A 144,179-nucleotide genomic window follows, 5' to 3' on the forward strand; every position below is an offset into this window, starting at 1 on the left:
GATTTTCTGACAGACTGGACGTGGGGTGTGAAAGAGGAGGCAGGGATGACTCCAAGATCTAGCCACTGATTGGTGGAGCACAGTTTTGTTTTGGTGCATTGGGCCAGGAGTGCCGTTCGGACATTGTTAAGTTTGAGGAGCCTATTGGCTATCCAAGTGGAGTGAGCAGCTGGATTTTGCCTGTATAAGTGATCTGGGGGATATAGTAAAGCTTCAGGAAGTGAGGTCGTGCTGAGGTACTTCCAGAACCGGCCACGTCCTCCTAAAAGCTAGAACATCCCTGAAGGGCAGCTCATCGCGCCGCAGCCCCTTCAGCCGACAAAGCCCTTCTTTTTCCTCCTTGGGGAATGGCGAGAAAAAGGAACAGAACTGACGCGCCGCGTCAGAGAGAACAGAACTCTCGCTCGCCGCAAGGAAAGACGCGATGCGTGTTGGGATGGGAACGCAGACGGGTCCCAGCGGGTGGGGCGGTCTCGGGGGCGGGTGGGCGGGGGCCTGAGGGTGGGCGGGGCCGCGGCGCGGGCGCACGTCACCGAGGGGGGCGTGGCCGGCCTCCTTCCCTCCCGCAGGTCCACGGGAGATCAGCTGGTCTGCGCTGCCATGACGTGGGCCGGGGCACGTCACCGCCGAATGGCAGCCTCCAGGAAGGCACCGCGAGTAAGGTGAGGGCACTCTGCCGCGGAGCCGGTGTCCGGGCAGCGCGCGCCACCCCCGGCCCCGAGCGCGCATGTTGCACTCGGGAGGGCAGGGACGAGCGGGTGAGGAGCGGCGGGCTGCCCACCGCAGTCGGGCGCCGGCCCGGGCTGACCGGAGCCCCGCGAGCGAGGCCACGGGGAGGGAGCCATGCAGCCGGGCAAGTTCCGGTTCGTTTCCGGCGGGGTCGCGGGCACCCCCGGGCAGCCCGAGCCGGGTCCCCGGACGAGTGTGTGTGCGGAGCTGCGGCCCTCGGCCTGAGGGGGCGGTGGCCATCGCCGCCCCCTCCCCGGCCCGGCCAGAGGCCCCGCTGTGGCAGGAAGTTGACCCCTCCTGGCCCCTCCCGGGGTTCGGGGAGGCGGGCGAGCCCCTGCCCCCGCCCCTCTACCCTGGGAATCTAATTCTCAAGTTACATGTATGACAGTATGACAGTATGACACCTGCAGTTCGTCTTCCTGATCTGTCACCGCCACTAGGAAAGGCAGCCGCGGCCCTTCCCACCCAGATGGGTTTCAGAGGCTGTGCACGGGAATACTTGGGCATAATCTCCAGGAAAATCCCACCAGTAACCTGCCCTGGGTTCTCCCTGGATTCAGGGAGGTGAGAAGGATAATCCCCTGGATTCACATTAAACAGCTTTCAGCCTGTGCTTCAGCCGCAACCAGGGTATATTTACCAGAGCAGCTAGCAAAACAGGAGACTGAGAGATAACGTTGAGAGGTCACAAAGGCCAGAAGCCAAACTCCCTGGCAATCCACACGGGGTCAGCTGTCCTCTGACCAGTTGCAACTTGAATGAAGAGGCTGGACAGCATGGCCAGACGCACTTGCTGAACACAGACCATGACTTGTGCTTGTGTTTGTGAGTGGACGGATCCCAAGCTGACCTTGACTTGGACTTGGCCTTGCCACAGCGTGTTGGGGATGAGTAGAGGACCTGCCCGCTCGGTGGAAGTGTGTCTGATGTGGGGCTAACCTGCATGGGGAAGGAGCTGCCTATGTGTTAAGTGCTGGAAGTGGGGTCAGGCAAGTGGATAATGAGTTCTCTTTCTAGAAACTTCTATGCCGAGAAGTAGCCTTTGAGGACCAAGTTGATCTTTGCTGGATTCATAGAATCACAACATTTTAAGGGTAGAAGGGTCTTTCAGCATCAGCTGAGAGAGCCTCCTTACCTCACACAAGAGGCAACTGAGAGGCTGAGAGAAGGGAGGCCATTTGCCCCAGGCACCTCCCCTAATGGCAGAATTTGAGTGCCATTCAGTGTAAACATGACTTAGTTTAGGTGATGGAAACTAAACTCAAATTGACTTATGTAAGGGGGTGAGCTGGCTTCTAGTGCAGCTGAGTCCACGAGACCACACTGGCATCAGACTTGGCTTCTCTCTTACACCTCTTGGCTCTGATTTCTTCAGTGTTGGCTTCATTCTCAGGCAGACTTTCTCCTTTGGCAGGGTATGACAGTTCTAGTCTGACAGCCCCCGCAGAAATAGGGCCCTTTTACCTAATGGTTGGAGCAGAAATTCCAGATCTGATCCTCACTGGACTGGTTTGATCCTTATGTCCATCCCTGAACCGATCATTGTGATTTGGAGGGATGGATTGAGCAGGTCTGGGTCCCAGTACTTGGTGGGTGAGTGGGTGAGACTCATTCCAACTCTGTGGACTGCAAGTGGAGAAGAGACATTCTCAGAAGGAAAACCTAGGTGCTCTGATCAAAAGAAGGAGGGTTGGATTCTGGGTAGGCAAAATAACATTGCCCACTTCTTCATCCTAGAGCTTGTTCCATTCTACCCTTGTCTCACCTCACAGGGCATGACTGAGCATTTTGGTCCTTGTGTTGCCCCATCCTGAATGATATACGTGTATGATTCTCATCATGGACTGGGGGAAGGGGGAGGGTAACAACACTGCTGGGATTTCTTTAAAAAGAGAGAGGGAGAAAAATGTGTCATAACCATCTTATAAAAAGATTGAATAGGAAGTTCTCTGCATGCTTCTTTCTTCTTACCCATCTCATGGCACATCATGACACTGAGAAGGTGTAGGCTGAAGAAGTCCTGGGCAGGAGAAGAGCACTGAGCTGGAAGTTGGGAGGCCTGGACTCCAGTTCTACCTGTGTCATCCTATAGCCCTGAGGCCTTGAGCAAATTGTTTGATCTCTGTTTCTCAGTTTCTTTCTAGAGGGGGGAGCTGAGCTGGATCATCCCTGAGGTATATTCTAGCTCTAACATTTAATGATAGCCCTGCTTTGACCGAGAGTCTGAGAATGTGTCTGTCCAAGTAAGAGAAGGGTAGATGGATCTTGGACTCTACAGAGACCAGGGTATGACAGGAGCATGACCATTTTAATGTTTAGCTGCTTTGTGGCTCCTTTGATCCTTACAGGCAGGTGGAGGTGGTGATGCTGACAGAGAGAGCTTAAACTCAAGTTCTCTGTGAGCATCAGCTGTCAGACCTGATTTCTGGTCTTGGCTTTGCAGTTCCTGATGTGTATGGCCTGTGGCAAGTTATCTTTGTTTCTTCTCTTGTGAAGTGAATGAATAGGGCTACTTCTGAATAACCTCCCTCCAGCTCTCTTGTCCTGTGTGTGAACCAGTCACTGGCACCAGTTAAATTTGAATAGATAGAGAAATTGACTTCCTTGGCTCACCATCTTGTAAATGTGCATATGAAGTCAAGGGAGATCAGGTGAGAATGTGACTTGTATCGCTGTCCAAGAAAAGGAGGTTTCTTACTTTGTAAAATATAACAGGTTTATTGAGATATAATTCATGTACCACACAATTCACCTATTAAAAAGTACAATTCAGTGGTTTTGAGAATATTCCCAGAGTTGTACAACCATTACCACGGTCAATTTTTAGAACATTTTAATCCTCCCCAGAAGAAACCCTGTACACATTGCAGTCACTCTTCATTTCCCCAACTCCACCGCAGTCCTAGGCAACCATTAATCTACTTTCTGTCTCTATGGATTTGCCCATTCTGGACACTGAATATGGAATCAAACAATATATGGTCTTCTTTGACTGGCTTTTTTCACTTAGGATAAAATGTTTTCCAGGTTTACTGTGATGTAGCATGTATCAGTAATTATTCCTTTTTATTGCCAAATAATATTCCATTGTGTGTTTAGACCACTTTTATTTATCCATCAATTGATGGACGTTTGGGTTGTTTCTACTTTTTGGCCATTATGAATAATGCTGCTATGAACATTTGTGTGTAAGCTTTTTTTTTTTTTTCATTTTTGGCATTTTAACATGGAGACAAAAGTGGTAACAATAGCAAAGCAAAAAATAATAATAAAAAAGACCAATATTTAACTTTCCCGTCACCCAAGTCTCACACTGAAGTTCTATTCCCGTGTCCCCCATCAGCACCACTGAACTTAAAGCACCCAAACCAGTCCAGACCCTCTCGAAACCAAGAGCCCCAGCCAGAGCTGTCACCTCTCTTGGGTCCAAGCGAGAGGAGGGTTCCGGGAAAGGCACCTCATAACTCACGCAGTGCAACGCCGGGGACGGGTTCGGGCACAGGGCACTTGGCGGGGAGCCAGGGTGGCAGTCACAGCCTCTGTGCTGACACGCAGGGAAGGGGACTTATTCCGTGATCCCAACTATTTGGTTACACAGCCAAGTAAACGTGACTAGAGAGTTGGGTTAGCGGAACAGGAACCCGGGCCTCAGAAACAGACCGGGCCGCTTCCAGCAGGATCCAGCGGGGGGAAGGGGGTCGGAATAAAGACAGAAGCACAAAGGCGATAAAGGCTGGTTGTGTGTAAGCTTTTACGTGGACTTAGTTTTCTTCGGTATGCACTTAGGAGTGGAATTGCTGGGTCATAGGCTAGTTCTGTATTTAATCTTTTCAGGAATGCTAGACAGTTTTCCAAAGCTATTATACCATTTTACATGCCCATGAGCAATGTCTGGGTGTTCCAATTTTTCCACATCCTTGCCCATACTTGTTACTGTCTGTTTTTTTGTTTGTTTGTTTGTTTTTAATTATAATCTTCCTAGTGGATGTGAAGTGGTATCTCATTGTGGTTTTGATATGCATTTCCCTAATGAATGATGATGTTGAAAATCTTTTCATGTGATTATTGGCCATTTGTATATCTTCTTAGGAGAAATATCTATTAAAACCTTTGACCATTTAAAAATTGTAATATTTATCTTTTTTATTTTTGAGTTGTAATAGTTCTTTATATACTCTGGATACTAGAATCTTATCATATATATGAGTTGCAAATATTTTCTCTCATTGTATGGGTTGTCTTTTCACTTTCTTTATGGTATCCTTTGAAGCACAAAAGTCTTTAATTTAGTGAAGTCCAGTCTGTTTATTTTTCTTTTGGGGCATGTGCTTTTGATGTCGTATCTAAGAAATCATTGGCTAATTCAAGGTCAGGCAGATTTATGCCTGTGTTTTCTTCTAAAAAAACATTTATGTCTGTGTGATCCATTTTGAATTAATTTTTGTATATAGTGTGAGGGTAGACGTTCAACTTGGTTCTTTTACATGTGAATATCCAGGTGTTCCATCATCATTTGTTGAAGAGACTATAGTTTTCTCCGTTGAATGGTACCCTTGTAAAAAATTGACAGTAAATGTGACGGTTTATTTCTGAATTCCATTTCATTGATCTGTAAGTCTGTCCTTTTGCCAGTACCACACTGTCTTGATTACTGTAGTTTTATTAGTTTTGAAATCAGGAAGGGTGAATCCTTCAACTTTGTTCTTTTTCATGATTGTTTTGGTTATTCTGGATTACTTGCATTTCCGTATGAATTTAGGATCTGCTTGTAAATTTCTACATAGAAGCTAGCCGGAATTTGATAGGAATTGCATTGAATCTGTAGATTATTTGGGGGAGTATTGCCATTTTAACAATATTGTCTTCCAACCCATGAACATGGAAAGTCTTTCCATTTATTTAGGTCTTCTTTAATTTCTTTCAAAATGCTTTGTAGTTTTCAGAGTATAGGTTTTTTACCTCTTTTGTTAAATTTATTCCTAGGTATTTATTGGTTTGATGCTGTCATAAATGAACTTTTCTTAATTTCATTTTTGCATTATCCATTGCAAGTATGTAGAAATACAATTGATTTTTGTATATTGATTTAGTATACTGCATTCTTCTTCTTCTTTTTTTTTTTGGCCATGTTACATGACATGCGGGATCTTAGTTCCCCAACCAGGGATCAAACCCGTGCCCCTGCAGTGGAAGCGTGGAGTCCTAACCACTGGACCACCAGGGAATGCCCTGTATCCTGCATTCTTGATGAGCTTGTTTGCTAGTTCTGATTTTTTGTGTGGATTCTTTAGGATTTTCTATATTGAAGATAATGCCATTTGCAGTAGAGATACTTTTACTTCTTTTTTGCTAATCTGGATGCCTTTTATTTTAGTTTCTTGCCTTATTGCCCTGGATAGGACCTCCAGCACAATCTTGACTAGAGGTAGCAAGAGTGGACATCTCTATTATGTTCCCGATCTTAGGGAGAAAGCATTCAGCCTTTTGACATTAAGGTTGATGTTAGCCATGGCTTTTGTAGTATTCTTGATCAGACTGAGGAACTTCTCCTTTTCTAGTTTGTTGAGTACTTTCATCATGAAGGGGTGTTGGATTTTGTCAAATGCTTTTTCTGTGTCTATTGAGATGATTATGTAGTTTTTGTTCTTTATTCTATTGACATTGTGTATTACATTAATTTTTCTATGTTGAACCAATCTTGCATACCTGGGATAAATTCCACTTGGTGATGGTGTATGATCCTTTTATATCTTACTGGATTCAGTTTGCTAGTATTTTGTTGAGAATATTTGCATTTATATTTATAAGAAATATTTAGGTACCTTACTTTTTAATGAAAGAATATACGGTTCCCCCAGTAAAGGACACCTCATTCTGTCCAAGGAAATTAAAGTAGCAGCCATCTAAGAGCAGGCCTGGAGGGACTGGTGAAAATGTCTGGCTGTGTGGTGGACTAAACGCATACAAATGTGGTAAAATTATAACAAAACGATTTTTAAGTTCATAGCTGAATAAAATCTAAAACCCTTTCTGTAGCCAACAACAGGCTCCTTGTTGCCTCTGATCTTGTCTCCTAACCGCTTACCTCCCTGTCCCCCAGCACACACATCAATACCACACTGGCCTCCTTGCTTTCCTTCAGGTATACCATGCCTTAGGGCCCTTGCCCTTGCTGTTCCCTTTTTCTGGAGTGTTCTTCCCCTAGACGTCCACATGGCTCCATCCCTCACTTTTTTTTAGTCTCTGCTAAAATGTCATCTGTTAGTAAAGAGGCCTTGCCTGGCAACCCCATCTAAAATAACCTTTCCTCTTACCTCTCTGACACTGTCTTCCCCTTGCCCTGCTTGACTTTTTTTCATAGAACACATACTCACTGCCTGATAGACCGTTTTCTTGTGTCTGTTGCCTCTCCTCCTATATCCTCCCCTTCTAAGAGCCTCCCGCTTTCCCCTGCCCCACCATGTAAACCTCTTGAGGTCAGAGATGTTGTCTGTTTTGTTCACTGTTGTGTCTAGAATAAGGCCTGGATTATAGAAGATTTTCAGTAAATATTTATTGACTGAATGGACTTGAAAGAAAGAGAAATCCTCAGGTGCCAGAAATGTAGGGGAGCTTAAAGCCTGCATGGCAGTTGGTAAGCTGAGCCTTGAGGGATTATACATGCTGTAGGCCTTCATAGTTGGGGTCCACGGCACCAGACTATCCTTGTATGAGGACAGGACACTTGTATGTAAATCTCCTTGCTAAGAAGTTAAAGTGAAAATGAATCTCAAGCAAACAACAGTGACAGCAGTGCTTGTACAATCCAGGATACGTCTCATTCTCATAGATAAAATAGTCTGTGAGTCTATAAGAAAAAGAATGACCCACGAAGAGGGAGCCAGCAGACCAAGCAAACTTGAGGATTACTATTCCAAGACCTTCTAATGGAGGGTCTGAAATGAGTTTTAAAATAAGGGCCCCAAATAATTAAAGCTAAGAGAAGGAATAGAAACCATAGTGAAGGAATATGACACCATGAAGAAAGGACAGGCAAATTTGAAAAAGAACCAAATAGAACTGTACATGTGAAATATATAGTCATTGCAAATAAAATATTTTTAGACTAGTTAAACAGGAGATTAGACATAGCTGAAGAGAATTCATGAATTAGAGATTGGGACTGAGAAGGTTTACCTGCCATGGTGTTGTATCTGCAAGTTTTATCTGAAACTTATTTATTTCATCACTGATACTGGGGTGAGAGTTTTTCTGACTCACGAAGGAAAACGGCTAAGTCAAGTTGATGTTCCTCTCTGACTAAGCCTTGCCACGTTTACTAAGGTCAAAGTCTGCAATATCCTGTTCTTTCTCTTCCTTAGGGCAAACTACCAGGATTTTCAGCTGAAAAATCTAAGAATAATTGAACCTGACGAGGCGACACACTCAGGACACCCAGGTGTAGAAACAGGTAATAATTTTGTCTGTTACTGAGATGGAACATCTCAAAAGGATTTTGGGTTCCCTCACCCCAACACCAAGTTGGGGGAGAAGAGAGGGTAAGGGATTAATAATTGATCATGAGTGGGGATGAAGGGATATATATCTGGAAATTAAAAACCGTTTTGTCTTTTGGTTTCCTGGGTTGTTATTGTTTTTATGTGTGTGTGTGTGTATAGCTATTTTTCAGTAGAAAGTTAGAGTTATGGTTTTTGCATTTCCTGTTCTTGGGATGGTGGTGATGGTGGTGGTAGTGGTAGAGACAGGTTGTTATTGAAAAAGTCCTATTCTGATTTTTCTAATTTCTAATATAATCCTTTATTGACCACCTTAGAGATTAGCTTTCAGTTTTCGTTATAAGACTATGAAATAAGAAAAGTTTATGGTGTATTATTGTGCTTTATAAATTGAATGGGCATTCAGGGAGATCTTTTTGGGAAAAATTTCTGGAACATATCCTCTTCCCAGGACTGGTTAGTTATATTATTGGGTTGCCAGAAACCTGAATTCTGAAAAGTGATGTATTTCTATATTTCTGTTCCATGTAAACTGGTGCTTTTCTGTGGGCTACCCAGGAGAACTATAGTGTTTCCTTCTAGTTGACTGAAAAAATCAATCCTGTGAAGCACGTTAGAAACCATAACGGATCTCTCTTTGGAAGGTCAATGCTGCAACTACATGCAATTTTAGGTCCTTTTTCTTTAAAAATTTGGATGTATCTAACACACTTTGGGCCGTGTTAGGAGGGAGGACAGGAAGGAATGGGAAAAAGAGGAAGTAGGAAAGGGAAAAGTGATAGAATAATTGAATTTAGAGTTTGAAGAGAACTTATCTTTCTTTTTATTACATATGAAGAAATAGAGGTTCAGGGAGCTTCAGTTGTCTGAGGTTGTAAATCCCAGCTGGAAACTGGAACCCACTTGTTTCGATTCCTTTGGTCTTAAAATGCTTTAAGAGAGCCTCTGTTATGTTCCCTAGATAATATGATCTAATAGAGCATGGGCTTGGTAATTGGATAGAGCTTGGGTCCTGGTCCTGATGACCCAGTTGATTTGGGCAAGGATTTAACTCCTGTTTATTTATCTGTAAAATGGGAATAGTGAAATCTCTTTTGGGGGGGATTATTGTGAGAATTAACCACTAATGTATGTAAAGCCCTTGGCCCTTGCTCAGCAGTGGGACAGAGAAACAAACCACCATCTCTAAAGCTATGGATGCTGGAAAAGCAGCTTGGCATCTGTGCAAATGTTAAGGTGCTGAAATTGGAGTAAGCCAGTCCCTTCTATTCTTATAACAAGGCATGTAGGAATCCCAGCTGGTGCTTCAGATTCAGATTCAAATAATATTTCTTGAGCTTCTACAATGTGTCAGATGCTGTGCATGGAGCTTTCACACATGCTGTCATGTTAAATTCTTCTAGCCACCCAGTGAGGTAAATAGGGTGTGCTCTTCATGTACTTCCAAGCAGTGAAAAGTCTTTTGTTTGTGATAAAGGCTGAAGGTTTAGGAGCTTATGTCTAAAAGCAGACCCACATATGCAAGAGACTTTCAAATGAGTCATTCTTTTTAAAGCATGATTTAAAAATACCTGGCAATGTATGGGCTAATTTTACATCATGGCCTAGGTTTGTTGTTCTTGGCTCCCCACTTCCCTGCACACCCTGATTAGCTCTTGGCTGCTTCTGACATTTCTGAAAAGTAATGGGATGTGGAATGAGCAGATGCTATTATACAGCATCTTCTAGGATCCTAGCTTTCTTTCACTGAAGATTCATTACTGTTATGCTGAGTCTGAAAAGATCATAAACACAAAGTTGTGATATTCATTCAGCCATCTTTGAGTGAGTGTATGCATATGTTAGGTGCTTGGCTAGATACATGGATTCAGAGATGATGTTGACATGGTCCCTGCCTTAAGGAGAAACAATATATACACCTAGTGCACCATTTATCACATTGCTTTCATAGTTAGTTAATTGTGTATCTACCTCTAGTAATTGCAAACACAACATTTACTATACGCCAGACACTGTTTCTAAGTGCTTTGTATATAGTAGCCCATTTAATCCTCATAAAAATTACCCTATGAGGATCACCAGCCATAATTTTCACCTCTGCCATCTTGACTCATTTCAACTGCTGCCACCTCAGTGGCTGGGTTTTATAATTATACCTGCTTTGTCTCCTCCTCAGCTCTAGCTGCTCACCCATTCAGTCACTTTTAAGGCCTGTTGGCCTGTGGCCACCTCTCCCTCAGTCACCTTTGCCCATTGTATCCTCCTCCTTGATAGGTGCCTCCACTGCCACAGCCCATTCGTTGCCTCAGCCAGTGCCCCTTATCACATCCTATCTGTTAGTTGTGGTATTGGGAGTTCTTTCATTGGGTCTGATATAGGTGACAGGTGGCTGCATCAGACTAAGGACACCGACCAAATATGAAGGGCATGAAGGATGAGGAAGGAAGGTGCAGGGGAGATGTTAATAGTGGTGAGGGGGGCAGGTGGCATTGTGGAGGGAAGTGTGAAGATGCCACTGTAGTGGAGTGAAACTGAGGATGCTGGTGATTCTGGGGAGGCCAGTCAAGAGGAGGAATGTAATGATGAGGCAAGAGATGGTGATGAAGGTCAGAATGTGGTGTTGAGGAGGCCGGTTGTGGTGACCAGGAAGCAGAGGATGTCTTTGACCGGCTCCATTTTGCCTTTGATGGTTTTCAGTTTGTAATTGAGGATTTTGTGCTTGCCATTGGTTCTGTTGACTTTATTGATGAAGTCAGTAACATAATATTGATCCATACTACAGTCAGTGCTACAAACACCAAGTCGGTGCCATCAGAATCTGTAAGTCAGGATGTGCCCAAATAGAAGCCAAATTCTATAAGGAAATTAATGATCTTGAAAGAAAATATACTGGCTGCTGTCATATAGTTGCTTTTTAAATTTTTTTAAAAATTCCAGATGCTCAGGCTGTACTCCAGACTAATTAAATAAGTTCCCTAGGTAGTTCTCATGTGCAGCCAAGGTTGGAATACTGCTCCAAAGGCTGTCTACGTTTTTGCTTGACTTTTAAAAATGTTAAGTTGCTCAGAAATATGGTTCGGAAACACAGATTTATTCTGAAGCTCCTGAAAGATGTCATAATAAAGTTTTCAGATGCTGGCAAGCTTATGAGGTCATAATAGGCTTCATTTTGAACCCAGTGGAGGTATTGACATATAAATTTAGGTGAGATTAGATACTTCTGATCCCTCTTTTTCAGGTACGTGAGAAATTATAGGCTCAGTAGGTCAGACAAAAGGAAAGGATGTCCCTCTGAAAAGTATTCAGAAGCATCTGTAATGCAGGGATCATGGACATGTTTGAATCATGAATAGGACCATTTCCATTGTCTCTCTCTTTGAGTACTTCTGTCTTTTGGAGACTTCTGAGTGGGAGCCCTGAGGCCAGCAGCTGAAGCTGCCCTTGCAGATTATGAATAAAATGGGGCACTTTTTCAGTGAGTCCCAAGAGTAGTAGTATGGTACCTCGTAGGGGAATCTATTGGAGATAACCATAAAGACTGAGGCTTTTATAGCCTAAGGTGCTGGTGATAATGGAGAAGCAGCAGATAAAAATGCTAAAGAAAAAAACAAAAAAAGGATCTATACCTAGCAGAGTACAAGCCACAGTGAGCCAGGGTGTAAATTCTTGAAGATAACCTGTAGTACAATAGCCTCAACATAAATTACTTACAGCATTGTGCTTTAGGATATTTTTGGTTAAGTCAGGTATTTTTTATTTGTTTAAAAAATGGGTTGGCAAAATCCAAAAGTCTGACAACACCAAATGGTGGCTAGGATGTGGACCAGCAGGAACTTGCATTCGTTAATGGTGGGAATGCAAAATGGTACAGCCACTTTAGAAGACATTTTGGTAGTTTCTTACAAAACCAAATATACTCTTACCATATGATCCAGCAATCATGTGCCTTGGTATTTATCCAAAGGAATTGAAAACTTATGTCTACAGAAAAACCTGCAACATGGATGTTTTATTTTTATTCATAATCACCAAAACTTGGGAGCAACCAAGGTGTCCTTCAGTTTGTGAATGAATAAACAAACTGTGGTACATCCAGACAATGGAATATTATTCAGCAATGAAAAGAGATGAACTATTAATCCATGAAGAGACGTGGAGGAATCTTAAATGCATATTGCTAAGTGAAAGAAGCCTATCTGAAAAGGCTATATACTGTATGATTACAACAATATGACTTTCTGGAAAAGGCAAAACTATGGAGACAGTAAAAAGATTAGTCATACCAATGGATTGGGGGGAGGGGAAAGAAGGATGAATAGACTGAGCAGAGAGGATTTTTAGGGCAATGAAAACTATTAAACTTAAATCATAATGATGGATATGTGTCATTATACATTTGTCAAAACCCATAGAGTATACAACACCAACAGTGAACCCTAATGTAAACTGTGGACTTTGGGGGATCATGATGTGTCAATGTAGATCATCAGTTATAACAAATGTACCACTCTGGTACTTAACTAGTCATTGAGTGGCGTGGAGCAGTCTGGTTTTGGTACAAACTCTCCTGTTGTTGCAGACAGCAGAATGGCTCCAAAGGTAACTTCGGAGCTGCTTCGGCAGCTGAGACAAGCCATGAGGAACCTGGAGTATGTGACAGAACCAATCCAGGCCTACATCATCCCGTCGGGAGATGCCCACCAGGTACTGAGTGGAGATGGGCTGGCGATGGAACTCGTCAGCCCCTCATTTCTTTTTATTCCTTTCCCTCAGCCCCAATGTGTTTGTAGGATTCAAGTTGTCAACCCACATCTAAGCATGTTCTCCAGGGCTAGGCACAGGGACCTGTGTCCAGTAGAGTCTCACTGAATGCTTATTGATTTGGCTCTGGCTTCCTTATTTCCACTGTATATAGCTAGCTTTCAATAAATTGTGGAAGAATTAGGAGATAAATGAAGGGGCAGAAGTCTGGACCTTTCTGTTGCTGATGCACTTTACCCCATCTCCTTTGCCACATCATGTCCCCAGCAGAATTGTCTGTCCTGCCTCCCTTCTCCCCATCCAGACTGTCCTGTCCCACTGGCATAGCCAGAAGGGCAGTCAGAAATTCATCTTGGTTCTCCACTCTAGCAGGTTTTAGGGATGATTCTGTATATTACCCCCATCATCCCCCCAGCCACCACCTTTGGTGGAAGCGTTTCAATAAGTGCCCTCTATATCTGAGAACACGAGTGATTTAATTATGGGAGAGTCGGGTTTAGAGAGGTGGAGACTGTATGTGATGGGGCTGAAAAGCAGAGGACGAAAGGATTCTAGGATTTACTTTTTTAGGTCATTGAGTCAGCAGGTGTTTGGATGCCTACACCATGGTCGTGGTACTGCAGGGTTACAGAGACGAATTTAAGTTTGAATTCCTGCCCTCCCCGTGTTTACGGTTTAGTAGAGACCTGAGACGGTATACAAAGTGCTATTCTTCCATAGAGTCATCGACACATATACTTCTTATAGCCTTTGTTTATGTGCACTGCCTTAGGTATGGTACATGACACAAAGATGAGAATGGTCCTGGTCTCAAGAAGTAGACAGTTTAGTAATGGAGTTAAGATATGCATACACATGTCTATATTGCAAGGTGGAATGCGGACGTGCCATCAAGAAAATCTGGGCAGAGGGCTGTGGATGTTTGAGGGTGAGAGGGGAGGGTGATGGAAGGCTTCATGCACAGGGGAGGCATGTGAACTGGACCTTGAAGGACGCATAGAGTTGGGTAAATAGAGAAGGGGGAAGGGATTCTAGATAGAAGGATTAGTAGGAGCAAAGGCAGAGAAGCAGGGAAGCTTAGAGTGCTTTTCAGAAACAAGGTGGTAAGTTCCTCTGGCAAAAGCCTAAGAAAGTAAAAAGCAATAGTCAGAAATACTGGTGTTCTAGAATTCTTTAGTTGCAGGCAATAGAAACCACCTTGAAGTACTTTGAGCAATAAAAATGCTGCTTTATAAGGATTTAGGGGCAGGGCCACCGCACTGGCACAACTCCAGGTTGTGAATGGTACTCTCTGGAGTTGTGCCTCAGGTAGTCTGTCCCGTGGAACCTGAGGGCAGGGTGCAGCTGGCCCTCTAGGAGGACTGGAATGGGAGGGGTTTCAGCTCTTGCTGCAGATAAGTTTCTTTCTGTCTCAGGCAACAAGGTAGATAGTGAATAGATGGCCATCTCACAGTTTCTGCATATATATCTCTTTATCTGTTACTTTCAAGATACCAGATTGAGCCAGAACCTTAATTCCAAATCCGGAGGCCTGGGTGAGAACTTGATTGGTGTAGTAGCTTGGTGTTTATCCTTGGTCACTGTGAGTGTGTAAGTACGTGTGTGTGTGTGTGTGTGTGTGCGCGTGTGCGCGCGCGCGCGCATGTGCATGCGTGCTCATATGTGAGATCACGTGTGGCACTGACATGACTGATGAGGGTCTGCCATGATGGAGGGGGTGGCAGATAAGGGTATTACTGTAAGCTGAAGCAAAGTTCCCGAAAGAGGTCCACTCTAGCTGACCTCCTTTCTGCCCCTCCTCCAACAGTGGCAAACCATATGGTCATGACAATATCAGGCCAGTGTTAACCTGGGGACAGCATCAAGATTGGACCCCTGCTTGGAGGCACAGGAGATTTCCTGGCCTCAGGAGCAAATGAAGGGCTGAAATGAATAACCAAAGGGACTGGATGATTTGAGGCAACAGCATGACATTCAGGATATTTTGATGTTTAGAACAGAGTTTCCCAAACCGTATTCTACAGCATTCCTGTTGTGTTTTGTAAGGTGTTCTGCAAAAAATGTAGTCAGGGGTCAAGAAAATAGTGAAATGAGCTGAACAGTTTCTTTTTTTTTTATTGTGGTAAAAAAACTTAACATTTAACCATTTTTCACACCACTGTACAATGCATCAGTGTTAACTGTGTGCACATAATTGTACAGCGGATCTCTAGAACTTTTTCGTCTTGCAAACCTGAAACTACAGCCACTGAACCCCTCTCCCTGTCCCCACCAACTGCCATCCTACTTTCTAAGAATTTGACCACCTTAGGTGCCTCATCTAAGTGGAATCATGCAGTATTGTCTTTTGGTAACTGAAAAAAACTTATTTCACTTAGTGTAATGTCCTCAAGGTTCATCCATGTTGTAGCTTATGACGGGATTTCTTTCTTTTTTAAGGCTAAATAATAATCCATTGTATGCATATACTACATTTTCTTTATTCAGTTGTTTATGAACATTCAGGTTGCTTCCACCTCTTGGCTCTTGTGAATAATGCTGCACTGAACATGGATCTGTAAATGTTTCTTTGAGATCTTGTTCAATTCTTTTGGATATATATCTGAAGTGGGATTGCTGGATCCTATAGTAATTCTATTTTTAATTTTTTCAGGAACCTCCACACTGTTTCCCATGGTGGCCATGCCATTTTACATTTACCCCAATAGTGCACAAGAATTCCAATTTCTTTACATCCTTGCCAATACTTGTTATTTCTTTTTTTTTATAGTGGTGTCCTAATGGATATGAGGTAATATCTTGTGGTTTTGACTTGTATTTCTCTGATGATTAGTGATGTTGAGCATCTTTTCATATGCTTGTTGGCCATTTGTGTATCTTCTTTGGAGAAGTGTCTATTCAAGTCCTTTGCCCATTTGAACAGTTTTCTAAACTGTAGGATTTCTCAAGGCCTTTAATATATGAGTGTGCACTGTACAACTCTAAGGAACAGATGAAGTATTCAGCACTTTTCAGATTTAAATGTCCATGGAATTCCCACAGTCATCTCAGGAGTGGGGTAGGGGACTCTGTTCCATGGAATTCCTTAGTCTGTTGATCTTCAGTAGCACTTTTTGTACCACAGTGGGTTTGAACTTGCTCCTTGAAGACGTGAGAGGAAGGGGAGGTGTAAAGAGGAGAGGCCCCTGAAGATGAGGGTTTGGCAAGTAGACGCAGTTGAAGGGGTGAAGGGGGAGGTGGGAGAACAATGTGTAAGTGAAGGAGAAGCAGCAGATCAGGCCGGAAAGGGGCTGTTGGCACGTGAGAAAGCCGAGGTGGCCGTGTACTGTAATGTTAAATTTAGTAGGCGGGGGAGGTAAGGAGAGACTGGTGGGGTTTAGGGTGGGGCTTTGGTGACAGAATTCTTCCATTCACCTCTGTTCTGTAGATGAACAAGATTCACCAAGGTCATAGGAACCAAAGTTTCATCTTGACTAAGGGCTGGATGAGTAGGTAGGGTAGCCAACATAGCTTGGGCCTGAGGAGGTGTAAGTAGCAGAGGAACTGGGCCTCCCACCATTTAAGAAGGGCAGACCTTGGCCTTGTCCTCAAGGAACTCCTTGTTTCTTCTCCTGCCTGGGTACCTCTGATGGGCTCTTCCTTGCCTCCTGTCAGGCCCAGGCTTCAGCCTTTGGACTTGGGCTTCCTGTCACATGGATTCTCTGCTGGATTCACCAGTGGTGTTTTTCATTCTCTGCCTTTCAACTGATTGGATGCAGCCCATGTGTATCGGTGAGGGCGATCTTTATTGGGTCTGCCAATTCAAATGTTAATCTTTTCCAGAAACAACCTCACAGACACACTGAGAAATAATGTTTTACCAGCTGGCTATCTGGGAATCCCTTAGCAAGTCAAGCTGACACATAACATTAACCCTCACAGCACTAGCACACTGCTGTCTGAAATTGGGTCTCTCCTTTGAAAGGGTCTCACAGGCTGTTGTGGAGCAGCAGCCAAACTCCTGCTAGTTCTGCTTTACTTGTGAACCTTCACCTCCAGGGGAGGCCTCATTGTGTGGAAAGATTGGACCTGTGAGTATTACTTGCGTTAACCTTTGAAGGCTTCCAGTTAAGGGTGTGCTGGAAGCTTTGTAGTGTTGGTATTTCAGTTTCAGTTTCCTTTTGCCTGGAGTTAGGATAAAATCTGTATGTTTACTGGTAGGGGATGTTCTTGTAGCCAAGCCAAGTTTATCTTGATGTTCTTGGTCCTGGGTGCTGTTCCTGAGCCAACTTTTTTTGGTATCATAATGCTGGTTTTTGGTCTGATACTCTGATAGATTTTTTAAAATTCTGTCTTTGACATTAGGTGTGACCTAATAGACCCAAAGCAATTTCTTATTCAGCTTTGGGAATGGCAGCGACACTGGCCAAACCCCAGTGATGTTCCAGGCTTTCCCTCAGTGTTTCATCTCCTGCTAATGGATCTGGAATATCAAAATTGGATGGGTCCTCCCTAAATGAGGAAGTTTAAGCTCTAATCCTGGAAAAATGTGTTTTCCAGCAACATCCTGAAAACACAAAAAGTTAAGCTTACTTGATATGAGCTGTCACTTTTATTGCAGAAGTCACTATTTGTTTAGGCTTCACAAACTTATATTCTTGTACTCTTGCTGTCCTCTTCTCTCTCACCTCCCTCCCCACTACCCCCCCCCCCATTTTTCTTTTATAATCTTTGGTTATCATTTCTATTGCTGTAGCTTAGCCATCTGCCTTGCAAGGCGGGAGAAGTTGTGTTTTGCTTGTCTGGTGCATATTTCCTGACTACCACATCAGGGCTAAGTATTGGGACAAATGTAAAAGGCAAGCAGTTAGCATATAGGTAAGCGTATGGGCTCTAGAAACTGTCTGGGTTCAGGTGGCAGATTTGCCACTTAACTAGCTGCTTGACCTCAAGTAAGTTACCTCAAACTCCTAAGTGTCAGGTAATCTCTCTGCGTCTCAGTTTCCCCACCAGCAAAAATGGGACAGTGACATATCTATTTCTTAGGGCTGTTGTTAGGATCAAATGAGTTAATAGATATAAATGCTTAAAGCATGTCTGTCACCTAATAAGTCTCATTATATTAGCTGCTATTTCTGTTGTTGTTATTATTACTATTATAGAAATGAATGAGGGAAAATATTCCCTTAAAGAGGTTAAAGAGTAGATAGCCCCAGTCACAAATCTAACACAAACTATGACTAGTAAATGTCATAGGAAAGAACTCAATCAGCACTGTCCAGTAGAAATATATGAGGCACATATGTAGTTTTAACTATTCTAATAGCCATAGTAAAAAAAAAGTAAAAAGAAGCAGTGAAATTATTTTTAATAATACATTTCATTTACCCCAGTATGTCCAAAATATTATCATTTCATCACATCATCAGTATAAAAAATCATTAGTGAGATAGTTTACATTTCTTTTTTTATACTGAGTCTTCAATTCCGGTATGTATATCATTACAAAACATCTCAACTTGAATGTGGAATGTTCATGGGAAATATTTGATCTGTATTTAGATTTCATAAAATTTACAGTTGAAAAAGTGGCCTTACATACCAAAGTTTTTCTAAACATACTTAAAAAGTTTTGTAATAAATGAGCCTTGAGCATCAGTTTTAAAATTTATATTTAAATTAGTTGAAATAAAATCAGACATTTAGTTTCTCAGTCACATTAGCCACATTTCAAGTGCTTGGTAGCTACATGTGTCTGGTGGCTACTCTAATGCTAAGCACAGATTTAAAGTGTGGACTGAACTCACAGGTGAGAGGGAATATTTTAAGCTGACAGGGTCAAGGAAGGCTTCATGATGGAAATGCGTTTAAATTGGAATGTGAACAGGTAGAATTTGGGTGCTTATAGGTAGAGAGGTACAAGAAATACCATGGGCAAATCCATGGATGTAGGAGAACATGAATAACGATAACCCTAAAGAAGAAAGAATAATAGGGTCTGGTCAAGGCCACTCAGGAGCCACCAGAGTCAGGAGTTTAGGTTTCTGTTAGACGGTAAGGACCCACTGAAGGTCTTTGAATAAGAGAGTGACACGATCAATCAACGGGAGCAGTGTTCAGTGTGGATTGGAGAAGGGAGACACTGGGAACTGAGAAGCCTGTTCCGAGGCCACTGCAGGATCCCAGAGTCGGGCTACAGAGGGCCTGGACGTGGGTGCTGGTCTTAGGAGCAGAGAAGAAGGGAAGGATTTGGAGGAGAAGCGGTAGATAGATGGAGCGAGGACCTTGCAGGCAGATGACTGAGGGAACTGGGAAGTTTGGAAGCTGAGAGGGTTTGTGGTGCCATCCACAGAAAGAAATGAGGAGCCCCACGTTCCTTGTTTCAGGCCCCATGGAGAGGAGGGCCCTCATTGGGATGACTGTTAGGTGGGACTCTGGGTCCTTGCCAGGGCTGTGAGGACAGGGAGGAAGTGCTGGCTCTGTGTGACCTGCCGCAGGAGCCTCCTCAGTAACAGAGAGGCTGCTGTTCTCTGGGGCTCTTGCTCCTGTTTCGTTTCAGGCTAGATTCAGCGTTGCTGGAATTTCTCCTACGGGTTGGGGAGGGAGGGTGTTAGAGAAATGAAGAGGAGTCTTGAATTCTGTCCTTTGTGTACTTTGCAAAGCACAGATACACACACCCACACACGGTTGCGTGTTGGAGACAGTACGCACCCCGAATACGTAATTGTGCAAGGACTTGGCACTCCAGGGCTCTGCTCCTCTCTGTCCTTTGCGACTCTAAGGGTTTTTTCTTTTAAACTCAGAACAATGGTTGTAGTATTAATGAGTTTGGGCCCGGGGGGACTTTTACAGCGAGGAAGTGTCCATTGTCTCTTGTAATCTGGGTATTTTCATGTACCTTCTAAGCCAAATGTTGGGATTTGCGGGCACTACTGGCCCCAAATCAGGAGAATCATTGGCTGGGGCCAGAACTGCACTGGCCCCACCTTTGAGAAATCCGAACTCTTCATCCTCCCCTTCTGTGAGGCCCCTCGTCTGCTTTTGGGCTCGGCTTAGTCCAAAGATCCCGTTCTTGGGGGCGGGGGGCCCTGCCACCTTGAGCTTTTGGCTGTGTTTATGGTTTCTCCTTCTGGAAGACATGACTCTGATTTTCCGAAACTCTTTTTGATTCTACTCCCATTCCTCCAGGAGCTGGCTTCCTGTTTTTATTTCTTAAATAGGCTCTCTCCTGGGGTGGAGGTAGTGATTTTTATCCCAGAGTGATTTTATTCACCGTATTAATTAGAGTAACGCTAGCTGTGGTAACACATCTCAAAGTTTCAGTGACTCTGTATTGTAGAGCCTTATTTCTTGTTCATGTAGCAGTCCAGAGTGGGTGTTCCTGGTTGGTGGGTGACTTTCTTCCACTAGGAAGAAGAGTGATTCAGGGATCCAGGCACTTTCCATCCTGTGATGCCACCATTCCAGCTGGCGGAAGGGAAGGAGTATGGAGAGGGTGCGTCCATCTTTAACTGCCCTGACTCAGATATCACTTCCCACCCACTTTCCGTTGGTGAGAACTAGTCATGTGATCCCTCCTAGATGCCAGGGGGCCTGGGAAATGAAGTCCTGGATGGGAAACCAATCGTTCTTCAGTGACTTTACAGTAAGGAAAGGGCATGAATCTTTGGGCAGCTATCCGTTTTTCCCACATACCTTGACTTGGTTTCATTTAAGAGACAAGAAAGCCAGTAAGTGGGGGAGCCAGGCTTGAAGATAGGTTTGATTCCTGCATGTAGGAGACATCTATTATGTGGTTGATGAAGATAGAGGTGAATGGGGGGCATACCTGTGTTCCTTGTTCCCTCAGAGTTTATAATCCACTTGTGCAGACCAGATGTGCATGATCTCTGTACAGAATAAAAGAGGTTGCTTGGCAATGTGGTAAAGGCATGGGCTTTTGAAAGTCAGACCTGAGATCAGATCTCGGCTCTGCCACTTAGAGCAGTGGTGTCTTGGTTGGGGGGTGGTGGTAAGTAAGTAATTTACTTCCCTGAGCTGCTGATTCTTCTTCTTCTTTTTTTTTTTTTAAATCTGTAAATGGGAAGGATGATACCTTCCAGAGCTGCTGTTGGGGTTAGAATTAGGGGAAATGAAGATAGTTATTGGCAAGTAGTCAATCTTAGCCAATATTATTTGTTATCATCACCCAAGGTGGGGAGCGTCGATAAATGCCATTGTGGATGGTTCGGTAAAATTGAGAGGTGTGGGAGATCTCTGAAAGCTGGATGGGTCAGAAAGCTGTGTGGAAGAGGGCATGTTTGAGCTGGATTTGGAGACATGGCTGAGGCTTTTTTTTTTTTTTCTGTAGTTTACTGATATGCTTTATTTGGCTGTGTGTTATTTAAATTGTTTGAATTAGATGCCAACATTTAAAAATTGAGTGATCTCTCACGAACGTACATATATTTAGCTTTTTCTGAAATATTGAAGGTTGGCAACACGTGGTTCACATTCCAGCATGACAGGAATCAGAGCTGAGTAGGAGCTGCTCTCTCTAGAAGAGACGGCCTCTTGTCCTGCTTTACTCATTTAGTTTACCTGCCTGTACCCTAGGGCTTTTGAGTTTGAAACCCCAGTTATAATCCCTTCTGGCCTTTTTCCTGTTGGATAAAGCATTAGTTTCCTGTTGCTGCTGTGACAAACTTAGTGGCTTACAACAGCACAAATTTATTATCTCACAGTTCTGGAGGGCTGGAGTCTGCAGTGGTCAGCAGGGCTAAAGTGACTTCTGGAGGCTCTGGGGAGAATCCATTTCCTTGTCTTTTCCGGTTTCTAGAGGGCACCTGCATTTCTTGGCTTGTAGCCCTTTCTCTGTCTTCAAAGAGGTGGCTAAGGTCTTAACTACGGAGAAAGGTTCATCTCTCTTCCTGCTTGTTCATTTATTCTGCAAGTATTGGTTGCGGGCCTAGTGTGTGTCACCTGTGCCCTGTACAGCGACAGTGACAAACAAGACAGACAAACACCCTGGTCTCATGGGACTTACATTCTGTGCGGCAGGACAATAACAGTGTAAAAGAGTCATTAAGAAGCGAAACATCTAGAAAAATGCGCTATACAGAGAGGTAGAAGAGGCTGAGTGGCTACTGTAGCTGGATAGTCTAGGCAAGCCTCTCTGGGGAGGTGACATCTGACCTGAAATACAGTGATGGGAAGGAGCCTGCCATGCCATGATCAGAGGGAGACTTTTATAGGCACAAGGAAAAGCATGTGCAAAGACCTTGAAGCAGGAATGAGATTGGCAAGCGCAAGGAGCAGAAAGCAGGTGGTGTGGCTGGAGCACCGTGAGTGGGAGGAGTGTGGGAGGAGAGCAGGGCCGGATCAAGCTCTGCCTTGGGGACTGGGCTGGGGTTTGGATTTTATCCTAAGTGTGATGGGAAGTCACTGGAGGATTTTAAGCAGGATGCTAGCATGATACATACACATTCTGAAAAGCTCGCTCTGAGCGTGTGTGAAGAGTGGGTTGTAGGGACAGTGGTCCAGGTAGAGATGAGGGAGGCTTGGACGGGGGCATACTAGAGATGGAGAGAAATGGACAGTTTTGGAGAAAAAAGTCAACGGCTGTGTTTCTTTGTGGCTTTTTCCTAGTATGCTAAGGCTTTGGCTTATTTTAGGCCTTTTGCTGTTCTCTAGGGAGAATGTTCCCGGGCTTTGCCAGCTTCATGGCTGGGGGAAGAGTGGGAGGCCCGGGCCCAGTGCTTGTCTGGCCTCTGCTTAGCCTGTTGGTGTGGAGGTGACAGTTTTGGTCAGTGATGTCTTTCTGGCATGTTGGCCACTTAGGTCATGTCTAGACGTTCTTGCTCCACCCTCATCTCGATCCCAAACCAAACACATGCACCTGCTGTTAATTCCATCTCCCTTTGGAGCAACTCTTCTCCTGCCTTTGCTGAGAGGCAGCTCCAGGTAACCCCTGGGGGGCCGTGAGCCTCCACCCAGGCTTCCCCAGGTAGGGGTGGGGCACTCCTCGAGAGCTGTGTCCCTGCGTGCCGGAGCCCAGCCAGGCTGAGCCCCTCACCCGCCTCCTCACTGTGCGTCGGGTGGGAGAGCACCCAGCCAGGGGGACCTCCGTGTTGGTCCAGAGCGCCCCCTCTGTATTTTCCCCGTTGTGTACTCTGATTTTTAGCGCAAGGTTTTTTTTGTTAACTGAGTTTCCCCAGCCTCTTAGCTGCTTTTTCACCACTCAGGAAGAAGAGATTAATAGCATCTCTTCTGGTGCATGTGCACAGCACCCCCGGGTTTCTGGCGAGTTGTTCTGAACACTCACTTACTGCTCCTCTCACAGCAGAGCTAGGAGAAGGGCAGGAACAGACTCCCCCATGTTGGCCTTTCTTTTTCAGTCTTGCACTCACGAATTCCTGGGTGAATAAACAAAGGAGGGCGCTACAGTTCATAAATGATGCTGGAGGCCACTTCTTTTTATGTCCTTAGTGCTATCTGGTCAAAGTTCCCTTGTGTTTTCGGGATCAAACATGTGCTTGCCATTGCATTCAGCAATCTGAAATGACCCGTTGTAGAAACGAGGAACTGAGAGAGGTGAGGAGACTCGTTGCAGACCACGTAGCTGGGCCTGCTAGAGGGCAGGTGCGGCCCCGAGCTCTCAGAGCTCCTTCATCCTGCCATCATGATTCTTTCTGCTGACCCTTCCAGCACCTCTGTGGGTCACGGTCTTGTGACTGGTCTGAGGCTGCGATTGTGGCTGCCTTGGTGAAAGGGGCAGCTCTCATCCACGCGGCAGGACTAGAACCTGGGAGCCGTTTTCCCCTACATCATGTTGACTGTCCCAAAATGCCTTGGGGTCCAGCCAGCAGCCCCTTCTCCTAAGCATTCTTAACCCTGCCAAGTCCTTTAGCTCAGGAAAAACCTGCTAACAGGAGAAGGAGCAGTGGCTCTGGTCTCAAGTAGATCAGATCCTGGCCCTGCTATTGACGTGTTAGTTACTTAAAGATTCTGTGTTTGAACCTCAGTTTTTTCATTTGCTATTGGTATTATCCTGGAGAGTTATTTTGAGGATGGGAGACAATGTGTTTTATGGGGGCAGCATGGCATAGGGCTTCAGAGTTGAGGCTCTGAAACTGCCCAGGTTCAAATCCTGCCTCTGCTACTTATTAGCTGTGTGACTTTGGACAAGTTACTTGACTCTCTGTGCCTCACTGGCTATTACCAGAAGTTACACAATGTGGCCTCGTACCCTTTCCCCAGGAATGGGAACCTCTTACTTTCTTAGCCCTAATCCCATTCCATTCAGAGGCAAGGGATTATCGGCTGGGAAGGACCTGGATTTGAACATGGTGTTTTATTTTGCTGAAGCCTCCTGGGTTAGAGGAAGCATTTCCCTTCGTTCCCTAACAGGAAGGGACAGGGTCTGCGTGGGAGAGATTGGTGACACTGCCTTGGATGGGGGACACAAACAGGAAGTTCAGAAATAAGCTGATATCTAAAGAGACTTAAGTTAGAGAATTATTGGCACATAAAACAGAAATTCGGGCTTTTGAGAAAAATAACAGATGCCTAAATGTCAGTGGCAAAGAAGGGAGAAGGCTATTGGTTTGTTTTTTGAGTAAGATCTCAGTGAGGAAAGAGCAGTTTTGATCTGTTTCTCTTGACTTGCTTTGTTCTCCAGATGAAAAAATTGAGGTTAAAGGGAACAGCCCTTTAGCCCTTAATTAATTAGGGTCTTCTTTAGTGTGCACTAATTAAAAAAAAAATGTTCAGCTTGCCTTTTCAGCTAGATTGGCAGTGTCTTGAAGGCAGGTGCCCAGCTTTTGCCAGCCTTTGCAGTCCTGCTGGGCTGAGCAGGAGTCGGCATGTGACTGATCAAGGTCCAATTCCTTGTCCTTTTTGTTTTCCAGAGTGAGTACATTGCTCCGTGTGACTGTCGGCGGGCCTTTGTCTCTGGATTTGATGGCTCTGCAGGTGAGTTTCTAAACTCTCTCTTTGTTCTTTTGACACTTTTGTTTGCCTCTCAAAAATAACTAGACCCAGTTTCAGCCTGTGATATAGAACCAAAAAGAAAATGCAAACCAGACCTCCCCACTGAGCCTCTGCAGAGGGGATGTGGTCCAATCACCCCCAGCTCCTAAGCTTACATTTTAGTCTCTTTTCTCTATGCCTTTGCTTTCCAAGTCTTAAAAAATGTTACTTAAAAAATATTTTTGAACTTTTTACTGACTGTAACATACATACAGAAAAGTGTATCAATTAACCTGAATACCCCTGTGTAACTAGCACTCCAAATAAGAAGTGGGACACTAATAGCATCCTTAAAACCCCCTCCTTAGCCTGTTGGTCCTGTGTAATTGTCTAAGCGCTTGACTTTTGGTTTCTCTGTTTTCAGTTTCAGCTTAAATAACAAAGATGAGTGTCGAGCTACATCGTTGCCCTGCCCTAACTTTCCCAAAGCTGTTGTGCCCTTGAGTTTTAGGATGGGTTCCCCCCTTCAGACTCCCATCCTTCAAGCTGCTAGGCTTGGCGCGAGCCCCTCTCCTCACAGTTAGCGCACTGCTTCCGTTGATGTAAAAGGCACTTTAGGATTGGTTTTGGCTGACACCTCTGCTGAAAGCCCTGAGTTCTGCTGGGCCTGTGGGAACTGAGGGCAGGTAGAGGTGGGAGGCATAAACTCCCGGCTGGTGACCAACTGCTGCATCACAGTGAACACTGACAGCATCCAGGTGGTCTCTCTTGGGAAAGGTGAAACACCTCCTTTAGGGTGTCTGCTGGAGCAGATGGCTGTGATCACTGAGCAGATCCACCACTATCTTGTTGTTAATTACGAGACCCTTGTGGCCGCAGGTCCACAGACCTCTTTCTACTGGCCTTGACTCATGCTGTACAAGTGGGGTCCTTTCTGTGCAGGGACCAGTACCCAGGCTGACTCAGGACTGTTTCTTTCACAGCTTGGCCCACAGCTGGTTTTCAGTGATATCATCTTCTCTTGCCTGGAGGTTCTCTTGGAGTTAAAGGCCCCGCTGCCCCACCAGAGGCCCCACCAGAGCGGTGGTGAGGCCACACGGGATCTGGTGCCCCTCACCGTGCTCACCTGCGTGCTGCCGTTTTGTGCAGCTTCTAGGTGGTGGTCAGAAACCTTTCTCATCTCTTTGCTCCCCTGCTGTAGGCACAGCCATCGTCACAGAAGAACATGCGGCCATGTGGACTGATGGGCGCTACTTCCTCCAGGCTGCCAAGCAGATGGACAGCAACTGGACGCTCATGAAGATGGGTGCGTAGCGGCACCGCCATCTCAACTTTAGTGGGCAGCTCTGGCAGGGGACCCTAGGGCTCCTCAGGGCTTCTGGATCTTACCCCTTTTATGGGGCCATGGACCCCTTTTATGGGGCCACAGGCCCCTTTTAGAATCCAAGGTGTCTTAGTCTGCTCAGGCTACCAAAACAAAATACCATAGACTGGGTGGCTTAAACAACAGAAATTTACTTTTTCATTTCTGGTGGCTGGAGGTCTGAAATCAGGGTGCTGTTGTGGTCAGGTTCTGGTGAGAGCTCTCTTCCTGGCGTGCAGACAGCCTCCTTCTCGCTGTATCCTTCCATGGCTCTCTCTCTCTGTTCCCCTGCTCAGAAGGCCACCAGTCCTCCTGGATTAGAATTCTACCTTATGACTGCATTTAACCTTAATTACCTCCTAAACCCCCTGTCTCCAAGTATAGTTACATTTGGGGGAGGGCTTCAATGTATGAAGTTTGAGGGGACACAGTCCAGTTCACGGCACAGGGAAAACCAAGAAAATGACATGCTGATATACACATACCATTACGCGTTCAATTTTGGAAGATCTTGGTTCAGGATACTCATTTCAGTGAGGAGAAACTGAGGGCCAGAGAGGACAGTTGCTTTGCTGCAGCTCACATAGCTTGCTGTGCATTTGATTCATGCACTGGGGCCTTTCCACTGCTCTTTGCTGCCTCGTGATTCAGAGTGAGATAAAGGTAAGGGGCCACTGGCAACTGAAGCTAGGAAGCTCTCCCTCTGAGCATCCTGACTTGCTTCTGGCAGCTCAGCCATAGGGCAAGAGCATGGGTCTGGAACTTTCTTGGGCAAGTTGCTTCACCTTCAGTGCTTCAGTTTCCTCATATGTAAGGTGGAATAGTAATAGTAAGTACCACATAAAATGGTGAGGATTAGAGAAATAGTATATGGGAAGCATAGAGCTCAGTGTTTATTGGATAATGATTGTATGTGTGTGTGTGTGTGTGTGTGTGTACTCTTGTTTTTTCATTTAATTTTGTGCTGTAGTTTTCCTTGTCACTATAATAGTCTTTTGAAACATGATTTTAGTCGTTGTACAAAGGTCTCTGCCTGCTGAATTTTGAACTTGGACAATAGAAGGAGGGAAAAGGGGCTACCAGGGCTGAGTGAGGAAGAGAAGATGAGGCCAAATCCCTGATATTTCTTGTTTGTAATTGGAAGTAATGAGGAAATCAGGTTGTTACCAGACTCATGGTTCACGGAACAGAGGGCTGTTGACACTAAGTTGAGTTGAGTTGACTCCAAGATCCAAGCAGTTAGCCTACTGAGGTAGTGTGTGTGTGTGTGTGTGTGTGTGTGTATGTGTGTTTCACACACTCTCCACATATATGTGTTGTTTGTCTTAGGGAGGGAGGAATTAGGAACGTTTTTATCCTGGCAGTGGATTTATTTTAAATTTCCGTTTCTCAAAAGTCTTTTTAAAAATACAGAAACATCAAAGCTACAGGTGGTTGTTGCCCCAGTTGTTCTCCCTCTTCTCTCTCTCTCTCTCTGTCACACACACACACACACACACACACACAGAGGCACTTGGGGCTGTAGGGCTATTATAAATGGATAGGCCACTAGACCTCTACACTTCTTGATTACATGCCTCTGTTGACGGTATATGTGCCCAGTCCATCTGTATTTCAAATACAAGCAAAGATTAATATTTTATTTTTTAAGAAAAATTACAAATGGAAGTCCTAATACTTTCTGCTTGTACCCCAGTGGATCATTCAGTGTGCCTCTGGGGTGTGGGCATCTCTCTTTGGGGCCTAAACTCCAGCTGTTAGATAAGTCAGCGCTTTGGGGTTCAGAGTGTCAGAGGAGCGAATACTGTCTGCCTGTCCTCTAGAACAGCCCCAGCAGATGAGTCCTTCTTCCTTCCAAGCCCCTCTCTAGTTTCTGCCCTAAGCCCACCTCCTCACTGTCTCTCCTGTGTAGGGAGATTCTGGTGGGTGTAGCTGGGGAGTGGTTCATCCCTGGGGTTTTTGCCAAACATCTGTCTGCTAGGAGATGATATGACTTCATCCTGTGAAAGTTATACATACTAGGGGCATTAAAGAAACTTGGTTAGTAAGTGGCTTGTTCAGCGGTTTGAAAAAAATAGGAAAGAATCAAATAGCAAAATAACAACTCAGTGCCAGCTTCTAGGCAGTTTTTTAGAACAGATTCATGAGCTCATTTCTTTTTTTTTTTTTTTTAAATATTTATTTATTTGTTTGCTTTTTTTGGCTGCATTGGATCTTAGTTGCAGCATGCGGGCTCTTCGTTGCGGCGTGCGGGCTTCTCTAGTTGTGGTGCTCGGGCTCCAAAGCGCGTGGGCTCTAGTTTGCGGCACACAGGCTCTCTAGTTGAGGCGTGCGGGCTTGGTGGTTGTGACGCCTGGGCTTAGTTGGCATCGAGGTGGTTGAGGCACGTGGGATCTTAGTTCCCCGACCAGGGATTGAACCCACGTCCCCTGCATTGGAAGGCTGATTCTTAACCACTGGACTACCAGGGAAGTCCTATGAGCTCATTTCTTTACAAACCTTTGAACTTCCCTTCTGTGGTTATGTGGTTATCAGTACTCGCTAGGGAGAATAGTAGAACAGTACTATTTCAGAATATGTGAACTTTTGCTCTTAATATTTTACCGAAATGTTAATTGTTTAGCAAAAATTTGATGAAAAAAGTATACATCCGAAACATACAAGATACTGGGTCGAATTAAAGAAAAACGGGAATATAAAAATAACTTTAGTTCCTTTTTTGAAGCTTATTTGGTGTCCTATGACTGTCTGCTCTTGGTAGTTAGGAAGCCCAGGGAGCCAGTTAAAGACACGATGTTGGGTTCCTGTGTGTCCCTCTTACAGTCTTTGGATACGTTTCTCTGCTGCCAGTCAGGCCTGGTTGTCTGGTGGGGGCCTTCACTCTGCAATGCTGCCCTCCAGATAAGGGGAGGGCACTATGGTGTGTGTTCCCTTTACCTGGTGTGCGATGTAAGGGAGGCTCCCAGCTCCAGCCTTCACCATATCACCACCCACCCTCTCATCATCAGTAGTGGTAAAGTGACCGAAGGCTGATACAAGATGATCTTCACGATGACACCATGTACCTGTATTGCAGCGATTCCTGGGATGCCTTTTACCAGGGGTCTAATGAAAATCCTGTTTCTTTTTTTCTTCTGTCTCACCCATTCCTTATATACCATCTTACTTTATGTTTTCCTTTTATAGCATCTTACACTTTTCATAGCCTTCCAGGATTAAGTTCAGATTTTCCAAGTGCCGTCAATTCTCTTTGAAGAAGGTGCTTAATAAAGACCCTGCTATCATGATGTTGGTGAATTGCCTTCTTCTGGATAGGACAATGAGCTCGGGTCCCCTGGGAATTGCTTCTCATCTGTTCTTCCCTCTGTAGGTCTGAAGGACACACCAACTCAGGAAGACTGGCTGGTGAGTGTACTTCCTGAAGGATCCAGGGTTGGTGTGGACCCATTGATCATTCCTACAGGTGAGTAAGCATAGGCCCTTTCATCTTGGGTGAGGAAGTGAGTTCTAGAGGCCTCTCCATCCTCCCTGTTTGCTTGTGGGTTGTGGAACATTTGGGGGCTCAGCATGATTTGATGTCACAACAAAGGTCAAGGTGAGGAGAAGAGTTAGCACAGGGCCACGGGATAGCCTTTCAGAAGGTTCCAGGCTCTCAAAGCCCTGCTGCCTGTAAAGGGTGTTCAGTTCATAGCTAGACCACGTGTGTTTCTCCTCAGATTACTGGAAGAAGATGGCCAAAGTTCTGAGAAGCGCTGGCCATCACCTCATTCCTGTCAAGGAGAACCTTGTGGACAAGATCTGGACAGACCGTCCTGAGCGTCCCTGCAAGCCCCTCATCACACTGGGCCTGGATTACACAGGTCAGAACCACGGCTGTGCCCAGAAGGCCCCCGACCATCGGCCCCTTCACCTAAACGAAAGTCCTCTGAATCCAGGTCGAGCTTGAGCTGATTGGAAGATTTTGCCCTGCCCTGGCACATGGGGCATTTGATGCAGCAGGAGTTCAGTTTGTTTCCACAGTTGCCACCTACTTGCCACCTACTTTGGCATAGTTTATTCTTGCAAAGCTCTTCTGGGCAGACCTGTGGGTGCTGCTGAGATGGCTTTTTTACCATTCAGTTGCTAACTGCCCCTCTAACGTGTCTAATATTGGAAACAGACTAGAGGTTTCTTTTCTTTTCTTTTTTTGATTTAGTCACCTTGAAAGTTTTATTTCTTTATTTAAATTTTTTTTCCTTCTCACATATTTATTAATCCACAATCAGTGTCAACAGCTGATTGGGTTGTATACACACCCCAGCCTTAGCAGATTGTCTTTTGTTTTGTTTTGTTTTTTAAATTAATTTTTATTGGACTGTAGTGAGCCTAGAGGTTTCTAGATTCCATTTCCTTTTCTTCTGTCAGCATTTGTAGGTTTACCTTCCCAGGCCCCCTCCTTCTGTCCGTCCTCTGCTTTAGTAACTTTCGGGTGTGGGTGGGTTTCTTTGGCTTGTGTGACAGTGGTGAGTGAGGGGCAAGCTCTGTGAACATTCTGTGGGCGATGAAAGTGCGATTTATGGGAGAGTGAGGAGTGCAGAGGGAAGGGCCTGGGAGGTGGGGCTGCCGGGGAGGGAGCCTTGCTGTAGAAACGGCAGAGGAGAGGTGGATGGGGGATGTCTGGAATGTAGGCACATTGCCCAGAGGGGTCCTGGGAAGAAAGCGTTACAGCCCAGACTCTCAGTCAAGTTTGAAACAGCATTCCCGAGCTGGTCTTCACAGCAGCGTTTAGTTGTGGGGACAGCCCCCAGCTTGCTTTCCTTGTGACACCCTCACCTGAGGGTATTACAGATTAGGGGGATGGGTCCAGTGAGCGGCCCAGGGTCAGCTAAACATTTTCCATCAGCGTGTTCTGAGTTTTGTTCAACTGAAGCAGAGGCTCTGACCTATTGCTTATAGAAGGGGGGAGAGCAGGTGTGGCTGGTAAAACTTCTGTTCAGCAGACACATGAGTGCCTGCTGTGTGCAGGACACTGCTAGGTGCTGGGCGAATAAGACAGATGCCTGCCGTGTTCACAGGTGGCTGCGCCCTGCGTTACATGTGCTGTTTCAGGCTGGGTGGTGGTGGTGGTGGTGCTGATGGGGTGAGCTCCTCTAGGACCCCAGTTTCATCCTGGGGAGAGCAGGGAGGCCGTGGCTGTGTCTGACAGTGCAAGTGTGATTTGGAAGTGGTTGTCACACTGAGTCAGACTGTAGAGAATTCCTCGGTCTTAGCACTGAAAGGCAAGTCTCGTATCTCCAGGAATGTAAAGTGGTTCCCCTGACCTCTAAGACTCGGTGAGTTCTCTCTGCTGGGTAGTGTGTTCTCAAAGCTCCCTGTACAGAAGTGTAACTAATTGCTGGTTTTTTGGGTTTCTTTTTTTAAATTAATTTATTTTATTTTTGGCTGTGTTGGGTCTTCGTTGCCGTGCGCAGGCTTTCTCTAGTTGCGGAGAGCGGGGGCTACTCTTCATTGCGGTGCGCAGGCTTCTCATTGCGGTGGCTTCTCTTGTTGTGGAGCACGGGCTCTAGGTGTGCGGGCTTCATTAGTTGTGGCTCACGGGCTCAGTAGTTGTGGCTCGCGGGCTTAGTTGCTCCAAGGCATGTGGCATCTTCCCAGACCAGGGATCGAACCCATGTCCCCTGCATTGGCAGGTGGATTCTTAACCACTGTGCCACCAGGGAAGTCCCACTAATTGCTGGTTTAATTGTCTGTCTTCCCCTCTAGATTATAAGCCCCATGAGCGCAAGGACTGCATGTAGCTCAAAGCTGTAACCACAGTGACCAGCATGGTACCTGCAGATATCTATGCCTGGGAAGTGTAGATGCTTCATAGACATTTGTTGGATGAACAAATGAATTACTTTTTCTTTGAGGCAGTCAGGGCTCTTGACAGTCAACTAGCTTAGAGTCACTTCTCATGTATGGGGCTTGAATCTGGGCCTTCTGTCTGCTCAGATAACATGCTCCCTGGGATATGGTGCTGGTTAAAAATGTTTGGAATGGGTTCTTTCACTTGGCTTCCGCAGGTCCCTGGGACCAGACCAGGGCTGGAGTCGCAAGTACGTTTGTTTCTTGCAGGCATCTCCTGGAAGGACAAGGTTGTAGATCTTCGGTTGAAAATGGCCGAGAGGAACGTCGTGTGGTTTGTGGTCACTGCCCTGGATGAGATTGCATGTGAGTGCTCTGGTTTCACTGTTGGGGTGTGTTACCCAGTCTCTGCATTGGTTCTCTGGGAATCTGTGTGTTCATGCAATTCAGCTTTCTGAGTGGCCAGGGAATAAGCAAAAGACTGTCACCAGTTGGGTATATGATATGCCGAGTAGGATGGAGAAGTAATTATAGGGAGTCGGGGAGGGGAATGTAGCTTGGTCTGGAGCTGTATTACAGCCAGGGGCTGATGTTAAATCTGTGATGATGTCCCCCCTCTGGCCAGTCTACTCAGGACTGTGACATCTCTGAGGAGGGACATTTCCAACAAACTTTTGGTGCCTGTCAACATTCGTGTGTCTCTATGGGTATAGAAGTAAGATCATAGGAGGTATTTTTTTCTTTATCCTTTTCATGTATATCCCCAAGTTCTTCACAATGAGGATGTTCTACAAATATTTCTACTTCAGAAAACTCAGGAACTGAAAGTTCTTCAACAAGCCTTTTGGTACAATAGCAGTTTTTTAATCTTTAGACCTTAAACTATCCCCATGGAATTGTTCAGTGCCTTCTAGAACCTGAAGGAATCTTCTTATTCTGTCTGCTGTTTTCTGACTGGACTTGACCCAGGGTACCTGAGACAAGGCACTGCCTTATCCTTTGATTTTTCTCACTGGAGAAAGAAAGTTTACTGCACAGTGTCCTAGCTCTAATCCCCAGTTCCAAACTTTGTCAAGAGTGTCAGTGATTTATATCCCTAATTAACTAAATAACTTTAACATCAGAGGAAATAACATATAAAGCTAATTTCCCTCCTTTATTATTAAAAAGACACACATTCCCATTGCAGAAAACCTGGAAAGTGCAGAGGAAGTAGAAGAAAAAAAAATCACCTATAATTTTCTTACACACAGAGAATCACAGTTAACATTCTGCACATATATAATTTTGTAGCTAGATTTTTTCCAATGTATCGGGATACTCTAAGCATACATAAGCATAATTTTAAGTGAATATTAAATATCTCATCATATGGTTGTATCATAATTTACTTAACCATTCCCCTGCGTATGCCCTTTGAGTAATTTCCAGCGTTCTCGTGATTTTGTTACATCAGAGTACTTGGTGCATCACAATCCATGTCTTAGTTTCTGATAATTTTCTTCCAACTTCTGGTTGGCTTTAGAGGTGGAGTTATGGATTAGAGGGTGTGTGCATGGCAGGGCTTTTGACCATTTTGCCGTGTACCTGCCGGGAAGGTTGCACAGGGGTGTATGAATACACCCCTCTCGCCACACCCTCGCCGCCCCAGGTGCCGTCATTTAAAAAGAGTGCTAGTTTGGTCTGATAGGAAAAACATGTTGCCTCATTGCTTTACTTTGCGAAGCCAGATTTTAAAATAGAGGCAGTGCTTTTTACGCCAGGGTCTTCTCTGCACTCTCATCCTCAGGGGAGCAAGCATGAGGCAGCTGGAAGTCCTCGGACCAGAGCTGTGCTCTCTGCTGGTCCCTCCAGTTTCTCCAACACGCAGTGACCTCACTAGACCCCCTGATACTGGCCAAGGCAGGTCCTCCACCCAGCCGTGGTTCCGGGTGGGCCGCAGGCTCGGGTTTCATTCGCGGGCTGGAGCCCTGCTGACTCACTGCTTTTGTTCCTCTGCCGGGAAGCCCCGCCTTCCTGGGGCTCTTGACCCTCACACAGGGGGCCTCATCTGGCCTCCCTCATGGGTGGGTCTCAGTTTTTCTACTCTAGGTCGTTCCCCTCAGAAGGGAGCGAGTGCTTGGCTCCCCTCCCCTGTATTTGGGAGTGCCAGAGCGTTTTTCTGTGGCACGTCAGGCCTGCTAGGCCTGGCAGGTCACCGCCGGGTGGACCATTTCAACTCTTGTCTGGAGGGCATTTGTTGGGTTTTCTGACTAATAACTCTTCCATCCCCTTCTCGGGATGGTGATGCGGTAGCATAAGAAACAGTTCTGGTGCCATCATTTGGCGGATATGAGCAACTGCAGCTCAGAGGTGGGACCAGGAAGTGAGGCTCCCAGCTTCTCGGAGAGACGCCGCCCAGTGCTTCCCTAGCGAGTGGAAGCTCTTCCCTTGCTCTACAGGCTGCCCCTTGAACTCTCACTCAGGCAGGTGACAGGACCTTTTCTTTTTCAGGGCTGTTCAATCTCCGAGGATCAGATGTGGAGCACAATCCAGTGTTTTTCTCCTACGCAGTCATAGGACTGGAGACCATCCTGTGAGTGCTGGCCCCGCGCCTGGAAGTCCTTCCCCACGGCTCCTCGGAGCCCCAGTCGCCCCCTTCTGGCCCGCGCCCGCCAGTCTCGGCCTGACGTGCGCTAGTACGCTGCTTTTCTCCTGCCTTTTCCCTTTGCTGCCTCTCTTCCTTCCCCTTCTTGTCTTCCTTAACAATAGATATTTATTTATATCCTGCCTCTCTTTTAATCCTGAAAATGATTTGAAATCTCTGAAAGTCTCTGTAGTATGAGGAGATAAAAAAAAATAGGTGGTCGAGGACATCAGAACAAAACTGGAGAGAGTGAGGTTAGTTCACAAAATCCCTGCTGCAAAGTCTTGTTCAGGCCATACATTTGATTCCAGGTTTCCCCGCAGCCAATGCCAAGGGGAATATGGGCTCTGTTATACAATCCTGGGTCCACGATGCAAATAGACCCAGTCATTTGGAAGGTCAGAAGTGACACAGAAAAACCCCCTGAGCTGTGCCTTGTCAGTTTCTCTTTTAAACTGCTGCTTGTGGCCAACCTGCCATTGCTCTTCTTATTTGGATGGCTTTCTGCATTCAGACAACGTATTTATTGAGTGCCTCTTAATGTGCTAGGGTCTCTGTTAGGTGTTGGGGTGAATGAGACAGACAGCGTCCTGGGTTAGAGTTGCAGAGATGAGAGGTTTCCTCAGGGCATTCGGGCACAGAGTGGGCACTAACTTGTCATTGGGGTGGGTACGGGTGTTACTGGAGGGGCCTGGCCTGGTCAGAGGAGGCTCTTGGGGAAGGTAATATTGAGTCCGAGATTAAGGGTACATGGGGGTTAGCTAGGTGAGTAGGGGGCGAAGAGGAAGAGGAACGGTGATCTAAGCAGGGGAAGCAGCGTCTTCAGAGGCTCTGGGCAGGAGAGAGCACAGTGTGCGTGGAGGACCCAGAGTGGTCCAGTGTGGTTGGAACCTGGAGTGGGAAGCCGGCAGGTGGGCAGGGCCCCCATAAGGAAGGCCTTGTGAGCCAGGTTCAGGAGCTTGGGCTCTTGTCCTGAGGATGCTGCAGAGCTACTGAATGAGTTTTTCACACGGAACTACGTGGTCAGGCTTGTAAATCATAAAGAATGTTATGATTGGAGTGAAATTACGGGGTGAATTATGATTGCTGCAAAAAATAGGGTGGATAGGGAAGACTGGAGGCAGGGAGACCAGTTAGGAGGCTGTGGCACGGATCCAAGTGAGAGACGGTAGTGGCCTGAACCTGGGCAGCGACTGGGCCAGGCTGCAGTGAAAGCTGGAGAGGTTTGAGGGGTGTTTAGGCTATAGGTTCGAAGATCTCAATGTAGGAGGGAAGGAGGAGCATCAAGGAGGACAGTGCCCAGGTCCTGGCTTGGGGAATGGGGTGGAAGGTGACAGCATATACAGGGCAGGGGACGCAGTTTGGGGAGCAGGATTTGGGAAAGGCACGGAGGAAAGAGAAACTGCTTGGCTTGGATGCCGGGAGGTAGAGCCTGTCGCTTGTGTGTGGGTCTGTGTTCTCGTCCTCTCACTCCTGTGCCTGCCTTTTCTGTCACCTCACCTCTGGCCCCTCTGCAGGCTCTTCATTGATGGCGACCGCACAGATGTCCCCAGTGTGAAGGAGCACCTGCTGCTTGACTTGGGCCTGGAAGCTGAATACAGAATCCAGGTGCTTCCCTACAAGTCCATCCTGAGCGAGCTCAAGACCCTGTGCGCCAGCCTCTCCCCGAGGGAGAAGGTGTGGGTCAGCGACAAGGCCAGCTATGCCGTGAGCGAGGCCATCCCCAAGGTTGGTAGCCCCAGAGACCCATCTAAACCTGCCACTCCAGCTGCCAGGCCCTTTCCAGTCCTGGCATCGTGCGGCTTGTCTTTGAAGCAGAGGTTGTTCAGGCAGATTTCCAGGACTGGCTGTTGGGTCAGAGGTGTCGTCTCCCTGGATGAGCCCTTTGGGCTGGAGTGTGAGGCTTTTAGAACCCATTGAGTTCTGTGTTTTCCAAAACATGACATGAGAGATGATTTTAGGTGGTACACATTCATACTTAGGTTTATTTAAATGTATCTGTTTTAAAAAGCATTTTAACAGTTACAGAGAATGAACTAGTGGTTATCAGTAGGGAGAGGGAAGAGGGGAGGGGCAAGATAGGGATATGGGATTAAGAGGTACAAACTACTATGCATAACATAAATAAGCTACAAGGATATATTGTATAGCACAGGGAATATAGCCAGTATTTTATAATAACTTTGAATGGAATTTAACCTTTAAAAATTATGAATCACTATGTTGTATACCTCACACTTATATAATACTGTATATCAACTATAAAAAAAGTGTTTTAGTGTGTACTATAAAAAAATATGATTAGCATATGAGACCATATATTATAAAAATTGTTTCTTAAGAGAGAGTTGAGTTCAGTAACCTATGTTGATTCAAAGATAGTCTAAAGAAAAGTCTTAGTAAATAAGGGTCCAGGGGGTAGCAGCTAGGGTAAGACCTGTGCAGGTGGTATGAGAGTATCTCACGTTTGGGAGACACTACTCTACACCTACCTCTCCCACCACATTTCATAGTTAAGGAGACCTGAGGCCCAGGGAGGCTTTGGGAGTTGGGGATTTATCAAAGGTCAAATGATACTGATAGCCCTGCCTTTGACTGAGCCCCTGCTGGGTGGTGCTAAGCAGCTGACACCTTCCCCCTCATTTTAACTGAGGCCTGGCGCAGGAGTTCAAGGCACCTTAGTTGTAGCCTTTTTGACTGTCCTGCCCTGGGCCTCTCTCCTCCACTAAGCAGTGGGCCATCCTGGGAGGAGCCCAGGCCTGGCCCTCTAGACCTGGCCTGCCATTGCACCCCTGTCACTGTCACACTGCATGACATAGTTACTCAGAGCTTTACCTCCTTGGGGATCATGCCTGCCTTTGTCTCATGACGGGTAGGCATCTCAGAGAGAGAGCAAGGAGAGTGGAGAGAGAGAACGCCCTTTGAGAAGCTCTGTGCTAGTGCAAGTGCAAGGTGGTGCAAAATCCCTCCCCCCTCCCTGTAACACAGGGCTGGATTCTAACTTGTTTTCAAATTGGGAAGGCTCTTCCCAGCCCTTTAAGGCCCTTTAAGATCAGGCCTTTAATAGTAGCTGATCCCTGAGCAGGAGGCAGGAAGGAGCAGGAGCCTCCCCTCCCCCCTCATCCGTCATGTGCGTCCCTAGACAGTGGGAAAAAGCCTCCTTTGTGCAGCCAGAAAGGGGTTGTTTCGGTCATGCTTTGATCTGTTAGTGAACTCTGACCATGACCTTGGCGGTTTGAAAAGCAGTATCTCTCTGATGGCTGGCAGCCAGCAGTCTCAGAAAGCTACGGGGTGGGGGATAGACGAGAAATAACTTGTTTTATGTTTTTACATCTTTTTGGATGAGTTCAAGCACCTTTTGCCATGCTCAGAGTCACCAACCAAAAAGGGCAGGTCTTCGGGCCCCAGGGGACAGCTGGGTGGGTCCTGAGTGGGAGCTCTTCCAATGATTTGTCTGAAGTGTGCTGTGCTGGGTGGAGAGGTGATAGCCTTGGTCTTGGGTGAGTGGAGCCAGACTCGATTTCCCATGTGACTGCCTTTCGCCCCAGGATCATCGCTGCTGTATGCCTTACACCCCCATCTGCATCGCCAAAGCTGTGAAGAATTCTGCTGAATCAGAAGGCATGAGGAGAGCTCACGTGAGTAAAGCAGCCTGTGCAGAAGAGGGGAGGCATGGTGGTCAGGAGGCCCAGCTCCCTCACCTGCTGTGTGGCCTTGAGCCTGGCACAAGGTGGGAACTACTCTGAGTTTTCCAGAGTTAATGAGAGAATGAAATAAAATACTGGATGGGCTAGATCTTTACATAATATAACATAAAACACAAAAGGAGATTGACGATGATAGTGTAGGTGATGGTGATGATGAAGGTGAAGCCTCTGAAGAGGCCTAGATTTGTGTTTCAAGGCCAGCAGTGGATCTAGAAAGATTTGGGGCCCAGAGACGGCTTTTGACAGTGGCCCGTCTTTCCTGCTCCAGTAGAACAGGAATGACCCTCTGAGGGTGCTCGTGTGTGCTCTGAGGTGGGCCCCTTCCTGACTGTGCCTCAACTACTCAACAGCAGGGGAGCCCTTTCCCCCGCAGTGGAAACTGCTGCACACTTGTTCACAGGAAATGCCTGCATGTAAAGCCCTGATTGCTGATGGTTTGTAGCCCTGTAAGTGCAGCCCTCTCAGTATCACATTAGGGCTGGGCTTTGAATCTGCCCATCTGATTTTCAGTAATAACTTTAAAAAATGTCTCTGTTATTTGCACAGATTAAAGATGCCGTTGCCCTCTGTGAACTCTTTAACTGGCTGGAGAAAGAGGTTGGTTCTTAGTCTTTGTTTAACACATGGATATAGATTATTCAGAAATTATCTACATGTGATTCGAACTGTGGCTCTGGTTGACCACGAGGTCTAAGATCTTGATCTAATTTTAGTACTCTCTTTTAATAGTTCTTTGTGGAAATTTGGTGTGTATTTAAAAATTCTTTAATTATAAATAGTAGTAACAAAGATGAAGAAAGAAATTCCTTAATAGAATGGATACTTTCTGGTTAAGGAATTGTCTTATAACTAAGTGGAGTTTCATTATAAGAAAAAATGACTCTTAACGATATTACAAGCAAGCTGACTGTGTTAAGAGAAAAAAGATCTTTGTGTATATTTTGAACTTTAAGCCATAAAACTTTTTATATTAAATTGACTCCTGGGCATTAGTTTCTTGCCCTTTTCACTCCTTGTAGTTGACAGGAAGGTGATTTCTTTGTGCTCTTATTAAACAATATCATATTCACTTTAAATATTATATAAACAACTCTTTTAAAGTAGCTTAAATTGGAAGAAGAAAATATCACCCTGATTCCCACTGGTGTAACAGTTTTTTCCTCTTTGGCAATTGTTCATCTGTGTACATTGTTTTTCCAATATAAATCATTTTTACATGTCTCTCACTGTACAGCTACGATTTTGTATTTTGTTTATTTTATTTATTTATCATAGTGTGAGCATTTTCCATGTGCTTTGAGGTCTTTAAAAAAATGATTCAAATAGAGACTGTGTTTAGTAGCTAGACTGATTTATTTACCCATTCCTCCTATTTTCAAATGTTTAGATTGTTTTAAATTTTTTTTGCACTTACCAAACACCTTGTAATAATATCTTTGCATTTATCTTTTTTATTTATTTAGGATCACTTTCTTAGGATGATATCCTAGGTGGGGATGCTTTTTAATTTTTAAATTTAGGTGTATTAAGTTTTGGGAGGTTTCAGGATATAACACTGAGGGAAATAGTTGAGTGAAAAATTAAATGTATAGAAACGCTTCTACTTTTAGATGGCTTTGGTAAGAGCCTTTGGAAATTCCCTCCTTGTAAAGATGAGACATATGCTCTGTCCTATAGATTGGACAGCTGGGACATGGGGATTGAGGAAAAAGTAAGATTTTAATGCACCCCCTATAATATGTAGGAGACGGATGAATTTATCACACCCCAATGGTTTATAAGCAACTTCCTTATAGGTGCCCAAAGGTGGCGTGACGGAGATCTCCGCTGCCGACAAAGCTGAGGAATTCCGCAGGTAAGGATCACTTTGGGGGCCCATGAACCTTGTGCTCGTTTCCTTGGTAAGTTAAATGAAGCTGGGAGGGCCCTGATTCTTGGCACAGTAAAAACCTTTAAACCACTCTGCTCTTGTGTGTCTTTCTGTTCCAGGCAGCAGGCTGACTTTGTGGACCTGAGCTTCCCAACAATTTCCAGTACGGGACCCAACGGCGCCATCATTCACTACGCGTAAGGCATGCGGAGGAGCACGCCGCCTGGCTTTGCTGCTGCTTCTGCGCAGGAGCCTGAGCAGGGGAGAGACATTATTTTACCAGAGGCCCTGGCGCCCACCTCCGTGTGTCTGTTGAGATTGTTCTTATATGGGAAATACGACCTTGGAGGTCTTATTTTCTCTTCTTTGCTCTAAATCCCCAAGCCTCTGCCTGTTGGGAGCCAACTCTTAGGCACAGACGTTTCACATTGACATTCTCGCGATGTCAAACGGGTTGTCCCTCTTTCCTTTGAGGCTGCAGTATCTGTATTCATAATCCCTGAATCTTTTTTTTTTTTTTTTAAATTTTTATTTATTTATGGCTGTGTTGGGTCTTCGTTTCTGTGCGAGGGCTTTCTCCAGTTGTGGCAAGCAGGGGCCACTCTTCATTGCGGTGCGCGGGCCTCTCACTATCGCGGCCTCTCTTGCTGCAGTGCACAGGCTCCAGACGCGCAGGCTCAGTAATTGTGGCTCACGGGCCCAGTTGCTCCGCGGCATGTGGGATCTTCCCAGACCACGGCTCGAACCCGTGTGCCCTGCATTGGCAGGCAGACTCTCAACCACTGTGCCACCAGGGAAGCCCCAATCCCTGAATCTTAGTAGTTAGAGTGTTTAGTGTTTTTCTTTTCTGACAGTGGCAGCCCTCTTGATGCACTAGTCCAAACATCCTGTGAGCGCCATCACCTCCATACCAAAAAGCTTATCGCTAGGCTGTGGAGCGCCCTGCTGCGGTTGAAGAGATAATCTGTAACCTCTCTCCTCCCCAGCCTATGGGGGTTTGTGCCACATGACCTACAAGAGCCCACGGGCCCACAGAGCCACTCATCCCTGCACTGTGAGACAAAGGGGACACTGGTGAATGTAGGACTGCTAGACCTGCCTGTAGAGGTGGTGGGAAATGGGGCTCCAGCTTCAGCTTCGCCTGGCTTACGTGGTTCTGCCTCGTGTGGGCATCTTGAGTCCTTCGCTCCCCACCTGTGATGTGCATAGTGAAGGAACACTTGGCTGTCTCACTATGCTGCAGTGCTGTACGTGGGCACAGATTCCTGCCCCCCGCCTTTTTAATCGCCTTTAGAGTTTTTAGTCTTGGGACAAATTTTGAAGCTGTTGTGTGGGAGACAGTCACAGATATGTGACTGTACAGTTCTCTCACATTAATGCCTCTGTTCCAACATTAAAATAGCAAAAGGACTTCAGTTTTGTCTTAGATTTAATGCAGGTGATGAATTTCCTGGCTGGATACTACTCTAGAATTTTGCATATAATTAACACAATAAATAATTTCAGACCAAGGGGGGAGAATTTTGCTTCCCCTTTGGTGCCTCTTCATTGTGGCTGTTGGAAGCCTGTTGACAGAGAGGGTGCTGAAACTGGGCCCATGTCTGGTTGTCTTTTCTCCCAGTTGGGCTCGAGTGCCCACTTTCACCCTTATTGCCTGGAAGTGAAGGAGAGCCTCTCTGAGAACCTCTCTCGGCTGCAGGGCGGAGACTTGGAATGCTCGCGTCCCTTTTAGCTTTTCCCAGTGCAGCATATTGTCTGGAAAAAGGCATGGAGAAATCAGATCAGAAATCAGATTTTTTCCCCAGCAAAAATCCCGTTCGGTTTTCTCCCAGACTGAGACATTGACCTTCTGCCTGTCTGGTAGTCTAGGAAGCAAGTGGAGAGGCACCTGGTGGGATTAGGACTGAGGGAGGGAAGTGGAGGTTGAGGCAGCGGCCTGGACCACCCCCCCCGCCCCCCCGCCCCCCCCCCCCCCCCAAAAAAAGACAAATGACTGCAGCTGCTCTCTTCCCACTTCCCAGCTTGGTCTTATTGCTTCTATTGATTATTATTTTTGTAGCTTTTACAATTATCTGATGAACACTTGTTTTCTTCCAGTCACAAATGGAGGAAGATACAAAGAAATATGTTATTTCCTTCTCCCGACCTCTTTATCTGCTGGGGAGATAGGTTGACTGGGTCTTTGAATAGTAGAAGGTTAATATTAGTTGAAATAATTAACCTATTGGGTAACTTTAGTTTGGTATAATTTAAGGCTTACATAAATTGTTCGCACAGTACAAAGAACTCTTGTATTCCCTCCTCCCAGATTCAGGAAGCATTTACATTTGTGGAATAATTAATTTTTAATTAACTTTCTTAGGCCAGTCCCTGAGACGAATAGGACCTTGTCTCTGGATGAGGTGTACCTCATTGACTCGGGTGCTCAATACAAGTAAGTGAATCGGGGCTGCGTAGAGCTTGACTCCACTGAGTCAAGGCAGTTGAGTAGGTGGACAGGCCAGGCTCCAGCCGAGAGTGCTCAGCTGGTCATCTCGTTCTGCGCCAGCCGCTGATGGAATTGTTTCCACGTCTTGTCCTTTTTTTCACCCCTTGTTGAAACAGCCCAGTTGTGATCCTGTTCCCACAAAAGACTGTTTGATAGAAATGTTTAGTCCTTGGCTGGAAGCTGTTAAACACTAAATAAATAACTGAAAGTAAGCTTTCAGAACCATTGGGAAGTCTGCTCCAGCCCATAAACCACCTGGCAGCTCCCCAGACTTTTAGTGGCCCCAGGGCCTTGTGAAGTGAGGGCTTAATTTTTTTTAAAATCTTTTTTCTTTTATTTATTTATTTATTTATTTATATATTTATTCATTTATTTTTGGCTGTGCTGGGTCTTCGTTTCTGTGCGAGGGCTTTCTCCAGTTGTGGCAAGCGGGGTGCCACTCTTCATCGCGGTGCGCGGGCCTCTCACTATCGCGGCCTCTCTTGTCGCGGAGCACAGGCTCCAGACGCGCAGGCTCAGTAATTGTGGCTCACGGGCTAGTTGCTCCGCAGCATGTGGGATCTTCCTGGACCAGGGCTCGAACCCGTGTCCCCTTCATTGGCAGGCAGATTCTCAACCACTGCGCCACCAGGGAAGCCCGAGGGCTTAATTTTGAATGAATGAATGGGAAACGAGGGTTGTCCCTGAATTTCTGAATTTCCTTCTTCATGCCTTGCTGCTTTCGCAGTCATCATCTAGAATAGTTTCTCAGAGAAACCAAGACTTGGTTGGGTCTTGATGTGGAACCCACGAGGAGGAGCAGGAATAGGTGTTGTCTGCATTGAGAGAGCACGAGCAAGGCCTTTTACTGCTCCTTTCTCCACTGAAGTTGGGACTTTGGCTGGTGGAGATGGAAGCCACAACCTAGCCTTGGGACGTGTGGGTTGGAGTTAATAAAAGCCTAGAGGTAAGGGTATTTGGATTTCTTGGGTAATGGTGTAACTTTGGTTCACTTCTAAATTTTAGCAGGATTCTAGAAGCTACTCTATGTCAAGGGGTGGATTAGGGTGTTCTAAAAGATGCATTTGGGTATTTTTAGGGTCCAGTAAACCGCTTGCTATCCTGACAGGAGGAATTAGAGTTTGACCTTCTTTTGCTAGAAACAGGTTCCTATTTACTTTGTCCACCTCCCTTTCATTCATAACCCCAGGGATGGTGTCTTCCGTGAAACAGTCCTCACACTGTAGACCAAGAGTGTGTCTGTCAGGGCCTGACTGAGTTCACTCCCACTACACTGGGCCATCCTTGCATTCACACTTTGTCTCATTTTATTTTTTTTTAACAATTTCATTGAAATATAATTCAGCTTACTCATTTGAAGTGTACAATTAATGGTTTTTAGTTTATTCACGGAGTTGTCAACTGTCACCACAATCAATTTTAGAATATTTTCATCACCTCAAAAAAGAAGCACCATTCCTGTTAGCAGTCATCTCCCACTTTCCCCTACCCAGGGAACCACTAGTGTACTTTCTGTCTGTATGGATTTGCCTATTCTGGACATTTCATATAAATGGAATTATATGGCCGCAGTGGCTGACTTTTGTCACTTAGCGTAATGTCTTCAAGGTTCATCCAGGTTAGAGTGTGTATCAGTATTTCATTCCTTTTTACTGCTGAATAATATTTCATTGTATGTGTATACTACATTTTGTTTACTCATCAGTTGATGGACATTTAGGTTGTTTCTACGTTTTGGGTGTTATGAGTAATGCTGCTGTGAACAATCGTGTACAAGTTTTTGTGTGGACATATGTTTTCGGTTCTCTTGGGGGTTTACCTAGGAGTGGAATTGCTGGGTCCTAGGGTAACTCCATGTTTAACCTTTTAAGGAACTGCAAACTGTTTACCAAAGTGGCTCTACTATTTTATATGTCCACCAGCAGTGCATGAGGGTTCTAATTTCTCCACATCCTCATCTGTCTCACATTTGAGCAAAAGCTTATTCTGAGTGAAAACTAATTTGTCCTTCCTTTTGGAAAGGGATGGAACCACAGATGTCACTCGTACCATGCATTTTGGAACCCCTACGGCCTATGAGAAGGTAAGAGAAAACTCGAGAGGCCCTCTCTGCTCTTTGACAGTTCTCCCTTGTGAAAAGGATTGTATACATAAGTAAAAATTATATGTGGGACAATAAAATAGCTCATTACTGTGGAATCAGGCTTATCTGCTTTATGACATCCATTTAATTAATTATTGGAGAGATTTTAAAAGCATTCTGTCTGCTAAGGTCAGAGTGGCTCAGATTCAAGTTTTAATAGCTTTGGCCTTCTCTTCAGTCAGGAAATTTCTTTGGGGAAGGGAGTGGGGTAGTGAAATATATGCCTTTTTACGAACAGTGTCTAGATTTGATTCTGAAAGCTACCCCCGTTCTTTTTTCAAGTTCAGCGTTCCTATTTATAGGCTCAACTCTCTAGGAACCCTCTGAAATGACATGCACTGCTCAGTTTTTGGTCTGTCTGGCATGGAAAAGAGGAAACAGCTGTAAGGTAGAGGGATGTGTACCATGAGTCTGGAGACTGGGCTTCAGATCTTCTCTGCTGTTTACAGACTCCATGACCTTGAACTCAACACTTAGACCATCCATAAAAACGGTGAGAAGCGTACTCACCTCCAAGGCTGGCTGTGAAGGTTCCGTGAGCCCAGCAGGTTCTTGGATGATAGTCACTGCTTGGCAAATACTGGTTGAATCTCTGAGTATATCTCTTTTTCCAGGGAGCTCCTTCAGGAAGCTTGTCCAGGCAAGAGGGCTTTATGGGATAGAGCAGGGCAGATTTCCCAGTGTTGGTCTCTTGTGTCATTCACTTGTAGGCACCAGCAAATGAAGAAGGGTTTGACCTTGGGTCCAGATACCTACCTTTGGTGTGACTCTTCTTGTACTGTGTTCAATCCAGACCAGATTGAACAGTGTGGGGTTTAGTCCTGACTCTGCACCTTACTGGCAAGCCACTACCCTTCCAAACAGCACTTTTCTTGTCCAGGTAGTAGGGACTAAACCCTGAGTACAGATGGTGGTGAGGTGCACAGAGGTTGAAGCAGGACTGCCTGGCTCCAAGGCCACATGCTGCCACTTATGAACTGCACGACCTGGCATTCATCTCTCTGTGAAGTGGGGATGGCAAGAGTGCCTCCATCATGAAGTGTGGGATTAAACGTACAGTGCTGTACGTATCGTGCCTGGCACAGAGGAATAGCTCAGTAAGTGTTAGCTAGTGTCATCAGTACTTTTTAGTACTTTTCCCCAGTCTTTCTGAGGCTCAGATGGCAGAGAATATGGCAGAATGTTCATTACAAGGGAAAGACTGGCGGGGTCATCTCTCAGTCAGTTCTCTTTTATTAAATTGAATTTCAAGATTTTCTGGAAAATTGGTACCAAGGCCAAGGTTTTTTTCCACCACCAGATTTTTTTCCTTTTTCCTCTGATGTTCTCTGTGGTATTGCTACAAAACCTTCAGAGGCAAGGTTTTCAGAACTACCCAAAAACTATAGGATTAAAACGTCTGTGCCAGTCCTGAACATGCCCTCTGGGTTTTCTTTGGCAGGAATGCTTCACATATGTCCTCAAGGGCCACATAGCTGTGAGTGCAGCTGTTTTCCCGACTGGAACCAAAGGTAGGTGATTCCTTCAATCACATGGTAGGCTTTTTCTTGTTCAGGCATCAGACGTGTCTAAGTTTCGGTGGAAGAACATGTCCTTCCCTTGCCGTACCAGCCCCCAGCCTACTTCAGGCCCATCCTGGGCAAATGGGGGTGCTGCATGGACGGAGCTGAGAGGACCTCCAGGGAGCCAGGCTTAGGATTGGGCCCAGGGTCAGGTGTGAACCTCCCTCCTGACCAATTATGGTGTCGGGTGACCCATGTGGGTGGCTCCCAGGATAGGGCAGCAGGGCATGAAGGCCTCAGGGCCCCAGTGGAAGTTGGTGCAGCCTCCTGTCTGCCCTTCAGTGCTAGGCCAGTGCCTCCTTTCAGGACCCTCACTGGGATTTATTTTACTGAGAACCTGACTTGAGATATATACCGTTTTGCATGAGGATGGGTGGGTGGGCCATTGCACAGGGAGTTGACAAGACCTGGGCCTCGAGTCTGCTTAGGCTAGGCTGGCACTCATCTCCCTGGGCACCACTTTCGTCATGCTTGCAGTCTGGTTAGAATCTCATCTTGTAATTCTGAAACTGCAGGGTCCCAGCGCTGGGAAGGGAACGTCCGTGTCATGTACTGCAGCCCTTACCTGCTACAGGCGACCATTCCTCACCTGCATCCTCCAGCTTCAGACTGAGCTCTGACTGGTGGGGGAGCTGCCCTCCTCAGGAGCTCTGACTGTTAGAAAGTTCTTCTTTGTGCTGGGCTGAAACCTGAATCCTCCAGTAACTTTTACCCGCTGGTTTCTGTTTCACCTTCTGGAGCCAAACATAACAAATGTAATCTCCAAAGTGCTTTGCAAGTTGAAAAGTACTGTACAGAATCACCAAGTGGTTCTTAATATGTCTTTCAGGCCACCTCCTTGACTCCTTTGCCCGCTCAGCTTTATGGGATTCTGGCCTGGATTACCTGCACGGGACGGGACACGGTGTTGGGTCTTTTCTGAATGTTCACGAGGGTCCTTGTGGCATCAGTTATAAAACATTCTCTGATGAGCCCTTGGAGGCCGGCATGATTGTCACTGATGGTAGGTGTCCCTCACCTAGAGGGTGTGCGTGGGTCCTCTGGCCTTTCTGAAAGCTCTTTGTTGTTTCTTATATTTTAATTATTATAAAGTAAATTGGAAATAATTTCCCCTTCCTGAATTAACAACAACAGACAACAACCTTTTTTGATTATAAAAGTGATAAATATTCATTGTAGAAAAAGTGAGACTATGGAACGGTATAAAGAAGAAAATGAAAATCATTTGTAATCCAGACACCCAGGGGAAACATGACTTTAATATTTTGCTATGTTAGCGTCTTCTCTTCCCATATCGTTACCGCATCTTTGTGAATGTATTTTACTGCCTGCATCATTGTGTCTTACGGATATGCCCCATAATTTATTTGGCGGATCTTCGGTTATTGTACTCCCTACCCTGCAGCCAGTTCTCAGGAACTTCTGAGTCTTTCTCTGTCTGGACCTCAAGTGCCTATTAAAAAGTGCCCCGCGGGAGGAGGCGTCTCTGGGCTCTTACACCCAGATTGAGTGGCCCTTCATCTGTTTCTCCTTCTCCTTCGGGGAAGCGCTGTCATCCCAGGAGTGCAAGCTTCTCTGTGCTTATCTTCATCGTGGGCTGCTTCTCATTTTGGGGTTTGGTTTGTTTTAGAGCCAGGGTATTATGAAGATGGGGCTTTCGGAATTCGCATTGAGAATGTTGTCCTGGTGGTGCCTGTGAAGACCAAGGTGAGTAATTAGGTTTTTGTTTTTAAAATTCCCTTATTCCTTAATGGGGGAGGATGAGGACTTTTGTCCTTGGAACCAAGAGCATGTCATTCTGGGGCCAAAATGGAGCCTCCTTCCCCTGATAGTGGTGTCTCTCCTGGAATTCATTCTCCTCTGCAAAGCCAGAAGGAAAATCCTTAGTGAAGTGGGACCCAGAATTGGACCTCATGGAGCCCCAGGCAGGCCCCTGCTTGACGTCAGCTGGGGCTCTGAGTTTACTGGAGGCAGCTTCTTGTCGTGAAGCCGCCTCTGCTGTGGGGGAGGGGTGCTCGCTTAAAGGCCCCTTCCAGACCCTGAAGCAGAATCTCCACGGCTGGGGCCCGGGAACTATTTTCAACAAATGCCCCAGATGATTTTTATCAGGTAAAGCTGAGGAAGCCCGAGTTATCCCCTGGGTCGGGCCCCACAGGTGTGGTGCCCTCTGGAAGACAGGTGTGTCACCCTCTCCCCATCACATTACCAAGAGGTCGCAGGCTTTAGGTGCTGGGCTTGACCTAGAAGACCTGTTTGCTCCTCCTCCATGGGTGATTTTGGAAATGGAACAGTTGGAAGGAGGTGGCTTCCTAAGTCTTCAGGGAAGCTGACTGCAGGGGTCTGCTCTCTGCTTGCACACTGATGTCACACTTCTTGAGAGTGGCCTCTCCCCTCACTCCCGCAGGCCCCGCCAGGAGCAGAGACCCAGCGTGCCCTGTGTGCCCCGGCCATTCCATGCCACGTGCACTGGACGGGCCTGTTACCTGTCACCTGATGGGCCTGGCGGGGTCACGGCAGGCTGCGTGGCTGATGTCAAAAAAAGGGATCTGCTGGGGGACTTACGCCTTAGCAGAGGCTCGAGAACCAAAACCAGAGATCCCCCTGCTTCCAGACACCCTCTGTGCCTCTTCTCCATCACAGCAGGCAGGAGTCTTGTGGACCTGCTGCTGGGAGCCCCTCAGCTCTCTTTGGCTTTTCCTGGTGGCACAGGCTGTTGTTTGCCCAGTGGAGCAGCTCTTGGAAGTTGGCATCCGCTGTGTCTATTAAAAATGGTGACCAGTGAACCACGTCTCGATTCCTAGTTACACCCGGCTCTGAGGGATGGTCCTGTCTGGTGGGAGTGACCTCGTGGCGGGTCATTGTGGTAAAGAGGAGTAAAAGCTTCTGTTTTCTTCCTTCTCCCACAGTATAACTTCAGTAACCGGGGAAGCCTGACCTTCGACCCTCTAACTTTGGTTCCGATACAGACCAAAATGATAGATGTGGATGCTCTTACAGACAAAGAGGTAAAGAGGAGGCCTTGGGGGAGGGCAGAAGCGTGTAGGGTGGGGAGCCGCCCTACGTTCTCCCCTCCGCTCTCATTTTTAAGTTAGAGCCTAGGCCAGCTGAGTTGGAAAATCTTAGGTCTCCTGAGGACTGGAGGTGCTTTTCCTGTATTTTTGGGTCTCGAGGTAGATGTCGCCCTGCTCTCCTCACTGTTGGGGATGGTAGGGCTTCACAGGTGGGAATGAATAGTGTGCTGTGGCTTTCCAGGAGGGCCGGAGCCATAGCTGCCCTGAGGCGTGTTTAGCAAACATGGGCATGTGTCTTCCCTGCATTTTTGTGGGTGGGTGGGGCCACTGCACATGCCAGATTGTTTTCTGGTGTTGCGTGAAACGTTAAGGAACTGAGAAGCAAATGCTATTATCATATGCCAGAGTTTTGTCACAGGCAGGGAGAGAGGTTGTTGCTTTGGGCTCTGAAGCCTGTCACAGAGCAGACGCACAGCAGTGCTCACCTGTCAGGCTCAGATGGTGACAGGCCTTGGAACCCCTGCAAATCCCAGCACGGGTCCCCAGGCTCATGAGGCCAGCTGAGGCGGCAGGCCCAGGAACCTGGAGTACGGCTTGAGGGATCAGGCAGGTGATCAAGGTCAGAGCAGGGACAAGGGTCAAAACAGGGTGGAAACACCACCACCCCGGCTGTCTGCTGTGAAGTGGTCAGGCCCAAGCCAGGAAGACAGAAGCCAGAAGGACACAAATTCCAGAGCAAGGCAGGCAGGCAGAAGTCCAGCAGAAAGCAAATGTGTAGCAGAAGCCAAAGGCAGGACAAGCGTGGTGCATCACTCTAGGGTTACCAGAGGCAGCCACTGGCCTCATCCCAGGGGCTTTTGAGGCAGAAACGTACCCTCAGTGGAGCCTGCGTGGGCCTTGTGCTTGGCACTAGAGGAAAGTGCCTCTGAGGGCTGGGGAGCCCCCTCTGCAGGGCTGTGGAACGGGCCCTCCCAGCCAGGACCCCCCTCTCTGCCTCACCCAGCTCACAGAAGGGTGACAGAGGAAGGTCATCTGCTTGCTGCTTAGATTCACTCTGTGCTTGGGCACCTCGTCTTGACCACCAGTGCCTCGATTCAGCCAAATGTTCCCACTCACAGCACCCAAACAAGCCCTGCTGATGCTGGTTTATTCAGTCTGTAGATGGATACAGAACAGGAAGCAGCCTGTCAGCAGCACAGTGTCAGGTGTGTCTTTTCAGCGGGAAGAGTCTCTCCTGCCGTCCTGGGGCTCTTCTCCGGTCCCCACAGGGGTGGCTTAGGTGAGAGGGGATGACGACACAGAAGTGAGCACGGGAGCCACCCGGCTTACGGCCCTCTGCCCAAGGAACCAATCTCTCCTCGTGGCCCTCGAGCACAGCTTCGAGGGTCTTAGCAAGGGACCCTCTACTAATAAGTCACTTTGCCCTCTTGGAAGCCCAAGGCTGTGGCTTCCGCCAAGTGATTCCAGGTCACATAGGCCTTGCTGTCCGCATGAAGCGTACCAGTCAGGAGACATTTCTTCCACGTGACCTTCCACTTTATCCAGGGAAATAGTGCATGGAGGAAGGTTAAGCAAGGCCATTTTTCCTTGAGGGAGAGAGTCTTTTTAACCTGTGACTCCCCCATGACATTGGACAAAGACCAGTGTTCTCTGTCTGGTCCAGTGTTCATTACTGTACCTTACATACCCCAATCACTGAACTATTCTTTTAGCCACTTAGTTTTTATAGGATAGATAATATCTTCTTACCTTGGAATCATTAGCAAGTTTCCACAAATTACAAGTAGAGGACAGTATTTAATATTCCGAGCAGAGTGTATTTATTATCTCTTTTAGCAAAAGTGTTCATTTCCCATATACCACTCAGTAAATCTGGGGCTTCATTCTGTCTTAAGAAGGCATAGTAATACCCCACAGCAAGATTCTGTCCTTTGGGCTTTTAAAATACCAGTCATTGCCCTTTACCGTCTCCCAAACAGTCTTGGTAGAAACTTTAGGGAGTTTTGGGGTTAGGTCTGCAGTCCCATCGATTTGTCACCAGGTGGCAGCAGAGGACTTTGGTTGGACACGAATGTGGGTGCTGCAGGCTGCCAAGGCCTTTGTGACCTTGCTCCAGGCCCCTGCGGGTGCCCCAGCTTGCCCCAACCAAAAGGGTCTTGGGAGTGTCTGTGGTCCCAGGCTTGCTCCTGCCTCCTGCACTGTTGAGCTGCTTTGGACGGCAGGCTGCCTTAAGCCCTGCCTGGCCTTGCTGCTGACGTGCAGCTGTTTGCTTGCGTTTGATATCCCACCCCTCTTCCCCACCTCCCAGAAAGACCAGTAGGCGCTTATCAGTGGGCATAGGAGCATCAGTTGGGTCAGTCATCGGCAACACCACCCCGTCTGTCTGATGTGACGTGGTCAGGCCCCCTTCGGGGCAGTGCAGAGCATGGGTTGTCACTCTCTTGGCAGAACGTGCTTCCCTCCAGCCCTCATCCTCCCTCACTCCTCACCTGGAGGAGACTGGCAGAACCCTTGTCATCAGGTTCAGCACATCAGTACCCCCCGCCCCGTCCCAACAGACAGACACACACACACACACACACACAACCCCCAAGTCCCATCGGGCTCCATACTTTTACCTCTTTTTTATTGCCTGGTGTGGTCGCCCCATTCATTTGAGGCTCTGAAAGTCAAACTTACTCCCAACCCCACCCTGCAGCAGTGCAGTCCTTGACCTCCAAAGGCTTTGGGTGCATCTAGACGGCCACACTCACAAGACCCTCACCGGCTTGACTGATCCTAGTTTATTCAGCTTTGTAGGTGGATACGGGATAGGAAACTCAGCGCGTTGGTAGGACAGCCTCAGGTGTGTCTTCACAGCAGTTGAGGCAACCAGGGTGGGTGCAGGAGCTGTGAGACCCCTGCCCCCACTCTTGCATCATGGCTTCCAGGGGTGCTGTCGAGGGGGACACCCGGTTACAAGTTACTCTGCATTCAGGGAAGCCCAGAGCCACGGCTTGCCGTCAGGCATTCGTGGTTCCCTCACACTCACTCCAGTCCACAGGCAGTAGATGGTTCCAGGAGCATTTTCACCATCAGCCATGTGGCCTCGTCCCATCTATTTCCACGGAGGTAGAACACAAGGAGGTCGCTTGTCCATGAGCAGGGAGAAAGGGTTTTGTGCTCCTTTACTCTCATCCTGTGATCTCAGCACATGGGGCCTCACTGCTCGCTGCACAGCCTTTGGTGAAGGTGTGATGGTGAGACCACGTCTGTATTCCTTCCCTCTTGCAGTGCGACTGGCTCAACAACTACCACCTGACCTGCAGGGACGTGATCGGGAAGGAACTGCAAAAACAGGGCCGCCAGGAAGCCCTCGAGTGGCTCATCAGAGAGACGCAGCCCATCTCCAAACAGCATTAATACCTCCCCGTTTGTTTTTTTTTAAAAACGCTCTGGGGAAAGGAAGAAGCCTGGCCCACCCGTGACATCTTTCCCCTTCTCTCCTTCTTCCTTACCTCCCCGTTTTACTTTTAGACTCTGAGAAGAACTCAAAATCTTCTTATCCTCTTTGATATATTTTCTTGCAAACACTCGATCTTTTATGATTTTTTAAAAATTGTTGAGAATGAGCCAAGAATAAATTGCTGCCCCAGCAGGAGGATCGCCACAAAGCCAAAAGCTTGATCGGGGGGTACGCCCCGAGCAGCTGCAGGGGGTCCTTCGGCCAGTGATGGTGAAGCAGCGAGCGCTCTGCGACAGTCACGCTCCAGGTGCTAGCCCCTCATTCGTGATCCCCTTCGTGCGCACGAGACTGTATTTATGACCAGTGAATAAAATGTCAGAACGCGCTTCATCTGCGCCGTCTCTCTTCTTCTGGCACCATCCACCCTGTGTGTGGGGTGGGCTCACGTCCAGGGCACGTTTTCTAGGTGGACGGACCCCTTTGAGGAGAGAGTCCCTGGCCTCCCTGCATATTTTCTGACTTAATTTCAAGCCTCTTAGTCTTTTCTCTAGAAAGCCTAATATTTTGTTGAGTATTCTTATTATAAAAGTTTTTCTTTCCTGCTTCTAAAATATGTCATTGATGTACAAAAAAACAACAAAAAATCATGTCGAAAGTGGCAGTCTACTATGGTCTACCCTACAGTGGGCAGTGCAGGCATCTCACTGTCTCACTACTTACAGACAGTGGTCTTTGGCAGGTGCCTGCTACTCCCTATCCTCGGGCGTTCTCTGGACTTGCACGCGTGGGGCAGCCTGAAGGGCCGGCAGAGCTAATGCCTCTGAGGCCTCAGACCATGATGGTCGGGTGTGGGAAAACGAACTCGTCTTCCCTCGGCTGGGATGTCCGAAGCGTGGTCTACACTGCCTCCTGGGGTTCCTCAGTGGGGCTGAGCCCTCCTGGCCCACTGCGGGAACTTGTTCAATAACACACCCTTTATTTTCTTCCTTCCCTTCTGCGTCTTACTTTCCCTTTCTCCCACCAGTGCTTCCTGGAGCCATCTCCCATTAAACCACTTACAGGCAAATCCTTGTCTTTGGGTCTGCTTCTTTAGGAACCCAAGTCATACCACACAGGTATAACCACTATTTGCTATGTATTTTTGCCAATTTCTTTCTTTGTATTTAGCATTCAGTAATATATAGAATAAGTATGTATGCATGTATAAAAGAATATCTATGCACACATACACATCACATGCACAGACATTGGGCCATTCTGTACATATGCAATTTCCTTTTTTAACTTGGCAATATATCCAAGTTATTTTTTCATATTGGTACCTATAGATCCAATTATTTTTAATGACTGTAGACTATTCTATTGCATGGCTGTCTTGTTTTTAAAACCAGTTTCATTAAATCTCAAACCACATCTTTGATTTGGATGGCTGTGAAAGGTAAGTAAGTAGAAAGCATACTTTGGCCTTTCACCAAAGCACAGCTGGCAAGGTCCAATGCTCATTACTTTCTCCACCTGGGGAGCAGCAAATGAAATGAACTAATCTGTATTTACCATTCAGATCCAGGGTAGCAGCAAAGAAAACTTTACTGGTAGGGTGAGCCTAAATTGACAGAGTACCTAAAAATGGACTAGTCAACATTTATACTGCCCCTCCTGCCTTCTTTCAGGGATCATTGATTCCAGCTTGCTATGTGGGAGGAAGCAAGAGAGACAGCTAGTTCTCAGGTTATATTTGTAACAAGGCCAGGAAAACATAGGAGCAGTGCCTCACAATAACACATAGTTTGATCCACCAAAGATCAATCCTTGAATGCCTTTGGTTCACCCTTGCTCATATTTCTAATATGTTCCCTAAGACTGGACTTAAACGAGACGTTTCTCCTCAGATGGTAGAACTTACTAATCGTGTTTCTTATCCATCAACTCTCTAAAAGGCAGAGGCCCTCCCCTTGAGGACTCGGACCGTCTTCTCCTCTGTGACATCCCGAACCTTCCCCTTTCTCAGGAAATGGGAGCTGTGAATTGCAGCTGATCTGGAGTTTAAACAGACTGTAACTCAAGTGTGACAGCAAATCCAATGTCTGTTCACCAGGCTGTTAAGCCTGTCACTTCCCAAGGCAGCCTCAGAGCAAAGTTTGATTTAATTGGCTCAAGCCCGCTTTCTTGATCTCTCCAGAAGGTGTCAAAGAAGGTTTTCACACAGAGACACTATGACTGTAAGATGCATCCTCATTTCTGAGTTGTTAGAATGTGAAACTCCATGTGGATTCCATCCTCTGCAATGGGAAGTATCTATATGGATAAGGGTTCTCTTCTACAGTGCTGTTTCCTATTTAAACAAAGGCTTTGTGCTGTGAGATCACTAGAGGTTTATGTTCACTCGGACCCCAGAATCTTTTTCTGCCCTCGCCACGTGTTGTGCTTTGTACTCTGTAGCCTCAGGTAGTCTGTTAGTTTAGTGGTTTGGAGCTCAGCACCGATAAGATCAAAATCCTTTGTTGCGACCCCAGGTGAGCCAGTGGATTTCCTTTGTTCCATGATCGTAGCCAATACCTTTAACCTTGTCACCACTGTCATGGTGTCCTGGCTTCTCTGCCCCGTCCCCATCCCTTCAGTTCAAAAATGAGGTCCTTTAGCCACCACCTCCAGGACCAGCTCACCCAGAATCTAGGACCAGGCCCGTCCTCAGTCAAGCTGAATACTGAGGTGATTCCAAATCCTTTTTCTGCCAGTCCTGTTGCTCCTTTGTGTCCACTTCTAAGGTAGGGTCTCAGCTTCTGAATGATTCTCCCTGCCCGAGATCCAGCTTTTGCGCTCCTATCTGAGAGGGAATATCTCCTCTCACCGCTACCCCCCGCCGTCTCCTGCACTCCCAACCCTCACCTCTGCTCCCATGCTGATCTCATGTAGGCAGCTGACATTTTCAGATTTGGACACACTCCTTGCACAAGCTGGATGTCGTGGGAAGGCTCGGGGAGCTGGGGGGAACACTCTTGGTGATTCTGTTATGGATGAAATTGTATTTGCCACGATCATGGGTCAAGGAATAGCATCTGCAGACACAGATGTAGATGTTCCAGCTGTCCTTTGGCAGGAAGATGACAAAACATGAGGTACCAGTGGGTGTACAAATCCACGTGCATAAAGAGAAGGGAAGGTCATCGTTCTCCACCCCCCTAGCCCAGTGTGCAAGGGCAGAATTAGAGGACATATGTGTAAGAGACAGACCTGATGCTAACTGGCAGAAATGCTCTCACTGCCTTATGAAGCAAGAGTCACTAATTAAAACACAATGTTCGGAGGAGAAGAGAAGATGGTGGAAGAGTAAGACGCGGAGATCATCTTCCTCCCCACAGATACATCAGAAATACATCTACACGTGGAACTGCTCTTATAGAACACCCACTGAACGCTGGCAGAAGACCTGAGACCTCCCAAAAGGCAAGAAACTCCCCACGTACCTGGGTAGGGCAAAAGAAAAAAGAAAAAACAGAGACAAAAGAATAGAGACGGGACCTGCACCAGTGGGAGGGAGCTGTGAAGGAGGAAAGGTTTCCACACACTAGGAAGCCCCTTCGCGGGCGGAGACTGCAGGGGGCGGAGCGGGGAGCTTTGGAGCCACGGAGGAAAGCGCAGCCACAGGGGTGTGGAGGGCAAAGCAGAGAGATTCCCGCACAGAGGAGTGGTGCCGAGCAGCACTCACCAGCCCGAGAGGCTTGTCTGCTCACCTGCCGGGGCGGGCGGGGGCTGGGAGCTGAGGCTCGGGCTTCGGTCGGATCCCAGGGAGAGGACTGGGGTTGGCGGCGTGAACACAGCCTGAAGGGGGTTAGTGCACCACAGCTAGCTGGGAGGGAGTCCGGGAAAAAGTCTGCAGCTGCCGAACAGGCAAGAAACTTTTTCTTGCCTCTTTGTTTCCTGGTGCACGAGGAGAGGGGATTCAGAGCGCCGCCTAAACAACCTCCAGAGACGGGCGCGAGCCGCGGCTATCAGCGCGGACCCCAGAGACGGGCATGAGATGCTAAGGCTGCTGCTGCCCCCACCAAGAAGCCTGTGTGCGAGCACAGGTCACTCTCCACACTGCCCCTCCCGGGAGCCTGTGCAGCCCGCCACGGCCAGCGTCCCGTGATCCAGGGACAACTTCCCCGGGAGAATGCACGGCACGCCTCAGGCTGCTGCAACGTTACGATGCCTCTGCCGCCGCAGGCTCGCCCCGCATCTGTACCTTTCCCTCCCCCGGGCCTGAGTGAGCCAGAGCCCCCTTATCAGCTGCTCCTTTAACCCCGTCCTGTCTGAGCGAAGAACAGACGCCCTCAGGCGACCTACATGCAGAGGCGGGTCCAAATCCAAACCTGAAACCCGGGAGCTGTGCGAACAAAGAAGAGAAAGGGAAATCTCTCCCAGCAGCCTCAGGAGCAGCGGAGTAAATCTCCACAATCAACTTGATGTACCTGCATCTGTGGAATACCTGAATAGACGAATCATCCCAAATTGAGGAGGTGGACTTCGGGGGCAGGATACATTATTTTTTTCCCCTTTTCCTCTTTTTGTGAGTGTGTACGTGTATGCTTCTGTGTGAGAATTTGTCTGTATAAGCTTTGCTTTCACCATTTGTCCTAGAGTTCTGTCTGTCTGGTTTTTGTTTTTTTTTTACTTAAAAAATTTTTTTTTCTTAATAATTATGTTTTGTTTTAATAACTTTATTTTATTTTATCTTACTTTATTTTATTTTATTTTATCCTCTTTCTTTTTTTCTTTCTATTTTTTCTTTTTATTCTGAGCCGTGTGGATGAAAGGCTCTTGGTGCTCCAGCCAGGCATCAGGGCTGTGCCTCTGAGGTGGGAGAGCCAACTTCAGGACACTGGTGCACAAGAGACCTCCCAGCTCCATGTAATACCAAATGGCAAAAATCTCCCAGAGATCTCCATCTCAACACCAAGACCCAGCTTCACTCAATGACCAGCAAGCTACAGTGCTGGACACCCTATGCCAAACAACTAGCAAGACAGGAACACAGCCCCATCCATTAGCAGAGAGGCTGCCTAAAATCATAAGGCAGCCACAAACACCCAAAAACACACCACCAGACGTGGACCTGCCCACCAGAAAGACAAGATCCAGCCTCATCCACCAGAACACAGGCACTAGTCCCCTCGACCAGGAAGCCTACACAACCCACTGACCCAACCTTAGCCACTGGGAACAGACACCAAGAACAACAGGAACTACGAACCTGCAGCCTGCGAAAAGGAGACCCCAAACACAGTAAGATAAGCAAAATGAGAAGACAGATAAACACACAGCAGATGAAGGAGCAAGGTAAAAACACACCAGACCTAACAAATGAAGAGGAAATAGGCAGTCTACCTGAAAAAGAATTCAGAATAATGATAGTAAAGATGATCCAAAATCTTGGAAACAGAATAGACAAAATGCAAGAAACATTTAACAAGGACCTAGAAGAACTAGCGAGGAACCAAGCAACAATGAACAACACAACAAATGAAATAAAAAATACTCTAGAAGGGATCAATAGCAGAATAACTGAGGCAGAAGAACGGATAAGTGACCTGGAAGATAAAATAGTGGAAATAACTACTGCAGACCAGAATAAAGAAAAAAGAATGAAAAGAACTGAGGACAGTCTCAGAGACCTCTGGGACAACATTAAATGCACCAACATTCGAATTATAGGGGTCCCAGAAGAAGAAGAGAAAAAGAAAGGGACTGAGAAAATATTTGAAGAGATTATAGTTGAAAACTTCCCTAATATGGGAAAGGAAATAGTTAATCAAGTCCTGGAAGCACAGAGAGTCCCACACAGGATAAATCCAAGGAGAAACACGCCAAGACGCATATTAATCAAACTATCAAAAATTAAAATATAAAGAAAACATATTAAAAGCAGCAAGGGAAAAACAACAAATAACATACAAGGGAATCTCCATAAGGTTAACAGCTGATATTTCAGCAGAAACTCTGCAAGCCAGAAGGGAGTGGCAGGACATAAACTGATGAAGGAGAAAAACCTACAACCAAGATTACTCTACCCAGCAAGGATCTCATTCAGATTTGATGGAGAAATTAAAACCTTTACAGACAAGCAAAAGCTGAGAGAGTTCAGCACCACCAAACCAGCTTTACAACAAATGCTAAAGGAACTTCTCTAGGCAAGAAACACAAGGGAAGGAAAACATCTACAATAACAAACCCAAAACATTTAAGAAAATGGGAATAGGAACATACATATCGATAATTACCTTAAACGTGAATGGATTAAATGCTCCAACCAAAAGACACAGGCTTGTTGAATGGATACAAAAACAAGACCCATATATATGCTGTCTACAAGAGACCCACTTCAGACCTAGGGACACATACAGACTGAAAGTGAGGGGATGCAAAAAGATATTCCATGCAAATGGAAATCAAAAGAAAGCTGGAGTAGCTATACTCATATCAGATAAAATAGACTTTAAAATAAAGAATGTTACAAGAGACAAGGAAGGACACTACATAATGATCAAGGGATCAATCCAAGAAGAAGATATAACAACTATAAATATTTATGCACCCAACATAGGAGCACCTCAATACATAAGGCAACTGCTAACAGTATGAAAGAGGAAATCGACAGTAACAGAATAATAGTGGGGGACTTTAACACCTCACTTACACCAATGGACAGATCATCCAAAATGAAAATAAATAAGGAAACAGAAGCTTTAAATGACACAATAGACCAGATAGATTTAATTGATATTTATAGGACATTCCATCCAAAAACAGCAGATTACACGTTCTTCTCAAGTGCACATGGAACATTCTCCAGGATAGATCACATCTTGGGTCACAAATCAAGCCTCAGTAAATTTAAGAAAACTGAAATCATATCAAGCATCTTTTCTGACCACAACGCTATGAGATTAGAAATGAATTACAGGGAAAAAAACGTAAAAAACATAAACACATGGAGGCTAAACAATACGTTACTAAATAACCAAGAGATCACTGAAGAAATCAAACAGGAAATCAAAAAATACCTAGAGACAAATGACAATGAAAACACGACGATCCAAAACCTATGGGATGCAGCAAAAGCAGTTCTAAGAGGGAAGTTTATAGCTATACAAGCCTACCCAAAGAAACAAGAAAAATCTCAAGTAAACAATCTAACCATACACCTAAAGGAACTAGAGAAAGAAGAACAAACAAAACCCAAAGTTAGCAGAAGGAAAGAAATCATAAAGATCAGAGCAGAAATAAATGAAATAGAAACAAAGAAAACAATAGCAAAGATCAATAAAACTAAAAGCTGGTTCTTTGAGAAGATAAACAAAATTGATAAGCCATTAGCCAGACTCATCAAGAAAAAGAGGGAGAGGACTCAAATCAATAAAATCAGAAATGAAAAAGGAGAAGTTACAACAGACACCGCAGAAATACAAAGCATCCTAAGAGACTACTACAAGCAACTCTATGCCAATAAAATGGACAACCTGGAAGAAATGGACAAATTCTTAGAAAGGTATAACCTTCCAAGACTGAATCAGGAAGAAACAGAAAATATGAACAGACCAATCACAAGTAATGAAATTGAAACTGTGATTAAAAATCTTCCAACAAACAAAAGTCCAGGACCAGATGGCTTCACAGGTGAATTCTATCAAACATTAAGAGAAGAGCTAACACCCATCCTTCTCAAACTCTTCCAAAAAATTGCAGAAGAAGGAACACTCCCAAACTCATTCTATGAGGCCACCATCACCCTGATACCAAAACCAGACAAAGATACTACAAAAATAGAAAATTACAGACCAATATCACTGATGAATATAGATGCAAAAATCCTCAACAAAATACTAGCAAACAAAATCCAACAACACATTAAAAGGATCATACACCACGACCAAGTGGGATTTATCCCAGGGATGCAAGGATTCTTCAATATATGCAAATCAATCAATGTGATACACCCTATTAACAAATTGAGAATAAAAACCATATGATCATCTCAATAGATGCAGAAAAAGCTTTTGACAAAATTCAACACCCATTTCTGATAAAAACTCTCCAGAAAGTGGGCATAGAGGGAACCTACCTCAACATAATAAAGGCCATATATGACAAACCCACAGCAAACATCATTCTCAACAGTGAAAAACTGAAAGCATTTCCTCTAAGATCAGGAACGAGACAAGGATGTCCACTTTCACCACTATTATGCAACATAGTTTTGGAAGTCCTAGCCATGGCAATCAGAGAAGAAAAAGAAATAAAAGGAATACAAATTGGAAAAGAAGAAGTAAAACTGTCACTGTTTGCAGATGACATGATACTATACATAGGGAATCCTAAAGATGCCACCAGAAAACTACTAGAGCTAATCAATAAATTTGGTAAAGTTGCAGGATACAAAATTAATGCACAGAAATCTCTTGCATTCCTATACACTAATGATAAAAAATCTGAAAGAGAAATTATGGAAACACTCCCATTTACCATTGCAACAAAAAGAATAAAATACCTAGGAATAAACCTACCTAGGGAGACAAAAGTCCTGTATGCAGAAAACTATAAGACACTGATGAAAGAAGTTAAAGATGATACCAACAGATGGAGAGATTATACCATGTTCTTGGATTGGAAGAATCAACATTGCGAAAATGACTATTCTATCCAAAGCAATCTACAGATTCACTGCAATCCCTATCAAATTACCAATGGCATTTTTTACGGAACTAGAACAAATCATCTTAAAATTTGTATGGAGACACAAAAGACCCCTAATAGCCAAAGCAGTCTTGAGGGAAAAAAACGGAGCTGGAGGAATCAGATTCCCTGACTTCAGATTATACTACAAAGCTACAGTAATCAAGACAATATGGTACTTGCACAAAACAGAAACATAGATCAATGGAATAAGATAGAAAGCCCAGAGATAAACCCACGCACCTATGGTGAACTAATCTATGCCAAAGGAGGCAAAGATATACAGTGGAGAAAAGACAGTCTCTTCAATAAGTGGTGCTGGGAAAACTGGACAGCTACACGTAAAAGAATGAAATTAGAACACTCCTTAACACCATACACAAAAATAAACTCAAAATGGATTCGAGACCTAAATGTAAGACCAGACACTATAAAACTCTTAGAGGAAAACATAGGAAGAACACTCTTTAACATAAATCACATCAAGATCTTTTTTGTTCCACCTCCTAGAGTAATGGAAATAAAAACAAAAATAAACAAGTGGGACCTAATGAAACTTCAAAGCTTTTGCACAGCAAAGGAAACCATAAACAAGACCAAAAGACAACCCTCAGAATGGGAGAAAATATTTGCAAACGAATCAACGGACAAAGGATTAATCTCCAAAATATATAAACAGCTCATTCAGCTCAATATTAAAGAAACAAACAAGCCAATCCAAAAATAGGCTGAAGACCTAAATAGACATTTCTCCAAAGAAGACACGCAGATGGCCAAGAAGCACATGAAAAGCTGCTCAACATCACTAATTATTAGAGAAATGCAAATCAAAACTACAATGAGGTATCACCTCACACCAGTTAGAATGGGCATCATCAGAAAATCTACAAACAACAAATGCTGGAGAGGGTGTGGAGAAAAGGGAACCCTCTTGCACCGCTGGTGGGGATGTAAATTGATACAGCCACTATGGAGAACAATATGGAGGTTCCTTAAAAAACTAAAAATAGAATTACCATATGATCCAGCAATCCCACTACTGGGCATATACCCAGAGAAAACCGTAATTCAAAAAGATACATGCACCCCAATGTTCATTGCAGCACTATTTACAATAGCCAGTTCATGGAAGCCACCTAAATGCCCATCGACAGACGAATGGATAAAGAAGAAGTGGTACATATATACAATGGAATATTACTCAGCCATAAAAAGGAACGAAATTGAGTCATTTGTTGAGACGTGGAGGGATCTAGAGACTGTCATACAGAGTGAAGTAAGTCAGAAGGAGAAAAACAAATATCGTATATTAACGCATGTATGTGGAACCTAGAAAAATGGTACAGATGAACTGGTTTGCAGGGCAGAAGTTGAGAACCGGATGTAGAGAACAAACGTATGGACACCAAGGGGGTAAAACCGTGGTGGGGTGGGGATGGTGGTGTGCTGAATTGGGCGATTGGGATTGACATGTGTACACTGATGTGTATAAAATTGATGACTGATAAGAACCTGCAGTACAAACAAACAAACAAAAAAACAACTAATACTAAAAAAAAAAAAAGGAATGAAATACTGACACACACTACAGCATGGCTGAACCTTGAAAGCATGGTCTCACTGAAAGAAGCCAGACACGACAAGCCACATATTGAATGATTCCATTTCTATGAAATGACCCAAAGAGGTAAATCCATGGAGACACAAAGCAGAGCAGTGGTGACCAGGGACTGGGGTGACAGGAATGAGGAATGACTGCTTATGGGGGGTGTGGGATTATCTCTTGTGTTGATGAAAATGTTCTAACATTGGTTCTGGTGTTGGTTGCACAAGTCTGTGAATATACTAAAAACCACTGAATTGTGTACTTTAAATGGGAGAATTGTGTGATATATTATCTCAATAAAGTGGTTTATTAAAAAAAAAAAGAACTGGGAGCACTGGGATGTTCTTACTTTTCTTATTTCATGTTTATCATTTTGCCTCCATGGCTCCTTCAGGGCAGGGGATGAGTCTGAGTAATTTTTCTTTTGAGCTTTCTTTGTAGGGTAAACGATGAATGGATGCTGGTACAGATGGACTCAAACTCCATCACAAGTGGTATGTTTATAGCAACCCAGGCAATTTTTCTTACCTTCTGCCCCAGAAGTCAGTGCAACATGCTTTTTTTTTTTTAAACTGAGTGCCTGCTGTGAGGCACTGCAGTCTCTTCAAAGTCCTGCTTCAGCTCTGAGGGCCTGAGGACATGGCCCACAGCCCATCCTCCTCTCCCCTGAATTCCTGAGTTGAGGACTCTCAGATTTGAATTGAAGCTTTCTTGCTCTGTTTTCTGGTCCTGTCCTGTAAGTGGGTTACAGACTTCTTTGCTGCCTGAAAAAAACCCCATCTAGTCTTTTTTAAAGGGAAGTTGAAACTATTGTTTACTGTCACTGTGTGGACACAGTATGGGGGGGGCTACAAACCTCCCTCACTTCTCTTTCCTCTCAAGAAAAGCCAAACGTTTTGGTTCTGCAGCTTCCCAGGCCTTGCTGAGAGTCTATGGACTTCATTCCTTTCACACTCGGCCACCAGAGGGGGCTCTGATCAGAAAGCTGAGACTCGAATCTCTGCCCAGTACGTCACAGGACCCAGAACGCTGGAGCTCAATCAGACCAGCAGGGCCCACGGTTGGGGATTTCCTGGCCCAGTCAAATTTCAAGCCAATATAATTTAGAGAGAGAATTTGCTGAACAGGGACAAACCCAAATGTATCAACAATAAAACAAACAAAAAAACAACCAAACTTCCAGGACATTATTACAAAATAGATAGACGAATATCGTCTCAGAATAAAGGACTGTCATTTAACTTAAACACATTTTAACTCACTGTAAAACTCATGGTATTTTTTTTTGCATTTTTGGGGACTAGATTCTTGCAAACGTCCTCATTACACACGGCACCATGGACGATGCTGAATGGAAGGAACCAGGCACAAAACAGGGCACACTCTAGAAGTCATATAGAGGCGGGATGAGCACAGGTGAGGCTGATCTATGTGGCCCGAGGTCAGGGTCTGTTTACTCTGGGTGGGGAGTTAGCAACTGGAAGGAAGCATGAGGGGCTTTGGAGCTGCCGGTGATGCTCTGTTTCTTCATCTGGGTGTTGGTTTCACAGCACGTCCAGTTTGTGAAAAGAGAACTGTGCACTTATGAAACATGCACTTTTCTGTACGTATTATACTGGAATTGTGTTTAAAACACACAGTTCATCATTGTCTGCCCTGAGCCTTTAGTCCTTGGGACTTGCTGATCAAGTTCAACCCCACATTCGACAGAGGAGGAAACTGAGCCCCCCAAGAAGGGAGGCCCCTGTTCTGGGTGACAAAGCAAGTCACTGGCCAAACTGGGACAGGCTCCCCAGTCTGAGGCTTAGCTCGGGGACCCCTCGCTGCTTCAGGCTTCCTGGTCCTTTAGTAAACGCAGTGCTGGCGGCTGCGCTAGCAGGAAGGGTCCCGGCTGCCTTCGGGGGTGGCCTGCCCATGGGGAAGGTGCTCCGTTGATGGGTGAGACATGGAGTGGGTGTTGCTGATACCCTGTCCTCACCCTGAGGCTCTTCAATTCCCTCTGCTGAAGAGATGTCTACTTCCAACCTGCAAGTCCTTTGCTCATGACAGCTTCATTTTATTATTTTAGAGAAGAAAGTTCTTCTCCTCCCTTTCAAGGCAAACTCTTCTCCCACTTACACCCCTGAGGCCAGCCAACCTGCTTTATTGCATTAATTCCTCTTGTATTGGCATCTTTTATCTTTTTTTCCCCCATAGGGTCTTATCCTTCTGACTACAGTTGTACCCAGTATTTTTCCCTCCTGAAAACAATCCTTTTCCTGGTCCTGATTAATGAATGAGTCAGTACATATTTGGGAAGTGCCTATGCTGGGCACTGTACCAGGTGCTGGAGAGACACTGCCTCTGCTCACAGACATGCAGGTCTGGCTGCCTCGCAAGTTATTTTCAATGTCTTCAGACTTTTTGAGGAAGCTGAGTCCATCTTCGTTCTTTCCAGCTCCTCATGTCCTATTTCTCTTCCACTTACTGTTATCTGACTCCATCCTCACTACCATTTTATTTTGTTGTTTAATTAATTCATTTCATTTAATTAGATTTTATACAACCAACGTCCTTTGAGTCGGATGAACACACGTGTAGCTTGCCTGGGACAGTCCCATGGTACCCGAGCTCTTATGACTAGCACCCCGTTTCGCTCTCTTAAGTGTTCTGATTTGGATGTGAAGCTATCCGGTCACACTACCTCTTAGTAGTCATATACAGTGGTCTCTTCTTTTGCTCATTTGTGTTGAACCTTTTGTCAGTTTTGGCTAAGTGTTGATTAAGAGCTCAGGCGTGAGTTTAAATCCCAGAACCTCATCTATGCACAAGCTCTGAGCTTCAGTTTATCTGTAATTGGAGGAATAAAGGTAATCATACCCACTTCATAGGGCAGCTGCTGGCTTCAGGGAGGGAAGCGTTTCAAGTGCTTGGTGTGCCTCTGGGCACGGGGTGAGTGCTCGGTAAGTAGCTTCTGGAATCTCCCCTCTCTCTTGATGTCTGGCCTCCCCAGGGTCTCCTCCAGCTCTCTGATGCTTTCTAGAATCTTCTCTGGCTTTTCAGCCTCTCCTGCCCTAACCTGCTGGAATTCACGGCTCCCCGATTTCTGGGATACAAGCCTAGTCTTGTAATGAAGAGTGTGGGCCATGGCGACAGATGTCCTGGTTCAAATCCTTGCGCTGACAACCAGCTGAGTGTGCTTGGGCACGCTGTTTAACCTCTTGGTGCCTCAGTGACCACACCTATAAAATGGGGCTGCCTACTTCGTAGGGTGGTTATGAGGATCCTGTGGGCTAAGACTTGCACTAAGGGCTCAGCACAATGCCCGGCACCAGGCAACATCCAGTAAGTGTTGTTGCTATGCCCAGCATCCCAGGTGTCCGAACTGATTCCTTCTTCTCCCGTACCCTGTCTCGTGCAATTTTGTCCATTCTGCCCCTGGGAACCCCTCAAAACTGTCTCCTCTCCCTTCCCATTGCTGCTGCCCTAGTTGTTTCAGAACCTGTTCCTTCTTTCTGACCTACTCATACCAGCAACCCTGCTACAATTCCCTTCCCTTTCCAGTGCACTTTCCATGTAAATAGCAGCTGAATATTTTCTGAAGCACATTTCCAATTGCATCACTCTTCTGCGCTAAAACCTCCTACGGTCCACAAGGCTAGATCTCAAATCCCCAGTTTTGCGGCTCAAGCTCTGCCAGCTGGACCCCACCTACCTAACCAACTTCATTCCCCAGCTTCACCCTTCCTGTGCCTGAAGATCCAGCTCAATGGACTTGATCTTTCTCTCTCATGTCCTCCCTGTGATTACCCATCTCAGAGCTCTGTCCCTGCTGTCCTTCGGGGACACCCACACCCTCCCACATTCCCAACTTCTACCATCCTTCAAAGCCCAGAGGAGGGCTTCCCTGGTGGCGCAGTGGTTGAGAATCTGCCTGCCAATGCAGGGGACACGGGTTCGAGCTCTGGTCTGGGAAGATCCCACATGCCGCGCAGCAACTAGGCCCGTGAGCCACAATTACTGAGCCTGCGCGTCTGGAGCCTGTGCTCCGCAACAAGAGAGGCCGCGATAATGAGAGGCCCGCGCACCGCGCTGAAGAGTGGCCCCCACTTGCCGCAACTAGAGAAAGCCCTTGCACAGAAACGAAGACCCAACACAGCCATAAATAAATAAATAAATAAAAGTCAATAAACAAAAAAACCAAAAACAAAAAGATTTAAAAAAAAAAAAAAAAAAAAAGCCCAGAGGAAACGATGCCTTCTGTTTGTAGCCTGCCCTGATTTTTCCTACACCCCAAATTGGAAGGATTCTCTAGAACTTGTCTGAATCTCTCCAATGACTGCTCCACTTTCTACGCTGCATTTTGTCTGAATATAATTTATCCACCACAGGTCATATGCCACTGTTCCTGTGTCTTCTTGTCTCTTGCCTGCTGTCATTAGCCTTGGCCGCCTCACTCAGCATGTCCAGGACAGGAGCTATTTAATGCCACTGTGTGCAGGGCCTGTGTGCAGGCTCCGAGGTGGGTGCTATGAAGACCATCCGAGTCTCCTTCTCTGCTGCGAGGGAAGAGAAAGCTGAGCTGGGGGAAGGACGCGTGCACCTGTGCGCACACACACACACACACACACACGCATGCAAATGTCTTAGGGACGTTCTCAGCAGCACAGCACATAAGCTGGGGCAGACTGAGGCGGCGCCCCAGAGAACTGGTGAGTCCGGAGAGGCTGCAGAGCAGGAAGGACTTGCCTCGTGGGTAATGGGGGAGCCTTGGCGGAGCAGGGAGTTTGCACAGAGACTGGAAGGCAGGGAGGCACAAGGCTTGGCTGGCAGGAGGTGGGGACCCTGGGCAGGGGGCAGTCTGATCTGTTTCTTCATTCGCCTGAGCGACAATTCCTGTCCCAGCTGTGAGACCTCTCTGAGTCTCCGTTTCCTCATCTGCCTACGTCACGGTCTAGGGACCAAGATCACAGGCTTGGTTATCAGAGTGACCGGGTTTACATCCTGGATCTTCTAATTGTTGACCGAGTGACTTTGGGAAAGTCACCCGAGCCTGGGTTTTCTCATCGTGCCAGGATTGCAGGAGGTAGAATGACAGAGTGAGCCTAAGTGCCTGGATGATCATAAATGCTCGATACAGCCTAGGATGCAATTCCAGAGCCTCAAGCTCTTTGCCTTCTCTGGGGAATGCTGCAAGCTAGGCTCTGTAAGGGCTGGGTACACAGTGCTTAATTAAATCACAGGTTACATCCCAAAGCAAGATGGGTCTAAGGTTAAGTGATGCAATATGCCAGGATGTGTGAGCATTACAGACATAATTATGACCACAGCCCCCATTCTCACGGGGCTTGTAGCCTGTTTAGGGGGATTAAGCCACCTTGAGCCAGTCTGTCGAGCACCTTGATTTATTGGTCAGAGAAGACAGACCAGGAAGGTGAAGCAGCTGGGAAACTTGTCTTAGAGAAGTTTTAGCAGGAAGGTCAGGGTCTTCAGCGTCTCAGAAGACTCTGCAGAGTGAAGACTCATTCATTCAACAGATATTTATTGAGTGCTACTCTGTGGCAGGCTCCATTCTAGACACTGGGGTTACAAGAAGTAAAAAGAAAAGACAAAAATTCCTCCCAACAAGGAACTGAATTTTTTCCTGCAGGAGGAAGTTGCAGCAAAAACAAGCTCGGTATCAGGGTGACCTTCCTACAGCCACTGGTTCATATACAAAACAAAACGTGATAGACCTAGGACTCTAAGTCATGGCTTGGAGTTCTTGCAGGGTGAGGTGGCATGTGGCCAGCGGGCCCATCGTGACTGAGGTCCTCATTCAGTCACGGTCATCCTGGGTCAGGTAGAGTGACAATACCCACGTGGTGGCCTCTGAGCTCACCTCCCGCTGAAGCTGAATGAGTTAATGAATGACCACCAGGAGGTGCACCATACTTTCATACTTCTGGCCACAGACATGCCTTTCCCCCCCCATTATCGTCATTAGTATCTCTGAAGGACAAAGGGCCAGTACAGGAGGGTGGGTTGTCATGGATCTACTTGGAGATGATTTCAAAATGACTATTCCTCTAGGAACAGATGTGTCAGTTTAGCACCGAGAGTAAAGCTCAATCATGAAAGCATATTGTTATTACTAAACTTCTGGTTAATATTTCCCCCCTTTCACCAGGCAGTTCCTCCTTTTGTAGCGATAATTTTTATACTGGCTTTGAAACCCAAATTCAATGATGTTAACGCTTTGCTTAAACTCCTCCAATGACTTCCCTGGCTCCCAGAATAAAGACCCTGGAACGTGGGGTTAGGGGCCTGCATGATCTGAAGCCATCCTTCCTCTCTAACGTATCCCTTGCCACCCGCTCCCTAACTCTCTTCCCTCCAGCCCTACGACCCTACTTTCAGCTCCTGGCAACTTCCAAATTCCTTCCCCTGGGCCTTTGCACACTCACTCACTCAGCCTGAAATGCTCATCTCCTCTGTCTTCACCTGTCACCTCCCACTCATGAGTCAGATTTTAGCTAAAGCTTCATATTCTCAGGGAAGTGTTCCCTGATCTTCTGACCAGATCAGGGCTTCCACCGTAAACCCTCTCACCACCGCACAGGCTGCTCCTTCTAGCACTTATCGCGTCTGTGAGCCAACATTTACTTTGTCATGATGTGACTGAGGGTCTATCTCCCCCACTAGACTGTGAACTCCACAGTCTAAGAGGCCGTATTTTTTCTTCTCACAACTTCATCTCTAGCATATAGCACCATCCCTCACACATGGTAGCGAAGTTTCACAGTTAATTTTCTATTCATTCAGCAAATATTTATTGAGCATCCACTATGCAATTCTAGTGATTATTGTAAAAAGTGAGAAAGGAAAAAAACCCCAAAAGATAATGGTGGTGGAATCACCGGAGAAAGGAAAGTTGCAGAGGCAACATGATTTAAAGAGGCAAATGAATAAAATACAGAAGTTAGTGAAATGTGTTTCCCAGTGTCCGACAAAGGCTCTTGGCTTTCCACGCTTCAACTCATGGCTACTACCAGGTATTTGTGGTTTCCCAGGATTACAGACTTACTGATGTAGTCTGCACTTCCCATGAGACATCAAAACAGTAGTAAGGAGTTGTTCAGAACTCTGGGAAATTCAACGGAGAATTTTTATTTCATTTAGCAAATAGTATAAATACTTAGGCAGAGTCTTTGATGGGGTAGCTCTTACATGTTAGGAGCAGCGGGAAGAGTCTCACCTGTTCACACATGATTCAGTCACAAGGCAGAATGTACTTTGGTGACTACAGGAAAGAGCTAGAGCCTAGATTTTTTTTATGTCAGCTAAGACGAATCTAGAGAATACCATTTTTCAGAATGGAAATCAAATCCTGGAGATGAAAAACTGTTTTTTAAGGGAAGTTTGTTTGCACTGACACGATCACTTGAGAGCATCAATTTGAGTCTCTGTATCCAGAATTTACTGAACTGTAGAATGAATATACTACATATCATCTGCCTTAGGCATTGCATTGTAAATATTTCATGGCTTTAAATATATGCCATGATTAGGTATGTGTTTTAGTAGTCAAGTGAATAAGGGTTTAAAGCAACGAAATGAAAATATTTCCTTTCAGTTCAGCATATATTCATCTGGGGGCTTTAAAAACACATCACAGAGAAAATTCTATTCAAAGCTGAGGTTCTCCTGATGATAGCAGAACTGAGGATGGGAAAGAGATCCTGAGTCTTGGTCTTTAGTGTTCCTTCCCATTTTTTATACAAGAAAATTCCCTAAAAATGCTCATAAATGTCCTCAGCTATTTCACAAATTTGTTTTGGTATTAGATAATATTACTCCAAAAGCCAGTTTTTAAATACATTAGTCAATAAAGATGGGGAAGAGGGTTTTACTGTTGAAGTGGCCTTGAAATCAAATGAACAAATAACATTCAACAAATCTTATTGAGCACGTACTATGTATTGAGCTGTTTATTATCCAATTTGAGATGACACTTAGCAGCTCCTGGCACCTCGGAGATCAAGTTAAGATTTATTTGAACCTCTAAATCCATGTCTTGTGAAAGTACATATTCCTCTAGCCTTAAAGGAATGTACCATTTAAGGGGGGAAGTAAGGCAGGTTCAGCAGTAATTATAGAAGAAGTAAAATCTACAGAGGGGAAAGAGGCAAGTGTTCAGGGAGAAAGAGAGAGGAACACTTCCAGCTGGAAGAATCAGAGAACGCTTGGAACTATGGAGATGGGTTTAGATGAACAAAAAGGATACAATTTTGGATCAAGGATATAGTGTGAGCGAGGACATGGCGGCAGGAACGTGTAGGCAGGTACAGGGAAGACTCATCCTTTGATCTGACTGGAGTGAATGGTACATTATGGGGAGAAGTGAGGATTAGGCTGGAAAGGCAAGAGAAGGCTGGATTGGGGGGGACTTTGGAAGTTAAGGATTTTACCCTTTAACCTGTAATCCAAGAAGAAATTATCCAGATGTCCTGTTCTTATCCCCTGACACTAAGGACATTCGTGTATGATTTGAGCACCTATTTTCAATTCTTTTGTGCAAATACCCAGAGGTGGGCAACCTCTGTTCTTAATCCTGACCTGATGGACAATCCCATTCCATTTTCACAGCTTGGTCCCAGATCCATCCCTCCTGAGGAACTCAAAAACACCATTTCCCTGCTTTGATTTAAATAGGTCTTATCTTCTCTTTGTTGGAAGGCAGTGTGGGATAGGATAAGGGACACAGGATTAGAAGCCAGGAGACCTGTAGCCTAGGACCAGACCTATCAGTTGGTTAGCTAACTGTGTGTCCTTCAGCTTTGTTAAACCTCAGTTCACTCAGCTCTACCCTTTATTCCTCTCAAGCCTGTGATTAGCACTGAGGCAACTGGAGTTTGGGAGAGTATTTTCCAAATATGAACAATTGCTCCATGTAGGTAGGTACTAGGTCCTTAAAATTTCAAGCCAGAAAGAACTTTTAGAGATTAACTGCTGCAAAATGCTGTCATCTCACAGATCTGAGGCCCAGAGGGGTGGGCTATTTAGGGGCTGAGTTAGGGGTAAACTCCAACCTTCTGACTCGAGGTCTGGGCCTTTTCAACCTCAGCACAGCCAGACCTCCTTCTGAGGCTCAATCAGATCCTCTGTCCTTTCTCCTCTTACTGGGAAAAAGCAAGAGCAAAAACTGTCCCTCTGAGTCATTCATTGAATCAGTTCAGCTCAGATTTATCTCTGAAGTCTGGCTGCTTTGTGACCTTTCCTGAATTCCATTCTCCAGGCGTGGGAGGGAAGTCAGTCCTTCCCCGGCCCCCAGGCTTAGTATCATTGGGAATTCTCTTATTTGTATTCCTGTCAGTGCCACATTTAATGCACCAAAGCTGGCGTTTAAAGCAATAACCAGCCTGAAGTTTATGAAATAAAAGATTGATATCAGCTTCATGAAACTAGGCAAAGGCAATATCTTTTCTATATCTTGCTATGCCTTTAACTCCAGGAACCTTAGTATTTGGTGGTCACTGAAAAATGAAATAGCAATAATAATAATGATAATAATAAAAAAAGGCGATGTCGTCTAAGAACTAGTTTTGAGTAATGTTGTCTTTAATTTCTTTATTGATTTAATGACAAGGGAAGATTAGAGCTACTACTTTCTTCAGTTTCCAAGTACATTTTCACTTTTAAAAGAAAGATCAGGGACTTCCCTAGTGGTGCAGTGGTTAAGAATCTGCCTGCCAATGCGGGGGACACGGGTTCGAGCCCTGGTCCTGGAAGATCCCACATGCCGAGGAGCAACTAAGCCAATGTGCCACAACTGCTGAGCCTGCACTCTAGAGCCTGTGAGCCACGACTACTGAGCCCGCGAGCCACAACTACTGAATCCCGCGTGCCTAGAGCCTGTGCTCCGCAACAAGAGAAGCCACCGCAATGAGAAGCCCGCGTACCACAATGGAGAGTAGCTCCTGCTTGCTGCAACTAGAGAAAGCCTGTGCGCAGCAACGAAGACCCAACGCAGCCAAAAATAAATAAAAAAAAAAAAAAAAAAAAAAAGATCACATAGCACGTAGCTTAAAGATTCACATTTTGTTTGTCACCTGGCCTGTTTATGCACTGGGGGCTTGGGCAGCTGAAATGCATGACCACGGCCGTGCTGTTTCCTCACGAGGAAAGAAAAAACCAGGAGATGGGAGAAATATTTGCTTTTCTTATGAAATAAAATATTCTGGAAAGTTAAGTCAGCTTTATACCTGTTCTCCCAGAAGGTCATTCCATTTCACAGGGTGGACTATTTATTTGCACGCAGAAGGCACAAGTGACTGTAGTAAGTATAGGTTTTGACATCTATGACACAACATAATTTGGCTTCATCAAACTTCCCAGGCTTATCTCTTGTTACTTACCTTTCCAAATCTAATGACTTCGTTAAACTGGACATTTGCCATTTCCCACGTGATTCTTTTCTTTTTATAGTTTTACAAGAAATTTTTATTTTATTTTTTGATTTTCTTTTTTCCCTTCCTCCTCTTTTTTTTTTTAATTTATTTATTTATTTTTGGCTCTGTTGGGTCTTCGTTTCTGTGCGAGGGCTTTCTCTAGTTGCGGAGAGCGGGCGCCACTCTTCATCGCAGTGCGCGGGCCTTTCATTGTCGCGGTCTCTCTTGTTGCGGAGCAAGGGCTCCAGACGCACAGGCTCAGTAGTTGTGGCTCACGGGCCCAGTCGCTCCGCAGCATGTGGGATCCTCCCAGACCAGGGCTCGAACCCGTGTCCCCTGCATTGGCAGGCAGATTCTCAACCACTGCGCCACCAGGGAAGCCCCCTTCCTCCTTTCTTTCTCTTTCTTTGTTTCTCTTTCTTTCTTTCTCTTTCCTTTTTCCTTTTTTTTTCTTCCTTCCTTCTTTCTTTCCTTTTTTTTCTTTCTTCCTTTCTTTCTCTCCTTTTCTTTCTTCTTTCTTTTTCTTTCCTTCTCTCTCTCTCCCTCTCTCTCTCTCCCTTCCTCCCTCCCTCCCTTTAATTGAAGTATAGTTGATGTACAATATTATATAAATTACAGGTGTACAATATAGTGATTCACAATTTTTAAAGGTTATGCTCCATGTATAGTTATTATAAAATATTGGCTATATTCCCTGTATTGTACAATATATCCTTGTAGCTTATTTTGTACATAATAGTTTGTACCTCTTAATCTCCTACTCCTATATTGCCCCTCCTCCCCTCCCCACTGGTAGCTACTAAAACAAAATACAACTAGTGAATATAACAAAAAAGCAGACCCACATGATTATTTTCAATTTTACCTTTATTCAGTCAGACATCATCTACCCTTTAACTGGAAGGTTTCATCTACTTACTGTCAGCTGGATTTGAGTCTAGTATCTTGCTGTTTGTTTTCTATTTGGGCCACCTATTCTTTGTTCCTTTTTACCTCCTTTCCTGCGTTCTTTAAGATAAACTGAAAATTATTTAGGGTGTTATTTTATCTCCTGTAATGGCTGTTTTAAAGCCCTTTCTGCTACTCCCATCATCCCTTTCATTTCTGTATCTGTTTCTGTTGACTGATTTCTCTCTTGGATATGGGTCACATTTTCATGCTATTTCATATGACTAGAAAGTTTTGATGGTATGCTGGATGCCATGGTGTGATTATCTGTATTTCATTGTCTTCCTTGATAGCGGTGTTAAGTTGTGTTCTGGCAGGCAGTTAATTTACCTGTGGATCAGGTGATCATTTCAACGCTTGTTTTATGCACACAGTGAAACAAAAAATATTTAGGGGATAAATCACCTAAGATTTTGTAGACATCAGTGCAAAATCTGGATTTTACTGTAAGTAAACAAGAAGCCATTAGAAAATTTTCAGCAAAAGAATGATATAGTCTGGTTTATCTTTTTAAAAAGATTACTTCAATAAATAAACCCTTATTGAAGCCCCAGTAAGAGCCAGGACAAATGATAGGCACTGGAAACAAGACCATGCATGAATATATAGGATCTTCCTGCCCTTGAAAAGCTCACAGCATGACTGGGGCTATTATGTGTAAATGCCAAATGGAGGCAAACTCAGGGAAGGACTGGGAGCAGAGCTGGTGCCTCAGAGAAGGGCTCCTGCAGGAAGTTACTCTCCGCTCTCTCTCCAAAAACGCTAAGGCTTATCCAGATGAAAAGGGGAGAGGCGTCAGAGGCAGGCAGAAGGCCTTAATTAAAGGTATGAAGGTGTGTCTTTCTGGTTCAGGTGTTTAAAGAGACTCGTAGAGGGGACTTCCCTGGCGGTCCAGTGGTTAAGACTTCGCCTGCCCATGCTGGGGGGCGTGGGTTCAATCCCTGGTCGGGGAGCTAAGATCCCACATGCCTCACAGCCAAAAAACCAAAAAAACATAAAACAGAAGCAATATTGTAACAAATTCAGTAAAGACTTTAAAAATGGTCCACATCAAAAAAAATCTTTAAAGAAACTCACAGAAATTCCAGTGTCATGGGAGGGACAGTAATTAGCCCATCTTAGTTCAGCTCACCTTGGAGTTCTTATTAGTCCATCTTGGTGTTCACTGGATACCACCCTGGTCCAATCAGCTGTGACCCAACCAAGGGTTCCTTAGTTTCTTTGACATGGGGATGGGGAGACAGTGGGGCTGAGCAGGAAACCCGAAAACTATCCGCTTCAGCACTTGATAAGACACTGTCTTGGATTATTCTTTAATTGACATAATAATTATACTGACTTTGCCATAAGCTTCCCAACGGAAGTGACACCATCTTTTCCATCTTTTGTGCTTTACTCTCACTGCACACATTCAACAATCCCATGGCTGGTTAGTTTATCAACTGATCAGGATTGGAGCAGGAAACACTTTATTTAGAGAACTGCTATGTCCTAATAGTGGGCAGGGCATATTAATAGATGTATTAACATCTCAAAAATTTTCACAAAGACACAGCTGTGGTATCATGGAGAGATACTTGGTCTTTGTCCCTGTTTTCTAGGGCAGAGCTCCTAAAACCCTTGATAAGTGTGATAGGATGTGCTTTTGTTTTAACGAGGTGACTCTTGGTGGACCCTTAGATAGCTTCAGGATGGGGGCTTGGTCCAGAAAGACCAACCCTTGATTAGAAGCTTAGGACTTTCAGCCCTACTCCCCAAACTTTGGGGAGGTTAGGGGGCTGGAGATTGAGTTAATCACCAGTGGCCAATGATTTAATCAATCATGCCTACATAATGAACCCTCTATAATACTTCCCTGATGGGGTTTTAGAAAGCTTCTAGGTTGGTGAACACACTGAGGGGTTGGGACGGTGACACACCTGAAGAGGGCATGGAAAAATCTGCGTACACCTCCCCCCAGTCCCATTCCCTGTGCATTTCTTCCACTTGGCTGTTCCTCAGTCATATCCTTTATAATAAATTGGTAATAGTAAGTAAAGGGCTTTCCTGAGTTCTATCAGTTGTCCTAGCAAATTACTGACCCTGAGGAAAGGGCTGAGGGAGCCTCTGATTTATAGCCATTTGGTCAGAAGTATGGGAGGCCAGGATTGTGACCGGCATCTGAAGTGGGCGCCGTCTTGTGGGACCGAGCCCTTCACCTGTGGGGTCTGTGCTAACTCTGAGTAGTTTGTGTCCGAATTGAATTGAATTACTGAATACCCAGTTGGTGTCTGGAGAATCAGAGAATTGGTGGTTGGTGTCAGAAAACACCCTGGAATGGCCAAAGGGAAAAGCCCAGCACCAAGGAGGTAGAGAGGTTCTCGGAACAACTGCGCTTAACAGAACACACTGGTACCCAGTGGCTTAACTGCTCATACTGCATGAGGGGAAAAAATAACACCTGTCTAAATTACCCTGGGAAGTTAGAAACTGGCGGTACCACCAGGGCAAGTAGCAAAGCAAGATACTGCGATTTTCCAAATGGTACTCAGCTCAGGGTGACCAGGGTGACCAGGAGGTCTACAGCCTGGCCTCAGCATCTTCCAAAAGCCTCACCTCAGGAGCACTGGGCCATGTGGAATGAGGCTTTAACTCTAAGCTTCTCTTTCCATCCCAATTTTGACCTTCCCTGTGAATCCACACTCCCTGTCATAGGAGAAAAGCACCTTAGGGTGCTTAAAGGGACTCACAGAGGGTCTCTGAGGGCGCTGCCCCCAGTGGAGCTTACCCTTAGAGGAGGCACCCTGTTCTATTTAGCTTCACATACGTCATGGCTCCTGGCACAAGCCTGGGCACACTGCAGCCATTCCCAAGGTTTGCTTCGCATGCCCGGATTCCACGAGAATCTTATGCCTCAGCTTTGTTCAGCTCCAGTGAACTGTGACCCAGGGCTGGGCTCACACAGGAGGAGGAGGACTCTGGCTGCCAAGGCCTAAATGAATTGTGCTGTGAAAAGCTTCGTTCTCTATGAATGAAATGTCAAGCTTTGTCAGACAGCATGAGAGAACGCTTCTTCATTTTCACCAAGAACTAGCACTGTCTGGGTGTCCACCGGTGCTGTCTTCAGGCAAATGTGGCCTGCATCCTCTGCGTCTGCAGGAAAAGTGTTCACCTCCTGCACTAATGACAATGGTGGCTTCTTAAAAATACTGGAAACAGATCAACCAGGATGGCTAGTTCAAACCTTGCCATGTTTTGACAAGCCACACAAAAACGTTGGAAGGTACAACTACATGCCCTAGTGAGAGGAGAATGATAAACAGCACTAAAAGGCAATTCAGTCAACTAATAAACATTTACTGAGCACCTACTCCGTTCCGAAGACTAACACGGGTAACAAGATGTTAGAATCAAATAAAACATGGCGCCCTATCCAATACAACAAGCTAAGGATTTCTTTACACACAGGCTTATCTTTTTTTCTTTTTAAATAATTATTCCCAGCACTGCTCGTCTACTGTTAGGGATAAACAAAGATATTAAAAATAAAAAAGGAGTGGCAACTAGAACTTCTGACCAGACTTCAAACAAAGCTTGTTTTTCAAAGAACTGCCTCAGCTTACAACTCTTTTCCTTTTGGCTCCAGCCTCCTAACTCTCTCCTCTCCAGCCTGGGCTAGAAACATAGGCAAAAGCTCCATGTTCTGAGAAAGAACGTTTGATTCCCAAGCGGGCCTCATTCTTTCCTCAGGGACCCTAACCCCATGAGCCTCAGGTGTGGGTTGGCGGTTGCAGAAACAACTTGGATATGAAGTTTCAGAGTCAAACTGCAGGGATGCTGAGTAATGGATCTCTACCGAGTAAGCAAGGATCAAACCAAAGTGTAAGGAGAATATGAAAAAGAATGTGTATAGATGTATAACTGAATCACTTCGCTATACAGCAGAAATTAACAAAACATTGTAAATCAACTGTACTTCAATAAAATAAATTAAAAAACAAAGAAAAAACCAAATCATAATGACTTCCTTGACTACAGCTCCTCAGACCACGGTCCCTCTGACCCCCGTCTTCCCCTCAATACACATGCAGAAGCATCCTTTATTCTCTTTGTTTTTCACATCTTCAATTCTGGTGGAAAAGTTACCATGTGATATTTACACTGCAAGTTTTAAAGTTCAGTAACCTTAAAGGCAATTCTTCCATTTGGAAGTTCCTGTCTTCTCTTTCTTATTTTCCATGTTAGTAGGTCACAAATAGCGAGGTGAGGCAGGGAGAGAGAGTGGGAATAATCTTTCTTTGAAGAGATCACCGGCCTATCTATATTGCACGTTTGCTTTCATTCAGTTTTTAAAAAATATATATTTATTGTAGAATAATTGCTTTACAATGTTGTGCTAGTTTCTGTTGTACAACAAAGTGAATCAGCTGTAAGTATACATAGATCCCCATATCTCCTCCCTCTTGAGCCTCCCTTCCATCCTCCCTATCCCACCCCTCTAGGTCGTCACAAAGCATCGAGCTGATCTCCCTGTGATATGCAGCAGCTTCCCACTAGCCATTTTACATTTGGTAGTGTATATATGTCAATGCTACTCTCTCACTTCGTCCCAGCTTCCCCTTCCCCACCATGTCCTCAAGTCCGTTCTCTACGTCTGCATCTTTATTCCTGCCCTGCCGTTAGGTTCATCAATACCGTTTTTTTTAGATTCCATATATGTGTGTTAGTATATGGTATTTATTTTTCTCTTTCTGACTTACTTCACTCTGTATGACAGACTCTAGGTCCATCCACCTCATTACAAATAACTCAAGTTCATTCCTTTTTATGGCTGAGTAATATTCCTTGTATATACGTGCCACATCTTATTTATCCATTCATCTGTTGATGGACATTTAGGTTGCTTCAGGAACAAGATAAGGGTGCCCGCTCTCACCACTATTATTCAACACAGTTTCAGAAGTTTCAGCCATGGCAATCAGAGGAGAAAAAGAAATAAGAGGAATCCAAATCGGAAAAGAAGAAATAAAACTGTCACTGTTTGTAGATGACATGATACTATACACAGAGAATCCTAAAGATGCCACCAGAAAACTACTAGAGCTAATCAATGAATTTGGTAAAGTAGCAGGATACAAAATTAATGCACAGAAATCTCTTGCATTCCTATACACTAGCAACGGAAAATCAGAAAGAGAAATCAAGGAGACACTCCCATTTACCATTTCATTCAGTTTGACAATGTTGAACTTTACCTGAGCCCTGTGCTCCCAGAAAACAGTGATAGTTAAGAAATTCCCCCGACCTCTGTGTCCCAACAGACAGCTTACCACAAAGAACTACCCTTCCTCATGTGACTTAGTTGAGGCTTAAAGTGCACTCTTTCTCACGGTTCTCACAAGGCTTGGGAGGTGGCTCCCTTATTTACCTGTGACAAGGCCAAGCACAGACCTTTGCCTTTTGTCTGAGCCTGCGGACAAGGCTGGACACAGCCCCTCCGACTTCCTGGTCTTTGTCTCATGATTGATCAGCTGAGGTTAGAACCGTTTGTCCCCCTGAAACTAGCTAACCGCAGAGAAAGACATTTCCTGGTCTGACAACTGATTGAAACTTGTCCTGCTTGCAAAACAACCCCGACTGTAAATCACCTCATCTGTAACTTATTTATTCTCCTTCCCTTCCCATTAAAAGTTAAAGAAAAACCACCCTGTGGAGACATTCTGATCTTGGGATCTTTTTATTGCAATAGCCTGAATACAATCAATCTTCTTATTCATCTGTTTTTTGCCTCCCCCCTCCTGCTTTACTGAGATATGATTGACTGGTTTTTGCCTTTGACAAGCTGCCCAGGATTTATTGAACCTCTAACATACATGTGGGAGGGGGGACAGAGATAACTCTGACACTATCTCTTCTCTCAGAGCTCATCATGGAATTGAGAAAAGATCCGTGAACCTAAGGAATCCTTGTACCTGGCAGGCTGTAAAAAGTGCTCGGGTAGGTGAAGAGTGCCAGGGTACCTGTGGAGATGGAGAGAGGAATTCTACCTGGGGAATTTGAAATTTAAAATGGGTACAGAAGAGCAAAGCAGCCCCCCAGTGAGGGGTCTCCTGCTAGTGGTACTGAGGCGTGAACTGGGAGAGTTCTCATTACACCTTGCATCAGCTCTCCCCAAGCTATCTCGAGTAAACACACAATCGAAGTAAACCTAGTGTCCTTGATATGCAAATATGATAGCATGAAAAAAAAGTCTTCTGGCACCTATTCCAACCAGATTGCTTCTTTCTGTAGAGAAAATCAGTGGCAGATGCTGTCTGCTTTCTAGAGTCTGAAAGTTACCAGAGCAGCCAGAATGAGACCAACTGACCTGGGGCAGAGGGATGTAGTATCCACCCAGCCTCAGAGAGGTGATAAAGGGACTGATTTGCTGAACTGATTGTTACAGGAAGGTAAATTACACAAACCCAATCTGGTCCTGCCAGTGGAAAGTGGATTGAATGGAATTACCAATTAGTAGTTCATCATGCCTTCAGCCTTGCCTTAGTATGCCTGGGCTCAGATGGCAGCAAGTGGGTTGGTCTCCCTCCCTTTCAAGATTGAGGATGGGGGAAAAGGGGAGAAAAATGCCCAAACAAAACCAGATTGCAGACGGCAGTCTATCACAGCTTCCAAGGAATCATAAAGGGCACTGTCTTTATCATAAATCACAAATGTGCATGAACTTAAATGCACATTACAGTAGCTGAAGCCTGGTCTAAATTGGTACATTTTGTTTCAATAGCGTTTGATTATTCTTGTGATGTTATTACTATGATCATAACTATTGCAATCTGCCAGTATACAGAGATGGCTTGTCCAAAGAGAGACAGCTTGAAATCAAGAACAGCACAGATGACGTGCTGTGAGCACCCATTTGGAGGGCAAATGGGCAGGCAGCATTCCATTTCAGGAAGCTCACTCAGTGTGTTTGGGAGAGCCTGGTCACTTTCCACTGGGGAGAAAGATGTCGTGGAAGGAGAACTATCCTTCAAGACAAGTCTTGAACAGTGGTAGAACCTTGGATCCAAGTCGCTTGGCCCCCGCTCCTGCTACGAAGTTCTGTGAACACACTGTACTGCAAATCACTGCTGCCATTTCTTTGCATACCCTGTTGCTCTCATCTCTTTTTCTCAAAGGTTCGTCCACTTGGTGAACGGTCTTCCTTCAACAAGAGCATCCCTTCATTAGACCGTCCCCTGGTCTCTCCAGGTGGAGCAGATGACTACGGACAACCATCCACATGTATTAACACCACGCACGTAAGACAGTCTGGTTGTAGTAGGGCTCACTTATCACAGAATTACACTTATTTGTCTACTTGCTGCCTGCCTATCACACTCTAAAGTGTCCTGAAAACAGGAAGTGTGTGTGGTTCTACTTTATATCCACAGCACAGTGATGGCACTTGAGGACTCAGTAAGTATTGGCTGAATAAGCTTCTTCCTCAGTATAATAAAAATTCTCACACAATTGTGGCAAGGATCAAGCAAAATTGTAAGTATTTAAAGTCCTGGTAGTGAACTATACACAAATCAAACATTTTCGTAATCTCCCAACTGGACAAGAAGAGTCTGGGTGAGAAATCACACAGCTGCTTGTAAACTCAGCTGGTGTCTGTCAATCCCAGTCTTTGAGAATCCAGGGCTCCTACCTCAGTGGCTTGGCAGAAAAAGAAAATCCCATTTCATGAGTCAGAAAGGGAAAGGTGTTGCCATTTAAAAAAAGCAGAGCATGGAGAGATATAGTGAACGGCAAGGTAGAGGGATGCTTTGAAACAAATCCTACCTGTCAAAAATTGTGTTTGTCAGCATTGGTTCTGCCACACTCTTAAGACACTACATGGCTGGTTGGCCTCTGAAATCCAGGGTTCTCTCCTACTTAGAAGGTCCAGGGGATGAGTTGGGTTGCTCCATGGTGCTCACTCCTTCAACAGGATGGAGGGAAATATGGGGTATCAGGAAGAACAGAGAAAGGGGTTTGGTCATGGAGGGAGTCAGGAGAGGAAGCTTGGCTGGGACACCCCGGGCTGCCCTCTGCTACTGCTGGTTGGGATCGCTCACCTTACTCTCCATCCTGCCCTCACACGGACACAGATGGCAGGCAGAGGAGAGGACACACCACCCAGAAACAAGGGGAAAGAAGTCCTCAGGACACACAAAGCCGTCGCTTTTAGCACCAGGACTTGTTCTCCCAAAGTTTGCCAGTGGCCTCATCAGCAGCAGGCAAATATTTACCCAAATGATTCATTTTTAGAACTTCAGTTCCATTGTTTTTTGTGGATATATTTTATGGGAGTGGGGGCAGGACCAGAAAGCGATGGTTATTTTCTCTTGCCAGGGAAACTGGGCAGAGCAACCCAGCTACTGGATGTGGGCAGGACTGATCATTTTGTCACTGAAACTCCTGCTGGGGTGAGGACCAGAAGGAGGATGTGTACCGCGCGTCAGGTGAATGTACATCAATTCTCGCTGCCTTCCTGCTAGACTAGAGTGTAAGCTCCCTGAGGGAAGAGGCAATGGCTGGCTCACTTAGTTCTGCATTCAACATGCATAGAATAAAAGTGGAAGAATGGGGCCTTCCCTGGTGGCACAGTGGTTAGGAATCTGCGTGCCAATGCAGGGGACACGGGTTCGAGCTCTGGTCCAGGAAGATCCCACATGCTGCGGAGCAACTAAGCCCGTGCGCCACAACTACTGAGCCTGCGCTCTAGAGCCCGTGAGCCACAACTACTGAGCCCGTGAGCCACAACTACTGAGCCCACGAGCCGCAACTACTGAAGCCCACGTGCCTAGAGCCTGTGCTCCGCAACAAGAGAAGCCACTGCAATGAGAAGCCCGCACACCGCAACAAAGAGTAGCCCCCGGGGCTTCCCTGGTGGCGCAGTGGTTGAGAATCTGCCTGCCAATGCAGGGGACATGGGTTCGAGCCCTGGTCTGGGAAGATCCCACATGCCACAGAGCAACTAAGCCCGTGAGCCACAACTACTGAGCCTGCGCATCTGGAGCCTGTGCTCCGCAACAAGAGAGGCCGTGACAGTGAGAGGCCTGCACACCGTGATGAAGAGTGGCCCCCGCTTGCCGCAACTGGAGAAAGCCCTCGCACAGAAACGAAGACCCAACACAGCCAAAAAAATAAATAAATAAATAAATAAAATTTTTAAAAAAATGCATAAACATTAAAAAAAAAAGAGTAGCCCCCACTCGCCGCAACTAGAGAAAGCCTGCGCGCAGCAACAAAGACCCAATGCAGCCAAAAATAAATCAATAAATCAATAAATTAAATTTAAAAAAAAGTGGAAGAATGAATGAGGGAATGAATGAATGAGCTCTTAAGCACCACCCATGAAGACAGAAGGGTACCTGGCTGTATTGTGGGGGAGAGTATTGCAGTAAAGTGGAGACAAGGGTGGGGAGCCATGAGAACTGGCTTCTAGAAGAGGACCAGGCACCATGAACCCAGGGACTGACTTCTCCCCAGAAAGAGCAGCCAGTTAATCTATTTTCACCCAAAGGCCAGGCTGGAGCAAGTGGGGTCAGGCAGGTTCCTTTCTCTAGGTCTCTTGCAGGTCAGAGGAGAGGTTCTGGAAAAGGTGAAAGGGGCACCCAGCTCGGGCTCTACCCATAGACACGGTACAGCCTGGACAAGCCCCTTTCATTTCCTGGGTCCCCTCTTCATCATCACAGAATTGACAAGGAGGTGATTCACTCTGTGCTCCTCTTATGTTCCACTGGGGTCCACCTGGTAGCAGGGGAGAGAGAAGGCCTGTGGGCTTGGAGCACAGCCGAAAGCGGCTGCTGCAATCAATGAAGTTTTTGACAATACCACTTAAAAAAATTCAGGCAATGGGACTTCCCTGGTGGCGCAGTGGTTAACAATCCGCCTGCCAAGGCAGGGGACACGGGTTCGAGCCCTGGTCCGGGAAGATCCCGCATGCCGCAAAGCAACTAAGCCCATGCGCCACAACTACTGAGCCTGCGCTCTAGAAGCCGTGCTCCACAACAAGAGCCACTGCAGTGAGAAGCCCGTGCATCGCAACGAAGAGTGGCTCCCGCTCGCCGCAACTAGAGAAAGCCCACGTGCAGCAACGAAGACCCAACGCAGCTGAAAATAAATAAATAAATAAATTTTAAAAAATTCAGGCAAATTGCTCACTTGACTGAATAGTATTGATATATCTGTGTTTGTTTTAATACAGAATGTGTATGCAGAAAACCTTAGTGCACAGAACTATCTTGGAAGCTGAGTCATATTTGCCTTTGACTCCTAGTTCCCACAGGCATTACCACCTCATTCCTTGAGTGTTGGGAACCTCAAAACTAGATGCTCTAGGTCCCTTCTAACTCCCAAACTTCATAATTTTTAAACAAAGTTGAAGCAGGTGGCTCCTTTCACGCCCCCCCTGCCTGCACCAACAAACCCACATTCCCTTTCCCTGTTCCACAATATTCTGATCTGAATGTCGTTCTTTGATGAGAAAGTTGAGGGTATAGCAAACTTCTGTGGAATTCTTCAGTAAACCCTTGAATTCAGTAAAGTATCCTTCACTATATGGTGTATTTCTTCCTGGCCACCATGGCTCTCAACATCCCTGATACATTTAAGTGGAAAACATTCATGAAAAATTCCTTTCCAGATATGTTTCTTCTCCAAAAGCACGCCATAACCCTCTCCGTGGATGCCAGCTAAGCTACTTGCTTCTTTTTTTTTTTTTAACATCTTTATTGGAGTATAATTGCTTTACAATGGTGTTTGCTACTTGCTTCTTGATAACTTGGTGAAAAAACTGCAGGGAGAATACTTATTCACTATTTGCTTTTTTTGCGGGGACATCTTAGTAATTAGTTTTATAATTGCTAGACCTCTGTTGGCTCCAGTAAACAACTGCTTGCCATTTTAAAGCATTCGTGAGTTATAGAGATTACTAGACGTTGACAGTGCGAGAATTACGTGGCAACAGTAATATATAACGTCTCTGGTGTCCCTGTGCATAATTTGCCAGCTCTTCCTGCTCAGTCCTAACAAAATCAGTGAAGGATGGCTTACTGCTAGGGGCCAAAGAGCAAGTCTCCCTTGATTACAGCCACTGGGAGAACACATTGGTTATGCTGACAAGGAAATTACTCAGTCCTTAAATCAGAATGCCATCTTCATCCCCCGGGGTAGGAAGGCAGGGGCTGCCATCCTTCCAACTTTCATAGACATAAGACCCATTTAAAGGTCCATCTCAAGGACATCTCTTGGGCATTGCTTGTGACAGTTGGATGTCACTAAAAGGAAACTGTCCACTCAGAACATGGGCTTATCAGCACATTCAGCACTCTGTCTTTTGGGACGACCAATTCCACGTGAAAAATGGGGAATAGTCTGAAGGGGAATGAGTACTGTTGCCCCTGCAGCTGACTCTTCATTTTTGTGTTTTTTAAAAACCAACTTTATTGAGATTTAATTTATCTACAATCAAATGCACTCATTTTAAGTGTATGGTTTAACATTTTGGCAAATATATGCACCCATGTAACCATCACCATGATCAATATATAGAAAGAACATTTTTATCACCCTCCCAAACGCTTTCATGCCCCTTTCCACTCAATGCCCCTCACCCCTAGCTCCAGGAAACCTCTGTTTTTTGTTACTATGGATTAGGTTTACTTATTCAAAATTTTTAAATGAATGGAACAATATGGCATGTACTCTTTTGTTTCTGGCTTCTTTTGCTCAGTGTATGGTTTCTGAGATTCTTCCATATTGCTGTGCATCTCAGTAGTCTTTTCTTTTTATTTTTGAGTAGTATTCCATTGTATAAATATACCATAATTTGTTTATCCATTTACCTGTCGATGGACATTGGGTTGTTCTCAGTTTTTGGCTATTATGAATAAAGTTCTATGAACAGAAGTCTTTTTTGTAGACATACATTTTCACTATTCTTAGGTGAATATCTAGGAGTAGCACTACTGGATCATCTGGTAAGTGTAGATTTAAATTTTTAACAAATTGCCAAATGATCTCTAAAGTGATTGTACTCATTTACATTTCCATTAGCAACACATGAGAATTCTAGTTGCTCTGTATCCCCACCAACACATGGTATCGTCAGTCTTTTAATTTTAGTCAAATCAGTGTATGTGAAGTGGTAATCTCATTGTGGTTTTACTTGAATTTTCCTGGTGACTAATAATGTTGAGCATCTTTTCATATGCTTATTGCCCATTCACATATCTTTTGTGAAATGTCTGCTCAAATATTTGGCCAGTTTTTATTACTTGTTTTCTTGTTATTTTGTAAGTTTAAAAAATTTTTAGATTTTGTCAGATGTATGTAAATATTTTCTCCTAGTCTGTTGCTTGCATTTTTATTTTTAATAAGCAGAAGTCCTAAATCTTAAATTCAATTTTTCTTTCTTCTTTCCTCCCCCTCCTCTTTTTTTCCTTCTTCTTCCTCTTCCTCTTCCCCTCCCTCTCCCTCCTCCTCCCTCTTCTTCTTTTTCTTTCTTCTTCTCCTCCTTCTCCTTCTTCTTCTTCTCCTTCTTCTTCTTTCCTCCCTCTCTTTCTCTCTTTTTTCTATGGCTCATGATTTTTGTATCCTAACTGAGAAATCAGTGCCCATTCCAGGGTTTCAAAGATCTTTTCTGCTTTTTTATTTTTTTCCTGGAAGTTTTAAGTTTTAACTTTTCCATAGAAGTCTATGATCCATGTCAAGTTAATTTTTACATATGGTGTGAGGTAAAGGCAAGGTATATTATATCTATGTCTAGTCGTTCCAACAGAAATGTTGAAAAGGATATCATTTCCTCAATGGAAGTACCTTGGCATGTTGCCAAAAATCAACTGACTATAAATGTATGGGTCTATTTCTGCATTTTCTGTTCTGTTCCATTAATTTGTATGTTTGTGTTTATGCCAACACCTCATAATTTAATTACTAAGTCTTTAGTAATTAGAAATCAAGTAGTGTAGGTCTCCTGTATTTATTCTTTTTCAAAATTGTTTAGACTATTTCAGTCTTTTGCATTTTCATATAAATTTTGGAATTGGCTTTAAAAAATACTAGCAAACCTCTTTGGGTTTTAACAGGGATTACATTGTATCTATAGATTACTATAGGTGTATCTTTCATTTATTTAGAACTCCTTTAATTTTCTCTTAGCAATGTTTTATGGTTTCCATCCTCTAGGTCGTGCATATATTTTTATAGATTTATCTCTAAGTATTTCATGGTTTTTGATACTACTAAAGGTAGTATTGTTTTTTTTTTTAATTTCACTTTCCACTTTGTATATAGACATAAAATTGATCTATGTACGTTGACTTTGTGTCCAACAAACTTGTTAGACTTACTTGTCAGTTCTGGTAGCTTTTTGTGAATTCCTTAGGATTTTCTCCATACACAATTATGTCATCTGTGAGTAAAGACAATTTTACTTCTTTTTCTATTTGTATGCCTTTTATTTCTTCTTTCTTTCTTTCTTACTTGCTTATTTCATTAGATAGAACCTCTAGTACAATGCTGAATAGCAGTGGTGAGGGTGGACATCCTTGTCTTGTTCCCAATCTTAGGGACAAAGCATTAAACCTTTCATCATTTAGTAAGATGTTAGCAGTAGGATTTTCATAGACACTCTTTTATCAGGTTGAGGAAATTCTCCTCTATTCCTAGTTTGTTGAGAGTTATTATTACGAATGGGTGTTGAATTTGGTAAAACACTTTATGCATCCAAGTAAATGATCATATAACTTTTCTCCTTTATTCTGTTAATATGATGAATTGTATTGATTGATTTTTAAATGTTAACCCAAACTTGCATTCCTGTGACACCTCCCACTTGGTCATAATTTTTTGGCTTTTTAAATATATTGCTGGATTCACTTTCTTAATTTTTAAAAAATAATTTTAAAAAAATCCATGTTCACAAGGGATGTCAGCCTGTAGTTGTCTTTTCTTATAATATCTTTGTCGTACACTGATTTTTATGTTTATCATTTTTTTAAATGTAAGCATTCAAAGTTATAACTTTTCCTACAGACACTTTTTATTTTATTATTTATTTAAATTGAGGTATAGTTGAGATACACTATTATGTAAGTCTCAGGTGTACAACATAGTGATTCACAATTTTTAAAGGTTGTATTCCATTTATAGTTATTATAAAATATTGGCTATATTCCCTGTGCTGTACATGGATATACTGCAGACACTTCTTTAATTGCATCATATGTATTTTGATATGCTGTGTTTAAATTTTCATGAATTCAACATTTTTTCTCATTTCTTTTGTGATTTCTTCTTTGACACATAGGCTATTTAGAAATATGTTAATTTTTAAATATTTGGAGATTTTTAAGACATTTTGTTATTAATATCTAATTTAGTTGTATTTTGGTCAGAGGACATACTTTCTTTGATTTCAATTTTTAAAAACATATTGATTCTTGTTTTATCGCTTAGCATCTGGTCTGTTATGGCGAGTGTTAGATGTGAAATTGAAAACAATGTGCATTCAGCAGTTTGGGGTAGAATGTTCTATAGATATCCATTACGTCAAGTTGGCTATAGAACAGAATAAAAGATAGGATGTTATAGCTATTCTATTATGGCCAGGAGCAAAATCCCCTTCATTTACATTTGAATGTACATCCTATAATTAAACCAGACTGAAACAGGTCCCCAAATCCATCTTGAATCAAATGTAACACTAATCCATATTTAGAGATCATTCCTGATCCACTGCTTTCAGCTGGTTCCTTTCTAAAAAGAATGGCTTCTTGGTATCAACATAATTTTTTTCCCACTGAAAGCAAGTAAAACAAGAGGTCCAAATTATTAACTCTGGCTCCATCACCACGTAGAACTGTGTATTTAAAAAATGACCAAAGATAAGTTTACAACTTCTAGATAATATTACAGTTTGTAGATAGAGAAGTTAATTTTATTAATGGCTATAATTCAGAAATTATTTACTATATGATAAAGGAATTGAAAATTATGGTTAAGATAAGGAGTTTCTTACCTCCACCTATATCCAGAATCCCATTAAAAATAACTCTGTCGGGACTTCCCTGGTGGCGCAGTGGTTAAGAATCCGCCTGTCAAGGCAGGGGACACGGGTTCGAGCCCTGGTCTGAGAGGATCCCACATGCTGCGGAGCAGCCAGGCCTGTGTGCCACAACTACTGAGCCTGTGCTCTGGAGCCCATGAGCCACAACCACTGAGCCCGCGTTCCACAACTGCTGAAGCTCACGCGCCTAGAGCCCGTGCTCCGCAACGAGAAGCCAACGCAATGAGAAGCCCGCGCACCGCAACGAAGAGTGGCCTGTACTCACTGCAACTAGAGAAAGCCTGCGCGCAGCAACGAAGACCCAACGCAGCCAAAAATAAATAAATATATTAAAATAAATAAATAAATGAAAATAACTGTCAATTAAATTTGACCTGTGATCAAGTTCATTGACTAAGTAAAATATATTCCGCAATAAATGATATGGTGGTAATAGTGGCTGAGAAAAAGGAAGGAAGAAGAGAAATAGGAGATAGGGGATAAAAAACTATTCAGTTTTTTTAAAATAAAAAATTTACTTATGTTTAATTGCTCTAAATGACACCTGCTTGTTTAAAGCAAAAATAGTAACAATGTTTTGTGTGTTTATAGCATACATAAAATTAAAATACATGACAATAATAGCACAAAGGACAGGAAGGAGTAACTGAAGGTACACAGTGAAAAGGTCCTTAACAAGTATAGTTCAACTATATTTCCACTCACTACTTTTATTATGAATACTATGTTACGTGTATTTTACCACAATAAAAAATTGGAAAAAAAATAGGCTATTTCGAAAATTATATGTGGATAAATATAAATCCTACAAAATCTTATATCATCTTAGAATGTTTGGAGGGGGTACAGAATTTTTACTGTTGTTTTGTTGGTTGCACTGACGTTCTTAGGCCTTTCTTCAGTTTTTCCAAAGGGCAGTACTTCTCAATGTTCAGTCTTTCTTTAAGGGGAGAGCAGAAAGCTGAGTACATAGTTGGTTATCAAAAATCACTGTCTAAAAGATTCTTAATGTATTATTGAAGTAGTGTGGAGTAGTCCAAAAAAAATCATTTGTCTTCAAGTTAAGAAATTTGATCTTGATATATAGTTTGTCACCTACTAGTGGGCCCTTTTCCAAAACACTGTGGATCTTAATTCATAAAGAAAGTGTGCTGGACTAGAAATTCAATGGGTTCTTTTCAGCCCTAAAAAATCTATAACTCTGATTGATCTATGTTGCTGTGGCGATCAACCTGGGAAACTAGATTTCTGAGTTTGCCCGTGGTATAGTATCAATACAATTCCTGTTGCAAGTAACAGAAAACAAAAACCAATGCCCACCCCAATCACCTTAAGCCAAAGAGATGAGCTCTGTGAACATGGATGCTTACTTCACCAGCTTAGCCAGATGGGAACAGCGTCCCACCACCTTTGCCATATTCTATTAATTAGAAGCAGATGTCAGGTCCTACTTACCGTCAGGGGTGGTGGTGAGTCTTGTCAAAATCTTTATTGAGGTCTGCCTTCCGTAGGGCATTAATTCCATGTTCACAAGTTTGCTTCCTTTACTCTTTGCCATCCTTAAGGTCAAGTTTTTGCAGTTTTTGATGGTCCTTGGAAATGGCAGAGAACCAGTCAGCTGCGGAAGACAGAAAGTTGCTGCTCAAGGCATTGTGTGGGTTTACCTTGCTTGATCTTCCAATTAAACCTAATCAGCATTAAGTTACTGTTACTCCAACACACTGTTTTCTCAATGCCCAGGGGAAGACCCCTAGGTACCCTGGGGGTGTAAGGAGGCCAGGAAAAGAGGGTCCTGCAAAGAGAACAGGCAGAATGAATCCCGTTTTCAGGGATCAGGTGAATTCCTTCAACCCAAAGACACAAAGTTCAAATTAATTTGCATACTTGTTTCCCCATGAATGAAAAATGCTTGAAAGTAGATAAGCAGCTACTTTCATCTGGGTCACGGATTAAAACACCATGTTTATTATGTCCTCTCTATTTGAGGGTACAGGTTTTTGGTCTGACATATATAGAGGCTGCGTTCAGCATCTAAAACTTATCACCTGCATGTTTCTAGGCTGAGGCTGCCCCAAACCCCTGAGAAGGGCAAGGTGGTAGAATGGGAAGAATCCAGGGCTTTGGAGACAGATCGGGGATTGTGTTCCAGCCTCCCTTGCTATCTCTGTGTCATTCATTGAGCAGATTATTTCCCCCTTTTTGAGCTTCAGATCCTTCATTTGTATACTGGACTTAATAATACCCAAATTGAAGATCAAAAGAGTGGATACTAGTGAAAGAGTTTATAAAGTACAAGTGCTCTATGTATGAGGTACTGATTATCAAATCATGGTAGATTTTTCACTGAAGTCTTGGGTCAAGTAAAGGGATATGTTTATCTGACGATGCCATGATGGAAAACCATAGCATCTTTGCTTGGACACTAGAGTGCTAGGTGGTAAGGACACTGATCTGCCCCAATATAGTAATGACTATATTTCATATATTTTGAGTTTGAAAAGGCTTCTGCAATGCTCTGAAAGGCTGTATAAAAAAGTAAATGGACTTCAGAGAAATTGCCATAAACATGTAATGGGAAAACATGTGCTGTTCGGAGAATAAAATTTTACTTGTTGATGGACAAAAATTATATGCAGATACTGCAGGAAGCTATGTATAACATAGTAGTTTTTACCATGAAATGTTAGCAGAACTTACCCTCCTGTTTCCAGAGAATTTTTCCTTTGATCACAGAATCAAGAACAGGCCAAGAATGAGAGTTCTACATTGATTTTCTCCCATGGGACCAGAGAGTTTCTTGATAGTTGAAAAAGGGATTCTTTAATATCTCCTTTCCCTGCTTTTGTTCTGGTTTCTGATGAATTTGGCCACAGGAAAGTAGTGAATCTTGCTGTCTTTGGATATAACTGATTTCACCATGAATTAAAGGATTCAGCCTAGAGAAAAAGTAAAATGAGGAGAGAAAAATCCTATTAGGATCATTTTCTTCATTCCATTACAGCTGAGACTGGGGCCTTCCTGCCAGCACATCCTTGGTTTCTTTGTCCAGCTGATTTTTAAATAACTCAGGTGATTGGCCTCATTATTTTTCTTGGGAACTCAATCTACCATGTAACAGAGCTGACTCTGAGGAATTTCTTCTTGACATAATATTGTGTGTACAGTTTCTTCATACATCTTCCCTTTACTCAATTCCATTCTGTAAGGAAATCAATAAGCGTAAAAAAAGAGAAAAGAAAGTAGTTAGGAGACAGACAGGGTAGGGGAGCAGGAATTGTTGGCTGGTAGGATGAGGGAGAGGAAGCAGGCTGTGCCCAGAGTCACCAAAAGAAAGGATGAGTGGAGGGAAAATGGCCCTCAGGATGGACTGGAAAAGGCAGCAGGGGCTCAGGAGCAACAGCAAATTTCCTTCTTAATTTTGAGCTCTCCCTAAACTGGGGTGTGCCTCAAGATGCTGATTTCAGTCATCTCTATGGATTTGGTCAATTTTTCGGTCGCTACTTCAAACTGATATTTAATTATTTTCAAAACTCCATAGCTATTCACGTTAGCTGGCATAAGCCAAGGTTTGAACACCTGTCCCAGGAGGGCTGGGGAGTGAGGGTGAGGAAAATCCAGTTACCCTCCTCCACGTGGTAGCTTAGCCACTGGTTTTCCCATAGACCCGACCCACGCCCTGCTCCCTAGTTCACCTCCCTCGTTACTCCATGGTTGAGCTCTGGCTCACAAAGGAGTGGATTTCTGAAGGAAACACAGGAGGGCAGATGCGCAGCACACAAGAGGGCTCTGTCTCCAGAGCCAAAGCAAAACCGGGCTCCCCCCATCTGGGCAGTCAAGAGCAGAGATTCCATGCAGATGTTGAGAGGATAAAAGCCTCACATGACATTCTTAAGGTTCCCGTGTAAAAAGACATACACAAATTTGAGAGATATTCAAGAACTACTTCATATCAGTCAGAGGCAAGCATGCTTTAAACATTCAAGCCTTGTTCTACTCTTCATAGTTACTGGACCACAAATCCAACCATTTAACACACCCCAGTGACTTGCCATTGTTCTTGGAATGAAATTCAAGATTGTCCATGTGAGCCACAAGACCCTGCCTGAGCCGGTCCTTGTTTGGCTCTCTGGCCCCATGTCTGGCCAGTCTTGTCTATATTCTATCCACACTGATCACCGTCTGGTTTCCTCAAATGTGTCACCCTCTCTGTGCTAATGGACCTCCAGATGCTGCTTCCCCTTCCCCAGTTAATCCCCACCCACCTCTATACCATTGCTTAATCACCCCATCTTCAGGGAAACCTCTGTCTCTCACCTGAACTTTCACAGAGCTGTGCCTCCAGAGTAGCTATAATTAGAGCCACAATCACACAGGTACACGTGTAAGTGCGTCCATTGTGCTGGACTGTAAACTCCATGAGGACAGAGACCTTGTCTGCTTTGCTCACTACTATATCCCCTGGACTTCTAATGCCTTGTCCTTACTGGAAACTTACTCATTTCTGTAGGAAAAATGACTGTGTAGGTTACAGCCCATGCTCAGAGACAAGCCCATTTATAGTAAGGTGTGACCCATCTGGAAATGGCCAGAGATTAACCACCAGGATCCAGAGACCTGTGGGTGGTTGGTCAAAGTGATTAGAACAATTAACACTGGCTGTCTAAACTAAGTAAAGGAAACCGTTTCCATTTGGAAACTAGTTTGCTGCCGGTTTAAGTCATCAAAGCAACACTCCAAGCGTCTCACAAGCACTTTCTGGTGGGTTCGCAGGTTTATTAAACACATGTTCAGAAACACACCCCCCTCCACGCATCTCAAATATTCTTATAAAGTAATTAACAATCTCTTAGTATTTTGTCTCCTTTCCCGTTGTGCTTTCCCTGACTTCTTAGATAATATATATATACACACACATATATATGTTTTTTCTTTCTCTAATTGGTAACTCAGTGAAACACATCTCTGTTTCTTCACAGCAACCAGTGCACTGTTAGATAACACTTACAATAATACCTAAGGATAACAACCACAGAGTATGTCTTGGGAAAAATAAGAGGCTTTTAGAGAACTTTTTATTTTTCTTATATTGTGTGTAGCTCACGGGGATATTTAAGTCCCAGTTAAATGTGTATTAGAAGAGTGAAGAGATTCACTGATGTTACATAGATGAGCACAGATCATCAATTATCCAGAAGCTGCATCATTCAAAGATATGAGGAAAGGGAACTGGTGAATAGAAACCCCCGTGGCTGCAGGAGTCACCCAAGCACATGAATGAGCTAATAATTTCGGGAGAAAGGAGACTGTTCCAGAGGCGTTGTCAGGGAAAGGGACGATGAAGATTTGGAGAAATGGGGATGAATAGCGCTAAGGGCCCTGTGAGAAAGACATGGGGCTTGAAAAGTGTATTAGCAGGACCATGATACCGTCATCACCGTATTGTGTTAAGGCTGAGTTGGTGAAGAGCTTCCCATGCAGCCTTGGCCAGTGTTGGGAACACGAGGAGGTGGCACAGGAGCAGGAGCTCATGTTCCCAACTTTCTTATCCGTCCTGAGTAGGAACACAAGGAGGGCAGTAATGGATGATACTACAATGGCCCCAAATGAACTATCAAGGTTAAGACCCACAGGCCCAAGAGGAGGTGGTCAGGAAAGGGGAGAGAGTCAGGACCTCCTCTCTAAGTCCTCCTTCACCTCCACCCCTAGGGGTCTTTTCTCAGCCGGACTTTTCCTGTTCTCACTGCTGTTTCACCCACCTGGCACTGAGGTTTGATGTTCCTGGCAGTCAGTGTCATTAGTGTGGAGCTGCCATGTCTCTCCGGTTAGATCAAGGAGACCATGGTCCACCTCCTGCCACTGTGTTGGTCACCTCAGGGCATGGTACTGAGACGGATGCTGCATAGCTCTTACAGTTGAAACAACAGTCTTGCTCTACATCCAAGTCACACGTGTAGAAATCACTGGGTGCATCCTACTGATGTTTCCTGATATCTTTTGGTCTTAATGCTGACCTCCCAACAGAAGAGCTCTGTATTTTCAAGCCCGGCTGCTTGTTGCAGATCCCCTCTGTTAGAACATCAAAGAAACTGTAGCATGCCTCTCTTTGAATCAACTACAAGAGTGGAATTTTCTTTCTTTTTCTTCTCTCAGTGCTACAGTTGTTCAAACAAACACTGGTTATTGATGATGCAGGTGCCCCAGCTTCATTCCCCTCTGTGCGCTTTAATTTGCCTCCTTTCTGGGTCACGTTGTTGGCCTCCTTCTGGGTGTCACTGGACACAGGACCATGTGGGTGGTCTTGTGTTTCCTTACTGGATTCTGCAAAGATTATTGTTCTTAGTTGTTCTGCTCTTGCTGCTCTCTGAATACATCCATAATCATGTCTATTCCATTATCCTCTGATTTAAGAACTTAGGTGCATGATCTGGAGCCAAGATGAAGTGGGAAGAGAAACCAGATTCTTTTCCTATTTTTTTAGCTAAAAACTTAGCAGGAGAAAAGCGTGGTGTCTTCAGTTTCAGCTGTTAGGTAGGATAACAGAGTGCAAGATGGATTAGAATAGATAGATTTTATTCTGTGCTTTGCTACCACCTAGCCAAATGACCTTGAACCAGTCATCTCAACTTTTGTGGACACTATTTTTTTCATCTAAAAAATAAAACGATTTCATAAAGTGGACCAATTCTAAGGCCCTTTCTGGCTCTAACATTCTAGAGAGACATGGTACACAAACCTCAAAGGTTTAAGGAATGTGTCTGTTTTAGTCCAGTGGGGGATTTGAACATGACTAATATAAGGATCATTAGAAACTGGAAAGTCATAAGGTGACGCCTTCCATTTTCCCCTCTGAAAATGACTCTCATCCATGGGGTTCCTATGTGCAATGATACTACACAAGGCAAGTAAAAGAGATAACAGCAGGAGAGACAAAAAGTACTTCATAGAGTAAGCACAAATCATTTTATTAAAATTTTCACAATAACTCGTTAGGTAGACATTATTATTATTTCTTTTGGAGAACAACACTCGAATGACCTTTAATGTGCTTAAAACGAATCACTTTACAAAAAGCACGAACACTTTTTTTAAAAAAATTAATTAATTAATTAATTTTTGGCTGTGTTGGGTCTTCGTTTCTGTGCTAGGGCTTTCTCTAGTTGTGGGAAGCGGGGGCCACTCTTCATTGCGTTGCACGGGCCTCTCACTATCGCAGCCTCTCTTGTTGCAGAGCACAGGCTCCAGACACACAGACTCAGTAGTTGTGGCTCACGGGCCCAGTTGCTCTGCGGCATGTGGGATCTTCCCAGACCAGGGCTCGAACCCGCATCCCCTGCATTGGCAGGCAGATTCTCAACCACTGCGCCACCAGGGAAGCCCCACGAACACTTTTTAAAATATAACTTTGGACAGAGTTAACAAATTAAAATAGCGGTATCAAAAACCACAGTCGCATGGTCTGATCCTCTAAAATGGACTTTAGGAATCTCGGAGCAATTTACTAGGATTCTAAATGTTCATCCAATGAGCCTAGCTATGTTTCTACAGATTTGAATGTTGCACTGAGAATAGCTGCTCAAAGATGAGTTCCCTCTGTCAATCTCCAGTTTTTCAAGGTCAAGTTACCTGTGAGCCCATTTGCATCCTCACTCCTTAAAAGTGTGCTATGAAATAAACCAGCAGGATGTATTGGGCGGAAACTGATTCCCAGGACACGTATGGATAAGCAAGTCAAACATTAAACATTCTATTTGAAAGAGAAAAAAAGCAAAGAAAGATGTACCAATACACACTGTTCAAGGAATAGGAGTTTCTACTAAAAGACAAAAGTTGCGCAGCAGCAGTTACGACTTTTAATGGCATTTTGTTACTTGGGAAGACATATCCTACCAGATACCTTGCAGGGAAAACTTTCAAGAGAGGTCATACCTAATCTATCCCATACACTTAAAAATGGTCAAATCTGAAACTCACCAAGTCGTTTTAGAGATGAGGAAACAGGGCCACAGAAGTTAGGTGCCATCGTTTATGGCCATCTGGAGTCAGCATTTTATTCACTAAGCCCCTGGCTGAAGCACTCTATCCTTTACTGCAGGACTTCTTGCTAAAAACCCACGCCATCAAACGTCTCCCTGTTCTAATCACAAAGTGGTCTGCAGTGTTAGCCACCTGCTCCTTAGTTTTCCTTGAGGCCAGATTATCACCGGCCAGAACCTCTGTATAAGGACCTCCCCACACTTGAAGTGGTGTATTAATTAAGTCAACCGCAGGCCAAGTTCTTTAATGTTTTCTCTCTTGGGATTACTTCTCTGCCCTGGATGAGCACCTGCTCTGCACCTCTCGGGCTGGGCAGTCCTGGATGTGCTATGGAGTCCCTCACCTCCATTCCTAACCCACCTGCTACCTGCCATCTAAACTACTGGAGGGAGCTGAGACAGAATACTGGTTGGTTGACTAGTCCTAAGTGTAGGATACAGCAATTTTACCCCACCTACTAGAAGCGGGGAACTTCTCTCATTGCTCACATGGCAAACCTTGTTTGCTTTTTTTTCATGTGTGCACATATTGTAAAGGTGCAGTCTGCTGGTTCTAGTTCAGTGTCTATTATAGATAGTTGATGCCACCTGCAAAGCCCACTTAAATCTACAAAGTAAATTACTCTTTTACTCACATTTATGCACCTAAACCAATGTGCTGGTTCTTTTTTTTATTTTTTAAATTTATTTTATTGAAGTATAGTTGATTTACAATGTTGTGTTAATTTCTACCATACAGCAAAGTGATTCAGTTATATACACACACACACACACACACACACACATTCTTTTTCATATTCTTTTCCATTATGGTTTATCACAGGATATTGAATATAGTTCCCTGTGCTATACAGTAGGACCTTGTTGTAAGACTCTGTCTTTTCTGTACTACATTTACTACTTTAGATCATAAAGGAAGAATGCTTCTCCATTTTTTTCATTAAAGTAATATAACACTGATTTCCAAACCGAAAAAGACATAGTTATATGGCAACTGATTTTCTTCACACAACCATGTACCCAGCCATGAGCAGAGGGCACTGTGCTGGTTCTTGATGGAGAAAGAAAGACTTAGTGAATGCTTACTTATCACTTATCATCAGCTGGTAGAGTGTGCACACTGAGGTGGTTCTGCAGCAACGGAGGGGCTGTGTGTTGAGTTACGCACTGAGTTATACACTTGCTCTACGGTGGTCCCCCCTGTCATGGGCTATACTTGTGGAAGTCATGGGTTCCTCACATCAGCGTGTTTATTCAGAAGCACCTTACATAGAACTTCAGAACCAGGAGAGATCCAAGTGATAATCTGGTCCAGCATCAGACTGGCTGGGGATGGGGCTGGGGCACTGGACCATACGAGGATTGGTACATGACTTTGGTCTCAGGTACATCATGTTCTTCTGAATTAGTTGAGACTATTTGATTTCAAGTAACTGGAAACCACTTAAGCTAGTGTAAAGTGAAAATGGGAATTTATCATAAAGATAGGGGAAAGGGGACTCATAGAGGCAAAGGAAAACACCTGAGCCTCAGGAGCTGGAACCGGGAAAGTGCAAAGTGACAGGAACCCAGGGGACCCTTGGTGCCTCTCACACCTCTGCTTTGTTTTGTTCACTTGTCTATGTCTGTAGACTGGCTCTCTTAGCAGATAATCACATGGCAGAAAGGATCTGGATTAGATCCACAGGGGTAACTTCTACTCTCCATCCCCATGAAAAGGATTCTCATTAATCCACCTTGCGTTAGATGCTGTGTTAATTACATTATTGGTCCCAATTCTTTACTGCCCTTTCGAAGAATTATATTTCTACAATCACTGCATGGTCTTTTGGTGAACAGACGGCAGTGAGAAAACTCTTATAGGATGCTGGAAGAATGGCAACCCGTGTTACGTACTGGTAAATATTTTGTGAAACTATTGCCTGTGGCAGTCTGGAAAACAGAGAGTATTCTTGACTTGAGCACTGGGTTAGTCAGTTTTAAAGCAGAATTTGAAAATGTGAGCTGGTTGCTACTAGCCTTTTTTGATAAGGTAGTACAAGAAAGGGATGGGCGCAGGGAAGAAAGTTTGCAAACAGATTCAGATAGATATAGAGAGCCCAGGGATTCTGGGACTCTCAGGGTTGGAAAATGAAACTGCTTCTAACCATTTCAAGGTGTGGCCATTAAAGCACAGCCTTAGGACCAGGACCAAATCCAGAGCACAGCCACTAAGACAAAATCTCAGAGCAAACAAATGTCGCAGTCTTTGTTAACTCTTCTGAAAAGGCTAAGATATTACCGAGTAGATCCTTTTACCCAGACAAAAGTGTTGTTAGAAATACTAGGGATGTGGTCCCACCTAAGCCCAGGTGGTAGATGCTCCTGGTGCCCCACCCAGATTCCCTTCACCAGGTTGGTGCCCTCATCCCCCAGCTGTCGCTAGTGGCTCTCACCTGCCATCTCTTCCACATGATGACCCCTAGCTGACTAGAACTGTCCCAACCTCCTGCTGGCTTATGGCCTTTGTCTCTTCGTTCAGTGGCCTTTTCACAAAGAATTTCCAATGATGGCAAACTTAAAGGAAGAGTTTAAAATGGAAACCTACAGCAGCTCTAGAAGTTAACTCATCAGTGAGGGTGTGGAACAGTGACTCTGCCTTATATATTTACTTAATATGTGAGATCCCAGAAAGACAATCCCACAGCATTTAAGCAACTTTCCTCCGTGTGATGTAGATAAAAGTAATACCCGAGTCACAGGCCAGCATCCTTTTTTTTCCATTTTCCCCGATAATTTTGCTGAAGTTTAAAAGAGAATAGGAAAATGCGGAATATTATTTAGAACACATCACAAAGCCAGCTCACAAAGCCTCAGTGACTGTAACAAAGGCAACTGATATGAATAGTAAGAAAATGGAATCATTACTACCCAGAATATCTTGACAGGTGAATGCAGCTGATCTTCTGATGCAGAGTCCTGAAAATTGTAAAAGGGGAAACAGTCTCCTGAAAAAATGTGCTGCTCTGTTCAGTGTAAAGCAGTGGTTCTCTTTAGCTCTGATTGTGTCACAGGTTCTGTGACTCTGTCACCACTCTTCTCCTAGTAGCAACTGATGTGGAGAAAAGCCACTGCTCCCAGGAACCCACTGAGCAAGGACTGTCCAGGGCCTTCTCAATCTGGCCCCCTGTCCAAGCTCTCTGGCCTCCTTTCTCACGACACTTCCCCTCCCTAGGAACCACTTTCACTCCTATCTTGGTTCACTTCTAAATGGGCGATGAATGCATATATCATGCCATTCATCCATCTCCTCTCTGGTTAAATCATTCTTTAGGTCCAAAGATACCTAATTTAGAGGAGGGTGGTGAGGGGATGAGTGAATAGCTGAGGGTAATTAAGAGGTACAAACTTCTAGTTGCAAAATAAATGAGTCATGGGGATGAAATGTACAGTGTGGGGAATACAGTCAATAATTATGTAATATCTATGTATGGTGAAGAAAGCAGCCAGTTACAAGATAAATAAGTACTAGGGATGTAATACAACATGATTAATATAATTAACACTGCTATATGTTGTATATGAAAGTTGTTACAAGAATAAGTCCTAAAGTTCTCATCACAAGGAAAAAATATTTTTTTTTCTTTTCTTTTGTATCTATATGAAATGACAAATGTTCATTAAACTTACTGTGGTAACCTTTTCATGATGTATGTAAGTCAAATCATTATGTTGTACACCTGAAACTCATACAGTACTGTATGTCAATTATGTATCAATAAAACTGGAAGAAAAAAAACAACAAAGATATCTAACTTAATTCTTTAAGTGGAGCAGAGCGGTCCTTCCTCCAAGCTCTGTCAGAATGTTGCATGCAGCTTTTTTGATGACTTTGCATTGCATATAGGATAAAATCCAAAGTCTCTTCCATGGCTTGCAGTGTCCTGAATAATCTACTTTGATTCCTTTTTATGCATCACCTCGTGTCTCACAAGTCTGTAGCCACACTGGCTTCTTCTAATTCCTCAGAAGCAGGGAAGCCATAGGGCCTTTGTCTATTCTGTTCTTTCAACCCAGAACAGGTTTCTCCCTACTGCTCATTTGTCCAATTTCTACTCATCCCTCTGATGGCTTAATGACACTTAAAAGCAGCCTTGCAGAGTGGTTAGTAGTGTGTGCTGCACAGGCAGAATGTCTGGATTCCCATCCGATTTCTGCCACTTATAATATTTGAAATTGGGAAATCTGCTTAACCTCTCCAGGTTCTGGTTGCCTCATCTATATCATAGGAATAATAATGGTAAGTACCTCAGAGGGTTGTTAAAAGGCTTAAACAGATAACCCAAGGGAGTCTGGAATAATGGCAGTGGTGGCATTATTTTGTCATTTCACCAAGTACACCTGTAAAATTAAGCAGAGCAATTAGGTAGGAAAAACTCCAACTCTCCCAAGTTTATAGTCAACATCTACAAAAAAGCTAGTTGACCAAGTATCTTCATAAACAGTAAGTATGAGTAAGTGGCGCCAAACCACCACCAACTCCAAGACCTGAACTGTATTCACAACTGCGCTGGGGAAAGCAAAGGAAAGCAGTGGGGCATCTGACGCATGCCACAATCTCCCAAACAAGCAGACAGGTGTTCACTGGAAGCTGGAGGGCCAACCTGAGAACAACTGGTGAGACCAGGAGTTTTTCAGACTCTGCCAGCCTGTGTTCAAGTGGTGAGCTCTCAGGGGTCTGGCATTCAGGGCCCCACGAACTCTCAAAGCTAACCAGACAAAATTCCTTCTAAGACCACACCCCACAGTGACTTACTGCCGGGAATAAGATCCAAAGTGAGCAGCACGGGGTTAATAGAGGCAAGGAGGAAAGAAAGTCCAGATGAAAGGAGGGGAGACCAGAGTGGGATTTTCAGTAAGGAAGGCAACATATTGTGAACATTTCACAAAAACAGCAGAAGAGGGAGCTCTAGAGCCATGAAGTTAAGGAAGGAAAACAACCAATTCCATATAAAAATGAATGACAAAAAGATCGAGATCAAATTTCATATACAGGTGTTAAAATAAAAAGGGAATAAGGAGCAGAATAAGATTCTTACCGACAGTTAAAGCACGCCACAGGCATATGTTTACAAAGCTAGTGGGAACATATTCTCAGGTGTAGAGAGGAAACGGGAGGAGGAGCTCATCAGTAGGGCAATGGCACCTGCTAGAGAAGCCTCTGGGGAAGGGATGGTGGAGGGAGTTGTGGGCGTTTTCTAATCCTCTCCCTTGTGGAGAACCAGGCAGAGCCAGTGGGGTGCCATGCCAGCCAGAGACTTAGTTCCAAAAAGCTAACTGGGGCAGTGGTTACCATCCGAGAGAATCCAGAGCAGAAGGCATGATCTTGCATGGAACCAAGAATCTAGACCAGAGCAAAGAGGGTAAGAGCCCAGCAGAGTTCCACAGGGTGAGAAATCAAGCAGAGTTACAGCAGCAGGAAGTGACGTGGGAAGGCGTTCACAAATGGCTTTGGAGCCTCCCCAGCGACCACTTACTGGTCAATATGCAGGCAGCCTACAGGCACATCAAGCTGGTTTAAAGTTACAGAGTGGGTAACAACATCCACGGATGGACGGGTGCCGAAAAAGGAGTAAAGATATCTTGGAGCAGAGCAACACCACCAGCATAGCAAAGGCTTGGGATTTGGAACGTGTAAGGTCTCTGCCCGTTAAATCCACTCTCTGACAACCATCTTCCATGCTTCCATCTCGCCTACTTGGAATCTCCCATGTGACCAATCACATAACCTCACTGTTACTTTCAGTCCTCTTACGCTATCACGTTTCCCCTATTCTCACTGCTCCCGGGTCCTTTTAACCCTTCTCGCTCAGTCAGGCTCCATGGTTCTACAAGCTCACTCACTTGCAAACACTGATGTCATCCCCTTCCTCCACTGTCCTCAAGTAGCAACCCTGGCCCTGGTAACCAATCTATAGATCAATAATGGCACAATATCTTTTTCCAGCTCTGACCTTCCCTAGCAATTCCATGTCTAAAAGCCTTGAAATTTAACTTACCGAAACAGCATCGATTTCCCTCACTTCCCTACTCGAATCAATCTTCATGTCAGTAAACAATGTCGCATTTACTGGTTACTCAAGTCAAAAGCTAGTTCTCTTTCCCTCAAACACCACATTCAATCTACGCATACGTCATTGGTACCTTCTTCCCAAACGTACACTGAATCCATTTACGCCTCTGCACCTCCACTAAATACCTCTGGTACAACTCACTATATATCCCCATCACAATAGTGTTCCAACGAATCTCCCTGCTTCTAAGGTTGCCTCCTACCTCTATCCATTTCCACCCAGTAGCTGGAGTAATCATTTACAATATGAATCCACTCCACTGCCTAAAACCCGCAGTGTTTTCTGAATGCCCTTAGACTAAAATCCTGAATTAAGCTTTCATGGGCCTGGTTAATTTGCCTCTCTAACCTACTCAGCCCTCCTGCCCACTATACCCTAGCCACGCTGGTCTTCTTTAGGTAGCCGGAAACTGTCAAGCTTGTTGTGATCTGAGGCCTTCAGGACAAAGAAGAAATGGAGGCGTGGTGCATGGTACTGGGGAGTCTCTAGTAGGGAGGCCTGACCTTGTCTTGGGAGGCAGGGAGGATTTCCCTGAAGGAGTGATATTTGTCCTGGGATATAAAGGCTAATCTGGATTATTAACTATGTGAAGAGTGGCAGAAGTGAGCTCCATATAGAAGAGCATGTGCAAAGGTCCTGGGACTGATGAGATGGTGGTATGTTTGAGGAGAGAGACAAATATCACAAGTGGATATAAGTCGACCTGGGCAGAGGCTGGATCCTTCAGTGTCTATAGGTCACATCAAGAGTGGTTTGCCTGGGGCCCAGCCTACTCATAAGGCTGGCTATTACTAAAATCCCACTCTTAGCAATTCATTCTTTCAGACTTAGGGCTTGGTCTCAGTTAAAATGTAAAAACACAGAGGAGAAGAAATTCCACTGATATCTCGGTGGAAATGATGTCTCTGTGAGCAGGTTGTATTAGGGGAGGAGTGGGTGTGTTTTCTTCTGGGAGTCCTGAACAAAAGAACAAAGAATACTGGCGGGATACTTTTCACTTCAGTCCATAAGGGTCCTTATAGTATGCCTCAATGGGAGCAGGAGAGGGAAATATCTCCCAGCTGCTCCTATTGGCCAAAGCCTTCCTCCTCTCCAGAGGGCCTGATAGGACCTGTGTGGTCTGAAGAACCAGCTGGAGCTCAGGCCAGTGGGACGTGAATATCTGCCGAGCTGCTCTGGTGTCTGGGTTTTTCCATTTCCATAAATTACAGGGACAGGAAGCAGGTACCTCTTAGAACTCCTGAGCATTTGAAAATGAGAATAACATTAGATTTGGGCCAAGTTTGCCAGACCGCTGAGCAATTCTAGGCATATTACGGTTCTAGGTTTCAACCTCCTCTTGCTCCCTTTGATTCTTTAATGAGTAAAGAATTCACTTTCATTTTTCTTCTGTGGTGACTTCTGTCCTTCACTTGCTCTCTTGTTTTCCCTTCAGTCTCCCTCTTGCCCTTTCCTCTTATTTTGCAAGTGGATTAGATAAGCTAAGGCTCATCGTATGTCTCTGTATCCTCAGCTTGACCACCAGCCTTCAATCTCCAGATCTCATTTCTGGCCACACATAGAAGACTTGATTCCTGCGTGCCTCCCCATCACCTGCAGGAATAGCTGACAGCTTGTCCCTTTAAGATAGACCTGATGAAGTGTAGACCCCTCTTCCTCTCCTATTTTCCCCTATATGAACCTATTTTCCAAACCCTGCCTTGTTTATAGGTCTTAAAGCCTCAGAGACAATGACAAAATTCCTGTCTGTGCCCTAAAAGCCAGTGGCAGAGAAAGGCAGTACCAGGTGTCCTTGGCCCAGACCCTTCAGTTCAGCGTGATGGACTGATAGTTCGGAGGCCAATGGCTCACCTGAATGGGCAGCATGTATTTTCTAGTGATTGATCTCTTCCTCCATAAATTATGGATATGCATCTCTGCTGAGGCCGGTGACTTATTGAGAAGCCCTTTAAGCAGTAAATCCCCTCTCTCTCCATTCTCTGGGCAGCAATGACATTGCTCAAGTCACAGAGAAATACAGGGCTGCCCTCTGCAAGGCACTTTCTTAAAAAGCAAATTTTCACTTGTTAAAGCCTCAGCAGGGAGACTTTTGGGAGAAGATCAGCAACTTTAGTCTGGGCAGCCTCGCTTCCCTCAGTTCTCTTAGCAAGGAGGCCTGGCTGGGAGCAGGGCACAGATTTGTATGAATCAAAATGCATAGCTTTGGGTTTGTTGTTGTTGTTATTATTATTTGGAGGCAAAAGAAAATCTATTTGTGGGCTGATACAGGAGAGTAGGTATCAGAGGGAAAGGAATGCCTCCTGCCTCACCCCACCCCACCCAGAGAAGGGACCATGGAAGAGAAGGGCCAGGAAGGCCCCTGTCCCATCTACCAGAGCAATCTGCCTATTTCCCCGCAAAGATCCATAGGACCAGCCTCATTCATTTCTCTTACCAAGTCAACCTCTCCGCTGGGCCAGTCCAGATTTCATACCAAAGATGTGCAGACACCCAATAATTTGATTTAAAATCTCCCATGAATGGATGACCAGATCTCACACTGGTGCACACTCCCGCTACCGCTCTCCACGTCATACCCCTCGAAGCCCATCACTTCCTGTCTCACTATCCCAATCATCCTCCGCAGAGGCCACCTTCCCTTTTCTCTACCACTGGTCTTCTCTATGTTCTATCCCCAACTCACACCTCATTTACTTTATTCAGCTGCATAAATTTTGAAAGTGGACCCTATTTTTCCACTTCTTCCCATTCTTATCTATTCTCTATTAGTCTTCTTATACAAGTAAATGAGATTTTTCTACAGAGGAGATATAAAGATACCACTCAATGAAATCAGGAGGTTCATGAGGAAATAGTCCTAGGTTTAAAGAATTAATTCACCACCAAGGGCTCTAGGAGTGTGACTCTTTTCCAGGACAAAAGATCAACTAGAACCTTGAAGGAGATGTTCCCAGAAATTATTGTCCAAAGCAAGTGAATCCAATTAACTCAAGGGGTTAGACTGTAGTGGATGCTATGGTGCACCCCAGCCCTGTCCACTCGCACATTTAGGCCTGAGACAGTCGTTCTCCCAGTTGCTGACGCTGTTGGCAGCCGACAGCTCTCAGCTGAGTTGCTCTCTGAGAACTGCCCTTAGCTAAAGAGAGCTACCTCACCCAAGTTCACAGTTCCTCCCTATGGGAATCAGCTGAGGACACTGTTGTGACTGTATCATGGTTCAATCCCTCCTTCTTCATAATTCTACTTGTTTTTCCCTATAGGTTATGTCTTGATAACATTCTCCAATAAATCTCCTGGATGCAAATCTGCATCTCAGAGCCTATCCCCTGAGGAACCTAACCCGTGACATATAATATCTATGAAAGCATCCCAGAGTTTTCACAACATTGCTTGGTCACTCTTATCCTCTGTTACTTCTTGACAAGACCTGCTTACTGCCCTCATAGCATTCTCTTATATCCTCAAAGGGCAACGTTCTTTCAGTGTTCTTTTCTTCAGTTTAATGTTAAGCTCACCTCTTACTTCTTGCTCATTACCTTAATTATGTGACTGCTCAGTGGTTGCAAAAATAAATTACACACATCGATTACACTTTGGTTATGCATCTGTGAAGAATGGTCACCAGTATCCCCGAGTGCCCTTGTTGGGAAATGTGGTAGATCATACACTGGCCACTAGGAAATGTTACTCTGCTCTAGTTTCCTCATTATGTAGGCAGTGAGCTTATTTTCATTGGACATGTTAAAGCAGAGACAAAGAAGGAAGGGGAAAGAGAACAAATATTTATTAGCTACCTGCTGTGTGTTCACTAGCCTAGGACTTCTATACATGTTTTCTCATTTTATCCCCCCAAACAACCTTATTTACAAAGTGCCATTAAGCCCATTTACAAGTGAAGATTTTGAGGCTCAAGGAGGTTAAGAAATTCCCGGGACTTCCTTGGTGGCACAGTGGTTAAGAATCCGCCTGCCAATGCAGGAGACACGGGTTTGATCCCTGGTCCAGGAAGATACCACATGCCACAGAGCAACTAAACCCGTGAGCTACAACTACTGGGCCTGTGCTCTAGAGCCCGCGAGCCACAACTACTGAGCCCTTGTGCCACAGCTACTGCAGCCCACACGCCTGGAGCCCGTGTTCCACAACAAGAGAAGCCACCGCAATGAGAAGCCTGCACACCTCAACAAAGAGTAGCCCTCGCTCGCCACAACTAGAGAAAGCTCGCGTGCAGCAACAGAGACCCAACACAGCCAAAAAAAGTAAATAAATAAATAAGTAAATAAATAGGGCTTCCCTGGTGGCGCAGTGGTTAAGAATCCACCTGCCAATGCAGAGCACACGGGTTCGAGCCCTGGTCCGGGAAGATCCCACATGCCACGGAGCAACTAAGCCCGTGCGCCACAACTACCGAGCCTGTGCTCTAGAGCCCGCGAGCCACAACTACTGAGCCTGTGTGCCACAACTACTGAGCCCACGCACCTAGAGCCCGTGCTGTACAAGAGAATCCACTGCAATGTGAAGCCCGTGCACCAGAACGAAGAGTAGCCCCTGCTCACCCCAACTAGAGAAAGCCTGCATGCAGCAACGGAGACCCAGTGCAGCCAAATATAAATAAATAAAACAATAAACTAAAAAAAGAAATTCCCAAGTAACATACTAAGAAAATGGAGGATTTAAAATTCCAACTAGAATTTACTTGACTCTAAATCCCATGCTTTTTCTCTTAAAACATAGTTTTATCCAGAAGTATAAGGTGAGTCATTTGTGTGTGTCTCTTTTATAAGAAAGTGACACCTCAGTGGACGATTTATGCATAAGGGTGGTTGCGTGGCTGTGTGGACAAATGATAGAGTGATGATTCTGGCGTCAGATTGCCTGGACTAGTTGTGTATCTCTGGGTGAATTTCTTAATTCCTTTCTTTATGTCTCACTTTCCCCAACTGTAAAAAAGAAATAATGTCAATAGTAATACCTAAATCATAGGGTTACTTTAAGCAATCTGAGATAGAGAATCAGCACAGGGGGCCTGGTACATCATTAGTAGTCAATAAATGTAAGCTGTTTTAAAAGTTATTAATAAGTGAAGATTGGACTCGATGAGTGGTTCAAAATTTGAAGTGTGCACTTACATCACTTGGCACTAAAAAAAATTATCCAGGCCCCAAATTCAGAGAGTCTGAGAGAGTACATCTTAGATCCAGGCCCAGCCTTTGTATTTTAAAAGAGTCTTCCCAGATGGGTCTACTACAAATCAATGGGTAAGGACAATTCAATCAGCAGAACAATACGTTTCCTTATATTTCTGAGATTCTGTGATTCTAAAGGGCTGTTTAGAGAAAACACATAGATCATTCATTCTCAATACAGGCGATATTGCCCTCATGGGGGCAAAAATTTATTCTTGCCAGAGCGCGATGGTGAAAAAAACCTTGCTCTTTTACTATATATATATATATATATATATATATATATATATATATATATATATATACACACACACATACACACACACACACACAATACATAAACAGATACATAGTATATCTATGATATTAAAATTTCATTGGAGGAGGGTGATTAGGAAAAATTGTCTAAAAGGGCTCTTTTGAGGGATAATAATGAAAAAAAGTTTGAGAAACACTGTTGTAAAGGAGTGGGTATGATTTTAAGATTAAAGCAAAGATACAGATTTCCCACCTGCCTTTGAGTTTGACTAATTCATATGGATGCCACTACTGAGTTGTGAGTAGGAAAAACAGAGTTAACTGGTAGTTCAGAGATCAAGAAAAAGAACCTTAAGAAATCTGATGACATCTGTGGGCTAAGGTTTAAAGCAGACCTTTCATATTTAAGAGTTGTTTGGTTTTTCTTTGTCTTGTTTGTTTTTTAAGCCTGATAATTCTTTTACTCTTTTGGTAACCTGACTGCTCTCTGTGTGACCTAGAAAGTAGTAGTGGACATAGTAGCCAAAGAGAAATACTATTTGAGAAATACTCAAAACCAGAGAAAATAGTATTTCTTCTGAGGCCTTGTATTAGAGTTTGCAGAAGTAAGCTGCAGAGCGGTTGGGCATAAATGATGTAGGAAATGCTCATTAATCAAGACTTGACTGCCTATTCCTCAAACACCTTAGTGACAGTATAGTTGGAATTTTCTTTTTCCACCAAAATCTCTCACATTAAGCATCCTGAATGAGACTTTATGGGCATCTCTCCTGTAGATTTACTGCTTTTCCTGCAAGAACATCTTCCTTAAATGCTGGGCAGAGGGAACTCAGGCTGTGAACAGGTGTGCCTGCTTGTCAAGGATCATGGCAAAGACAAAGAATCAAATGCCAGATGTGCTGTCCTCTGGAAACCACTTCTGTCAGGCTATGCTTCGTGTCAGCATATGAACTTTGAATTTTCATATTGCACATATTTATTTTAGAAAGAATCGTTCCATTCCTCTCACCCCACTTCTAAAATAAATACATACACAAATAGATACATCACCTTTAATGAAGTAAAAAGTAAATAATAAATGGAAAAATACTTGCAACTTCCATAAGAGGAAATAGTTACTATTATTAATATTAATAAAAATTACAAACGTTCAAAAATATGTACTCATAAGTCACAAGTAAAGAAATGCCAAGACCCATAAAACTGTTCTAAATGTCACTCCTAACTAATAATTTAAGATATATAAATTTAAAAATTAAAATGTATTCATCTACTTATTTCCTCAAAAAAATTAAAATAGAATTACTATTCAATCTAGCAGTTCCACTTCTCGGAGTATACCCAAAAGAACTGAAAGCAGGGACTTAAACAGATATATGTATACCCATGTTCATAGCAGTGTTATTTACCACAGCCAAAATGTAAAAGCAACCAAGTGTCCCCGGTTGGATGAACGGATAAACAAAATGTGGTAAATGCTTACAATCGATTGCACACATTAAACATGTGTAGTTCTTTGTATATTAACGATACTAAATAAATACATAGGGGACTCATATAAACCAAAAGCCAAAAACCCAAATAATCCAATTAAAAATGAGCAAAGGAACTGAATAGACACTTTCCCAAAGAAGACATACAAATGACCAATAGTTTTATGAAAAAGTGCTTAACATCACTAATCATTAGGGAAATTCAAATCAAAACCCAATGAGATATTGCCTCACACCTGTCAGAATGGTTTTCATCAAAAAGACAAGAAATAGCAAATGCAGGAGAGGATGTGGAAAAAAAGGAACCCTTATACAATGATGGTGGGAATGTAAATTGGTGCAACCAGTATGGAAAACAGTATGGTGGTGTTTCAAAAATATTTAAAAAAAAACTACCATATGATCCAGCAATTCTACTTTTGAAAATATATCCAAAGGAACTGTAATCACATCTTGAAGAGATATCTGCACCTCCTTGTTCACTGCAGCATTACTCAGAATAGCCAAGACACAGAGGCAACCTACATGTCTATCAATGAATGGCTGAATGGATGAACGAATAAAGAAAATATGGTATATATGTACAATGGAATGTGCTTCAGCCTTAAAAATGAAAGGAATCTTGCCATTTGGGACAAGATGGTTGAATCTGGACAGGGGTACATTATGCTAAGTGAAATAAGCTATACACAGAAGGAAAAATGCTATGTGATACCACCATGAAGATTCTAATATAGTCAAACTCATAGAAGCAGAGAACAGAATGGGCTGCCAGGGGCTGGAAGAAGGGGTAAGTGGGGAAGTATTAGTTAAAGGTTACAAAGTTTCAGGTATACAAGATGAGTAAGTCCTAGAGAGTGATGGTACAGCACAGAGGCTATAGTTAACAATACTGTATTGTATACTTAACAATTTTCTAAGAATATGGATCTCATGTTAAACATTCTTTTTACACACTAAAAATAATAAAGAGAACAGGAGAAAAAAAAAGAAATAAGTCTCCAACTTCAGCTATTAAATCATGAAACGTTAAAAAAAGCACACTAACCTTTTGAGTTTTCCTTTAAATATAGAAAAAATTTAAATCTTTTTCAGCTTGTTTGTTATGTTTGCTATCTAGCAGTGCCCAAAGGTATGGCTAACCTAAAATGTAATAGTAATAAAAGGAAAAGAAAAGTATATGAGGCAAATAATAAAACTTACCCTGAAAGACATTTCAGAATAGAATTTTTCAGTAAACAGTAGGGTCATCTGCTCTAAGAGAAGAAGCAACGCTAGTAGACAAAGGGACAAATGCAGTTTAATAGACACCATCTAGCCATACCTGGTGTGAGAAGACTTACATCTCTGGTTAAAGAATTATGGGATGAGATAAAAAGTAAATGTGATTCTTTCATAACAACATTCCATAGCCATATTTTATTAGTAACTAGCATTTGTGAAAACCTGAAGCTACCTCTATAGTAAATGGAAACATAACCAGATAATTCACACCTCCCCTGGAGTGCTACGCTCCGTGCTGTGCCTGTTAATTCCAGCAGATCTGGAATCAGGCTGAGCTGTTTTGCATGACACTGACCACTGATCAAGGCATGAAGTGTACTGATTAATAGTATTGCTTTGTCAAAGGAAACTACAAACAAGACGACAAGACAACCCTCAGAATGGGAGAAAATATTTGTAAATGAATCAACAGACAAAGGATTAATCTCCAAAATATATAAACAGGTCATGCAGCTCAGTATTAAAAAAACAAACAACCCAATCCAAAAATGGGCAGAAGACCTAAACAGACATTTCTCCAAAGAAGACATACAGATGGCCAAGAAGCACACGAAAAGCTACTCAACATCACTAATTATTAGAGAAATGCAAATCAAAACTACAATGAGGTATCACCTCACACCAGTTAGAATGGGCATCATCAGAAAATCTACAAACAACAAATGCTGGAGAGGGTGTGGAGAAAAGGGAACCCTCTTGCACTTTTGGTGGGAATGTAAATTGATATAGCCACTATGGAGAACAGTAGGGAGGTTCCTTAAAAAACTAAAAATAGAATTACCATATGACTCAGCAATCCCACTACTGGGCATATACCCACAGAAAACCATAATTAAAAAAGGCACATGCACCCCAATGTTCATTGCAGCACTGTTTACAATAGCCAGGACATGGAAGCAACCTAAATGCCCATTGACAGACGAATGGATAAAGAAGATGTGGCACATATCTACAATGGAATATTACTCAGCCATAAAAAGGAACGAAATTGGGTCATTTGTAGAGATGTGGATGGAGTTAGAGTCTGTCATACAGAGTGAAGTAAGTCAGAAAGAGAAAAACAAATATCATATATTAACGCATATATGTGGAACCTAGAAAAATGGTACAGATGAACCGGTTTGCAGGGCAGAAATTGAGACACAGATGTAGAGAACAAATGTACAGACACCAAGGGGGGAAAGCGGCAGTGGTGGTGGTGGTGGTGTGATGGATCGGGAGATTGGGATTGACATGTATACACTAATATCTATAAAATGGATGACTAATAAGAACCTGCTGTATGAAAAAATAAATAAAATAAAATTCAAAAATTCAAAAAAAAAAAAAAAGAATAGTGTTGCTTTGTAATCCTGGGTCTGAGGAGTTTCAGGGCTGGGTGCCAGCACTCTTTATGTATAACAGTGAGACTGACAACTTGCATCTGGTCTCGGTGAGACTCCTGGAGGGCTCTGCTGTTGTGGCTGGTCACTTAGCAGAAGGATGCCTACATGACCAGGAAAATATAAAAATCTCCAGCTGAGACAGCATCTTGGACCCCCTGGTTCCAAGGTGTTCTCTGCAGACATGGTTCCTGATCTTTTTGAGAAAGTATATTCTGCCAGGGCCTTACAGTAGGGGCAAAGGCAGCTTTCACCTAGGCGCTCCAGATCCCCTGCTGTGAGACAGGCTTTGGCTGTGATGCACATCCTTATTTGATGCCCTTGCTATACTGAGTATGCATGATCTGTGATGAACTGTGGATTTGTAAGCATCGTCATTTTGGGTCCTGCGAGTCTTCTTTAGCAATCCAACCTTGTTTAACTACCACCGTCATGCAAAATCACACACCGTGACACACTGAAGTTTCTTAATGTAAATTTAAAAGCCTGAAAAACTTTTACAGTTTCTTCAAATATATAAATCAGAGGTTTAGAAAAATTTATTAGTTATACTTTGGTTCAGAATTCTGTATTACTTACTAGCTATTCCAATAAATAATATGAAGAATCAGATTAAAATTATACTCTATCAAAAAAATGGAAGGAAATTCTGGCATGCTATAACGTGGATGAACCTTAAAGACGTTATGCTAAGTGAAATAAACCAGTCACAAAAAGACAAATAATGCTTGATTCTACTTATATGGGGTAACTAATGTAGTCAAATTCATGGAGACAGAAAGTAGAATGGTGGCTGCTAGGGACTGAGGGGAAGGGGAGTGGGGAGTTAGTGTCTCATAGGTATGAAGTTTCAGTTAGGAAGATGAAAAAAGTTCTGGAGGTGGATGGTGGTTAGGTTGCAATACAATGTGAATGTCCTTAAGACCTCTGAACTGTACACTTAAAAATAGTTGAAATGGTAAATTTTATGTTACGTATATTTTACCACAATTTAAAAAATGTTTTCACTTATATTAGCAAAGTGGCTTTTTTCCCCCAATGATTACACACTGTGAGTTTGCTAACGTATTTAAAAAATTTTTTTAATTGAAGTATAGTTGATTTACAATGTGTCAATGTACTTTTGATAGGACAGTAAGTTGGTACAATCTTTTGAGAAAGCAATTTGTTGATATGTTTCAGTGGTCCTAAAAATGTATATGTATCTCTTTGACCCAATTTTCCCTCCTAGGAGATTATCGTGTTTATACTCAAAGACTGTTCTATTAAGAAATGCATTGAAGCATTGTTTGTATTTTTTTTAAAGCAAACGGTCTAAAGGTTCCAAAATTCGTTAAGTATATAATGATGCATTTCTACTCTGGGACACTAAACAAGCATTAATATTATTTATGTGAATATTTAAAGGTATAGAAAAAAGTTGCTAGGACATAAATTAGTAAAAAAGTCTACATACAATTATGAAACTATAATAAACTCCATTTGTTTTGTTAAAAAGCAGCTGGTTAGCTAGCTAGAAAAAATATTACTATCTATTATTATCTATTGTTACATATGCACATATAGAAAGATTTATAAGAGAATATACTATCCTTTTGTGGCAGGATTATGGTTCATTTTTATTTTCATCTGACAGCTTTTTCCCCCGTGTAGTTTCTAAACATTCTGCCCTAAATATCTATTCCCTTGCTAATCATAATCAAGTAATAAGAGTTGTTAAACATACAAAGTATTTTTCCAGGCCATTTTTCCTAGCCTGTGTTTCCTAATCTCTTTCTTTTGTCCAGGTGAAAGCAAAGTAGAGTCAAGGTTTAGTTTGGGATAAACAGAGGCATTGGAAAAAGCTTTCGAGGATACTCTGGACCAACCAATGACTGTTCTTGGCAGAAGAGAAATGTGGCTCTTGTAAGGTACCCTGCTGGGAAGCAAGATGGTGAGGGAAACACTGCTGCCTGGGGCATTGGAAAACTTCTCTCCCTCTAATTTTATCAGTGACTCAAGAGGGACCCTGGGAAAGTCACTTCACAATTTGGGACCTCATGGTTCTCATTATAAAACAAATTTGGGTCTTTTAGGCCTTCAAGCTTAATTGCTTTGCAATTTAATGTTGTGTATTGTTCAAGGTTGATTTGTGTCCAGACTGGGAAAGGATTAAGCCCTGCCTTTTTTTTTTTTTTTTTTGCATATTCCAATTTATTCAAAAAATATGAGAAAATTAATATTTTGTTAAATTTTAATACAACTTTACCAACACAATAATTGTTGACAAAATGCCTTAATCTTATTAGGTGCTTTAAATATAATTTTGTCAACTTTGGAGCTGCATATTCAGTTCTTTCAACATACATATAATGTCTGACATATGAATTAATTATAAAAAGCAGTCCTCCTATAAATAAATTAGCCAAATCAGATTACTGTCAGAAAAAGCCTAACCTCATTTTTTGATTCTAATATACGTTACAAGTTCTTCAGAATATTATAAAAGCCAGTGAGAAAAAAATTATGAAACACTCTTTTAAGGATCTGCTGCAAAAATCAATCACATCAAGATTAAAACAATATGAAGATACTATTATTAATTCACTTGCCTTTATAAAAAGCCATAATAATATTTATTCTATATGCTATTTCTTATTGCTTATCTGCAACAAAGCAATGTAATTTATAGCTAAAATCATGTTATTCACAATGTGAGAAGTTTGACAAAGAGGCATTGTATTTTTTAAATAAAAGTGTGACTATATTGAAGTCTGTACATAATTTTAAAGAAAAATTAAATAGGAACCGTGTATAATGTTCATAATTAATTTCATTAATGTTATTATTATGACTAGACTTTCCCCATATGCTTAATAAAGCAGAAATGTATATACTCTTAAAAGTAACCCATCCAACATCTAATATATAACTTTATTTTTGATAATAGGTATAAGAAAATATTAATCATTTAAGTCTAATATTAATCACTTATTAAGGCTAATAAAAAGATGACTGACTAATACTAAAACAAGATTTCATGATATGCTTGATAAAATAGGCTTTTAGCTGACTGTATCAGTGAGGGTTCAATACAGAAACAGAGGCTCTAGAAGTAATATCAGAATAAGGAAATTAGGAATTAAACCTTATATGAATGTGGGAGGAGTATGGAAAATGAAGGTCTGGAAGAGAAGAGTCAGAAGATCAAGATTAGAGAAACTGTCACTAACAAGTCCTCCTGAAGCACTGAAGTGGGCAGCTCCAAGCTTGCTGGAAAATCCAAGAACCTGAGATGTCTGACTGCCTGAGTGATACTGGGAAGGGGCAACTGATGGAGACAGCCATGGAAGCTGCCACCTCAGGAAACTGCTGCTTCTGTGCAGTAGCTCCCTGGGCTGCCGGGTCCAGGCACCTCGAGCTGAAGCCCTGCCTTTTGCAAGCAGTTTGGAATGTTGTTGCTTCTTTTTAAACATATTTATCTAAAATATTATTATTGTTATATATCATTACATAGATAAAGAACCAAAAATATATATGTGGTCAGACAGAGGAGCAAGTCTGGCCAGCTGTTTAGGAAGAGAAACATTAGAGATTGTCATCACAGAAAACATAACAGGAGTGTTTCATATAAGGAAGGGTCAAAACGTCAAATGCCACTAAAATGTCAAATAAGGTAAGGATAAAGATCTATCCATTGATTTTGATGACAAGGTAATGAGGCAAGTCAGACTCTTCTATTAATCTATTTAAATTATTTAAAAATAATCCTCACTCTTTGTGTAAAATTATGACAGTCAGCCATCTCCTGAGAATTAGGGAACACTTTTTTCCCTTCTGAGTAGGAAGACTTTTCATGATTTCAGAACCAAAGATTCCTGAGATGTGGCTTCAAGTAAGTACAACATATTTATCAATTAACTCTACAATGGAGAAACCTAGCCAGCACCAGACCAAGTGATAAAAGTTCACATCTCTCGTAACCGGGCTCATGGATATGATGTCCCTGATATGTGACTCCTGATATGATGCACTGAGACGAGCACAGCATCACTTCTGTGTGATTCCTGCTTAAAATGCAAAACTCATGACGGAACAGTAGAAAAAACTGAAGGACCTTCTACAAAGTAATTAGCTTCAACTCAAAAAATATTGAGGTCATGAAAGACAAGGAAAGACTGAGGAACTGTTACACACTGAGACACCAAAGGATATGACATGACATTTAAATGCAATGCATGATCCTAGTTTGTACACCAAGCCTCTGAATTATATTATCGTAATTATTTATAAATCGTGACTAGGTACACATAATTATTTTCTGATATAAAGAGAAAATAAACTCTCAGCAGTAAATACCCACACTGCTTTTCATGTTGAAATTTTGCCCACCTTTCCCTAAAAGATGCATCCTACAGATTCTACCAACGTTATGCTGGTTTATATTGGTTTACCTCCTACAAACATGTAGTTTGGGAAGAGTGGGTTGTTTTAAAAGGCTCTGATTATTATGTAATCACGGGAAATAAGATTTTGGGAGTCCTTTTCCCCCTTTATTTGTATACTGGGGACAGAAACTGATTTTAAAAATGATTAAAGTCCATTGGAAGAAATATAATAGTAGTGTTATTATTAACAGCGATAATAGCGACTATTGACTTGCTTAATATAAACTAGGCACTGTACAAAGTACTTTGCATACATTATCTTATACAGTTTTCAAAATTCTATTAGTTAGTTATTAGGCCCTAGATTTATATATGAAGATTATAAACTCAGAGTGGTTGAATGATTCTTAAAATCACAAAACTATTAAGGTGACAGAGCTGAGATTGAAATCCAGCCCTTTTGTTACAGATGAATCAGGGGAAGGTCATGGAACTGACACCGTTCTCTGCTCCCTGAGCATCAACATCATTGAATGCCCCTCTGTAGCTCCTAATACATTAGCACTTGCCATAAAAATCCAAATTCTGATGGTAGCGCAAAGAATGGCCAAGCAAACCATCATCTTTTCCTTCTATTAAACTTGTTTGGCTGCACTCACCCTTGCCTTTTCCATTGTCTCTCTGCTTATGTAGTTTATGGAACTATTTCAGACTATATTTCATTCCTAAGAAAGATCTGAATGACTCCACTGGTGCTGGATAGTAAGAAGTACAGTGAGAACAAAAGGTAAGATTCTGAGCACATTTCTGTCCTGATGTTTCTAGACGTTAAAACCACAACATGACATTTATGAATCTCATATCGAATTTCATCTCACACTGAATTTTAATCTCATATAGAAGAGAGAGGAAGAGGTGATCTAAAAGTCAAGAACAGGACTCTAAATAAGATGCCAGTGTCAGCAATTTGGGCAGAGATGTAATTGGCACTTCTGCCTCCTAATTCATGGCCAAGGAAGCTGTCAGCAGCCAGACACTGATAACCCTCAAGGAGGCCACCAAACTGAGAAAGAAAGCTAAGGCTGATGAATGGTCTAGTAGAATAATGGCAAATAATCTTCCTGGCTTTTTGCTGAGTGAGCCAATGGAGACGTATTTTGTCTTCCCAGTAATTTGCAGCTGTAATGTGGATATCTTCACAGTAGTTTTCTGTACCCCTACAAATATCCTTGTACTTTTTGGACACCTTTGCAGTGGGGCAGTCAAGGGAGAAGAGGGGATCAGATGTCATTCCCAAGGATGACTTATGCTTAAAAGTTTAATTTCCAATGCTAGGTTTCTCTAACATAAATCATACTGTTCTGGGGAGAGAACTAGTTATATACTCTTTTCAAATATGTTTTCCCAACTAATGATCTTATGTGGCTTAAAGTTATACTGACAGAAAAACAACTGCAGTTGCTTTTAAACTAATGATGCAATTCATGGATAATTTCCTCTAAATACCTCAGAGATGTGAATGAATGAATCATATATCATTGCAGGAAGCAATTTCCCTCAATGGATTCTACCTGATGGAACCTCAATGCATATCAGTTTGGGTAACAACTTTCAATTGAAATAAGACTCTGAAACTGGCTCTGGAGCAAAACCCAAACCCTGAGGGGAAACAGCTGTAAATATATTTAGAACTTTCCACTTTCCAGGAGCTCTTGTGTTACCAACATCTATTTTCTGTGCACAGCAACATATTTTGTGAAGGAATCTAATGACATAGGTGGCTTCAACAATGCTTTCCAAGTTGAAAGAATGTGGGTTGGCTTTCTTACTGGGTCACCACCCTGCAATGTCTTAACTATATTCCCCCAGAGGTTTCTTTCTTTCTTTCTGATCTATGTATGTCACAGACATACGGATGTTCATCAGGAAACTAAGGCACCTTGACAAACCCAATGGCAGCTCCTGGGAAGTTGTAATCAGAAGTTAAGTGATGCCTCCCAGGCCTAGAAAGGTTTAAAAATAATGTAATACCTTTTGCTTTTTGCTTCTAGTTCTATCATGCTAATACTCGTGTGTGTGTGTGTGTGTGTGTGTGTGTGTGAGAGAGAGAGAGAGAGAGACAGAGAGAGAGACAGAGAGAGAGAGAGAGAGAGGAGGACTTTTTCTGCCAACCTGGGGCAGATCTTCAGAGGAAATCCTATTCATCTTTGTTTGCCCAAGTGTTCCTTTTGCTTTTCTTGTTTCTAGGTCTCTTCTAGGAGAGGAATAACCAAAAAACCTTTTGTGAATAACTTGCTACTCAAGGAATACAAATGAATTATACAAAATCAAGCACCTAATCTACATGGATTAGGTTCAAGTCTTCTAATGCTCCTTAATGTAGAGGCTACAGAATTGTATGTGGCCTCATGCTGCTGTCATCATCACAGTTACTCTGTCCCTCCAAAGAGACCACAGGCACCTTATGGACACAGGGGTGCTTCAGGGTCACCCCGTCCCCTACACAGGGTTGAGTACACTAATAGTTTATGTTTGATGCCCTGCAGAATGGCTTTGTTCAATACAGACTTACGACAGATGAAAGGGGTTACAGATGACATAGTAACTTTTAATTCTCTGATTCAAGTTTTGGGGAGATTTGGAACATATAATAGACTCAGCCTGTAATATGGAACCATAGCTTGTGGTGAGAAATCATAAAATCTGGGCTCTGGTCTCTTCTCCGACACTTAACTGGTTAGACGCTCTTTGATGACCTCATCGACTGAAAGGGGGACAACGCCTGTTCAAATGCCCCAACTGGCTGTTGTAAGGATGTAAGAGATGAGGATGTAAACACTGTTTGGTGCCACACAAATGCCTAAGCGTCACTGTTGACATGATGCTGTGTTTTCTGGGGCTCTAGAAAACCACAGGGATAATTACATGGTACCGGAAAGCAAAGAAAAGAGACAGTAAAGGTAGGAGGCAGTGAAAGGATTGATGGGCACCTGCTTTTCCATAAATCTGTAAGGAGATTTTTTTTAAAAAGGCCTTGAAATAACCAAAATCCTTCTACAAATACCTGTTTGCCAACTACTATAATTCAGGCACTTTCACATGTTCCATCAATCAGGATAATAATGATAAGATCCACCATTTACTAAAAGCTCATTATGTACCAGCGCCCCACAGCAAGAAATGTATTAGGTGTAGTCACCACTGAATAAGGTTGGTATTGTTATTCCCATCTTACAAATGATGAAATTAAGGCTCAAAGAAGTTAAGTAACTGTCTTATGGCCATCCAGCTCATGAGGGACAAAAAGAGCAAAAGTCACAAGGGATCAGCACCTGCCTCTGTTACATCTTGGCTGCCTTCCTGTTCTGGTGGCTTTATGTTCTATGTGACCAGGGGTCATTTCCACATTGCACTGTTCGGTTCTTTACAGCATGTGGTGCTATGGGTACCAGTTCAGAGGCCCTGCTGGTGCAGCTGATGGTGTGTCAGATCAGGGCAGGGTTTGACCTGGTAGCTAGTTCTCTGAAAGACACATGGCTTATGATGGTGCTAACCCTGGTAAAAATAGTAAGTTCAAGATCAACATCACATTTCATCCAATTCCCAGAGACTGTAAACCACAGATGGCAAGGTGACTGGGTCCAGGAGAACCAAGATAAACACAGGCAGATCTTAGCAATCCAAACAGGAGAATCTGAAGTCTGGAGATCAGTGCATTGGGAAAATAAGTACTGCTTGGTCAACAGGGGGCACTCAAGCTAAATCCAGAGCCATCTTGAGAGGCTGCTGAACCAGCCCTATGATTACTTCTTGCTGGGTAGAATGAGGCAGTCAGGGGCATCTAGGTGACCGCCTATCCCTGACTGGGACAAAGCTGGACCCACAAAAGGCCCTCACACGGAAAAGTCCAGTTAGATACACAGGTGGCAGGCATTTCTATGATTGTGTGGGGGTCTCTTGGACTCCAGAGAGTTTTACACTCCAGAGCAATTCAGACATCAGTACCAGTGCTCAGGCCTAAAAGAACCAATGGAAGGATAAATGAAAGACTTGTTTCCAACGTGAGTGATGGGATGCCAGGGCTCTTACGGTGACACCAAAGATTGCCTATAGACACATGGTCCAGGCCCAGGAAAGATCTTTTATCTTCTTTCCCCCTATAGTTAAAAATAAGCAAATGAACAAACCAACCCAAGCTGCACTCCAGTGATTCATTCCACCTTACATTTCAAGGGAAGTTAAAGCCCTTGCTTTTGTATTCTGTGCTTGATATGTTTCATGTTTCTTGCACTCACTGCTCTGATTTCTTTGCAGAACAGATGTCACCCTTGACAGAGGATAGACATCATCTTTATAAAGTATTTCTAAACAAGGGAGACTCACGGCTAATGACTTCTGCATACAGCAGGCAGCTATCCCCACTCTCATCCTGCTCAGAAGGGAAAACACCAATCCTCATTTTTTATGGCCGCTGGCTGCCCATGAATGAAAGGCCAACTTATTTCAGAATCATCCCTAAACTTCAAACTCAAATGAAAGTTTGAGAGCCACTGCCTCTGTGAGCTACTGTCAATGATTTAGCAGGGCTATGTACGCTGATGGGAGATTGGAAGCTCTGTGCTGGGGGAATAAGGGGAGCCAGTTTCCTGCTCCAGCTCTTTCACAAGCTGTGGGATACTGCTGTTTAACCCATCTGGGTTTCTGTGTCCTCATCTGCATGATGTGAGGCTTAGAGTTAATCCTCCTGCAACAGGCTGTAAAGCTATAAAGTATAAATTAACACACATGTGCATATTTTCAAAGCATTTAGAATCATGGATGTTGAAAATATTAGTAATGTTTAGCCACCATTTTTTTGTTCCAGATGTCTAATAGGTATTTAATGAAAGAGTCATATTTTTTCTACCATAAACTACTTCTGGGCTTTCTGCATGCCATTTAATGATAATGGACATCTCTGGAATTATGACTCAAATAATATGTATGTATATTGTTCCTTATTTAGTTTACTGGTATTACTGTCACCAGCATCACATAGGTTGTAAGAAAAAAACACTGCAGGTTATTTTTTTTTCCTTGGAATTGACAGAACACTGCCCCATCTTCCCGCTTTGCTCGGTTTCTGGTATCGTGTAATGTCTGGTACATCCCCCACCCAGTTCCCCACAAATGGTTGTAACAAGGACAGCTGAGTCCTCCTACAATGCTTTCCTTGGTTCTTTTGTGAGGGAGAGCACAAAAGAGGGCTGTAGTCTGAACCAATATGTTCTGATATTAAGTAGTCTTGGGGAAAAATAGCTTCAAACTGCTCTTCAAACACAAGGCATTAGAATAACTGATGAATGTACCCCTATCATTGTTACACTTCTACGCCAAGAATCATGACACTTATGTTGAAAGAGAAGCACAACACAGCACAAATCACCCTTTGTGCAGAATTTGTTTAAAACAGCTCAGGCGCCTGAGTGGGACCACTTGCCAGGATGATGGGTATCACTGCATCCTGGGAAGAGGAGCCAAGACTCCAATGTGAGCTTTGTGTCCTGTGACCGTGGAGCTGGGTTTGCTTTCCTCCCATGATCACCCTCATCTTTAGCCACATGCCTGGGAGGCAGGTTCTGTGTGTACTTTTGCCCCAAGCTGTATCTTCCTTTTCGACACAGACTCCTTCACTGTAAAAGGAAGAAGTCTTACACTGTTGTCTAAGTTTCTCTGTGTGTCTCTTTATCCTGATGAGACCTTTGAGGTCAGTGACTATCCTTTTTACTTTTCTCATTTTCCTCTTTGACTTTAAAGGGGTGCCTGGCACAAAGTAGATGCTCATAAATACATACTGAATGAATGAACATATGGATGGATGGATGAGTGAGTAAATCTCACGCTTATTTTTTCAATTAAATTTTTAAAAAACTGCATAAAAGATTGGATATACAAAAAGGTATAAAGATTAATACGATGAATTGTATTATCATAGTGATTCGCCTATGAACGTCTCATGCTTCTACCTATTCGAATCTTCCCCTCATCCCCCGTCTCTTCTCAGGGAGGTTACTGAACTTGTTCATCATTCCTGTTTTTACTCTTTATATCTTTACTATGTATGTATGGATCCCTAACAAAAAACTACAGTATTTTTTGGCTGTTTTAAAAATTTACAAAATATTATCATATTGTATTCTTCTGAAACTTGCATTTATAATCAAAAGTATATTTGTGAGACAAATGCATGTTGATACACATCCTTCTGGTCCAGGCATCTTCTCTGTTGTGCAAATGTATCATAATTTAGGTATCTATTCTTGTGTTGACGGAATTACAAACAATGCCGCTAGCAACAATCTTACCCGTGTGCTGTGGGCACCTGTGGGCAGGATTCTATAGGGTATAAGCCGAGGAGGGGAATTGCTGGGTCACAAGGGATGCATATCCTCAACTTTACCAGGATTGCTGGTAAAGCAATCCTGGATCCAAAGCAGTTGTACCAATTTACATTCTCATAAATCCGCATTTATAAGACATCAGTTTTCTAACACTAATGCTTGTCTTTTTAGGTGCTGACTTCTGCTGGAGAATATGCTTTGTTGCCAAGCCTGCCTGAGGGCCACCTCTGAAATATGCTGATTCAAGGGCTGGCATTCTGTCCCACAGTGGTCGGAGTGATTCCCATTCCTCTGCTGTTGTTTCATAAGCTGAAGCCTCTGTGCTGCCTCAGTGTCTGAAGTATCGGAGTTCCTTCCTCCTAACCCTCAACTGTTTACACCCCATTCATTGCAAACTCAGGTTACACGAAAATAGAAGGTTGCTTTTAATGGTAAAGAAAGGGTTACCTTCATCTAAATGTGATCTGTGTTCACAGGACTGATGGTCATCCCTTTCCCACACTCCTGGTGTCCCCGTGTCCTGACACCCTTTAAGTCTCATTATATTGCGTTGTGGGATCATAGAACCATAGGGAAACAACATTGCTGCTGGAATTCTGTGGTTTTGGTAACAGTAGGTTTTACCTTAATGCCTCCTACTTCAACTTATTAAATATCATAATGCTTCAGAATAGGGGGTATTAAAACAAATCAGACTATGTAGTATTCAGATCATATTTCAAAAGGAAAATCTGTGATAGGTGACCATGTAAATGATGATTTGCCGTCCAAACTATCCTATCATGATTTGGAGCCGAGCTATTTTTTTTTTCCTTTCTAATAGTTACTTATCTCTTCAAATGAGATGAAGATTCATAGGGGGTTTAAACACTTTAAAAAACATTTTTCTATGTTTATACTTGACCTTTTTTTCCAATTAGGATTTAAAGTGCCTAGAGTATTTTTTGGTTTGTTTGTTTCTAATGTAAGCTTTCTTCTTGAAGAATAAAGTACATATAGAAAGTGCACCAATAGTAAGCTTACAGACTGATGACATTTCACGAAGTAAATAAATGCTTTCTTGGAACAGCAGTCAGGTCAAGATTACCAGAACCTCAAACCGCCCCCTCACACTCTCTTCAGTCATTACACCTCCTACTCCCAGGGGAATCACTATCCATTTATTTTTTTTCTCCAATAGATGTAACATATTCCCTAAACCAAACTGCTCAGTTTAGAGATGAGTTCAGCGAGAGCCAGAGAGATAAAATGACTCACCTGAGGTCACACAAAAAGGAAGTGAAGAACTGGGGCTGGAACTCTTGACCCGAGCCACTGTCCATTCTGTCATGATTCACTCTGACTGTTCTTATTTTCTCTTTTACTGAAATATGGCAAGAAATACAGGGACCCATTGTGTGATGCACATTCTCCGTGCACTGCAGAGGCTGTAGGTCCTCTACCCACATTGTGTTCCCTCCTCTACTAGCACCTTTCTACTAAGGCTTTTTGCTTTTCAGCAAAAATAAACAAATGGGACTTAATCGAACTTATAAGCTTTTGTGCAGCAAAGGAAACCATAAACAAAACAAAAAGACAACCTACAGACTAGAAGAAAACATTTGCAAATGATGCGATGGACAGGTAAAGGACTTAATTTCCAAGATACACAAACAGCTCCTACAATTTAATAACAAGAAACTAAACAATCCAATTGAAAAATGGGCAGAAGACCTAAATAGACATTTTTCCAAAGAAGACATACAGATGGCCAATAGGCACATGAAAAGATGTTCATCATTGCTGATTATTAGAGAAATGCAAACCAAAACAACAATGTACCACCTCACACCAGTCAGAATGACCATTAAAAAGTCTACAAATAATAAATGCTGGAGAGGGTGCGTAGAAAAGGGAACCTTCTTACACTGTTGGTGGGAATGTAAATTGGTATAGCCACTATGGAAAACAGTATGGAGGTTCCTCAAAAAACCAAAAATAGAGTTACCATATGATCCTGCAATCCCACTCCTGAGCATATATCCAGACAAAACTATAATTTGAAAAGATACATGCACCCCTATGTTCATAGCAACACTATTTACAATAGCCAAGACATGGAAACAACCTAAATGTCCATCGACAGAGGAATGGATAAAGAAGGTGAGATATATATATATATATATATATATATATATATATATATATGCAATGGAATATTACTCAGCCATTAAAAAGAATTAAATAATGCCATTTGCAGCAACACGGATGGACCTAGAGATTATCATACTAAGCGAAGTCAGGAAGAGAAAGACAAATACCATATGATATCACTCACATGTGGAATCTAAAATATGACACAAATGAACATATCTACAAAACAAAAACAGACTCACAGATATAGAAAACAGACTTGTGGTTGCCAAGGGGGAGGGTGTCTGGGAGAGGGAAGTACTGGGAGTTTGGGATTAGCAGATGCAAACTATTTTACATAGGATGGATAAACAACAAGCTCCTATTGTATAGCACAGGGAAATATATTCAATATCCTGTAATAAACAATAATGGAAAAGAATATGAAAAAGTATATATATATTTATAACTGAGTCACTACACTATACAGCAGAAATTGAACACAACATTGTAAATCAACTATAATTCAATAAAAATTTTTAAAAAGACTTTTTGTTTTTCACACAAGGGGAGCAGACCCTTGTACACATGTGTAAGTTTTAGGACTCTATGAATGAAGGTAGGATTTGAAAAACAATGCATGTAGTGTTAACTAGCCAGCATGCTTCTGATGGAAATAACCAATTATTCAGCGTATTATCTACCTTTGTCCTCTCTCTAAGGGAGAAAGCAATGACAACAGACAGGTTCACATCAGTAATGTAACCCAACACTTAAAAACTGGTCACCTTCAACACACACTAATTTCTACATCCAGATTGAAAGCCCTTTCCATCACAACACTCCCTGAACATTCTGATTAACTGAGGTTTCAGAGTGGTGTGGAGCAGCAGATAAACCGTGAAATGTGGAGACAGATAAATCAGTCTTATTCCCAGTTTGCCTGTGTATGAGCAATGTGGCCTTGGCCAAGTCACCTTGGCTCTCTAAGCCTGTTTCTCATTTGTAAAACAGAGAGAATAAGATTCCCATAGCGCTTGTGATAATGTATACAAATCATTTAGCACACTGTCTGGCACCCAAAGAGCTCTTAACAGATGGTAACCTGCTCCTACTCTAATCTTAGCTAGGGGTCAGCATTCTCCATTTTAGCATCTACCTCGCTGATGACAGTATTATTTGGTGTTGGGTTGACAATAATGGTCCTTCAAAAGTATATGGCAAGGACTTACCTGGTGGCGCAGTGGTTAAGAATCCGCCTGCTAATGCAGGGGACACAGGTTCGAGCCCTGGTCCAGGAAGATCCCACATGCCACGGAGCAACTAAGCCCGTGCGCCACAACTACTAAACCTGCGCTCTAGAGCTTGAGAGCCACAACTACTGAGCCTGCGTGCCACAACTACTGAAGCCCGCGTGCCTAGAGCCTGTGCTCCACAACAAGAGAAGCCACTGCAATGAGAAGCCCGTGCACTGCAACGAAGAGTAGCCCCCGCTCGTCACAACTAATGTCCACACGCAGCTACAAAGACCCAACGCAGCCAAAAAATAAATAAATACATAAATAAAATTTATAAAAATAAAAAAGTATATGGCAAGGACCATTTCTCATATTCAGGAGAAGGCTCAGCTGAACATTCACATAAAGAAGAAAGATATGTGTGGCTTCCTATAAAGGTTCTGCACTCAATTCCAATTGGAATTCTCTGAACACCAGCTGGGTGTCCTACAGTCCAATTCAATTCTGACACTGTCTATCAGAAGGTAGTAACAGATTCCACAATTTGAAGATTCAGTCCTATAAGACTGCTCCCCGACCCTACCCCATGTCAGATGCCAATCCCATCTGAGGATAATTACCAGATAAAATAATAAATATGATAAAGGGAGAACAGAGGATGGTGCCTAATGTAATTTGGGAAGTGGGAGAGTGAAGAGGTGGTTGGGGGAGACTTTTCATAAAAAAATGATATAAATCTGAGGCTTGAGGATAAGTAAGAGTAAGCCAAGAGAAAATGGATGCAATATGTAAATAAGCAAGGTGAAGGCAGGAAGGGAGAAGAGAAAAAGGGAGAGAGAAGGAGAAAGAGAAAAAGAGAGAGAGGGAGGGAGAGAAGGAGAGAGCTCTTGAGGTGGGAAAGGAGACAGAGAGAGAGACAGACAGAGAGAGAGAGAGAGAGAAGGCAGAATCTCTACCCAGGGCTTTTCTCTTGTATCCTAATTAGTCTGGGGGAGGTAGTAGGGTATCCCAAGGGGACATAGGGGTTTGAAGATTATTTGCAAATCTTCTAAAGAATGTCAAGCCTGTTCCTACTAGGGAAGATAGCCCTGGGTCTGACTCTGCCTGAGCCATAAGAAAGAAAAATTCTGGAGTGGTGAGGAGTGTCAAGCTAAGCCTTGAAGACTGTCCACAGGACCAGAAAATCATGTCTAATTTTAATGTATGATTTAGGAGACGGAATGGGTCCCCAGAAATTTGCCGAGCTGACCAATTAACCAAGTGGGTCTTTGGTTACCTGTACCAGAGTGTGAACTAAAAATGCCGCCTGCCACATCAGTAAACAAAGGATGTGGCAGCCATCAAGCCACCACATTACAGCCGCCCTGAAGGGGAGCCCTGAGGGAACGCAGGATGGACACAGAATGCTTGCCGTCTAGCAGTCAACTGATGCAGCCACTCTCAACAGTGCACCCTGAGGAGACTCAGGATGTGAAAACACAGGGTACTGGCCCCAGATAGCTGAGGCGCGTATCAAAGGAGTGATTTCAATGAGTCCAGACTTTGCATTTTCCCATGCATAGAAAAGCACTAATTTCATTAATCTGAGATGTCTGGTTTTCTTTAATGAACAGTAGTCTTCTGATGTTCCGACTACCTGGTCCTTGTTGCAGAAACTCCTATACATCCTGGCCCGCCCCTCCCCTCCTAAGAGCATCCCTCAGAGGGATCTGAGAGTCCTGTCTCCTCAGAACGTCCACCGAGTAAAACACAGCTCTCAACTTTTAGGCTGCGCATTTGTTTTTCAGTCTACAAAAGCTGCTACCTAATTAGTGCCCAGGGCACTGTCCCATCAGGTGCCCTGAAAAGCCCAGGTCCCAATTCATGATTCCAACATGTCCTCCAGCAAAGTTCCCACGACCCATGGAATCCAGTTGTGGGAGAATACAGAGTGTTTGATAATTACACTTTCACTGAATCAGCAGTGGCTGACTAAAACATCCTATACCTGTCTAGGGAGTTAGCTACAACACATACATTTCAGGTGTTGTCCTAGAGATGCAGAGAGAAATCTTTCAGCGGGGGTGGGTGGGGATTTGCCACACAGGCACTTACTTCAACTCCCAGCCACTGGGGCTGAATATGAGCCTCTTGTTTAAAGACACCTATTCTTTAATGATCATCCATGGGTACACACATATGCATGTGCACACACAGTGCACTTATGTGAAAACACACACACGTGTGCACATGCACATGTACATACACACACACCCTCCACAGGAAACCAGGGCCTCACTCACAGATGCTCATTAATCCTTCTCATTTCATAGTGACAAATTCTCTCGATTTCTGTCAGGGAGATCAGGTTTAAAGTTACACACTTGAGCTTTTCAGCCCAATTTGTTTTCTTTCCAACCTTTAGATAATTATTTGAAAGAAAATTATAACACACATTAAGTAAATAATGATTTTCTAGGCAAATTTCAGACCTGAAGCATTTTTTTGAAGCATTTTTAAGTTGGGAAGTTTAAGAAAGTAACTGTGGAATTAGGGAAACATTCTCACTAGTCATTAATCATTTTTTCTTAGAACACATAAACCTGATTTTAAAAGAGGGACATAAAAAGAAGGTTATTAAGAATTTTACTGGGTCAAATGAACGTTTCAAGTTTTCTTGGAGAAGAATAAAGAGACCCTAATAGGACTTGTTTTATGTGCCTGCATGTTCATTTTAAACAGGGGCAGATAATGCATTTGGGGAAAAGCCTCATCTGGTTGGAGTCTCACTAACACCCTTTGTGCTCAGACTGCCTTGCAACAATAAACAGGTGACCGGTATTCACATCAAAGTGTGAGAAGCAGTGTTCTGTATCAGGATGACTTGGCTCACACTGTTCCCACTAGCTGCAGGTGACCTCCACCCATCCCTGCCTGTGGAGTTCTACACGCTTCATAACAAAAAGGAAAGAGGGAAGACTGTTACAGTCTTCTGCCTCCACGAAGCCTTCTTTGATCAACCATGTCCCTTTTCTGAAGCACATATTTGCAAACCACTTGGGTAGCACTGAGCGAAGGGTGATCATGCCTGTGCCTGTTATATCCCCTCTCCCACAGGAGAGGTGGTAGAGTGCAGTGGTTGGTCTCCTGAGCACTGAATCCAGGTTGCTGGGGTTCAAAGCCCAGCAACTCCAATCACTAGCTAGTGACCTTGAGCAAGTTACTTAAACTCTCTGTGTCTCAGTTTCCTCATATGTATAGTGATGATAATAATAGCATCCTCCTCTTTTTTTTTTTAATTGAAGTAGAGTTGATTTACAATATTGTGTTAGTTTCAGGTGTACAGCAAAGTGATTCAGTTACATATATATTTTTTCAGATTTTTTTCCATTATAGGTTATCATAAGATGTTGAATATAGTTCCCTGTGCTATACGGTAAATCCATGTTGCTTATCTATTTTAGGTATAGTAGTTTGTATCTGTTAACCCCATACTCCTAATTTATCCCTTGACCCCTCCCTTTCCCTTTTGGCAACCATAAGTTTGTTTCCTATGTCTGTGAGTCTGTTTCTAAATAAGTTCATTTGCATTATTATTTTTTAGACTCTACATATAAGTGGTATCATGTATTTGTCTTCTGACTTACTTCATTTACTATGATAATCTCTAGGTCCATCCATGTTGGTGCAAATGACAATATTTCATTCTTTTTTATGGCTGAGTAATATTCCACTATCTATCTATCTATCTATCTATCTATCTATCTATCATCTATCTGTCTATTCCACCTCTTCTTAAACTAATTGTCTGTTGATTGGCACTTGGGTTCTTTCTACTTCTTGGCTACTGTAAACAGTGCTGCTATGAATACTGGGCTGCATATATCTTTTTGAGTAAGAGTTTTCAGCTTTTCTGGATATATGCCCAGGAAGTGAATTGCTGGATCATACAGTAGTTCTATTTTTAGTTTTTTGAGGAACCTCCATACTGTTCTCCATAGTGGCTGCACCAATTTACATTCCCACCAACAGTGTAGGAGGGTTCCCGTTTCTCCACACTCTCTCCGGCATTTATTATTCGTAAACTTTTTGAATAGCATCCACCTCTTGGACTGCTAATAAGGATCTATTAACAAATACATACAGGATACTTAACAACAGTGCCCAGCAACCCTGGCACTCAAGAAATGGCAGCTTGGTATTATTGAGGGCAGAAAGTACATTATTCCCCTTAAAATCCCAGCTAGCACCCGATACACTGCCAGGCATACAAGATGTGCTCAGTTAACAAAATGGAGGCTGTGTCCACAGCCAGTCAGCTTACCAGCTACCGTAGTGGCCTGGACTTCTCCACCCGCAGCCTCACTCCGGAGCCGCTGCAGCACGATGATGCCACGGTCCACGAGCTTCTCCGGTTCACGGGGTCCACGTGGTCCTTGCGAACCGGCTTCTCCACGCGTTCCAGGGTGACCACGGCTCCAGAGGACCGCAGCCCGGCGCTCGGCGAAGCGCTGCTCAGGCTCGCGGGTCCCGGCGCACAGGGAGTGCTCGCTGCGCGTGACGAGCCCCACACGGCCCACCGAGCTGCGGAGCGGCCTGAAGCCCACAGGCGTCAGGTGGGGCGTGCAGACATGCGCAGCGCTTCCCGAACGTGGGGCAGGTCACGAGGCGCGACGGCTTCTCCTGATTCGTGGCCTTCTCCTCAGGGGTCAGAGGCGGGATCCGGAAGCTGGGCAGCGCTTTGTCCTTGTCTTTGCCTGCAGGGCATCACCTGGGTAGTTCCCCGAGGCGGCCTTGGGCGTGAACGGGTCGAGGGGCTGACTCTCGGTGGCCGCCTCCTTCTCCAGGAAGCCCCCCGCCGGGTGCTGCGCCGCCGCCCTCTGCAGCTCCTTCTGCTTCTCACGCCCGGCGCCCCGCTGCTTCTCGTAGGCCTTCACCTGCCGGGCAGTCTCCTTCTTCTTTTAGTTCTTATGTTATCTTAACCAATGATCGACAAGACTGCGCATTCTGTTGGCCCCAGCTGGGCCCCATCCCTTTTGGAAGTTGTTAGTGCGTGTTTGTCTTGGAGAAACTTCCACTTACTACACGGTAGATATTACCTTCTGGGGAAAGAAAACAAAGACAACAACAACAAAGTGGGTTTATTTAGCTCCTGCGCCTGGGAGCCAGCATTTTAAATCTATATGTGGGCACATCAGTTCAGCAGTAGTTGAACAAAGCCATTCAATCCTCTAGTTCTTTAACTAACTGGCATGTTATTACTGTCTTGTCTCATCAACACTGAGGTCCTTCGAAATACCTACAAATGGAATGAAATGTGCATTTTAAGTTATCTTTTCATCCATGGGGTTTACGACTGCAGCCGACACCATAATCCTGGCATGGGGAATTATATCAGAAGGAGAGCAAATAATTTCACTCTCTTCCTCTTTCCCTGTGGGAAAGACTATTTTTCCATCTGCTGAACTGAGGATTTCAAGGCAGGAGCCAATCACTCAAGGCCCTGTAGGGGTAGAACAGTCTGCACAGATTTTCCTACAGATCACATGGCCCAGCAACTCTTCTACTTCCTGTCCTGGAATTGAGACACACCTGTGCGTGGAGAGAGCTGAAAAGTGCTGATGCTTTGCTTGAAAATTGTGAACATCCATATGGATAAATTTCTATTAAACTTACTCTTTATTATTATTACTAGTCAATAGTGTTTATTTTATGTAAAGTGCTTAGAACAGTGTCTGGCACAAGATAAAGACTTATGTATTGGCTAGTTTCTCTCTATATTATACAACTACTTGGTATGTACTTCATTCTTTTTCAACATTCCATGTTTATAATAACTTTTGCTTTTTATTTTCTTCTCAAAACCCTTTATGAGGAGGGGAAAAAGAAGATATTGGCTCCATGTATTCAAGGAGAAAACTGAGACTCAGGTATTTGGGGAATTTGGAACGTAATGCAGAAACTGGTTTTCTGACTTGGAAGCTGGCACTTTCCATAAATAAATCCTCTCCCAAGGGCTGGATGGATAGGGGACTGGATGGATCCAATGATTAATTTTCCTATTTTTCTGAGAACGGTATTTTCCTGAACTGAGGAAATAGCATGTCCATAACAGACCAGGGAATCAACCACTTGGAGGCAAAAACTTCCCTCTCAAAAATGCTAATGCTAATTCCATGCTAATAATGATGCTAATAATAATAATAATAAATCCAATGCATTCGAGCAACAAATATGAACACTGAAAGTCAGTTTGCTCCAAAGTCAGAGCCTCAGGTGGGAGGTCTAACTACACGTTTATGGCACATGGGGGAGTCCTCGGTGAGTCACATTAGTGATGGAAGTGGTGGCAGAGGCCCTACGTGGCTGAGCTGCTGATCTGACGACATCCACTCATGTTTTGTACACAAGTCTTCAGATCAATTGTTCCTAGAATATTTCAGAAATCTTCAAAGGTATAATCTAGTTTTACAAAACATTTTTTTGTGGACACCACAGAGGCAGTTTGGTTGCCACACATTTAATGGACAAAAATCCTGATGGGCTTGGGTGAAGTTTATCTTTCATGATTTACTACGGCTATTACTACTGCTACCGTTTCCACAACAATGATTCCAGTGGTTTGCAGGGATGTAGCACTGTTGAGTTTAAAAGCTCCTTTGTCTGACCACTGACCTGCATTCTGTTTGCACAACAGCATTATGCATTACGACATCTGGCCTCCTGCAGCTGTGGGCACTGAGGCTACTGGGGTTAAGTGATTTGGCTGCACAGTGGACTGGTGAGAGAGCACGGACTCCCAGTTTACTCCTTTCCCCCTAGACCATGAGGACCAAGTGACCAGGATGTGGAACACTGTGGCAGCATGCTGGGGTCAGGAGGAGCATGCCACTGCAAGCCTGGCGGTGTACATCTTGGCCCCAGACTGATTCCTTTTTGCTGTGGGATCTTAATCAAGTTACTTTGCTCCCTGGATTTTAGATTAGTTCCCTGAAAAGTGATCAGGATGGATAAAGAAACTTTAAGTTGCACCCCCCTCCTCTTATCCCTCTTAGGCTCAGAAGAAACACACTGAAAGTGCCGGCGCATGCATCTTCCTTTGCCTACCCAGTACAGAGCAGAGATTTAGAAAAATGAAGGAAGAATGGAAAGAAAGCCAGAATACCTAGTGAAACCACCCCTAATGACATCGTTTCACCCACTTCCAAGTCCCCCGAAGGTGTTTCTTAGGAACCCAGATGTATCTGTGTTGCAAAGAAGCATGCCTGCCAATCAGCCAGTCATGTTTGGTTGGAGGCCACAAGAAACAATGGTATAGATCTTGGAGAGCATCTGGTCGAAAGCCCAGATAATGAACCTGAGGCTCAGAGGGCAAGAGTTTCCCAAGGTCACATGGTAAAACAGAGTTGGTGACTATGCCCTGCCCTTCTAGGATGGATGATATGTTTCCAATGAAGTTCAGTCTTGGTCTACTACCGGGTCTTATCTTCATGAGAGCAGGACCCGGGCTGTCTTTCTCACACCCATATCCCCAGTCTCCAGCACAGGCCCCAGCACAGGTGGGTGCTCAAGAAATAGCTGTTGAATAGTTGAATAAATGAATGAACTGATGAAAAAAATGGCTGAACAGAAGGATGCAAAATTTAGATCATTCTTCTCATTACATGGGCACAGACGGCCTACACTTCAGTCCCTGTCCCAGCCTCTTTACAAAGACTTGGATGTTGAGGTGATCCAAGCAAAAGGGTGTGGCTAGGTCTATACAGGTCCATTCTTGTCATTTGAAAACAAGCTCATAAGACCGTGAATGTCCCACACTATTAGAAACCTCGTTCTCATAACATAAAGACAATCAACTTCTGAGTGAAGTAAGTCAGACAGAGAAAGAGAAATATCATATGCTATTGCTTATATGCGGAATCTAAAAATAAATGATACAAATGAACGTGTTTACAAAACAGGAACGGACTCCCAGACTTAGAGAATGAATTTATGGTTACCAGGGGGGTAAGGGTGGAGGGAAGGGATAGTTAGAGAGTTTGGGATTGACATGTACACACTGCTATATTTAAAAAGGATAACCAACAAGGACCTAGTGTATAGCACAGGGAACTCTGCTCAGTGTTACGTGGCAGCCTGGATGGGAGGGGAGTCTGGGGGAGAATGGATACATGTACATGTATGGCTGAGTCACTTTGCTGTGCACCTGAAACCATCACAACATTGTTAATTGGCTATACTCCAATATAAAATAAAAAGTTAAAAAAAAAAAGACAATCAACTTCTGGGGCACTGGGCTGGGCCAAGACAAGCCTGTCCAAGTGGGCAGAAATAAAGCCCAACTTTAATATATGATTTGGTTAGGAGTCAGGGCTGGCCTCTGCAAAGTTGTAAAATTGAAAATCTGGTCTTTGGTTACTGTTCCCCCAACCAACAGCATAGTAGTGCCCAGTATTCTAGATATTTCCATCGTGGTGCCTGGAAGTGCAATTCATGATTCAAACATATCCTTCATCAAAACTCCCATGGCCTCAATGCTTTATTCTCAGCTATTGGAGAAGATTATGTATGTTTCCATTGAGTCATTAATAGCTGATCAAAGTTCCCTATTTCATCTCTCTGAGGGGTATTTGCCTTTAACATTTAGAAGTTTCAGGCTCTTTTCTGACATAGAAATTTCAGAGGAATATTTTAGTGATGGAGGTGGGAGAGGATTCATATCACATAGACATTTCTTATCTTTCATGGCAAACTGCTCTGTATACACACACAAACATGCATATACAAATACAGGCAGAGTAATACTTCAAAGGAAACAGGAACCCCAGTCTTAAAGCCTAATAAATCCTGCTTCATCTTACTTATATTGGTCATTTCTGACTCATTTGCACCAGGAAGATCAGGTCTCTCAGCCCAATTCCTGTAAATAAAATAATTTATTTCCCGATGGATCTTAGACTTTTTAAGCTGTTAATAACTAATCAAATAGCTGTTTAATTAGGAATGTATTTATCACTACTAAATAATTGTTATATTTATATCATGTAAAAATGGCTTTTTAAAGAGGCAAATAAAAAGATGTTGTTAAGAATTTACTGAATCAAATGAAAGTTTTAAGATTTATTGGAGAGGAATAAAGACTCCTAATTGGAATTGGTTTTATGGGCCTCTAAGACCATTAGAAATAGGGGCAGGAGATGAATTTGAGGGAAATGCAATCTAGCTGGATTCTCGCTAACCGCCTTCGTGCAGCACTAGGTTGGATCTGGGCTAACACAAAGCCAGTGCCTGTCCCGCCTCCTCTGCTTCTTCCCACGTCACCCCCAGCTTCAGCTTGTTCATGATGGTTTGCATATCCCCATCTCCATGTCAACTCTAGTCAAAGTCATTCTTGTCTCCTGCTTGGGCTAGTCCTACAGCCTCCTAGCCAGTTCCCACACCTGCTCTTGCACCTCCAACCCGTTATCTACATTGTGGTTACAACAGAGGAAGAGCTCTTCTAAGGCCTTTCAATGACTGCTGTAATTCTTAGGATAAAATCCCGTGTCATTACCATGGCAGTGAGTTGGACATGGCCAATGATTAATCTCCCACTTTGTTGAGAACAGTGTGTTTTCCTTGGTTAATGTCCATGCCCAGAGTACATGACAGGGGAAAACCACTGTGAGCCACCAATCTCCCTCTCAAAAACATCAATGGAAAAGCTTAATACATTTAGAGTAACAGAGCCAGTAGTTAAAAAGGTCAGTGTGTGTCAAGTCAGTATTTCCAGGTGAATGTTAATTCCATTACATGGTACTTATGACACAGGATGGTACTCACATAGCGAACCAGGTTAGTGATGAAAATGAGGGCAGATGCTCTCCATGGATGACCTGATGTTCTTCTGAAAACACTTGTTTTATATTTTATATATAAATGATCTAATTAGTTCTGAAATATTCCTGGATCTTCATGAGAGCAGGAATTCAACAATTTGCGGTTAAAATTGTCACTTGGTTCTGCAAAAACATGTTACTATAAACAATAGTGAGGTGAGTTGAGGTGATCTCAGATCAAGCAATACATCATGTAGATGCCACCTATTAAACAAAGACAATTTTTTAAAAGTCTTTATTAAATTTGTTACAATATGGCTTCTGTTTTATGTTTTGGTTTTTTGGCCTGGAGGCATGTGGGATCTTAGCTCCCCGGGACTGAACCCACACCCCCTGCACTGGAAGGCGAAGCCTTAACCGCTGGACCGCCAGGGAAGTCCCAAACAAAGAAGATTTTAATTGCCTTTACTGCAAATGATATTTCATGATTTACTATTGCTATTGCTACTATTGTTGTCAATAACAATGATTTTTTAAATGTGGATATAGCACTTTGTAGATGAAAAGAATCCTTGCATACATTAGATTCATACAACTGTACTACATATAGGTTAGATTGAGAGTCAACAATTTTTTTCTGCAAAGGGCCAAATAGTAAGTATTTTTGCCTGTGGATCATATGGTCTCTGTTAACTGTTACTCAACTCTTCCATTATAGGTATTTACAATAGGTAAATAAATGGGTGTGCCAGTAAAACTTTATTTACCAAAACAAGTGTGTACTAGATTTGGCTTGTGGGCTGTAGTTTGCTGAACTCTGAGTTAGATCATGCAGAATTATCATCTTTCCTCCTGCAGCTGTGAAGCCTGAGGCCAAAGGGTTAAATGATTCTCCCAAGGCCATAGAATGAATTAGTGAAAGAACAAGGATGTGGCCCCATGCCATCTAGCTCCCAGTCTGTCTTCCCTCTACTGAACTGTGATGACCAACTTACAAGTAGAGTGTAACCCTGGGGCATCGTGCTGTGTATCAGAAAGGGTACATCACTAGAAGTCTGCAGATCTGGGCCCTGGCCCCAATTGGCTTCTAGTTAGATGTGTGACCTTAATCAAGTCACTTCACCTTCTTTAGCTTCAGTCGATTCATCTAAAGAATGAGGAGATTGGTTGAGGAATCTTCCCTCTGGCTTTAAAATGCTGTATTTTTAAGATGAGGGATGGGGAAGAAATATTTTATTGTAAGTATTTGAATTGATCATTTGTTACAAATGTTGCAGTATTTATTTACACAGAAGTCATTATTAACCAACCAACAAATATTTACTGGGCCTATTATGCTGTGAAAAGGTGGAAAAAACATCTGACATAGTCTTTGTATTTAAATAATTAATAGTTGTGAAGAAAAGCAATTCCTAGTTATAGAAAATGAGTAAATAATCAGTGTGTAAGAAGCGTTGCTCAGAGGCATGGTAAGTTCCTTTGGGTTTCTGAAGACAGACGTCAGTGAGAGCAGCTGCTCTCGGAGAAAACCGCATGGAAGGGCTAGACAATGCTCTGGGATTAGAGGATGGGCAGTGGGGTGGCAGTGAAGAGAAGCATTCCAAGAGGCAGGTGTGAAGACCTATGTACACAAGTTCCTCATGTGGGTTGCAGCAAGTCAACGGGTTTGATTAGGCTAGATGGTGTACCTTGGGGAAGGTAGGAATTATTGATTTTGCATCTTTTTTTTTATTAGTTGGAATATAGCACCATTAAAAAAATATACAGCACAAAAACCTTAGCTTTGCCATTTGTTACAGAAAAGGTTTTGCTCCAATTAGTGCACATCTGGGAGGTTTGCCTAGATTTCATCCTATTTTGAGGCTCATCGTGAGGCACCTCTTGTGGAACAGCTGAACATTCATGATCATTCACTCAGGTCTCTTATCTCAAATCCCCAGAAGAAAACTAGCCATTCCAGCTTCCTACTGGGTGGTGTGATGAGGGGAGGGCTTCATTCCTTCCATCCCTGAAGACCTGAAGATAGGAAAGAGGCCCTTTTCTTCAATCTTTTCAAGCTCTTTTTCTCAGAGAGGCAATTTAGACGAGCGTATTTTGGTAATTGAAGCCAATTCTCTTCAACAACCAAAGGTACTTGGATTGCAATGTGTGAGGTTGGCTGTTTCTTAACCAATGTGTTTCACCACAAGGTTCTCTAATCTGGATGTCCCCTATTTTTCCCCACCAGGCTTGTGAGATGACCCACAGAGAGTCAACTGGAAACCTTTGAGAGTAAAACCCTGGGACACATGTGCTACATCCATTTAGTCAACACATTATACAGCCAAAGGGATGCTCTCCAACGGTGGAGCTAACATTTGTGGAGCCCTTCTAAAGACCAATTATTGTCCTAGGTTTTATTTTTCATACGTTATGAAAAATCCCATCCAATCCTCCTAATAGTCTTATATTTCTATCCTCATTGTATAGATGAGGAAGGAGGCTGAGCCTCACTAAGGCTAAGTTGCTCATGTTTGACAAGCTGCATAGCATGGGTTTGAAAAAGGGCAGTTTGATTCCCAGGATTTCATGATTCACTAAGTTAATTCAAAATTGCGCTGGAAACCATCATGTTTTGACACACTTAGGTTAACAAGCTTAACCTTAAGATAGGTAGAAAGGCAGACAAACATATCCTCAAGGTTGTGGATGCATTCCTAGTTGCCATGGAGATAATACCAAGAGTGAGAGATGTATTGGAGGAGAGGAATGGAATATATCATAGAGTTATCACTCAGGCTCAGAAAACAAAGGCTTTACTGATTGTGTCAAGGTATACTTGGTCCTCTCTCCCTCTACACACAGGGCAATTGGAGACAGCACGGAAAAACTGGAGCCCCAGTGAAGCCACCCCCAATACCATGGTCTCACCCAGCCTCTACACCCCTTCGGACATGTTCCTCAAGATTTCAGTGGGTCATGGTTATCAGTCTTCAGGTTATATGTGTTTAGGGTCCTGAAGCTGGAAGACTTCTACCAGGGCCCGAAAAGTCCCTCCAATTGAAAAGGCTCTGTGTATGCTGAGATGAATTGGGAGTTACCATTAGAAGAAACAGGAAAAGTTTAACTTCCAGAAAATGATCAAAAGGAAACACTCTTTAATGTACTGAGACTTATATTTCAATATAGAGTTAAAAATTAGGTAATGGGAGCAGTGTCTATGGACAAGTTGTTGATCTCTATAATCCTCAGTTGCCTCATACATAAAATGAGAATGTAAAGATCTACCTCTTTGTTTTGTTTTGTTTTGTTTTGTTGGTGAGGATCAACTAAGAAAATGCTTACCATGGGGCCCTTTGGCATGTACTTAATTGCAGCTATTGTACATGCATAGGTTGTAGCTTGGCATGTACTGAATTGTAGGTGGTAGTTGTTGCTAGGAACCAGTAAAGTGTAGTAGTTACAATACCTATGACTCATACTAGCTGTGAGATCTTAGCCAAGTTAAACTCTGTGCCTCAGTTTTCAAATCTGTAAAATGGGGTTAACGATATTACCCATTGTGTGGTACTTAAGGAAATTAGGCAGCATGTGTAAAGTACTTTGGACAGTGCCTGCCATGCGGTGAGCACTCAGTCAACTTAACTGCCACTACTATCATCATCACATCAAAAATGCATTTCCCTTATGAATGAGCTTCAGCCCAAAGACTAAGTTCTTTGCAATAACAACATCTTTTATTTAAGTTTTAAAGTAAAAAAGACTACTGCTGGATAGGAAAGGTCTCTTTACCAAATAAAGCTCACAGCATCCTCCTAAACCATACCAGTGTTGATGCTGACTCTGGTCTCTAATTACTGGGAGTGCCTCTTTATTGGCCGCCCCCTTCTCTCTGATGCCCTATGTTAATGATGCTGACTGAAGCAATCACACAAAACTCGCAGGGTGAGAGGGCTCTCTGGTTATGGCATCTCATGCATTTGCTGTATTAGCCTTTTAATAAATATGTAGACGTTCCTAAATTATTAACTTTTTCCAAAGTGATATTTGATGGCAAAAGTAATGTCTGTGTGGAGTATTAAGTGACTTTTAAGAAAAAAGCTGAATAATTTGACAGTGTTAAAATTATGCTGTCAAAGATTCCATTTTCTTGGAGCCATCTTTATCCTGGCTTCAATTGCACAGACTGTCATCATGATGGTGAGATTTATTTTTCCTCAAATTGCAACATGGTAGCCAGTTTTATAGGGAGTGGAGCTATGGTGCCCACTTTTCAGAAAGGTGCAAGATACATAGCATCACAAAATTAGGCGATGATGTCCATGATTAGGAGAAGGCTTGAAACAAAGAGATCAGAGAACACAGGCTTTGTGGATCCCTGTTTAGATGGTTAACAATATTTAATAACCAGTGATTCATTTATTGGCGGGAAGACAGAAAGATCTCTTGTTGCAGGCAATGGGAGTTTGACCTCATGCAATTTTCTGCATTTTGCATTGTCATACATTAAATATAGAGCATGCATTATTCACCCTTGAAAGCTATTTCAAGGACTGTGTATGGTTTCTCCTTATAACCTCAGGAATTTCACACATAATTCTTTAGAGACAGATAACGATCTAGTGCTTAGGACCAGGAGGTAGAGTCGGTCTTGGCTTTTCTCCTTCAAACTGCTACTTGTGTGCTGTAAGGCAGTGTGATCAATCTGCATTTAGTGGGCTTCCCAGATGTTCATTTGTGTTCGATATCATGCACTGAATGATTTTAAAGAGTGCTTGTTTTGTGCTAGGTCCTGGGGGCCATGCTCAGGAAACATAAGACATGTCTCAGGTATTACAAGGGTATTGGAGAATTAAGACTTGTATATATGAAAACTTGGAGGACAAAACAAAACTCTGTACTATCAGATGTGAATGGAATATAATTAGATGCATCAGTGAGTAGCCAGCAGAGATAAGCTACTGAGTGCAGACTTCAGCATGAGCAAATTTAGGCCTGAATCTCAGCTCCACCACTAACTAGCTGTGTGACCTTGGTAGCTATGAGAGGCGATAAGAAGGATAGCAAACCTGGTCTGATGTTCAGGAAAGGCCTCCATAGGGAAGTGACATTTCAGTTGAAATGTCAAGGTTAAATAGGGATTTGGCTTTTACAAACGATGCTGCATGCCTTATTTCTCATGTTGCGAGTATATCTTGGCTGTTTCTTTACACTTACTCTAGTGATTTTTGGCTAATACCATTTACTCCTTATTATGAACTATGGCGAAATCAGTACATTTCAGCTTCCTCTCAACTTGCCTCTTTCTCATGCACTTCCTGATTATAGTGATTATATGAGTTTTCTTAGTGCTTACCTTTAAATATTTAAGTATTTTATATGGTTGGGTGACAATAATTGTCTATGGGTCTCTTGTGTTTCTGCCGGACTTGTATCAGCTTTTGTTGGGGACAATCTTTTCAATAATATTTATATAGTAAAGGACCTTGGAATATATATAATGTCACCCTCCAAGGCAGGGGAAAGATTTGTTTGCTGCCCAAGATAATAAAGATAATGTCTCCCTATGGGGCAAAGTTTGGGCAGGTTTTCTAACAGACCCCTTATAAAAGATTGGGGTTTCCTAAACTCTGGGTTCCTCAGCTATGATGCAGACCCACTGTGTGCACAGCATCCATTCAGGCTGCTCTGCATTGTCCCCATAGGGCTTGGGGGACGAGGGGAATTGATGTGAGCATGAGGTTCATGCTGCTTTGCCTCTGACCCAGGAGTCCCGGGCTTTCTGTAAGCATCACTGGAACCGTGGCAGAATAACTTGTTAGCTTGCAAGCAAAGTAAAAGCTCACTCTTCCCGGTTCTTGACATAGGATTCTATTACTTGATTTACCTGCTGTGAAGGTGCTTATGCTACTTTCCATTTTTTTCTCCCAACTTTGTCCTATCATTTCCACTTTGTCAGGGCTTGTAAAACATTTACACTCTGTTCTGTAACTATAATCTCCACGTTTATTTTAGTTTTATCCCCTCACTTAACCAGATTAAGTTTAGCCATAGGTTCTCTATTCAGCTCTTAATTGGCTGAAAGTTGCCCTTGAGAATCTTCTAGAAAGTCACCTTCTAGAAAGACTCATGGGGATTATATTCCCAGAGTACCTGCATGCTAGGAGATGTTTATGGCCTTTATACTAGAATGCTAATTTGGCTGGAAGTAAAAGTTTTGGTCCCGTTCTTTCTTTCCATGAAGACTTTTAGGTTTTGCTCTATTGTTTTCTAGATTGACTCTCACTGGGGAAGGATCTGAGGTGGGTCGATTTATTTAATTATTTTGCCTGGTTGCACAGAGAATTCTTAATATTTGAAATCCAGTATTTTGTTTGAATTTCATTTTTATAATTGGCACATGAATTGTGTCAGTTTAAGGTGTACAATGTGTTGATTTGATGCATTTATAAATTGCAATATAATTACCATGGTAGCATTAGCTAGCACCTCTACACATCACATAATCATTATTTCTTTTTTGTGGTGAGGATAATTAAGATCTAATCTCTTACCAACGCTGAAGTTTCTAATACAGTATGGTTGACTGTAATCACTATGCTGTGCATTACATCTCCAGAACTTATCTTCTAGTTGCAAGTTTGAACCCTCAAACAACATCTCCCCAGTTCCTCCCACCCTCAGCCCCTCGTAACAACCATTTTACTCTCTGTTTTTATGAGTTCAGCTTTTTAAGATTCCACATATAAGGGATATTACACAGTATGTATTTGTCTTTCTCTGTCTGACCTCTCACTTAGCATAATGCCCTCAAGGTCCATCCCTGTTGTCACAAATGGCAGGATTTTCTT

General features: G+C 43.5%; 1 protein-coding gene and 1 long non-coding RNA gene across 4 annotated transcripts; one reads left to right on the forward strand and one right to left on the reverse strand.

Moving 5' to 3' along the window:
• The first annotated feature begins 550 nt into the window (after positions 1 to 550).
• On the forward strand, positions 551 to 53,340 carry XPNPEP1 (X-prolyl aminopeptidase 1). Of its 3 annotated transcripts, XM_082425170.1 has the most exons (21): positions 551 to 662; positions 8,091 to 8,179; positions 12,805 to 12,929; positions 24,854 to 24,917; positions 26,116 to 26,220; positions 29,648 to 29,740; positions 29,994 to 30,137; positions 32,374 to 32,469; positions 34,597 to 34,678; positions 36,247 to 36,457; positions 38,278 to 38,367; positions 38,983 to 39,033; positions 40,233 to 40,291; positions 40,426 to 40,503; positions 42,669 to 42,740; positions 44,817 to 44,877; positions 46,379 to 46,448; positions 47,329 to 47,502; positions 48,130 to 48,206; positions 49,406 to 49,504; positions 52,784 to 53,340. In XM_082425170.1, the coding sequence occupies exons 1-21, from the start codon at positions 601 to 603 to the stop codon at positions 52,910 to 52,912; spliced, it is 2,031 nt and encodes a 676-aa protein (XP_082281296.1). In that variant the 5' UTR covers positions 551 to 600; the 3' UTR covers positions 52,913 to 53,340. The 3 variants fall into 3 exon arrangements, with proteins under 3 accessions (XP_082281296.1, XP_082281297.1, XP_082281298.1); XM_082425171.1 differs by lacking the exon at positions 32,374 to 32,469; XM_082425172.1 differs by lacking the exon at positions 12,805 to 12,929 and having other exon boundaries at positions 606 to 662.
• LOC309643059 lies at positions 41,573 to 46,372 on the reverse strand. The gene is made up of 2 exons (XR_014253522.1): positions 45,448 to 46,372; positions 41,573 to 42,061 (listed from the first exon to the last, which is right to left on the reverse strand). It is a non-coding gene; the product is annotated as an uncharacterized lncRNA (long non-coding RNA).
• Positions 53,341 to 144,179: the final 90,839 nt, after the last annotated feature.

This window comes from Balaenoptera physalus (assembly GCF_965194825.1).
Source record: "Balaenoptera physalus genome assembly, chromosome: 14".
Taxonomy (NCBI): Eukaryota; Metazoa; Chordata; class Mammalia; order Artiodactyla; family Balaenopteridae; genus Balaenoptera; species Balaenoptera physalus.

Excerpts from the sequence above, each read along its gene's own strand:
- XPNPEP1 (XM_082425170.1), top strand. The coding sequence starts at position 601 with ATGACGTGGGCCGGGGCACGTCACCGCCGAATGGCAGCCTCCAGGAAG. Across the intron at positions 663-8,090 it reads AGGAAGGCACCGCGAGTAAG|GGCAAACTACCAGGATTTTC; the intron begins GTGAGGGCACTC and ends TCTCTTCCTTAG. Across the intron at positions 40,504-42,668 it reads GGCGCCATCATTCACTACGC|GCCAGTCCCTGAGACGAATA; the intron begins GTAAGGCATGCG and ends TAACTTTCTTAG.